This window comes from Megascapheus bottae, chromosome 12 (genome assembly GCF_031878675.1).
Source record: "Megascapheus bottae isolate mThoBot1 chromosome 12, mThoBot2.hap1, whole genome shotgun sequence".
In the NCBI taxonomy this organism is placed as follows: domain Eukaryota; kingdom Metazoa; phylum Chordata; class Mammalia; order Rodentia; family Geomyidae; genus Megascapheus; species Megascapheus bottae.
The window spans coordinates 31,377,123-31,521,301 of NC_143520.1; the positions used below are offsets into that span (position 1 = coordinate 31,377,123).

Sequence of the window (144,179 nt, forward strand, 5' to 3'; positions counted from 1 at the left end):
TTGGTTTTTGTCCATAGTGGGGCTTGAACTTGCTTTTTGTTTTGTTTTGTTTTGTCATTAGTGAGGCTTGAACTCAGGACTTGGGCTCTGTCTCTGAGCTCTTCTGCTCAAGGTTAGCACTCTACCACTTGAGCCACAGCACTACTTCTAAAATAAAACTTTTAAAAGCCACATTTACTCAGGGTCTGTTCACCATAAGGGTACTCTTACTCTTCAGCAGAAGAAAATTAAATTGAATATTAGAGGGTGGTTTGGGAATGTCATTGTCTGACTTGAAGGGAAATCAAAATCTAGATAACTCTGGGAACTGTTCATGGATTTCCTTTACATCCATTAATTCAGTGTACACATTTGATGACACTCCTTCAACACATGTCTAATTATACATATGGAATAAAGAAAAGTTATTCTATTAGATGTAATGACATGATACCTGCCTGAGATTAGGTATGATATGGATTGAAAGTTTGTGTCCCCTTAAAACTGACATTAAAATCCTAATCCTCAGAAATGTAGTATTTGAAGTTTAAGATTGGGGGAAATCTTTATGTTTAAATAGATTTATCAGGGTCAGAAACAAGAAGCATGGAAAGTGATCATGAGCACATATTTTCTTGTGGACATTATAGTTTGCTCTTCTAAGTGTTTGATGATTTGGATCACTGCAACTCTCAGACACATATTAAAGCACAGAGTTCTTTACTTGAAAATACTGTCAGCACAGGGACAAGTGCTTAGCTAAGGCTCACATCTATCATTCGAGTTGGTACATATGGTAATTTCCTCTAAATTGGCTGGTTTTCTCAGCTACTGTATCATCCTGAGATATTAAGTTTTTAAATTAGCTCTTCCCACCTCTTTTAAAGTTAGATGGCTGATTGCTGTCACATAATTTAATGATCTAGTCCAATCTATACAATGACTGTGTAACATGGGCATGATAATTGTAGATGAATTGCAGGTCATTAATCAGTTGGCTTTTTGTTCTTACATGTCCCATTGCTTATCATTCAAGGAAGAAAATTGTCTTTTGACAGGAGGACCATGGTAGCCCTTTTACTGTCCAATAACATCAAGGCTGCTGAGATTTCCAAAGATAAATGAGGATGATATAAGTAAGGCAGAACTCAGTTAAAAGGTCTGTTTTCTATGACTTGTTTTTGTATAAATTAGACATTTGTTGGAATTATTAGGGAGTGTTAGAGAAGATTTACATCTTTTAAAAGGTATATTATTTCTGAACATTGATGGTCTCATTAGAGACGCTGATTTATACAGAGATTTCTATTTATTATAAAAGGGATAAAGCATCAAAATTGTATACTTAGTGATCCTCCCCCATTCTTGCCACCCCCAGTAAATAATGATTTCACTGACGGAGGAATTTGTCTTCAGGTTATAGCCCAGAACACTATTCATTGTCAGTATAATGAATTGCACTCATGCACGAATGGAGGAATGCTTGCTTTCTAATCCTTTGGTCTTCCTATTCTAATTCAATATTTAGCATTCATTAGAAGTGTAGTTAATACTTGTAGCACTAAGCCAACTCACATTTAATTTGGCAAATTTAATTTGGCAAATAAAGTTACTAGAAGGGAAATCAATGACTAAAAAACTTCTGGCTTGGTAAGAGAGCACTAAAAAGAAGAGTAAATTTCCAGTTATACAGGAGGAACAATTAGCAGTATGATTGGAAGTTAGAGGTTCTAATTTTTATTCCAGGTATGTGGTATAGTTTTAGGTCCTCTTTACTGATTTTTGATTTTCAAGGGTAACAACCAACCCAAATGAAGTTTGAAAATGGCCTTTCTGAAATATTATATGCACATTCATAAAATCTGCATATATATGTACATTTGAACTTCATGGTTTAGATTTCCAAATTGACTGCTTGTGGTAAACCATTCCTATCATGCGTATCAATGCAGAGATAAAGGAAGGAGATGGACTTTGCTTCTCTACAGACAAATTTTCTTGACATTACACCAGCTGTTCTTGAATGTACTCAGTTCTTCATATTTTATTAAAATAGTTTTAAGAATGTTTTCATTTGTGTCCTCTGGGGTGAAAATATTTCTATGACAATGAGTGTAAATCAGGAGAATGTGTTCTTTGATAATAACTTGGAGGCAAACACCAATCAGTAGGACTATACAGATATCTGAGTGACTTCTCAAAATTATGGGAACAAAAATGTAGAAGGAAATATGATGATGGAGTTATCTCAGTATTAAATTGAAATATTATTTATCTTAGCAAATAATATTTGAATAAGCAACAATGCACACATTTGACATTTTTTTCTGTTTGGAAAAAATAGTATTTTAGTCAGAACTACAATAAAACCTCAACAAACCTTTTTTTCTCAGTTTTCTCTAGTTGTATCTTTGCCTTTGCAAATCTCTGCTTATTCACAACTCTCCCTGCCTTCTCTCAAAACCTTGTGAAAGCTATAAGATGGTGCCCCTTGATGAAAAGCAGATGTTTTGTTGTTTCTTTTTCTTTTTAACAGTGTTTGGAATTTTTCAGTTTAGAGCATAATGTTAAGTCTCTTTAATAAGCAAGAACATAGCCATGGCATTTAAGTTCAAACAGGGCAGAGACACTGGCATGGGCATACAAGAAGAGCTTCATCAAACACCAGGACATACAAATGGGTAAGAATGAAAGATCAAAAATGGGCTTTAAATCAATTTTATCTTTACTGCTTTAACATCAAGAAGAGTTGTTGGTTGTAAACCAATTGTTATGCAACTTAATGAACTAATTAGGAAAATCGGTTGCAATAATAGTATTGGTACATACTGATCTGAATATAAAAAGTAGAATTAGAATTCTAATAACAAAGTTTTTTTCAACTAGAAACACTTCATAACAATGCTGTGATGATAAGAAATGGTTTATTTTTTTAAAGAATTAATCGTAAGTGGGTTTTCATTTACAGCAGTAGATTTCTTACGTGGTGTGTGTCTGTGATCATGGCAAACATTATTTTCCTTGTTTTTTTTCTACTGTGTGAATGGATGTTTGGAGGTCCACCAGAATGATCTAGTTCCTTAAATGACGTTCCATAAACTAGTTCCAAGATCATTATTCATATTCCTTTGATTCATTCAGTGAATGAATGGCTGTGATCCTGAGATATGAAATACCAGTATCACTGTTCAGAGACCTCACTTGAACTGGCAAGAGTACCCCACTATCTGCTTGAATAGTAGACAGAGCACTGATATTTACTGGAACAAGTTCACATACAATAGAGATAACTGATCTGAATATTGCCAGGATCTTTTTATTTTTTCGCAGGATTTCCCAAAGATAAAATCAAACTCCAGAAGATAAATATTAGATGTCCTTTCTGTCTTTTGTTCCCTAAGTTGTGCATTTTTAATGTGAATAAAATATTTTTCTCAGAGGTGCCTAGGTAATTGTTTTGATGCTTACATAATTTTAGATCTTAGTGATGAAATATTTATGCATGCAATTCAAATTATCTGTTATGAAGGCAAAATAAGCATTATTGTACTAATGGTATGTAGCGAAAATAGGCATCAAAAGGGAATTCATCATATCTTCCAAGTACTGCTTTGTACGATAATATACAATTTGTATGATTGTGAAGTAGCATTGTTTATTTTTCCAGTCAAAAAGTCACTATCAAAAGTATGTTTAGGGAGGGAAAAAATAGCCTTAAAACAAATGTATCACAGAGAATATCTAGATTGTTTAAAAAAATCCTTGGGCAGCATGTTAAAAATGAACACTTCCAATACAATTTGTCACCCATGCATAAATCTTGCTGACATTTTCAGTCACTTTAATAGCCTGCCCATTTTATAAATCAGTATGAACTTGCACAGTTGCAAAAAGTGTGTATTTTGAACATCTCATTTACATACTTTACCAAAAGCCAATGAGGCAGGGGGAACAGCACTGGTGATCATAATACGTGTTTGGGGAAAGGCAGAGAGATCACTAATGGTTTTGCCTTTAGGGATTTCTGTACTCCATAGGGGACGAAAATGAGAAATATTTTTCAAACAGCAGGGGTAAAGGTTTTAAAACTAGAAACACATGGAGTGATAAAGATGTTAGTGCCACAGGGCGCATAGCAGGAAAAATTTACAATGTAAAAACTGTAATTTCAGCATTAGGAAGTAATAATCGTGTTTCATCATTGTTATTAAAGCATGACCCTTAAAGTCACATAAATTAGATATAAGTTTCAAGAGAAGTTTATTAATCTTTAGCAAGGAAATATTAGGAAAGTTTATTATCAGGTAAGATTTTCAAAGAGAGGCATTTTTTGGATTTTGCCTGTGTGTGTGCATGTGTGTGTGTGTGTGTGTGTGTGTGTGTGTGTGTGTGTGTGTGTGTTCCCAAGGAAGTCTATCACTTGAAAGAGTAAATAAAACTTTGCTCATGAGTAGCCAATGGGTATAAATACTGTGTACAAAGCTTATTCTTGAATTAGCAATTTGAAAAGAGAACATGATACATTAAGAATGATGACTGATCTATGCAGAAATCTATACTTACTTTAAATAAAAATTACATGTAAATTAAAGCTTACTTTTAAACCACAAAAGTTCATCTGATGACAGTAATGGCAAAACAGTGGGTTTTTTTCCTCAAATAGTTTTTTTTTAATCAGAAGTCAGTTGTTTGAAATTTATAATGTAAAAGGTAGAAAGATAACATTTCTATCAAGGTTCTTGTAGTTAACAACATGCATAATACCAATATTCCATTGAAGTAGAGTTGTTTTAAGTGTATTTATGACAAAAAGAATAGCCAGTTCACAAAACAATCATAAAATTTTGAAGTTCACAGAATTTTCTGTAATCACTAATTTCATAATAAGAATACATATGTGTGTGTGTGTGTGTGTGTGTGTGTGTGTGTGTGTGTTCCAAAGGAAGGCATATACTTTAGGGTACTCATTATGTATCACAAAATTTAATCAATATCCTTTATTTCTGTTAGAATTATAAGAACAGCAGTCATTTTAGATGTTATTTTAAGTTAGGTGAAAAGACATATAAACTTACACTTTGGAGGCAGAATGAAGAGCTTACAATGCCGGACTGACTAATGATTTTATCCAGCCACTTGAAAATACTAAAATATCAAACACATCAAACAGTGTTTCTTTTATAACCATTTAATTAGTGACAGGCTTGGGCTTACTTTATTTTAGAATATCTATAACTATACATGAATTTTTACTAGAAGCTATCTGAAAATTTGAGAAATATAATAGGTTAGAGAAAAAGCTAATAATTTATAATGGACCTTAAAGATAAAAATGTATTTCCATAATGTAGGTAATTTTTGGTAGGAATTAGTTGATTTGGAATAGAACATCTACTATATAGGAAAATACTATTTATTTCCAACTAAGATGTTTCTCAAAAGTACATCTTTAAAATCTATAGAATTGGATTGGAGATTTAGCTCAGTAGACTAGCATTTGCCTGGCAAGTCCAAGAGCCTAAGTCTGGTCCTCAGCTCTGGGACATAAAAAGCCTTAAAAGACAAAAAAAGGCAACTAAAAGCTATAGACTGTATCTTTGCATGATTAGGCACCACGAAACCTCAAATTAATTAGAAAAATACTATTTATGAATTTATAGATTAATTGCTCAAGTATGTTAATTGCTCAAATGTATTTTAACGGTTATGGACTACAAAGATTTATATAATAAAATTTATTTTAAAATTTGTAAGTCAACAAACACCATACAGGTACCTTAAAAACAGAGACAGAATTTGCACCAGTGAAAATTAAGGAGTACTTTTGTGTGAAAAAATTTATTGTCATAGAAAACACATGAAAAATAAAAGCAGAAAGAAAAGAGCCTATTTTCTATAGCACACAAATATTTAAAAAGTCCTACAAGTATTAATCCTAAGAATATATGTATATATATACCCACATATGCAAAATACCTTTTTGATTTTATTCTACAAATATTTATTACAAAAATATGCTGTTTAAAATGTGTGATGTTATTACATTTTGGCACATACAACAAATGAACTCTAGATCAGCAAAGGGTAGCCAAGTAGAAAGCATATAGAATTTGATAGAATGAAAATTGAAGATCCTTTAAAATTAGATTAATTAAATGCAAAAGACTTCCAATAAGATATTATTAAGCTTGTGTAATAGACCTCATCTTAGTAATATCTACTACTGATTTAGCAAATCCTCATTCATAGACATTGCTTATATTGTTCTGTTTTGACTAATGGTTTTAAAAATTTGGTGATATATTCAAAATTCTTTCAAATAGACTAAAGTGATATTTATCCTCTTTGAAAATCAATGGCAATCCGTTGTAGTGATGAGCAGTACATACTTTACGACAGAATAATAAAAAATATTTTTCATTACAGCTATTAATTTTCTTTAGGAAAAACAAAAAGTGTTCATTAGTAGGAAATTTATAGGAGATATCTTAGAATAACTATATAGATAGGAAATAATCTGTTAATGTGCTCACATGTTTATAAACTAAAAGTTACAGAAACAGAGGAGCTAAATTGTAGGGGACAGAAATAAAATAATACAAACTTGTCAGTGTTAAAAGAAGGAAAAAACTTAACAGAATCTATATTACACAAAATTAGAACAAGAAAGAAAAGCCTGGAAGAAGATAGAAAGTGATCCTAAAGTAAGAACTATGAATTAAGCAATGCTTAGCCATTGGAAAAACACACAGCAATTAAATCTTCATATTTGAAAAACACTGGAATCTTCTAAGAAGCAAAGTTACAGAGTTCCACTTTTTCACAACTTTTAGGGCAAAGAGAAATTAGATAGAACAGAAATAATTACAACTAGTTAACGTGTATCTAATGAAGTAGATTAAATTATTTTTCCTTGGAAATGTCTTTTATGTTATTCTGTCATTTGGATGTGACATTTCTATTTAATACAATCATATTTATTTTTGTCTCAATTAAATGTTCATGCTATTAAGCAAATAGTATGAATATAACTTGTGGTGGCATGATTCTATAAAGAAATTCATGTTGCAGATTCAATATTATATTTTTTAAAACCCACCCTGGGCAGTTTTATTATATTATCCTGAAATAGCAAATAATTGCAAAAATGTATGCACTTAATTCTTACTGTAGCACATGTCATTAAGCAGGACCTTGGTAAATCACTGGAGAACAAATTTTAGTGCGCAATCATCTTATAGGGGCTGGAACAATTTTACATCAATATAGACAGAGAATTTGCCACATTGCAAGTTTGAGATTAACTGTAAACTCATGTGCTATCATTATTACTTTTAATCAGATGTTCACAGGAGCTTTATTAGAACTAGAACATGCATTGGGGTTAAGTAAAATTTGTGGTAGTGCTGAGAAATTGTATCATTGCTAATGCTTTCACTATATATCGGAAAACCAGAAGAAGTTTGAGAGGGTACTCAAATCAAACATGAATCTTTGCCATGAAGAATAGAGGTGTTAGGGTGTGTGGTGCCGTCTGCTATTTTCCATGGACAATATGTATGCTTTATTTTCTGTCCATGGATGCAATGGCCCAGATAAATGGATCAATTTTCTACCCCATTCTTTGGCAAACTCTGGCCATATGACTAAGTATTTGTTGATGAAATATGAGTGGATGTAACATTTACCACTTCCACGAGCAAGTTCCCATATGTGCATTTGCTTTCCCCAAAACTTGCCCTTAAGATGGCACTTGGTTATTCTGTCATGGAAGGCCATCTGTTGATGGAGGGATTATGTCAGCCTGTGTTCGTGATGTGACGGAGCCTATTCTTTCGATTCCTCATTTTCCTGCCTTGCACTGTAACAGGAAAACAAAAAGGTCTATCATGTTTCAGCCACTGCAGAAGGGGATCTGTTTGTTACCTTGGTTTACTTTTCCTAATATGCTTTTTATTTTTTCCAGAAAATATTCTTTGTAGTTGGTAAAATTTCCCATTTCTCTGCTTCTCCTTTGCTCTGATAGCTTCATGGGTTTCTGTTACCCTCAGATGCAATTAAAATTCTTAATATGTCAACTCCCATACCAATTGTTCTACATTTTGCTACTTCACCACTGCAAATTCTATAAATAGTAGACTCCCTTAATTTCTCTTATACTATTTATTTTACTGCTTCTAGGAGTTTGATTATCTCTTCAATTTTCCAATAAATCATCTCAATTTAAGGAAAGAACAAAAACAACACTCCACAACTATCAATTCTGTAATACTAATACACCATACATGTATTGTTTTTCAAATCCAAACACTGTTATTTTCTGTAATAATAATAAAACTTTTAAAATATATATTTTGGGCCAGGAGTTTGGCCTAATGGTAGAGTGATTGCCTAGCATGCATGAAGACCAGGTTTGATTCCTCGGTATCACATACATAGAAAAAGAAAGCTGGAACTGGTGCTGAGTCTCAAGTGGTAGAGCTCTAGCCTTGACAGTGCTCAGGCCCTGAGCTCAAGCCCAGGACTGGCAAAAAAAAATATGTATTAGCATATACCTTACATCATAGTATAAAAAGTAAGTATAATTTTCGTCTAATTTTAAGAATCAGATTTATTTCTTAGGCAGATTCATTTAAAGCTCCTGTGTGATTGCACATAATTCAATTATAAAATATATAATCACTCGTAGGTAATGATGGCTATTGAACTGAATATGCCATCTCAAATTTCAAAAGTCTAAGTTTTGTCAGAAAGAAATATTAGTTGTATATAATTGCAAATTTTAAAGATTTTTTCCAAGATACACAATATAGATACCATATGTTGAGGTAAATGTATATATATATATATATATATATATATATATATATTACTACTGGGACTGAGAGAGAATATAAAGAAAGTTAGATTTTGGGGGTCGGGAGTTTGGCCTAGTGGTAGAGTGCTTGATTAGCATGCACAAAGACCCGGGTTCGATTCCTCGGTACCACATACATAGAAAAAAGCCAGAAGTGGTGCTGAGGCTCAAGTGGTAGAGCTCTAGCCTTGAGAAAGTCCAAGGACAGGGCTCAGGCTCTGAGCTCAAGCTCAGGACTGGCAAAAAAAAAAAACTTAGATTTTGTATTTCACTATTGGTAAGTTTCAGTTTTCTCAGAACAAATAATATATTTAAATGTCTTCATCAGGTTATCTGTAATCCAAAGAAATTCATCACGGGCCAGGCTTGGTTAAGTATATCAACCCAACTACATAGAACATGGAGATGAAAGAATTTCAGTTCAATGTCATCGCAGAAATAAAATTATTAAGATTCTATTTCAATAAATAATCTGAGCCTGAGGACTGGCAGCTCATGAAGAATTGCACTTCAAGACCAGTTTGGGAAGAAGTTTTCATGATCCTTTCTTTAAAAAAAAAACACGTCATTTGAAATACGATGTAAAAATCAATGTTAATAAATTCTTTAATTAAAAAATCAGAGCTACAGGCATGGCTCAAATAGCCTAGTGATAACCTATCAAGTATTAGACCTTGAATTCAAGTTCTAGTACTGTCAGTAGTAACAACAACAACAACAACAGTAAGGTGATGATGATGGGCCACATCTGTAACCCCAGTTACTTCAGTAAAGGTAGGAAGATGAACGCCCAAGGGCATTCCTAGGCAAAAGTAAAAAGATCCCACCTGAAAAAGAACTAAATTCCAAAAGGCTGGACCATGGGTCAAGTGGTGAAGTATTATTAAAGTGAAAGGAAGGAGAAAGAGGGAGAGAAAGAAAAAGAGAAAGAAAGAGAAAAGAAAGAGAGAAAGAAAGAAAAAGAAAGAAAGAAAATGGGAGGAAGAGGGGGAGGAAGGAAGGAAGGAAGGAAGGAAGGAAGGAAGGAAGGAAGGAAGGAAGGAAGGAAGGAAGGAAGGAAGGAAGGAAGAAGGCAAGGAAAAATGGAGAGAGGTAAGTATGGAGGGAGGGAAAAAGGAGGAAGAGATAGAAAAGAAAACCCTTACAATCAAATTTAAATTCTTAATTTGTAGTAGTTATTTTTCTTTATTGAGTAGAAGGTCCTGACTTTATAAATTATCTAAGAATAATCATTGTAAAAAGCATATTCATTGACCCTATGCTGATACTGTTTTAAGAAGATAAGTCACATTGTATGAATTTATCATTAGAATAATATCCTAAGTAGGTGCTAGAGGCTCATGCCTATTCCTGGTTCAAAACCAGTATGAGTAAAAAAAATTCTTAAGATTTTGCATCTATTTATCCAATAAAAAGCTAGATGGAAGTATAGAAGAAGTGCTACAATTTTCCCAGAGTAAGCAAGCAAAGGGATTTTGAGACTATGAGTTAAAACTTGAAATTGATTTATTAATTTCTTAATTGATTGACTCCCATCCTATATGTTTCGTATGTTCTTTCTCACCACTCATTTAATCACTTTTAATTTATTCACTGAACATGCATTAAATGTATATTGCAAAGGAATAATTATCCTCTACAATACAAATAAAATAAAATGCATACCTATTTAGTGCATACACTTCAAAATTTTATGGAAAAAAAATCTCTGCAGTATTAATATGCACCTTCAAAGGAAACAGATATCATACTCAAATGAAGGCTATTCAATTATTTAATAAACAGGTTTATTTATTTAATAAATATATTTTTCCAAGTCTTTCCATGTCCTTATGAATGGTACAATATCATTCTGAATAATAGATGAGAAGAATTCCATTGTGTATATACAACAATTAGTTCTTATAGTCTTCAAATTGGTGTAGAATTGGTCCTTCACTCTAAAGGAAATTGTAAGCAAATGTCACAGCGATATCAAGTACATAAACCAGCTCATTTAAACATGTATAGAATATTAGATTCCATATGATTTTTTTTCTTGAGGGTTAAACATATTTTAACTTTTTCTCCTTTAGGGTGTTCTTTTCTGTTGTAATTACTATCTTCGTAGATGCCGGTAGTGTGAATATTATTTCTATTAGCGAACCATGTAATTGTGTTTTAAATCTGAAATTATCATAAAAATACTTTGTCACATGGCAAGGTAAAAATGACCAGAAGGTACTTGGAAAAGGTAAAGCTGAATTTTTCCTTTCAGCTCTGCATAAATGGAAATATAGTGTAAAAACCCCCATGTTGACATCCCTACATTACACAGAATGTCATCTTGGATTCATGAAAAGCCATACAGTATTCCATGGGATCATTTACAACACTGTGCTATAAGGACAGCTTAATAACTCTGCTCTAAAATCCATGATTACATACATTCATATGCTAATTTGAATAACGGTGTTGGATTCTACATTCTACATTGATATGCAGGATTAGGTAGTGTTATTCAGGCTACTGTATACCCTACATGTTCTCCCACCAGAAACCTGCTGCTAAGTCACCTTTTCCATTAGCTTCTAACAGTGTTCACAGCTTGGGCAGCTGGGGTAGCAATGCAAGAACTCTGCAAATCAGAATATTCTCATACATCTGTTTGGGTGGTATAATGTGTGCATTTTGAACATATTAGGTATTTTGAAGTTTATACTACTGTTTATTTTTAAAGGTATCTGACATGTTCTTAATCTTTACATATCATTTAATTTTGAAAGACCTACAGATACAAAACTCAAACATAAATTGTTTACAAAGCTAAGACATTTGTTTTTTGAACTTAAATTCTGAATGTTTTTGTTTTTGAGAGTTGGACAACTTCAAGCACCTATTTCTATTTTGCTAATCTATCACACTTTGCTATTGGGCTATTCAAACATAAACCATCTGTAAGACTATTCCATTGTCATGATTAAGAATTTTACTTTGTTAGTACTATTTTGTATCCCTTTATTTTCTGACTACGCAATCTGAATCCCAGACTGCTCTGCAATCTGTGATTCCCTTGATCTGCCTTTACCTCCTCATTGCCGACATTAGAGACATGTGCCAGTTTGCCTGACTTTACTGAGACCTACAAAGATGTGTTATATATGTGTGTGTGTGTGTGTGTGCGCGCACGCGCATGTGAGCATGTGAATGTAAAAAAACAGCAAATGGATGGTTCAGACCAAGAGGAATAAGCAGGTTATTTTTTTCTCCTTATTCATACCCTTTAAGAAATAACATATAGGTATATATTTGATGGATGTTGACATATGCACATATATATTATTTATCTCTTATGATAGTATTTTCAGAATGGTCCTACTCCTTCAATCTAGATTATGAAATGGAGGCACAAGAGGAAAGGAAGATCAGAGGACATAATGGAATCAATATATAATAGAAATAATAAAAAAATATTGGCTATTAAATGATACTGAGCTTTGAAGGGATCGTCTAGGAAAAACAATTTACTACATGAATATTTTAAGCTCTTTTTCCCTCCTACTCACCACTTTAAAGTGAGTATAGAAGAAGATAATAACAATATGCTACATGATTGTTGGGTCAGCTAGACTTTTTCTATAGTCATTCAGATATGCAACAGACCAATTGATACAATACAGAGGGTAAAATCAAGATGTACTCCTCATAATTTTATGTACTGTGATACATCCTTAAAGTTTTAGGCACTGGAGTGGCTGTTTAAATAAAGCATACAGTGTCAAGCACTGGAGGCTCATGCTTGTAATCTTATCTACTCAGGAGACTGAGATCTGAGAATCATATTCAAAGCCAGCCAGGGGCAGGAAAATCCATGAAACTCTTAGCTTCAATTAGCCATGAGAAAACCAGAAGTGGAGTTGTGTTGGAATGCTATCCTTGAACAGAAAAGGTCAGGGAAAATGACCACATCTTAAGCTTAAACCCCACATCTTACAAAAACATTTTTAAAAAGCATCCTTTTCTATTTGATAGAATCCTTTCAACCTAACTTTTTTGTCTAAATCAAGGTTGAGTTCCTTACTCCCTTTTACATCTGAGATTTTCAAATCATCCCAAGTATTGTTACAAAAAAACAATAACAAAAACCCTTGTTTGACAAGTGATCCACCAGGTTTGTTCTCACATTTGAATGATTCACTAATTTTGCAAGAGCCTTCTTACTATGCTCACCTTTTCATAATGTAGTTCATACATAATAGGCTTATTTCCTCCTCCAAACTACACTTGACCCAGAGGGAACTAGGTTAAAACACTGATTTTCAAAACTCAAGATCCAAATTGTTTCACTGCAACTTTACCCAAGAATGTACATCAGGAAGGATTGTCAGGCTTTTAAGGTGTCAGAGGGGCATGATCTGCATAGATAAATTATGTGGTTTTCTTTTTCACTTAGAAGAAATGTTTGGCCAAAATGTATAAACATTATATTGTCCTCTACATTGCTGAGCTCCTCCCTTTGAAATAAAAAGCCACAACACATTCTAAAGCATTTCTTTCTTTATAATGCTTTACTTCATATTTCTTTTTTCTTGTCCTGGGACTTGAGCTCAGGGCCTGAGCACTGTCCTTGGTCTTTCTCAAGACTAGAGTGATACCAGTTGAGCCACAGCACCACTTTGGCTTTTCTATATGTATGTGGTACCAAGGAATTGAACCCTGGTCTTCGTTGTGCATGATAGGCAAGCACTCTACTAGGACAAATGCCTTGCTCTACTTCATATATCTAAATTTTCTTTTCTGAGCTGCTCTTGACTCATTCATTTTCTGTTTCATATGTCTCTATGTCATGATAATAGCACTAATTTAACTAATTTTTCACCATGTGTATCTTGATATTGTTATTGGAGATCAATTTCATTATAAGGTCATAAGGATGAGGTTTGCTTTGAGAATCACTATTATATTTTCACGAGTAATACTCTCACATTTTACTAGTATTAATTATCTGGATAACTTTGTTTCAGTTCAAAATTTACATATATGACACACTAATCCTTGATCAGACTCATCTTTTCCAACATTACCCAATATCCCCTTATCAAACCATTCATAATAAGCATCAGTATTCAATTTTCACATATATATACATATATAAAGTATTTTGACTATATTCACAGCTCTTTTTTTGTGCCATTCTTGGGACTTGATCTAAGGGCCTGAGCACTGTCATTGAACCTTATCAAAGGGATCCCTCTGCCATTTGATCCATGGCACCACTTCTGGCTTTTTATTGTATATGATATTCATGTCTCTTTTCCCTCTCCATCGGCCCTCTGTCAGTACCATTAGTACCCACATTTCAGCCAGAACATATTTAATATTCCTAGCAAGTTGAAATGTTTATAGTAAAATAATATCAGTACATATTACAAAAACAATTTTGATTTCATATGAAAATGCAATGGATTTAAGATAATTTAATGCAAACTTTCTGAGTTCAACTTAATACCAATAGAATATTTCTATATACTTTCTTACATATCAAGTGATTAATGCTGGCACCTAACCCCTCATCTAAATCTTATTTACAAAAATAAAAATAGATAAAGCTAGTCACACACAAAATGTTTTACTTTTCATATCTTAATAGTTGTTTTGTTATCTGAAGTTGCTGTGTATCTTATTTATGAGTCTTACTTCCTATGTTAAGAGACACTAAAAGGCAGATTAGATGATTTATTTATCAGACTGACTCTATATCATTATTAGTCTCTGATAAGTAAAGGACAGTGACACATTACTTGTGTGGGTTCATGTTTCTCTAGTCTCTCAGTCCATCTTTACATACAGCATAATTTGTATGAGTGTGTTTTCTCATACAGAGGAACCAATCTTAGTACCACTTTACAATCTTCCAGTGTCTCAGGAGGACTCTTTCTAAAATATTCTAATTGTCTACATGTTCAAACAAAACAGAGATATTATCATCTACTAATCTTTTATTCTCTTATCCCAAGAAACCTCAATGTTGCACAAAGCATAAAACTTCCTATATTCTTTGAGTAGCTTTTGGGTTTGTTTTCTCCTGATTATCTGTTGTATTTATACCTTCTACACCATGATGCCTCCCTCCAGTGTGAATGAAACTTTTAATGATAGTGGTCTCAAGATGTTTCACGTAGAGAAATGCAATATATGAAGTCTTAAGAGTAATCTCAGAAATGTTTGTAGACTAAGTTACAGAACTTGGACCTAAATAATGTTTTGCTGTTGTTGGCTCATTGTTTGGTTTTACATTGTTGTTTGAATTTGTTGGCTTAAATTCTAGGCCAAGTAATTCTATGTACAACCAGGGCTCCTTTAACCTATGGATTCAGATTTGAGATCAATCATCTGCAATCACATCTTACGTTTAGGCATCCCCACTGAGCTCTTAGGCATTACAGGTTCACACAACACATTGAGTTCAAAGGCTCTGAACTATCACACCAGAACCCTATGCTCATTCACATAGAGGGGAAGAAAGTTCCCAGAATGAAATGAGTAATTATAATAAGTGATAAGCTCACTATTCAAAAGTGAATAATGAAAATAAAAATAAAATGGCTTGGGGTCAGGAGTTTGGCCTAGTGGTTAAAGTGCTTGCCTAACATGCATGAAGACCCGGGTTCGATTCCTCGGTACCACATACATAGAAAAAAGCCAGAAGTGGTGCTGAGACTCAAGTGGTAGAGCTCTAGCCTTGAGAAAGTCCAAGGACAGTGCTCAGGCCCTGAGCTCAAGCCCAGGACTGGCAAAATAAATAAATAAATAAAACAAATAAATAAATAAATAAATAAATAAAATGGCTTAGCTTTAGCATGTCAATAGATTTATCCTGGGGAAACTTGGCATGTTTCCCTTGTTCAAGAATATTCTGATTCTTAGGTAGCATTTTGCTTGCTCTTGCATTGTTTCCATAAACCAAAATATTTTGTTATGCATTATTCCATGAGCTTTGTGTTGCAAATTAATAACTTCTTTACAAACTATAAATATTTTATTGGACACAATTTTCTGCTTCATTTTATTATCAACTTAATATGGTTTATTCTTTATCTCTTTAAGCTACTTGAGTGTTACCTGATAACATTTTACTGCACTTCATGTTGTACTTATGTATATTATTTTATTAATGTTATTTTATTACTATTTTCTTAGAACTTGAGTTTAAAAATATTGCTTTCATATTTCTTACCTGCTTTCTAGCTATGATAGATTTGTTTGTGTTTTGTTGTTGTTGTTGTTGCTACTGTTGTTTTTGGTCCCACTTCTGGGGCTTGGACTCAGGGCCTGAGCGATGTCCTTGGGCTTTTCTAAAGGTTGGTGCTTTACCATTTAAATCAGATAACAAGGTGAAATACTGTAACAAAAGCCACATAATGAGTAATTATTGTCCTTAATGTACTATGTTATCTCTCATCTCTTTTGCTGTCCCTTGATTATCTCATATTGTTACAGTATTTGTTATCTGATATATTGTATATATGTTTATTTGGTTATTTGAAATAGGATAGGGAAGGGGGGAAAACAAGATGAGGGGTGTGGTGGGGGGAGGGAAACGGGGACCAAGACATGAGAAAGGGTATCAATGTTTGTGAGGTAATGCACCTTCTATCTGGTGAATATAATGTAACCCTTCTATTAATTACAATAAAAATAGAAAAAAAGAGTTAATGTTATAATGCTATAATGTTATAAAAAGGAAGGCATTACATGGAATAGATTTTAATTGTTTTGTAACAAATAAGCATAAAATTCAGAGTATAAAAGAATATAACCAATTGCCTTAGATTTTCATAGCTAGAAAAAATTTCAATTCTTTTTTTTAATTCCTATAACCTTTCTCACTTTCATTCTGTCTTTAGGTTTTCTTTAATTTATCTTTGGCCCTGACATATATTTGAAGAAATAATGTTACAATTGGGCCTGAATAAATAAGTATTGTTCCATCTCAACTTAAGCATTATTACCACATATTATCATAAACATCTATGCGCTGAATTTTTGTGAACTGGCTTTATGAGTTTTTATTTTACTACTAATAAGAATAAACTTGGAGTTTAAATGGTGATCACCTCAATAAATTTTGATTTTTCTCTCTCAGTTATCCATTTAAAAACTGGAATTTGTTCTAATGTAAAAGTGTAGAATTTTTACATGTTTTTATTGTAAAGTCATGTTATTTAATATCTATTTGTGCCTCATAACTTATCATTATTACAGCTTATATTTTGCCTCCAATAAACATTTTCAGAAAGTAAGACTCAAGAGAGTGCAAAGTATTAATGGCACTGAAGGATTGGTGTGTCCTTTGGTTTCCAGAAAAGTGCAGATAGAGTTTGATTCCAGTAATACTATTGCTAAGAATTGCAAAAGATGTCTTGGAACTTAAACCTGCTAGCTCTTACTCTTTCGTTGGTAGCCCTGGGGCTTGAACTTGGGGACTGGGCACTGTCCCTGTGCTTCTTTTGCTCAAGGTATAACTCTACCACCTGAGCCTCAATGCAACTTCTGGCCTTTTCTGTTAATGTGTTACTGAGGAATCAAACCAAGGGATTCATGCATGCTAGGCAAGCACTCCATCTCTGAAACATATTCCCTTCCCAACTCATAATATTTATGGTTAAAGATTTCCTAATGAATTATCCTTGTTTTTGATATTAAAAATTCCAAGTACAATGCTGAGGTATGACAGAAAGTAAAAATCATCAAACTGTGGAAATAAAATAATGAAGTAAAAGTCATTCAATGATGAGGCTGAGTTTGAAGGGTACTTCAGGATGCTGAAGTGTTTTGAAAGAGAAGAGAAGATATGGAAAGCCAGGCTTACCTCATCATACCAGGAGTGTTGTTCATATATACAGAGCAGAATTTTCACATATCCTTGAAAATTGAAATTTTACAATTTACACAATTTTTGTTCAGATTCTTCCTTCTAAGACAAATATGAACATTTGAAATGTTTTAGGAACATATTAATGCACTGTATTTTGTTCCAGATATTTTAAAATTTAAATTATGTAAATAATAATCTCTATATAAATTTTATATTTAAAAGAAATATGTAAGTACCTAATATTTAGTACTTATACACATAAATTATATAAAAATATTTTATATGAAACATAGAAAATATTTAAATGTTTCTCTTGATATACGAGAAAAGACATATTTGATGATTAAAACAAAGCAGCATAAGAAAAATTATAATCTTCTACCAGAAAAGGCTTTGATCCCAAAATTTTATACATTGACATTCATATAGTTTATTTTAATTACTTGCAAAATATATTTAAATTACTCGCAAAATTGTGAAAAGCTGATTATATTAATCTTTTTCAATTAATTTGATTAACTTATCTAAATATTTATACTTTAAATTTTTTCTCATTCAGTCAAAGTTGGCTTTTTCTTTATTGTTAACATTATTAAAATAATTTCTTTGGGAATGTTGAGGTTCTGTGTCCAAATAATGAAGACAAATATTAAGTATAATGATTTGGATGCTTCATGAAAATGTTTTTATATTACAGTATGACTTGTTTAATATCTAACATTTTAAAAGTGTATGCCACTGCAACTTATATGAAATATTGGATATACTGTAATTTAGATATCTTACTAAAAGTTTTTACTACTGACTTATATACTGTTATTAATAAATCTACATGGATAATCAATACCTTAGTCTCTCCCCCTTTGTTTAACTCCTCTGTACCTGTGATAAAATTTAACTCACATTAAAGTATCATTTTGTCTTCTTCATCTAAGAGAAATGAAGCAAGAGGAACATCAATACCAAGCATAAAACATCTCACCAGTACAAGTTATTTTCTTAGTCACTACTGTATCTTTCATACTTAATCTGTTTCATGACTTTAAATGAATTGACTTGACATTTTAAAGATAGACAATCATCTTAATTTCTGAAATTAAACAAATTAGACAGATTTGCTATTTTTAACAAAGAATCACTCAGTTTGATTAAATAAATAGACTATGAGCCTTAGCTAATAACATAATTCTTTTTTATATTAAATTCTTACCTGGTTCCTAAAATACTAACAATACAAACAAAAAATAAGAACACTGTTACTCCTATGTCAATTGCTCTACTAACTTCACAGTTGTGTGCTTGGAGACATGTTGAGAGAAAATATTAAAATATTTTAAAGCCACATGGGATTATTAAAAACTGGAATGAATCCCCTAAATCTTTGAGATCAATTGCTTTCTCTCAAGAAGAAAAAAGAAATACAAACTCTCTGTACTTCACTGGAAACATGTAATTCCCAGGTGTTAGTTCAAGCAATCTTCCTACAGAGTGGTCAATGAATATACTGGAACATTAGAAGAGGAAGAAATTAACTAAATTCATCATTTCCTCTTAGTTTTGCATTTTCATGCAATTATTTCTCTTTACTTGTCTAGCAAGACAGAACTCATCTTTGAAAACCTCACTGTCCTTTAGCTTAATGTAAATAATGATTCTTGAAAATCTTTCCAGAAACTACAAATATGTGGCCTGACTGAGAAGTTGGAAGATTGCTATCTAACTATGACTTTTACATATAAAATACAAGAGCATTTCATACTTTCATTAAAAAGATAGTAAGCGTTGAAAGTAATCAATGAGTTATCTTTTAGTTACTCTAAGTGGCAAGCTTGACAACTGACATTGAACTCACTATTGCACCCTGGAAATTTCCTTCTGTCATCATTAAACCCCAGGTATAGAAATATCTGCCTACATGTGTAAGGGCAGCTGTGACCCTGTGCTTTTAGGAGATCCCTGGTGAGAATGAAAGGTAAAGCAAAGAAATATGTAAGCATTTTAAGTGACAGAAAAGCACTCTCAGAAAAAAACATTCTTATTTCTATCTTTCTTTCATTTACTTCATGGCCATCAGAGAATCCTCTGGGAATATTGATGCTTTCGCTGAGCGGGAATCAAAACACAAGTTACATATTAATATAAAAATAAAGTTGATGATGAACTTAACTCTTTTTAAACAGTTTATCATGTTTTCTGCCTCTTCCTTCCCAATGATCTCCCAACTGCAATGTCTGTCAAAACTTATTTTCAGAATTTCTCTTTGCTGTATATTTGAAAGCTGTCTACCATAAGGTAAACATTCACATAATTGGGAATAATGAAGAAGAAAAATTAGGACATCTCTGTCTTTCTTAATGAGATATGAAAAGATTTTGTTACTGATAAATTGTAGATGTAGATAGATGATCCATAGACAGACAGATAGATAGATGGTCAATAGATAGACGTACAGATAAATGCATTTTCTTCCCTTGAGTAGTAAAAGTCTCATATCACAACCAAACTCTTAGATAAACAAGATAGTTTAAAAGATAATGCAAAAATGGCAGTTACTTCCTTTGTTTTAAAATTCTGAGTCATGAATTATGAGTTCTCATTTATCTCTGGATGATAAACATACCTTTGTCAAGGGGTTGATGATTAGCTAATAAGAAAAATTGTAATGCATGGTGTACTTCCCATAATACTCCAGCAAATTAGTCATTTCCAAGCACACTGCAATACAACAAATTACGAAGAATTTTCAGTCAGGATTTAAAGGTCTTATAATCTATAAATTTTTGTTGCAAATTGGTGGGAAGTATAATTTGCAGATGCAAATCAATTTGTGTCACATACTTAAAAACTTTCAGGTGTATATTATCTGATTCATAAATAAGAATGCCCACAAGGGGGCAAGATGGCGGCAACCAAGAGGAAGCGGCGTGGAGACTTGCTGCTCAAAGCGAAGAAGCCAAAAAGAGATGGAAAAGAGGCCGGGAAGCCAGCTACGCAGCCAGAAGACGTGGAGGAAGAAGATCGAAATTGTATCCCAGGCCCCGTTTGCAAGGGCAAATGGAAAAATAAGGAACGGATTCTCATCTTTTCTTCCAGAGGAATAAATTTTAGAACAAGACATTTAATGCAGGACTTGAGAATGTTGATGCCTCATTCTAAAGCAGATACTAAAATGGATCGTAAAGATAAATTATTTGTGATTAATGAGGTCTGTGAAATGAAAAATTGCAATAAGTGTATCTATTTTGAAGCTAAGAAAAAGCAAGATCTCTATATGTGGCTTTCAAATTCACCTCATGGGCCATCTGCCAAATTCCTTGTTCAGAATATTCATACCCTGGCTGAACTGAAGATGACTGGCAACTGCTGGAAAGGTTCTAGGCCACTTTTGTCTTTTGATCCTGCCTTTGATGAATTGCCACATTATGCTTTGTTAAAAGAACTCTTAATTCAGATATTTAGTACACCTCGATATCATCCCAAAAGCCAACCATTTGTGGACCATGTTTTTACTTTCACCATTTTGGATAATAGGATATGGTTTCGGAACTTTCAGATCATAGAAGAAGATGCTGCTCTTGTAGAAATAGGACCTCGTTTTGTCTTAAATCTCATAAAGATTTTCCAGGGAAGTTTTGGAGGACCAACATTATATGAAAATCCTCACTACCAATCACCAAATATGCATGGACGGATCATAAGATCCATCACAGCTGCAAAATACAGAGAGAAACAACAAGTGAAGGATGTTCAGAAACTGAAAAAGAAAGAGCCAAAGACTGTTCTTCCACATGATCTTACTGAAGATGTTTTTGCTGTACCAGCTGAGGAAAAAACAGTAGAAATACAGTGGGTAAAACCAGAGCCCAAAGTAGATTTGAAAGCAAGAAAGAAGAGGGTTTATAAAAGGCAAAGGAAAATTCAACAGAAGATGAATAGAGGGAATGCAAAATGAATCCATGGATAACTTTTGTTTTTCAGTTATTGTATATTTGTATTCTGTGTGTAAATACTTTTATTATCCAGGATCTCTTTATATCATTAACATGCCATTTAAAAATTTAAATCTTAAATTTAGTGATGTTTTGCCTTTTTCTAAATAAAATGTCTCTAGAATTCAAAAAAAAAAAAAAGAATGCCCACAAATTATTTTGAAGGCTTTACTATTCTTTTTGCCAGCGTTGTTGGCCTATAAGCATTCAGAAAAGTTCGGGGAAGCTCATATGTACAAGTTCCATCCCTTCTGCCTCCAGTGCACAAAAACAAATCAGTAATCTATCTCGTTTATTTCTTTGAAAATGGTGCTCTTGAAGTACGCCTTGCAGATAGATTATCTATCCCTCACAGCAAAGCTTCACAATGGGAGTCTAATAATTGCTCCTTTTCTAATTTCACTAAATGAGTTATAATTATTTTATGTCTGTTTTATGGTTACTGAATAGTATTAACCTAAACTCTAATTATAATATAGCTTTCAAAGAAATGTATGGACACCAAATTGATGAACAGCGAGCTTATGTAGAACATCCCATAAAGCAGACACACAGCTAATAGTTTTAGAAATAGCATGTTAAAATTCAGAAGCACAATTCATTTGTGAATGAAACAGGGTATAAAATGAGTTATATTTTTTAAGTCTAGATAGACAGGAACATATTATTGTTATTAATAAAAATAAAATGAATTTACAATTAAGCATAAAATTGCTGTGTTCTAATATGTTTGAAACCAGTGACAGATGTCTCTGGTTCATGTCATACATGAAATGTAAGTTTGTATTATCCATTGACTCATTTAATCTTAAACAATCTTACCAAAACAAGTTTTATGTCAATAAAGTAGATTGTATTATTGGAGGACTAACTTGCCTAAAATATTTTTAATAGACTCACATTATGTTAAATTTTTGTGTTAATATTTTAACTAAAATATTACTCTTTGAACTTATCATAAAATGGAAGCAAAATAGTGCATGCTTCCATCTTTTTTGTCTCTTGTTTTCATTCTTGTTTTTTGAGATAAGATATTTCTATACTGTATGCGTGGTTTCACACTCCTGTATTCAGGTGATCCTTACTCATCCTCCTGAGTAACTAAGACTAAAGGCATATACTGTGTATTTTAAATAAATTTTTAATATATACTTTTTGAAATACTCCAACAAATATGAGAATATGAACATAAAGATGGAATGGATTCCTTACACCAAGAGTGCATTATTATTTTGTTGTCTTTTACTAAAGTAAATAGCAATTTAAATCAGTCATTCCATAATAGACAAAATACTACTAGCTTACCCTAAAAGTATTGATTCACTCAGAGTTTTGGATATATGAATGGGAAAACAAGTTTCCAGGCCAGTCTGGATTGCACAGTGAGATTGTCTTTCAAAACAAATAACAGAAAACTTAAAGGTGCAAATTTAGTTTATTTTTCATTTTATGTTTCTAATTTGAAAAATATTTACATATTTGTAGTATATTTTAAGTACTGACAATAGTAATATATGGATTATTTTTTAAAAAGTCTTACTTTCCAAAACATTCAAGTAAAATTATTAAAGCATATGTATGCTTACTTCTCACTGGCAGACATTTCTCAATGGAAGCAGAAACTGAAATACCAATTCAGAAAATAAAATTTTTAATGAAAAAAATTACAAGGTATGATATGTTAAATAAACATATTAAAACAACTGCTTGCCACATTGAATGTTGTCATTATTTTCATTATTTTATTGCTTGATTCCCACTATCCTACTCTCTATAGAGCCAACAGTACCATATATTAACTTGCTAATATTAATGATTACAGCTCTTATTTAATAGGAATTTATAATGAGTCACATAAGTCCACTTTGTTGGTTATGTTTTCAGGAACTTTTTAGTATTATGTGGATAAAATACTGGGGTTCAGAGAGATTAAATAACTCAATTGCTGAAGCATTGATGCTGAACTTGAATCATAGAATATTGTCTCCATTGTCAACAAGCAAAATGTTTCTTTGAAGATGGCTAAAATTCACACTAGCCTTGATGTCTTTCTACCATTTCCAATATTTCAAAATAGGTCAGTTCTTTCCCAGAAACCTAGACTACACTCTGATTTGGACTAATAAATATTTATGTAATGCCTATAATATGCCAAGCACTGTTACCTAGGAATTCAGAGAGGAAAAAAAAAACATAATCTCATATCCCAAAGAGGGTCTAAAGTTTAGTTTTGATGACTATATGTTTAGATAATTCACATATAATTTATTAGCCTGTGAATAAAATTCATACCTATAGGACATGAATGCAATCAAGAAATACTTCATAGAAGAGCCAATAGTTTGACCTAGTGGTAGAGTGCTTACCTACCATGCACGAAGACCCAGATTTGATTCCTCGGTACAACATACATAGAAAAAGCCAGAAGTGGTGCTGAGGCTCAAGTGGTAGAGCTCTAGCCTTGAGAAAGTCCAAGGACAGTCCTTAGGTCCTGAGCTCAAGCCCAGGGCTGGCAAAAAAAAATACTTCATATAAATTACACCTGAATAAAAACATATGGTTTAGTTCTTATTAGTTGAAGGAGTTTTCTGAATTAAAGAAGAGCTTTCTACAGGCGTAGAGAATCTAAAGATTAGAACTCAGAATTTCTATTCTACCAAAGATGAATGCAGATTGAAATATTTAATGGGTATGTTATTATATTGGTCTTTGGTTTACTTTAGATTAAAGAAAACTAGGGAGTAGCCAGATGATGAATGAGAAAGGTGAATAGCCGATGGTGTGAATCCTTGTCATTTATAACTCCATGCAGCCAAGAAATTAGGTTCTGTATTTCCAAACGAAACACATTGTTCAAATAAATCAATGAATTGAATTATTATGAAGACTGTGATGCTTGTTATTACATGATGTATGGTATAAGAACTATCAACCTGATTACTATCTAATAGTTTAGAAAAACTTATTTTGTGTTATCACTGATGTACAACTTGGATGTTGATTCATTTTACCTTTGTCCAATTATTAAAAGTCTGGGAAAGCTTATTTAAAGTCTATATAGATCACGAGCTTCTGTTGATTTAATAGGAGAAGAAGTAAATATTTGATACCAACATTGGTTTTAAGGCAAAATGTATTTGCGTTGCATCCTTTTTATTTTTTGCATTTTTCTTAGTTTTCAAGGCTTTATCAAAGAAGATGAACTCATTTAAATGGCTATGAATTTGCTTAGCAAAATCAATTTCTGTGTGATCTGTTCTACCTCCTACCAATAGCATATTTACAATAAGAAAGTAAGTTGGCAGATTTGTATTATATCAACACTTTATACTACTTTCCATATTTTTTCCAGTTATAAAGTAAACTGGGTTATTTTCTCTTCTCTTGATTGGCTATGAAAAAACATCTGGGTCTCTTGAGTTTATCATCTTTGCACCCTTCATGCCATTTGGCCATCTTTATGAATTCAAAATGGGTTTCCATCTGCTGAAAGCTTTTCAGCATGTTTATCTTTCATTCTTTACCACGAGTAGCATTCCATAATGCACTGGTGTGTGTGTGTGTGTGTGTGTGTGTGTGTGTGTGTGTGTGTGTGTGTGTGTGTGTGTGTGCGCGCGCGTGTGTGTTTAGCAAAGCTGGGTATACAGTGTGGGAAGGCACACTGTGGTTACACATTTGCTCAGCCGTAGTGCATGAGAGGTTCACTCTTGGCAATTATGAGCTAACTTAGAAAGAAGAGACTTCATCATTTGAGTCCTCCATTCAGCGGCACAAAAAGACATAAATAATGTATTATTTAGTTCTGTGCCCTAAAATTCAGTATGACAAAAATATCATGAAATTACTTACTGTTCAGTACCTCAGTAATAATGATCAAAACAAGGAGAAGAAATCATGTGAATCTGAAATGTTCTTTTTTTTTGTCTTTCCAGGGTTTCACTAGAATCTTCAGGTTTTAGTATTATTATGAAGTGAATAAGCAACTCATTACAATGTTGCCAACTACATGAGAGATTTTAAACCAGAAACATTGTTCCAAATTCACATTTACACTGACAATAGAATTGCATAGAAAATTTTGTTGTTGTTGTTGTTGTTCTTTACTAGTCCTGGGGCTTGAACTCAGGGTTTGAGCACTGTCTTTCAGCTTTCTTCAAGGCTACAGCTCTACCACTTGAGCCAGAGCACCACTTCTGGCTGTTTATATGTATGTGGTACTGAGGAACCAAACCCTCTTCTTCATTCATCCTAGATAAGCTCTCTATCACTAGGACAAACTCTTGTCCACTCCCCCCAGTCTTTTTCTTGTGCAAGTCCCAAGCTTGAGCTAAGACATGAGAATTGTCCTTGGGCCGTTTCAAAGCTAGAGCTCTACCACTTGAGCCACAGCATCACTTCTGGCATTTTCTAAATATGTGGCACCAAAGGAATCGAACCCTGGTCTTTTTGCACTTTGGGTAAGCACTCTACCACTAAGCCAAACTCCCTGCCCCTACATAGAACATTTTTTTAACGATGAATAAAACAGATTCTGCGTGTATTACATATCCAGTTCTAACTCAAGATTTCTTGCAAATGGATCCATCCATGTGGGCAGTTATAACATCTCTAAAATTAAGGTCCCTATCAAAGGTAATAGAATATCCCAACCTATCATAACCAAGTGTGCTGACATACTTTTAAAATGTAGCTTTAGTTGAAGGTACGTAATATTGAGTAATACACAGCACTCATACAAATCCCCAAAGAACTGAAAAGTTTACAATTAGCTCAAGAAGGTGAGAAATACATATATAATTGTTCAGCATGCCGAAGAATCTGCAATTGTGTTATACTAAAGTACTTAAGTTTTTTATTTGAATATATAGTAAGGTGAAAGCACAGAAACTAGTTTAAAAAAACAAATTGTGCTACATTATTTAATCTAGATATTGTTCAATTTTTGTTGATCAATGATGAATAATTACCAGTACACATAACAGGTAGATTTTCTGTCTAAAAATACTCAGACATCAAGGAAATGTAAAGTATGTAATTGCTATTATTATTATTTTTATTATTATTTTGCCTGTCCTGGGGACTGAACTCAGGATCTGAGCACTGTTCTTGGGCTTTCCTCAAGGCCAAAACCAAAGCGCCATTTCTGGCTTTTTCTAAGTATGTGGTACTGAGGACTCTACCACTAGGCCAAACTCCAAGCCCAGATATAATTACTAACCACTGTAAGATTTATCTTAATAATGATCAAAGGTTGTTATAATCCTATAACCAGAGAACTACTTATCTCACTAAAATACATAGTAATTTCCCCACATTTTCTAGTCCAATTCTCTTTCCTAAACAGTCTTTTTAAAAATATTTTTCTAGTGGTGGGGCTTGAACTCTGTGTCTGGGCACTGTCCTTGAGCTCTTCAGCTCCAGGCTACTGCACTATCCTTGAGTCACAGCCCTACTTCCGTTTTTCTACTGGTTAACTGAAGATAAGAGTCTCATGGACTTTAGCACCTTGATCCTTAGATCTGAGCTTCCTGAGTAGCTAGGATTACAGGCTTGAGCCACGGTACCTGGTTCTATCTTATTTTTGATCATTTGTTTCTACTCTTTCAGTATATTTTTCCTTTTCTATTACTGTGTTTTTCTTTCTAGTAGGTATTCCATTAAGGTAAGTAGCAGTCTCAAGTCAAACCCACATTTGTCATTGAGTATGCAACTGTGCTGAAAATAAGCCACATTTTTTTTCTTTTTTTGTGCCAATCCTGGGGACTGAACTCAGGGCCTGACCACTTTCTCTGAGCTTTCTCAAGGCTAGAGCTCTATCACTTGACCACAGCACCACTTCTGGCCTATTTTGTATGTGGTACCAAGGAAATGAACCCAGGATGTTGTGCATGCTAGGCAAGCACCCTACCAACTAGGCCAAATTCCCTTTCCTAAACCACTATTTTTTCATCAGCATAGATAGAGAAATACCACTCTTTAGCACATTGCTAAAGCATAAAACAAGGTAATATGTGGTGCAATGTGGATCATGTGATGTGGAGCAGTGGTTTTTACTATGCCTTTATAAGAAATTATGGAAAATTCATCTTGAATTATGGATAGGAATGTCCAAGAACATCAAAAGATAATTTACATTAAGTTTTGTTCCCCAAAGCAGATCTACTTTGATCCTCAAACTCCTTTAATATACAGAGCATGAAATCATGACTCCTGTCCACTATTGTTAATCTATTTTCATCCTAATATGTGAATTTCTATATTTTTAAAATTAAAGCTAGGTATTTTTAAATAGTTTATTTTGTTATGTCCATTATTTTCTGTTCTTCTTACTGATGCTAGGACCGTGAATTGATATTCTTTATTTTCAATCTCTATACTTCCTTTTGTCAATAATTACCTCATACAAATTCACAATAAATCTAATCAGCCTTGTAGCAAGGGTCTTCCTTGATTAATTTATTTTTATATACTCAAAAGTACTAGCTAAGTGCCTGATCACAGAAGGCACTCCACAGCACATTTTATCTTTTTTCCATGAATGAATTAATAAGTAGTTGGGGATACTTGATTTTGGAATGATTAGGCAGTATTTAAATATCCTATTGCTGGGTACTGTTGGTCTCACACCTATAATCCTAGCTACTCAGAAAGCTGAGATAAGAGGATTGCAGATCAAAACCAGCCTGAGCAGGAATCCTGAAAACCAATAATGGTGCTGTGGCTCAATTAGGCAGGGAAATAACCTTCAGCAAAAAAAAGAGCTCAAGGACAGTGCCTAGTCCCAGAGTTCATGCCCTACAACCCCCTAAAAAAGAAAAATAAATCCTCTAAAGTTTTGGAGATTTCATGCCATTTGAACAGTAAATTCTCTCTATGTATCTAATCTGATAAGTAATCTAAATAGAATACTCAGTTTGCAACTGTTTATCATATCATCTCATAATTCCTATCTGGTGTCAGACTGATCACTGGCTCACTGGTTTATTTCAGACTCATTTTCCTCACATGCTGTTGGTCTGTTCATGGTACCCCTGAGTTTGTTGTGTGTTTGTTTTTGTTTTGTCAGTTGTATGGCTTGATTTAAGAGCCTGGGTGCTCTCCCTGAACTCTTGCTCAAGGCTAGTGCTCTATGACTGAGTCATGGAGCCATTCTGGTTTTTGAATGTTTAATCTGGGGGCAGTAGACCCATAGTATAATTCTTTTTATTCACTGAACTCGACCTAAGCTGATCAGTTGTCCTGAAAATAGTTTTCTATCTTTTATAGTTTACCTATTGCCTTGGAAATTGATATCTTCATTTCTGTTTAATTCCTCTATTCTAACTTCCAATTTAAATGTTTCAATGCAAGACTTTATTTTGTAGCTGGTGTCTCAACTCTATAATCCTACCTACTCAGGAGGCTGAAACCTGGAAGACTGTGGTTTATAGCCAGCCTTAGAAAAAAAGTCTGGGAGTCTCCATCTATAAAATAACTAGGGGGAATAAAAGATGTGGCTTAAGTGGTAGAGTGCCAGATGTTATTCAACAAGCTCAGGAGAAAACAAGGTCCTATGTTCAAATCCCCATATAAACAAATAGACAGAATTAAATGCAGGATTTTTAACTTCAGTGTCTTAACCTCATACAAATCGAAGTAGAATTCTTCAAGAATATTTTCAAATATCAACTATGATAATAATTTCAAAATATAACTGACTTTGTCAGAAACCTAGAGTCTTAGTAGATTAAGGTATGGCATACCAAATATCTGTACTTTTTCTTTCTTTATTGCTAGAATAACGTATAGAGAGGTTACAGGTACATTTGTTAGGTAATAGGTGCAGTATTTCTCACACATTGATACCCCATCTCATGTTTATATCCCCATTTCCCTACCCATGGACTTTTCTTCTTCTCTCTCTCCTGTTCTCTCCCTTTTTCACACACACACACACACACACACACACACACACACACACACACACATACACCTAGATGATCTTGAAAACTCAATTGCAAGAAACATTGCTTTAGAGTACTTGTATTAGAAGAATGTCCTTCTGAATTGTCACAATTGTAGCAATTGTGCAACAGTTGTGATGATTCCTTACCTGACTTCTGGAGTGTTTTATTTTATTTTTATAAAATCTCTGTTTCAGCAGAAGAAACTTTTCACTCAAAATACAACGCATGTGGATAAGTGTGTACGCAAGGGAAGAGGACCTCTAGAATGGTGCTATGAATAGCTCAGAGATCCTTTTTCTCTATTAAAACAAACACAATTGATATACACTGCTAAAAATATAATGATTTAAAGTCATTGGAAATTACTCAGGACATAAAAAATACTATGAACATTCAATAAGGAAAACTGAAGAGTTTACAATTTGCTCAAGAAGGTGGGAAATGCAGATATAATTTTTCAGCATGCAAAGGAATCTGCAATTGTGTTATACTAAATTAAAGAGCAGCAAGAATGGATGATTTTCTCCTTATGTCTTCCTTCTTTTCACATCAGCTTCATTTGAACTCCATTCTGGGCAGGTAAAGCTAAGTGCACATTGCTCCTTTGTCCTTTTAGGTCTTGGTAAGGACCAGTATTTAATTCATGAGTGAAACAAGACAGCAGAATTACTCATCTTCCCAGTCCTGTTTATAGATTCTATTCCAAACAAGAGCATCTGAGCAGTAAGGATTTATCTTCATTCATTCAATTCCAACTTGAAAGAAAGAATATCAAGAGAAAAAAAAAATGGTTGTTTTTATAATTCTCTCCTCCCTAGCCTTCTAGCAGAGGTGTCATGGAAGAAAAGACTGTTTGAAAAGACATCTCTCCATCCAAGAACAATGCCATGAATATGGAGCCAAGGTATTTTTCAGACTGAAACAGAATAGTGTCCACATTCTCAATTCCAGAGTAACTGCACAGAAGTTTAATACAGGGAAAGAGATGGGCTGTAAGAAAAGAGATTTTAGTCTCTATCTCAGACTATTTTGAGTTGATGTGAAGTGAGCCCAGTGTAGTTTTGTCTGTTGTTTGGTGACGGTTGTCTTTTTCTGTTTGTTTGTGTTGCCTGTGCTGCGCCTTGAGCTCTGGGCCTAGGCACTATCCCTAAGCTCCTTTTGCTCAAAGCTAGCACATTACCACTTCAGCCATAGCACCACTTGTGGCTTTTTCTGTGATTAATTGGAGATAAGAGTATCATGGACATTCCTGCCTGGGCTGGCTTTGAACTGTGATCCTCAGATTTCATCCACCTGAATAGTTAGGATAGCAGGACCTGGAGAACACCTGTAATGCGCCTTAATATAGTTTTGGAAATAATACTGGAGTGTAGGATAGGAAGTTAAATATGCTTATTCCATTAAAATAAAAGGCTAAATCTAAAGAAAGAAAAAAAACAAATGAAGCAAAAATTTAAAAATAAAGAACTTTTAAAATTTTAATTCTATGGAAATACCCATACAAACTACATATTATATATGCACACATGTATATGCATATGTAAATATACATGTGTATATGTGTCTGTATATGACAAAATAATATAATAATGTATATTTTATATAAAATTTATATGTACATACAGAGAGAGAGAGAGAGAGAGAGAGAAAAGGGAAAAAGAGAGGGAAAGAAAGGGAGAAATCCAAATTTCTGAGACTCAATTTGCTAAAAATCTAATATAAAGGATACACCTTTGGTAACAATAATAAACCAAAGTAACATTTATATAGAGGTAAAATTCTTGCAAAAGTATATAAAATACCAGAATAGAATTTAATAAGTACGGAGAATAATCTAGTAATTTAAAATTGTACAAGAAGTAAATCTCCCTTGGCAATATACTTACACTCTGAATATCTATCAAATATTTAAAATACAGTTAATATCATCTCCTTACAAACTTCAAAAATTAGAAGAGATAGCCTGGAGCAGGTGGCTTATGCTGTAATCTTAGTTACTCAGAAGGCTAAGATCTTATGATTGAGGTTCAAAGCCATTAGGGAAAGGAAAGTACATGAGGCTTTTTTTTTCTCATAGGGCTTGAACTCTGGATTTAGGTGCTATCCTTTAGCTTTTCAGCTCAAAGCTACCACTCTACCACTTTAAGCCACAGATGCATTTCTACTTTTCTGGTGATTAATTGGAGATAAGAGTCTCAAGGAATTTGGTACCCAGGCTAGGTTTGAAATGCAATCCATAGGTCTCAGACTCCAGAGTAGCTTGGATTATAGTTGTGAGCCACTGTGCCTGGCCCATGACTTACAAAAAATTGGCAGAACTAGAGCTATGATTCAAGTGATAATGTGCTAGCTTTGAATAAAAGTTCAGGAACAGTGCTCAGGAGCAAGAAAAAACAGAATAGATGAAACATCTAATTTCTTTATGATGTCATTAATACTCATACCAAAACCCAATAAAATAATCGTAATAAAAACCACATATTTCCTGCACAAATTACTGGCACACCAGCACCAAAATAACTAGCCATTATACCAGCCAATGACGAGGTAGCTTTAACCCAAGAACATAAGATTGGATCTTTTGAAAATCATTTTAGGTAAAACAAAGTATCAACAAAGTAAAATATTTCTGACCAATTTAATAGACACTTGGAAAACAAATGACAAAATCCAAGAAAATCTGAAGTTAAAATTACTGCATAAAGTCCTAAAATAAGGAACATCCTTGAAATCCTCAGCATGTTCTAAACAGCCAAATGAAAAAACCTCATGCATGCATTGATTGTTAAGATAAGCAACATATGATATATTAACATGTTAGACTATTACTCAATAATAAAAAGAAATTGGTAACTGATAAAATTGATCCAACATTAAAAACTATGAAAACATACATTAAATGAATATGGTCTCAAATCCTACACATTGTTAAATTCCATATGTATGAAATGTTCAGAATTGTCATATCTAAGGAGATAAAAATAAAGTTAATAATAATGGAGAATTGGCATTTATGAAAAGTAGAAATGACTTCTATTGTGTAGTAATTTCTAAAGTTATATTCTAAAATATAGAATAAATATTCTAAACTGAGCTTATAATTATAGTTGCACAATTCTATGTGAATCGATTTATAAATTTTGATTATCAATTTTAACTGGATAAACTACATATGCATTAGACTATCTTTAATATAGCCTGGAAGATGTTAAGTTTGTGAGACTTTTTGCATTGCTCTGTAAATTTATAAAGAATCCATAAGTTCTTAAACATAGAAAGTAAAAATCCTATACATATACATTATATGATGTAGAAAAGAGCCCCCAAATAGTTTCTCTAAAAAAACGTCTTGTTAATCATGTTCATTTAAGTGTTCATGGCAGGTATTATTATTTGGATAAGAATTGTCAAAGAAGTATATGAAAAGAAGAAGAAATGTTTGGCCATAATCAAGTCCAGTGTATCTATCCAAGAGCTATGAAAAAATTCTTTCCACTTGTTGGGACTATGGTTATTACCACTGTAATAGGTAGTTATAGAAACATTTTCTTCCTATTTTGGGCATGCTATCTGATTCTTTCCCAGTTACAATAATTTATGTCAGATTCTCATCTCATGTCTGCAATAATTTGCGCCAAATACTGTTTATTATAAATTCTTTTTCCATATATGTACCCTGTGCAATTGTTTTACATGTGTCTTAATTTGAACCAGAAGTATGCATTTCTTATGAAATATATATTTTAATTATTTGAGCAATACTAAAGACAGCTACTATAAGTAGGTGTTAAAATATATTGAGTGATTAGTATGTGCTAGGTTCTTTCTAAGGACAAAAGGATTAATCCTCTTTAAATAGACAGCAAAACAGAAATTACAATTTTCTCTTTAAATAGAAAAAATGGAGTATTCTTTATTTTTAACTTCTTCCTTTGGTTTGGAAATGGAAATTGGATTGTTTTTACTGCATTCGTTGTTTTTTACCCAATTCTATCCCATCACAAGACTTCCCACGTAAACAAACTCCACATCAGTTCAGTGATTAACTGAACCTTGATATTTCTTTGTAATCAGAATCCTGCATAAATATCTTTGGCTGCCATGTGTTTAAAAGTGAGGCCAACATGCTATGATAAATAATTTTCTCTTCATAATTGAAGAATAAAGACCAAGAACAAAGGTTCGCTCTCTTTTATGCCCTAACCTATTTCAGTTTAAAACTTCCTCAGCAGCTTCTCATTTTCTCATCAGATTTCTGCATCCCAGTATTCATGTTTCAATTTCCCCAGTTAAAACCTGAGTGTTCCTGTGTATCTATCTATCGTGAAATCATCCTCTGTTCAGCCAGTCCACCCTTCTTGTCCCCTGTCTGTACATATTTTTATCCAATGTGACTGCTTGCAGTATTTTGCTAATAGCCTTGAACCCTGCTCTGACCATTTGCTGGCTTCTAGCCATCCAAAACATTGCTGGAGGTGGGGCTCGGGGAGTGAGCTGCCATGTTAAATCGCCTCTTTCCCTCCCTCTGGGAAAGGACCTTAACCTCCAGCACTTTCAGTCAATCACAGTCCAAGAGAGAACCTTGAAAATGTTCTGCAACACTGATTGGTTCCATAAAATATGCTGGCTGGATGTAGAAGTTGAGTTTCTTTTAGCTTATTTCATAATAAAGGGCAACGCATGTGCTGTATTCATAGTAATTCAAATCTGACACAAATAATACAGCAAATAATTACAATGACCTTTAACTCACCTCAAATTTAAACAAAGGTTAAGCTGCCCTTTACTAAAGTAAATATTTTCTGTAGTCAAATAAATGCAGACACCTTTGGAGAGCAGAATATATTGCCAAACTAAATGAATCTGAAAATGGTTACAACAGAATAATTTCAAAACATAAAGAATGCAAGAATCTTCAATATAAACAACATTCACACATGCCGACATCTGCCATTATTAATTTACCTTACAATATTTCCAGTAGGCTTCCCCATATGTTTGCTGAAAACTGTTGCTTGAAATTTCTGTCCAGAAAGGTAGAGTTCAAAAAGAAATATTAAAGGAGACTTTAGCTCTCATTTTCATATTCAGATATGTTTACTTCAGATATTTTACTTCATAAAACTGAACAAGACTCAATCATTGAAAAAGCTATCACAAATACCTTGAATTTTGAAAAAATAAACCCAGAAGACAATGTGCAGAGAGTAGCTGATAAATTTGTTTTTCTTTTTATTTTGTTTTAATTCCAAGATTTCCTTCTTGGTTAGATAAGACCCAGGTGTGCTTTTACCCACTTTAATTTGTTTAGTCTAAGTCTACATCAAATGGCACTTAAAAAGAAACCCTGTGGAATTAGGGGTGGGCTATTATATATATATATATATATACATATATATATATTCTTTAATTCCAAATGTTTATTTAAAAAATAATTCCTCTCTTTCTGAGGTCCAAATGCTAATGATATGTTGACTGTGAAAAACAAGACACCAGCTTGTTATTGCAATTGGTATCACCATCAAATTCTCCCTTCATTAAAATAAATCCACCTGATTTAATTAGAAGTACTCAACATGCCTATAATATTTTTGGTCACAATTTAAATTACATATCTCAAACAGGGATTAAATTTGCATTTAATAGGACAATAATTGCACGTTAAAAGGAAAACTAAGTTTCTTTCTTTTTGTTTCTCTAAAGGCAGCTTTGCCAACTCTGTTATTAAGGCCCAAGATGTTCTTAGAAACTTAAATTAATGGGTTTATTTTTAACCATTTAAAAACAAATGCCAAGTACGAGGTCAGTAGAAACCTCTTCCATGTCTTCCCCAGCTTTGACTCAGCAAATTTTTTTGTTTCTCACCCCCTGCTCTGAGGTGTTGGAAAAATGATATTGGCATGGCCATTTTCCTAAGAATGGAGTTTGTCTGTGGGATCAGAGGTTGATCTATTATTACTAGCTGGAGAAAGTTCATGTGATCTTAAATATTGTGGCTCTTCTTTGGATTCTGTGTCTGTACAGAATGACTGGCATTGACCAGAAAGAAATGATTAGGAATGAGAGGGAAAAGGACCTTTTAGTAAAATACCTGTGGGAAGATACTGGACTCCTGATTTTGCTGAATCTCTCTATTTTCTGCCTTGTTTTATTAGTATATGAAACTTGGTGAGGGGTTATCTTCCTTTCTATCTCATGAGCCAAATAGCCTCCTGCAATTCCTAATCTTTGAATCTCCTCTTTCTGATTCCCTCTGAGGAGAGAAATCCTCCTACATTTTCTGACAGCTTCCTCCTCTGGGAAGTTTTTCCAGGGGAGGCATTTCCATTATATTCCAAGGGATCTTCACATGTACTTAGCAATAGAAGTCAAGACATTAAAACTTGTAAAACTTAAATTAATACAATTGTTCAGGAGAACCTGCTTCTATGTTTAAAATAACCATGGCTCTTCAAGATTTGAAATAATCTACTCCTGAGAAGGTTTATTTTGTTTTCCTTTGTTTTTTAGTGAGTTATGGCTCTTGGACTCACATCCTGGCCATTGTCTCTGAGCTCTTTTGCTGAAGGCTGTCACTGTGCCATTTTGAGTCACAGCTCCATGTCTGTGTTTTTGGGTTTAGTTTTTGTTTTTCTCCCTGGTGTTTAATTGGACATAGGAGTGTCACAGAGTATCCTGAAATCCTGAGTATCCTGAGTAGCTAGGAATATAGGTATCCTCTGAGAAGTTTTGATTATTCACTCTAAATTAAAATATACCTCTGTTCTGAGATTCTATATCGTTCATTATAAAGAAATGCCTACTGAGAGAATTTTGTACATATCATTACCACCAAAATTCATGACTATAGTTTAAGTGTGAACCACACTGATGCCACCAAATAGTGGATGCAGTATTAAATATGTGCTTGAGGGCTGACTTTTGGTTCTCTTATGAACATGTATAAAGTTAGATTTTGAATGTATTTGACTATCCAACATTGAAATTTGTTTGCTATTCTTGTCTGTTTTTATATTCTGTCCTTGGATTACAAATATATAAGAAAATCTAAAATACATTGGTAATTACAAACATCTCTAACACTTGATAAATTCATTTTTCCTGGTCTTTTGATATAATGCTAACTTCATTATTGCTGTAGTTAAAATGTTGATTCTTTCTGAGCTGCAAGTTTTTGTTTTGTCCATAAGCAGACTTTATACTATAAGAGTAAGAGTGAGAAGAGGCAAATTACTAATTATAATGCTTAGAATCACTAATATTTTTAAAAATGCTGTTGTCATTTTGTTTAGTATCTAAAGATTCATACAGAAATAGTTGTAATGTTTCCAAAAACTAGAAAGGGCTATCATACTGGCCAAACTAGGGGTGGGGGGAGGAAGATTTAAAAAGTAACAGAAAATGTCATGAAGCTCTTTTTTTAATATATGAAATACTTTTGTTATAGGAAAAGCATGAAACTTGCATCACTTACAAGAATACATGCCTAAGACTAGCTATAAAGAGAACAGTGTTCAAAAGAACCAGGAAACCTTGGGAATAAAGCACCAGCCAAGATTTTAGCTGCTTCACCAACAAGTGGAATGAGCATAGATTCTAAACATGCTGTGGAACTTGAAGCCATTAGAGGTACAGCATGGATGCTGGAAGAATGACATGGTCATCTGCTTAGAGCTATGTGGAATGCAATTCTGTTACACATGGAAGTAGATGTATGTCAGATATAGGCAATGGGAATAATACAAGCACAAGGACAGAATGTATTGTTACTGCAGTGCTGTGAAAAAAATTGAGAATGAGATGTTAGCAATACTGTCACATCTCTAAGAGAAACTAATGAAAAGTGATTTTGCATTCGGAGTAACTCCTCTTTCTAATAATCATTCAACACAAACTCGGATGCATGCATTCACACACATACACACACACACCACACATTTATCCTCACAGAGAAAATGATCATATTTTTCTCTGTGTAACTCACGTTATTATTGTTTCTGTCTCCAGAGTGCTAGGATTTCAGGAGAGTACAAACATGCCCAAGTGTGTATGTTTTCAACATGACCTCTTATGCCATCTTTCACATATTTGTAAACCTTTATGAAACCGCAGTTTAGAGATACCAGAATCTACCTTCAGAGGGAAATTAATTTACTTTGAATATCGAGTAGGGCAACTAGGGAGACATAGTATTGTTGATGAAGACAACAACAGTAGCATTGTGTATATTGGACAGGTACAGAAGGTACCTTATTGTCCTCAGTTGTTAAGGATGAGGTTGTCACATCATCTCTTTGGGGAACAGTTAGTTATCCCATTGCTGAAAAATACAGAGACCATGAATAGAAAATGCTTTTTCTCACCTCAATCTTTTGTGAAGCTGCAACTCTTGATTGTTTTAGCATGCTTTACCTCACACATGATGTAATTAAACCTGTAACAATTTTTTTGTTTTCATTTTGTCCGCCCTGAAGCTAATTTGAAGTGTTACCATTTTATCTTTGGTAATGTTATTATACTTTACTTCATCTCTTTCTTTATATCACCTCTCCCTTTATAATGTTCACCCTTTCCTTTGATTCAATCTTGCATCACATTATTGTCTAATTTTTAAAAAAATAATCTTAAATATGTAGGGGAACAAGGCAGGATATAAAGTAATTAATAAGTAAAATAAATCCAGGCATTTTAGCCCCACATATTACCTGACTGCCATTACCACATAATATGAACCACATTGCACTGTTTAAATGAAAGAAGGCAAAGGTCTCAAGTTGGTGGCTAGCAAGCTACATCTTGCCTGCTGACATGTTTTATTTGACTCACATGGTGTGTTTAAAGTGTGACTTTTTTTGCAAATCTAAAATTTGGGAAATTTTACACAGAATAAAGTTCTTAAAGGAGCCTTTCCTGCATGACAGACTTTTCTTGAGTAAAAGCCAGGCTTTCTCCAGTCCATGCCAACCTTATCCTGTAATACTTCTGCTGCCTTACAGTTGATTCAGTTGTATTCATCAATACAGCCTCATAGACATTGTAAAGATTTGGTTCTTGGTCCCTGTATTAATAAGATGAACGATTTCCTTGAATTTTTCCAGCGGTTCTTTTGTCATATTGGGACAATAGCGAACACAAAAATTTTGCTTCTTCCTGCCATGCTAGGAATAACATATCTTGTTTAAATCCAGTTGGCTAGTTTATAATATTTCAATCCATGTAATATAACTTCATGTATTGGGGTATTCAGTCCACCACAATCCTTAAAATATAGTGGTGAATCTTAAAATAAATTCTTACATCAGCTGTCAGACACTTCTGTCCTATAACTAGTTCTTATCATAGCATTCTCAGAAGCTCAATTTTCTTTTCATCAGAGCAATGAAGAGTACTGTGCTATAAAATAGAAGCATAATTTTAAAAGAAAGTGTAATCAAACACAGTGATGCTTAGAGACACCTGCATAAAAAATTAAAATAAAAGCTTAGAACCACTGCTTTGAGAAATTATGTAACTTCATAAACATTTAATAGTATTTATATCTTCTATGTAAGCAGAGAAGGCTGCCATGTCCTCCTGCTAGATGATTTGGTGAGTATAGCTCATACTAAATATGTGTATAATCTGGGCAAATACATGAAACTATCTCATGCTAGTTATTGTTTTAAGGAAAAATGGTTAGATAAATTGTTTTTAGCAACCAGAATGCTTGTCCAGGCTTCCTAACCCTTGCCTTGAAATATAGCTATCTGATTTATATGTACTCCACATAAAATATGTGTGAACTGTCACAGCTATTTTATATGAATTGATGATGGGCATTGTGTCTCAAAATTCACCGCAAATCTTTCCATGTCAGGAATGAAAAAAACACATTGGTATACAAATCATTTTTTCCCCTGAAGTTAAACACTATTCTAACAAAAACATAGCTTTTGTGTAATTGGCTGTTTTTGTTAATAAATAATTATGCTCAAAGGACTTCATTACTTGGTTTAAGCTTTGGGAAATCCAAAATATAGAGTCTCTCAGTTTGTAGACATTTCTGTGTCATCACCAACTTGTTTATTCTCTGAATATTGTTTGTTTCTGACTGAAAAGAAAGAAAGCCCATTCAGTAGCATCAAAGTGGATGTTGTCCTTAGCAATCTGCATGGGAATCAGTAGCAGGGGGCTTGCCTCAATGTCTGTGGTTCAAGGGGGGATGTCACTCTTCAGAGACAGAGTGAGCAATAGAAGGCAGGGAAGTTTCTGAATGACCTCACAGCATGAGACCAGCGGTCAGTACTGTAATAATGGTTTACATTGGCAGGACTCCACTTCTGGGGTGGTCCACAGTGACACTGTCAAGAGTCTCTTTCATTAGTCCTGTGAATACCATCGGGACACATTAGTTGAAAGGTGAAAAGTTGGAAACACTGCTGTTTTTCCTGGCTGAGGATAAGGAGAGCCATTTAGGAACTTAGAAGAAGCTGTCTTTGGGGGGAAAAAAAGAAAGCAAAATTGTACAGAATGCCATCCCAATTTTCATAAACTCTTGAATAAGTATGATACAAACTCTTTGATTAGTAAACTCTTTTCTCTGTCTTGTAGGAAATGTGGCTTCCTTTTGGTAGTGTTTTTGTTTGCTTTGGTTAGGTTGTTTTGCTATGCCTGATTAAATTTTTAGGAAATTTTATTTTAGTTAAATTAAAGGGTGTGTATGTCAGGTTACAAGTAACAGCAAATTTCTAAGATTAAAAGCAAATAGGATAAAATAAACAAAATATATCTTATCTATTTATTTGATAAAGACGTTTTGGTTTTTCTCTTTAAAAAGAAGATTGATAAGTAAAACAACTTGATAAAGAGCTGAGTTACATATACCTGGGTACAAGTAAATTTTCCTTTTAAATCCTTTATCAGTACTCACATTATTTATGATCTATATTAGCAGCTGCTTATATGAGCTATATGTCTATACATTATATAATGTAGGTTATAGTTATATATACTACAGGTACATATTTTATATACTTATATATTTTCTCCATATATTTCACATATATGGGAGAACATATATTTGAATAATTTTATAAGTTGAATTGGCATTATCTAGAGGAGTTTAAAATTACTAGAGCATGTCACATTTTAGAAGTAATTTACGTTTTATGTAATCTCAATTCTAGTAAGTCTTGAAATAGATCTAAAATTACTTCATATATCCATAAGCACCTCCTAATATGATTGAATGACATTTTATTTTTTTTTGCATTTTTTATTGTAATTAGTAAAAGGGTTACATGATATTTGCCAGATAGAAGGTGCATTAATTCACATACATTCATACCCTTTCACATGTCTTGGTACCCATTTCCCTCCCCCCCCCCCCATGACATTTTAGTAGCCTGAAACTTAATGATAAGAAATGATGACTTGATCATCTATTCAATATGCTTAGAACTAAGAGAGTTACCTGATGCAAGTGCAATTACATACTTTTCCCCTGCCAGGACATAATGTCAGATACTACTGTGAGAATGTTCTAAGATTCATCTTTGTGAAAGCTCTAAAAAAGAAAAAAAACTATAGTTTACCAAGTATTTCCTATACCTTATTGTCTTTTCTGTATTTTGAATATAGGAACCCATTTTTCTCATGCTGTTCCAAACTTAACTTGCTTTGGAGAAACAAACTGGAAATCTACTTTTATAAAGGTACAAAGAACGCCTGGCGCAGTGGTGCATGCCTGTAATCCTACTACTCGGGAGGCTGAGATCTGAGGATCAAGGTTAAAAAATCAGCCCGGGCACAAAAGGACCTGAGACTTATCTCCAATTAACCTCTAGAAAATGGTTCATTGGTTTGGATCCGTTCTCAGGTTTTCTCATTGTAGGTTTGGTTGGGAAATTAACCAACCTTGCTATTTTAACTAAATTGTCTATTCGTGGAATTCCCAAATCATATCACTATTAGGCGCTCTCTCAAGGGAACAACTACAGGCTCCCTTATTTTGTTTGCAGTTCCCTAAGAGTTCAGAGAAATGGTGCTCAAATTATTAAAATTAACATTAATCTAACATTAATAGGAATCTTAAGAATAATACATAGGCCAAAAGTACCATTATTATATTGCTTGGAGATATTCACAGTGATATGAAACATGTTACTTAGATAAACATAAAGTTATGAAAACCTTGTAAGCACATAACTTTAAAACTGGTACTGATTATATCCATTATTATTATCACCATCATTATTTGGCACTAGTTCTAGGACTTGGACTCTAGGCTGTGCTCTCATTTCTTTTCTTGGCTCAAGGCTGGTGTTTTATACTTTGAGCCATTCCTCTACTTTGGATTTTTGCTGGTTAATTCAATAGGAGTTTCACAGATCTTTCAGTCCTGCGTGGCTTTGAATCACTATTCTCTAAATAGCAAGTATTATAGAAAAGGGCGACCAGAGACCAGATCTGTTAATTTTTCTCATTTATAGGTAATTACCAACATGAATAAATGAAATATTGTATACAATTGACTGTTTCAGCTTCTAAGGATAGGGAATAGAGCATTTCACAAGTTATTATTCTAATGGTACTGATGGTTGATGCCTGCATTCTTACTCAGAAGGCTCTGATCTGAAATGTATGTTCAAAACCATCTTTCACAGTAAGTCCATGAGACTATAACCAATCCAACTAACCAGCAAAAATAAAGGCAGACATGGAATTATGGCTATGTCAAAGAGCAACAGACATGAACAAAAAACAAAGCCAGACAATAGTAGAAGGTCCTGAGTTCAAGTGCTAGTATATACCACACACACACACATACACACACACACACACACACACACACACACACACACACCTTTGTTTTTATAGGAGAGCTAGTAAAAATTTCCATGCACTGATAAAAACTGGCTGAATTAATATTTTCTATTTTTTATATTTCACATAAACACTGGTATTAAGAAACATAAAAAACATAATAGCCTTAGTATTATAGAATATGATTTATTTCCCAGGTTTATGATCATACATGAAAATTTAGGTCTCTCAATAGAATCATATTGTTAGATACATTGTCACAATTTGTTGTGATTGATCACCTAGGTGATGGGTTAATACTTATTATATCATACTAGCCAGTTTGTCTTACAAAAATAAATGAATTTAGGGACCAGGTGTTTGGCCTAGTAATAGAGTGCTTGCCTAACATGCATGAAAACCCAGGTTCAATTCCTCGGTACTATGTACATAGAAAAGCTGGAAGTGATGCTGTGGCTCAAGGACAGTGTTCAGATCTCATGACTGGCAAAAAAAATATTAAAGGAAGATTTTATGTAACACCCATAAGAAGGTGATATCTAAATAAAAATAAATTCATTGAGCATTTTGGAATTTAGAATTTTTGTTATTTCCATGAGTGGCAAAGGTTATTTTTGTCATGAGTGTTTTCTAAGTCATGAGTATTCATATATGTGATTTCTTCCACTAGGATCTATATCAACCATTTCTCTTTCAGAAATAATATGGGACTTACATGGAAATTAATATTATATTAATGTGTGTATCTACAGATGCATCTATTCTATCTATCTATCTATCTATCTATCTATCTATCTATCTATCTATCTGTATATGTCTGTAAAATAGGATTTGGTTTCCCATATTTTATATAAAATGCCTGATGTGTTAATAGAAGTATTAATCTAATTATATTTCTGAGTACTAAAAGTATAATTTTTTCAAAAAAAGGGAAAGAATTTTTTTAAAGAAAAGAGTAGAAGAGAAGGAAATAAGGGAAATAATTGAGTTGTCCTCTCTAGTTTGCACAACGATGCAGTATGGGTCTCTGGGCCCCAACCAATGTAAACTGAAATAAGAATGAAGTTGACTATTGGAAAGGCTAATTTGCAGAAACCACACGAGGAACTCCATGAGCGCAGTCCAGATAACAAAAATATTATCATACATTGTTTACAGTGGAGTTAGTCAGTTTATTAGTTAGAGTGCTTCATTATGTATAAAAGATGCCGATGATAGTCTCCTAGTCAAAATAAACAGGCATAAAGTGCTCTGCATATACAATTTGTAGGGAATACTTACTATGCTATTTATTTAATAATTGACCATAAATGGAGTCAAAGTGCAAAGGGAAAAACTAAAAAAAAGCAGTCCACTAAGGGCTTTTTGAAAGATTGATAAATAATGTGGAATCTCAATTAGGCTAAAGAAGGAATGCAGATATTAAAAATTTGGTCAAGAATCTAATTAGCTGGAGGTAATTAAACAGTCTCACACGGGGTCATTAATCTTTTCCACAGACCTTTGATGTTTTGCACACTGTCTCCTAGTCATTAATAAAATTCATAACACTCCACTTTGTGCTGTTTTATCATCATGTTTTTTTTCTCTGTGAGAGCATAGAGCAAGTGTCATTGTATCACAAGGGCCTTACTTTACTTAATTTCTTTGCCTACCCTCCTGTTTATTAGGATTAACCATTGGCTGACTGAAGCAAATAGCAAAAAGCACCTTTAAACATGTTCCTAACTTCAGGAAAAGGTACAATTTTACAACTTTGTTATGATGGGAAAGCATCTTTACAAATAGAAAATACTATTGCAGGTATAGTCTTCTGAAGATTTACATAGTCATGTATTAAAATTGTAATTCATGGAGTTAAGAAATAATTATATAAATATAATAAATAGAAAACAAGATGAAATAGAAATAGTTGAACTGAAACTGTAGGAAGAATGGAATGTCATTTCAATAGTGCATTATTCTGAAATGTGGCCAAGTAATGCTGTATTCAGAACTCTTGGGTTATAAAAGACAAAATACAGAAACTGCATTTAGAAAATATGATTCCAGCAATTAGGAGGAAAATATTTTATTCATTTTTACAAATGCAATGTTTGTGTCTGTTATTTTATTTCAACCTTTTAACCAAATACATTTCTGGAAAAAAAACATTAAAACCTGTTGTTTCAAAGAATTGATTGCATTTGTAATAAAGCCTGTTATTACAAAAGCCATTCTACCTGTCCCCTGGTAGAGTATATTGAATTACCAGCAAAGGCTGAGACAGGGCAAATGGTTCTGAACATTTGACTGCAAAGATAATACTTCTCACAATGATGGCAGAAGGGGACATACAGGAAATGGATTACTCATCTGGAAATACCTGAAGACTTCAAAAGCATTCATTAAAGAAATCCTTTGGAATGATGTCAGCAGAATATTAAACAGAGAAAATGTTATTTTGTATTGATTGGTTGTTTCTGATAGAATTGTTAAAAGAAAAATTCAAGCTTGCATGCATGTCTAATTAAATAATCCTAATATACTTGTTTTTTTGAATTTTAGAAACATATAGACATTATCATCTGATGAATCTGTATATGTTTTCCAAATAAATTTAATTTGTTTTTTCATATATTTTTCATTTTGTTTTTTATTCAAATGAACATTACTCTTCAAAATTACACTATTCTTTCTAAAATAATTCAAAATATTTGAAGACAACAAATTGGAATCTTATTATAAGCAAATACTTTTAATACCTATCCAAGCTTTTTTTAAAAAACACTACAATAAGACTAGAAAATAATATACATCATGAGTCTTGTGAAAAGATAAAATAAAATTTCATGATTTCTTTAGTAATTCATTTTGTTAGTTTGAGACAAAATGCATTAAGCATATTATAAAAGAGGAAAAAAACCTCCATATCTTGAACAAATAGCTTTGAAAATCCTTGTGAAATCCTCAATCGAAAACAGAAACGCCCCTTAAACTGATTAAAATTTAATAGTGATTTGGCTAATCAGGATTTTTCCCAAGCAACTACATGTTAAACTAATTGTTAAATTTGTAGTGCTTTGTTACTTTTGTTATTTCCCATCTTCCAGAGATAGAAAGTTAAAACAGGTTGAAGTTAATGAAGGGAATGAAAATTAAATAGGAAAATGTTTTAAAGTGTTCATGGGTCTAACACCAGAGTGTAGAGACAATAATCATTTAGAACCCACTGTGAGATTCAGAACCCCTGTGATGGATGCCATACATTTTGTTTGTAGAGCAATTAGCAAACGTAAGTGTGAACCCATATTAGAGATCTATATTTTAAAAGTAACGAAACTGTATCCAACACAAAAAGTATACTCTATATAAGAAAAATGCAGGGCCAGGAGTTTGGCCTAGTGGTTAAAGTGCTTGCCTAGCATGCATGAAGACCGGGGTTCGATTCCTCGGCACCACATACATAGAAAAAAAGCCAGAAGTGGTGCTGAGGCTCAAGTGGTAGAGCTCTAGCCTTGAGAAAGTCCAAGGGCAGTGCTCAGGCCCTGAGCTCAAGCCCAGGATTGGCAAAAAAAAAAAAAAAAAGAAAAATGGATACAGAGGTTTACATTTTATGTTTATGCATTCATGTTTCTTCATATTTATTTGATTTTTGACACATTTTATTAAATATTTTTCATATAGAAAATCTTGTCTATTTTAGTGGAAAATTTAACAGCAACCAAATATTAACGCAAAGTATCATTAGGTGGCAAATAAAAACAACTTACAAACCAATTTTAAAGCATAGGAAAAAGTATATAAAAATCTAAGTAATAATGAATAGCATCAAAGTTGTATTTTATGAGAAAATAGATAATCCATAATACAGTGAAGTATTAGACATGCATTACTTTGCTATTAGTTGGTTTTTATGCTATATTGTGTTAGCTAACTGGATACTTATGTGTGCTTTAAAAAAATAAGCTTAAAAATCTAGAAATGTGTCATTTATAAAAATAAATATATCTTTATCTTATTTGATCCTTGAATTTCATACTATTTCTTTGCATGATGTGAACCTAGAGACCAAAAACAAAAAAAAGAAGGAAAAATAAAGCAAGCATAATTCTATTACAGGAGTATTTGAGGTTCAATATCATCTCCCAGTTTCCTGGTTGATTATAAGATCATTCCCCAAACAACAGGGCATAGGAGAAATATACAATACTGGAATCATTATATCATTTCCTGTCCTGTTTTCTGTCAACTGTTCCTGCCAGAAATGGCTAATCATGACCTATTTTCACCAAGCAAAAGAAGCTGAAGTCAGAATTATTATGTAGAGTTAGATCTTTTTCTTAAATGTAGTTATAAAATCTGGACTAAAGAGGGCAGGAGATACTCTATTAAAAACAGCAGAGGATCAAGAACAAGTTTATGGAAGAAAATACCTATGTTTGAGTACATGATAAAGTGATTTGCTTTCATTGTAATCTTTACAAATGCTTCAGATATTTCTACCCTGTGATTAACTGGGGTCTCATTGATCTTGGTAGGTGTGAACTCTATTTACACTGGGTGTTCGTTTTCATTGTATTTGCAGTAAGTAGGAATGTTTCTTAGGTATTCTGGTTTCTTTTTGAATCAAGAGCAATGTTAACAGTAGCCTGATACTAGAAAAGATGTCATTTACTTAATGCAAGATGCATTGTTTTTTTTTCCTAGTGTTACTCCATCATAAAACTAGTTTTTTTAAATCCCTAATAATATGTCACAAATGGATCTGACTTTAAATTTCAGTGAATCTTGGGTTGAAACTCAGTAGAGTTCAAAACCTTTAATCAAAATCTATGTCCTCATTTCCCTATTTATGTGTAATAAATATATTTATGTAACAAAATTGAAGTCTGGAATGAATCTGTATGTTGGGAAGGCTTGAAAATGATAATCTTATGCAGGTAGAAATTCCAAGGAAATTATTGAATAAAGACAGTACATTATAATTAACTCCTTCCTTGTTATCAACTGGCATGCATTTTTATCTTAGTATACAGATATATAATTCATCTGATATGTTCACAACTATTTAAGTAAATAGAAAAATATTTCTGTCAAAACAAATGTTGTTGTACTTATTTTTGTTTTTGTTCACTTAGAATCAATGATAACACACTTTTTTTTTGCCTTTTTGCCATACGTGGGCACTGTCCTTGGACATTTTTTGCTCAAGGCTAGTGCTCTGCCACTTGAACAACAGCCCCGCTTCTGGCTTTTTCTGTTCATGTGGTACTGAGGAATCAAGCCCAGGGCTTTGTGCTTGCTAGGTAAGCCCTCTACCATTAGGCCACACTCCTGTCCCCAAAACACTTCTTTTTAGCTGAAGGCTGTCATCAAGATAAACTCAACAGCAAAACCTAGATTTTCCCTCTTCCTTCTGTATTATCCATTTTGTTATTCTTTCCAGGTTAATACACAGATTTTTCTCCTATATTTTGAAAGTTTTGTAACTATTGGTATATTCTAATTATTTCAAAAAGAAAAAAAATTGAATTTAAATAACCATAAAATGAAATTGTATTTCTTTGTATTATTCATGTGTTTGTTTACCCATCCTGCCTACAAATATGCTTTTGTCATGAAGTGTTTAAACACATGTTACTATATCCATGTGTCTATATGTATCTTCTCATTTCCCTCTAAAATTTAATCTAAGAATATTATGTTTAGAACTTTGAATTCTCAAGTTTTCACTTTGCTATATATGGAAAGTATTAAAATATTGTTACACTGTACTAACCCATCTCCAATTCATTTTAGAAAGTGTTTCATATCTGTAAATAGCTATATAAAGGGGTTTCAATTTGACATAGAACTTGCATGATGATGATATTGTTTGTAAAAAGAAAATTCTCATAAGAGATCAGAATACAATTTTATTGATCAGGTGCACATAAAAAAATATCCAGAAAGAAAGAAAAAAAGTCAAAATGTCTGCATTTATCAGTCAGATGAAAAATTCAGGTAGCTGAGGTTGGTTACATTAATTATCTTAAGTGGTAGAGCACTTAAGCAAAAAGAACACTTTGCTCAAATGGCCTTGAGCAAAAAGGACTGTGCCTAAGCCTTAAGATCAAGCCCCACTTTTGGCAGAAAAAAAAAATATGTTATCATTGATTCTAATTGAACTAAAACAAAAACAAACACAACATTTATTTTGACAGAAATATTCCTTCTATTTACTTTAATATAGTTTTGGACATATCACATGTACAGTATATCTGTAGACTAAGATAAAAATGATAATAATAATAATAATAATAATAATAATAGGTGCTGTTTGAGCTACCGCACCACGTCTGGCTTTTGGATGATTAATTGGAGATAAGAGTCTCATAGGGACTTTTCTGTCCAAACTGACTTTGAAGCATGATTCTTGGATCTCAGCCCTCTGAATATCTAGGATTACAGGCATAAGTCACTGCCTGCTGGACACTTGGACACTTGTAGGCATTTGGGTGTTCCCAGCCAGCTAAACAGTCCAGCCAATAGCAGTTAGTCTTAGATGATTAACTTTTTCAGAGTTCACTCTCATTTCCAAATGTTAAGAAGTCAGGCTATAGGCATCAATTGTGCATACCTGCTTTATTAAGGTCAAAGGATGTGAGATATCTCTAATTTCTGAAGTGAGTTTTATTTTTCCATCTTACTGAGATCAAATTTCTGGTTACTTGGAGGACTGGAGCAATGGAAATTACCTCTGTATGACTGCAAGCTTAAAAATAACCACAACAGCCACAATAACCCCAATGCCATGAACTCACATGCAGAGGCAACTATCACTTTCTATTCCTAGACAATGCATTTCAAATGTCTAGTCATGAGATAAAATTTTAGTTTGAGTTTTGTTTTTGTGCTTTTTCTTGACTGAATCTTCAACTCTTAGACCTTCTGGGCTCAGGAAACTTTATTATTCATGCCTTTGATCCATACCTATATCCATCATTTTGCTTGTAAATTGGAGACGAAGTGTAATGAACTTTTGTCTGGACTAGCTTTAAATCAGTCCCTCAAAGTCTCAATTTAATGAGTGGTTAGCATTATAGATGTGAGTTACTGGCTTCTAACTCTGAGCAGAATTTTTAAATATCTTTTTTTCTAAATATCATATCCTATACAATTTTCAAAATTGTACATTCTGAAATTTTAAATGATTAAATAAATTGTCCTTGTGAATTTACTATCCATACAGTTGGAAAATTCATGATCTTCTGGATAACATGTGTTTTTGTTTTTGTTTGTTGTTGTTGCTTTTAGATCTCAATTTCTCTGGGAAGAGAACTGCCTTTGTTTAAGGCTTAGAAAGTTCCTAAAACCGAATAGAACTGCAATTCTCATATTTAGAATAGGCTGGTGCTATAGCTGCAGGGTCTACTTTAACTCCATAGAAAGTGCTTCATTATACATAGTTTCCTCTTGAAATTTATATTTTTCACTTGCTGACACACATTAGTCCATATGTTGAAGTTTCATTCACTTCAGGTTAGTAAATATTTATTGAAAGTTCTCTCAGAAGATTTGAAGGTAATAAACCAATCTGTCAGAAAAAGCAAATATCCTAACAGTACCTCACTGTACCTAACTTTCATTGAAAATAATGAATATAATTTTAGCAAGTGCTATTTTATAGGACTGAGGTAGAAGAAAGACAAAAATAAGATGGAAATTTTTTTACTGGAAAAACAAAACAAAAGATCTGAAATGTAGAGGATTTACTAACTCTTGGGCTTCCTTTATGTTTAAAGGGCAGCATTAGACAGATATGTCTATGGGACATTGATAATAATGCTGTATAAAATATTAGTTTGTTGTGTTGGTGAATAAAAATTACCCAACATTGTTTTAAGAAATTTATGCACTATGTGTAGATGGTACACCAGTCAGGATTTAAGTTACCTTCAGTTTGCAGACATAGAAACCATGTATGTGTACTGTCAAGCTGATTTGTGATTAGGTTTGAGTGTGGTATAACAATATTAATGTTTTCAATCTTCTGTATATTATACAACATAAAGATTTCAAAATTATTATTTTAAATATATTTTGTTCAACAGTGGCTTAGATAAAAGACTTATGCATTAATTTTGAAGTCTCTTCAGATCCAATTTATGACTATTTCACTCTTCCTGTCTGTCACATGGCTGTTTATCTTCAGTGTTACTCAGATTATCAAGTAGAAAAATTATAGAATATTAATCCATTGGAGTATCAGTATATTTATATATACTGTATCTACCCTTATGGTTTACTTTAGACTCTAGTTCCTGACATTACTTCATTTTCAAGTGTAAGTAGATACCTGAAAAAAACTCACTGGCATGTTTGATTAATAGCAAGATGACTAAAGAAATGTGAGACTATACTTTGACGCATGTGACACATATCTGGGCATATGGTTAGTATTGTTTGAAGCTGGTCACATTGAGACAAATGAGAGATGAACTTTATATATCACTGTTATTCTCTATTTGCTTGCTCATTAATTGGAATATCAGTTTTCCCCCACAAACTCTATATTGAAATATTAATCCAAGGATGTTAGCATTAGGAAATAGAGCTGTTGGAAGATGAGTAGCCTGTCACGAAGGAGGCTAGTGTCCCCTACATTATAAAGTAGGCCTTAGTTTCTAAAAAGTAAGCTTGAGGAAGCATTACTGAGGACCTAGGAGGACCCAGGAGTGCAAGGTTTCAGCAGCCCCCAGCATGCTAGCCTTGACTCCTGTACTTGAGAACTATAGGAAGCAAATTTTTTTATTGTTTATAAAGTACCTAGTGAGAGTAATTTTATTATAGAAACCTGAATGGACTGATATATTCATTTTGTCCATTTGCAATTACTACCCAGTTAGTGGTGATCCAAGGTTGAATCCAGAAATGGCGATATTGTCCCTTCCTCTTATGCAGTCATAACCACTAACATACAGAAAAAAAGAGAACAGGAACAGGGAGTTGAACTGGTTATCAATGTTAGAAACAAATGCTTATTAATTTATAATTCCCCAAGGTCATATGTACTTTGGTATGTAGATAACATTTTCAATTATGTTTTATTTTCATTGTCTTGTTCTAAAGTAAAAAATGGTCAATCCAATCTCCGATTAAATTGGTTGATAATTACTTACATTAATTATAATTATTTTTAAAATGTCATGAAGGAGAGAAAACTGTTCATGTCATTATAGAGCAATAGAAAGTTGCTTTATGGTTTGTTTGTGTATAATGGTCCTGGAGCTTGTACTCAGGTCCTGAGCACTGTTTCTGATCTTTTCTGCTCAAAGGTGGTGCACTAACATTTGAGTTACAGATTCACTTCTGTTTTTCTGGTGCTTTGTAGAGATAAACTTCTCTTGCTTGATTTGCCTTTAAACCACCATCATCAGATCTCAGCTTCTTGAGTAAAGCCACCAGTGCCTGGCACAAAAATATCATTTGTCTTAGCTACACTTAGCTGTAGAGTACATTAACCCTATGGAAATGCCTCCATCATCATATTTAATGCAGCAATATTCACAATAGCCAAGTTATAGAATCTACCAATGTGTACATTCATGGATAAATAGGAAAAAATGTGGCATTCATGCACAATGGATTTTTATTCAACAACATGAAGTATGAATTGCTTTCATTTGTAGAAATATGGTCAGAACTGGAGACATCATAAGTTAAATAAGCCACAAAATACCACATAGTCTCAACTTGTAGAAGCTAAAAGAACAATTACGTGGAAGTAGAAAGTAGAATCAGTGACAATAGAAAAAAGAAGGAGTTGAGAGAAGACAGAAGAACATAAATAAAGAATCAAGATACAATTATATGGAAAGAGCTTTTACAATATATCTAAACCAATACCAGCAAGGGTGCCTGCTACGGAGACTGACAGTAATTTAATTTACATTTTCTTTGCTTTTATAAAAGTGTAAGCCTAGATCTAAGAGGGGTACTGTGTATTTCAGAGAACTTTTTCTTTGTATGTTTCTTTGTATTTCTTTTGCCTTCTAAATTTTCCATCAACTTTTCCTTCTTTGAGTTTTTACCTTGTAGTACTCATTAACTCTAACTGAAGATGAAATACAATATTCATTAATTCTAAGAAATTACATATTATAATATCATCTCACTTTATTTCATACTCATTCTCATAACATTTTATTTGAAATTTATCAAAACAAAGCAATAAAATCAGAAGTTAGCTGCTTGTGAGCTCTTTAATTATTATATAGTTTTGTTGGATCAATAAAATCTATAACCTGAACATATATGACCAGAGGAAAACATGATTTCATATTATTATTTTATTTTATGTTTATAATATTAAGGTTTTTATTAAAGAATTTATTAACATTGATTTTTACGTCATATTTCAAATGACATTTAACAAACAAGTATTCAAGAAGGGAATCTCTATATACAAGCACTGGCACTTAGATTTTAGGCCTCATGCTTGCTCAGAGTACTTGCTAATCTGTAGTTCTAGGTTTTAAGACTCTCCCCAATACTAGATGCCGCCAGTTAATTTGGACAGGTTTGAAGATATTCTTCCCTAAGTTGACTGTGAATCACCATATTCTAGATTTCTGCCTCTTGAATAGCTACGATTGCAGATATGAGACACTGGCACCCAACTATGGATTCAGGTTTTGCCAAGACAGGTGTTTGTTTTTATGTAAAGATCTGGACTTATTGGATTTTTTTTTACTACTAATAAAAAGTTCAAAAGAACAACTGAGTTTAAGCAATTAATGCACTTTTTAAATGATTATGCAAATACAGTGGAAAATACTACATTTTCACATAATTTCAAAGAAAAGGAAGCTTTATAAACATTAATACACATTCATAGCTTTGTTGTAGAGGCTTAATATGTAAGAGTATTTTTGTAAACTGAAGGTGACATCATAGAATGAGGTAACTTTATTGGTGATACTAAGATTTGGACTTAATGCCTTTCTTGAGAAATGGTCATAGTTTGAAGTATGGCTCTGTGAAGGGCTCTATGAAAGGCCCTACCTCACTAACAATTCTTACCTCTTTATTTGTAAGATATTCATATTTCCTGCCTACATATTCACATGAACTACAACATCCTAGTTGAGAGCGTTTGCTATATCTGGGGTGCTAGGTTCATGCCAGCGTGGCTATCATTCCCATACATAGAATGAAGAGGTAGAAGTGTTATTTCCCAGGGCAAAAGTGAGATCATATACCTACCTCGGAAAATTAAAGCAAAAAGGGATGGTCAAGCACTTGCCAAGCAAGTATGGGATACTGGGTTCAAACCTCCATTAAGGAATAAAATATGTCAAATTTTGTTCATTGATAATACCATAGATTATGTACTCCATTGGAAACCCAATTCTAATATTATACAAGGTGGTAATTCTTGTATCCAAGAGTATGAATGTCTTGTGCTGTGGCCTTTCTCAAGGTTATATTCAGGAAAGGGACCAGATTGCTAATAATTGGTGTTCTTTCATATGACCCTATCATATGGGAAGCCATGTGCAGCTATATCTGAATAATTAGATGTGATGAAATTATTTCCCTGGAGTGTAAAGTTTAAGTCCTAATTTGGGGAAAATTCTAAAAATACGTCTATTTGATCATTTTATTTTTCTTTTGAGATATTTACTAATTGTTCCTGAATGTAACCATATGGATGAAATAGTCAATAAAACTTTCAAATTACATCCACTACGCAAATATATGTGGATTATACATCAATTCAGGTTCAAATGAGGCCAGAGATATTTAGAACAATAAATCAGTATTCTAATAGCTTCCATGACTGTTCAGGCATTGGAAACATACAGAGATAGGAGTAATTTCTAACAAACATGAAAACAGCAGAAAAAATGTGACTGAATTTTGTTAAACTTGCCTGAAAGTCAGTAGTGGTCATTCTCAGAGTTTTGAACAATTTCTTTATTGCCTTCTAAACCACCATTGAATTAACTTGGTAAAGATTCGTTGTTAATAGAAACATAATATAAAACACATCCCTTTCTTTACTTCATTTTCCTAGTAGCAAGCAATGTGGTCATACTGTTTGAAGCATACAAATAGTTATAAATGAACACAATTTTTTCTTTTCTTTCTTTCTTTCTTTTTTTTTTTTTTTGCCAGTCCTGGGAATTGGTCTCAGGGCCTGCACTGTCTTGGAGCTTATTGAGCCAAAGGGTCACTTCCAGCTTTCTCTGTGTATGTGATAACAAGGAATTGAACCCAGGGCGTCTTGCATGTTGTGGAAGCACTCGATCACTAGGCCATAATAATGGCCCCAACACAGTTTTGAAATGCCTAGTAACTCTGAATAACTCAGTGAAAATGCTCACAGTTCCATATTATAGACAGTGGAGAGACCAGAAACTGTCCATTTGTATGTATGTGTGAGCACGTATACATACATATGCATGTGTGTATAAATGCATATATGTATATACATACATACATATAAACTCCAACAAATACACAAAAATGCAACACAAATCAAGTTCATTCTTATTTTAGTTTATATTTATTTCTCTTCTATATAATTGTTTCTGCTTTTTTTCTCCCTGGACCTAATACATGTAGCACACACACACTTGCTTTCTTGGCTTCATCCCAATTTCTTAGTTCTCTTCAGTTCTTTTCTGTTATGCCTTTATAACTGGGTAGATGGTGGTGACTTTAATGACTGCTTTACGTTGGAGGGGAATTTTATATACTCATTCATAACCACATGCTCAACCACACACACACACACACACACACACACACACACACACACATATACACTGCACATGGCACACAGACACACAGACACATTGTAAACAAAAGATATTAAGAGGGGACATTGCTAAAAGCTTTACTGACTCCATTCTGTGAAAAGGCCCAGGACGCCTAATGCCTTTGATGCCTGAGGGTCACTCACCAAAACAGGAAAGGGAAAAGAAATATGCATTCACATGTTTTGGCTCTGATTCAAGATCATTTTTCATTTTTCCATCTATGATACCCAAATAGGGTCAAAAAGCCAACATCTCAGTTATTTCGTTGAAAGTGTAACAAATGTCTCAACTTTTGGCACATATTCCCACTGTAGTGAAAACTAAGTAAATTGAATCTCAAGTCACTAATGTCTTCTTCCTGTTCCAAATGTAGCCTCATGGTGAACTTTAGAAACAGCTCTAAATTTTCCCCTGACACAAATGATTGATAATTAAGATAAATTTTTCCCCTGGAAGATTCTTATTTTCATACAATAGTATTAATCTGATTAATTTGAAATTTGATCCAAGAATTGATCAAATGTTATCTCTTATTTAATTAAAATGTTATCCAAGTTACTCATTATATGCATTGTTTGCTCTTAGGAAAAACTATGAGCTCATTTTTTGGTGACCAATACTATCATCTTGTGAAAGCTCAAGGATATCTTATTTCATTTTGAATTTTAATGAAATGATAACAATTTTCTTAATGACCTCAAGAATGTCCTTTTCAGTACCACCCATAAAAATGTGGAATGGAATCAAATTCAGATATGTCAAAATATCTACTTGTAAACAATTTACTACCATAAAAGCAAGATAAACAAAATAATATGCCAAGTTTCTAAACACTAACTGAATTGATAAGAATAATTTCATTTTTGATAGTTGCTCTTAATGTACCATGTTATTTCTGTTCTCTTTTTTTGCCTTTATGGTTAATCTCATGTTGTTACTGTATCTGACTTTATTACCTGGTATATTGTATATACATTTATTTGTTTATTTGATATAGGGGAGAGAAAATAAGATGATTGTGAGGGGACAGGGAGAGGGAAATGGGGATAAAAACATGAGAATGGGTATCAGTGTACAAAAAGTAATGCATCTACTACCTGAGGAATGTAACTGTAACCCCTCTATACATTATCCTGACATTTTTTAAAAAAAAGAATCACATACACGCAAAGAGAAGAGAATAATTTCAGTCATGTTAAGTAGTCAAAAAGGAACACACACACATGAATGATTCATAAGAGATAAATATTTTCAGCATTGTTGGGATAAACTAAAAAGAACAAAAAAGCCTAAATTATAATAAATGAGCATTAATATTTCACAACTAAAATATAAAGGTTATATATTAGCATTGCTTCCAAAACTGAATCCATGTAATCAGAATTTTCCTCTTTCTATCTGGGAATTCATGGAATGGACCTGTCAAGACTCATGAACAACTGAGAATAGGGGTATCACAGTTCCAGGAATCCAGATCAGAAAAGTCTCTGTGATTGTGATTCAAGAGAAGAAACTGGACATTGTAGTGTATTCTGTTATCCTAGTTATACCTAGAAGTAAAAAAATAAAGCAAAATCACAGATCTGTCCCATAACTAATCAGGAATAGGAACCTTATTTTAAAATGAATCATTGGAAAGATGAGTTGGAGACATATTCAATGAAAAAGTTATCTACCTAGCATGTGTGAGGCTTTGATTTCAAGCCCCAGCATCACCATTTTGTTTTTTTTGTTGTTGTTGTTGTTACTAGGGTTGGTACTCAGAGTCTGGGTGCTTTCCCTGAGCTCTTATGTTGGTGTTGCTGTTGGATATGTATCTTTGAACTCTGGGCCTGAGTGCAGTCCCTGAGCTCTTCAGCTCAAATTTAGAACTCTAACACAACGAGCCACAGCACTGCTTCCTCCCTGAGGTTTTATACTAAAGGCTAGTACTCCACAAATTGTGCCTCATCTTTAGTTCTGGAGTTTTAGTTCATTAGAGGTAAAAGTCTCCTAGTTTTTTCTGCTTTAAATCACAAGCCTCAGATCTCAGTAAGTCTCTTGAGTAGTTAGGATTACAGTCATGAGCCATCAGTACACAGCTTTTTTTTTCCTTTTTTTCATTCTTGATATTCAAAAGTATAATTTTTTTATGGATTGGGGATTTACCCTACCTCAAAGTACTATATACATGACTGTATGATCCACAATTTGCATTTTTATAAACTTAATTATACATCATCATACTTCCATTTAATTGAAACAAATGTCCACCTTGTTCACACAAAATAAAATTATTTTGAAAATACAATCTAAGAAGAGCAACCATATCACAAACAAAATTCAAAATGTCTAACTTTTAAATTTTGGTTTTTTTCTGATTTATGTGGGCTTCAATTTATGTTATAGATTTGATTTGCTAAGGAAAAAGATAGCTAGATCTCTATTTGTTTACTTCACAACTTATGTTAGTTATACTTCCCTTTCTATGGCAAAATTCTTGAGATTAGAAAGTTTACAAAGGCTGAACACTGGTGGTTCATGCCTGCAATTCTAGCTTTTCAAAAGGCGGGAATTTGATGATCACAGTTCAAAGCCAGTTCTGCCAGGAAAGTCCATGAGAATTTTAAATATCCGAAGAATTACTTTAAAAAACAGTAACTAGTGCTGTGGTTCAAGATAGTAGAACACTAGCCTTGGGCAAGAATTATCAGGAACCATACCAGACCCTGAGTTGAAGCTATATAATTGGAAAAAAAGTTTAAAACAGAGGTTTCTTCTCCTGGGAGTTTGGCCTAATGGTAAGAGTGCTTGCCTAGGATGCATAAAGACCTGGGTTCAATTCCTCAGTATCACAGACATAGAATATAGTCATAGCAAAACTACACCTAGACTAGCTTACATTCCACTATAAAAGTCTTACAAATTAATTGCTAACATTTAGTTATGATTATATTTGTTTCTATATTTTACTGCTTTACCTGTGTATAACATTCATTAAAACACTAAAAGATTATGAAGAAAAATTCACTTGTCTTGAAGACAGAAACATATGCATGTTGCCAGAAACAACTATAGCTTAGACATATAAAATATGAGACATGACTTTATTTGAGAGGGCCTCTTTACTCTTTAAGTGTGCCTTATGGAGGCTTTAAACATCATCAATTTTTGTACTTGTTTAGTTCATTATCTAATTATGTGTGTGTGTGTGTGTGTGTGTGTGTGTGTGTGTGTAATTCTAGGCTTGCTGCTATAAACCATTTTGTCCTGATTACTCAGGATAAAATAGACTCATAAACCCATAAATCTCACAAACAATTCTCTCAAAATTAACATATCTATATATTTACATGCATATACCACACAGAGATATCCACATTAGTCTGTAATCCTTTGATCAGGACACCTGGAAATTTTTGCAAAAGTCATCGCAACATATTGAAATGACAATTTTTTTCCACATCCTAGAAAAACAGAGACTATATGTAGATATGAACTTTTTGGGAGTGAATATTGTTTCCTTCTTTCAGAAATCTGAGAGGAATGTTTTTTGATGTTAGTATATACCTTCTAGGTACAAAAGAGAAGACATTTGTTTTCAATTTGCAACATCGAATTATTTTCAGAATTCAAAAAGACTAAAAAATGTTAGTTTAAGATGGCATCTGTTCACAGATGTCTGACCAAGTTGCAATGATATACTCTTTTGCAAGTCCCAGTTTATCTTGCTCCATGTTTTCTTCCTCTTCCTTGATATAACATCTGTCCTCTATTTAAGTTTGAAGGCTATTTCCCAGCTTGTGTCAGCCAGACACTATCTGTGTACCTTTATTTTGGCTATAGTGTTAAAAGAAGACAAACATGCATAATTCTAAGGAAACATGACTGAAATCATAATAAACATATCTCAGAGACAACTTGTTAGCCAATAATCTTCTAGTTGTCTTCATATCAAGACATTCTGGTAGCCATAAACAACATGAGAAATCATTTTAGAATATTAGAAACACAAATAATGATTTCTCTGAGATAATTCACAATGCAGTTGTGATTTCAACCAGAGTAGACTGAAAGTCCTGAAAAGATCATATTATAGCCATAAACTCCTTTTAGTGTTTGATGGAATATTTATTGTGGCCAATTATGTGCTATATTACATAGGTTATTAATATTATATATACTTATGTATGTTACTTTGAGTCTTTCAACAAATCTTACATTTTTTTCCTTTATTTTTCACTTTAAATGTAGTTTATTGAGTATAATTTTAGTTGAATATGTCACATGAAAGTATTCAGTTTAATAGTTCCAAATAAATACATAATACTATTCGTTTAAGTATTTGTTTAAGCCATTCATATTTTGAACAATCACATAACTTCATTGACCCAATAATTTCTGGCTTATCCTTCTTATCTACGAGTCTTCAAAGAGATTGATTTAAAATAAATGGATGCAGTGTTTTCGCTATACGGGGTTTTTTATTATTCCATATGAAATTTTGGATTGCCTCTTCTATTTCTTTAAAGAATGGTTCTTAGCAGAAAGAACAGCACAGGAGGAATTTCAATACCAAACTTTAGACTCTACTACAGAGCTATAATTATCAAAACAACTTGGAACTGGCACAAGAACAGGCCTGAAGACCAATGGAATAGAACTGAGGACCCAGATATTAAACCACAGACCTATGGCCATCTAATCTTTGACAAGGGAGCCAAAAAATAGAATGGACGAAAGATAGCCTCTTCAACAAGTTGTGCTGGCAGAACTGGTTAAGCACCTGCAGAAAACTAAAGTTGGATCCTTCTTTGTCACCCTGTACTATAATTAACTCCAAATGGATCAAAGACCTGGAGGTAAAAGCTGACACACTGAAAACTTTACAGGGAGGAATAGGAGATACACTAGGCCTTCTTGGCACAGGTCGAAACTTTCTTAATAAGGACTAAGAATCACAACAAATCAGAGAAAGTCTGGATAAGTGGGACTGCATTAAATTGCAGAGCTTTGGTATGGCAAAGGACATAGCTAGTAAATTAGGAAGCCTACAGAGTGGGAGAAGATCTTCACCAACCAAACAATGGACAAAGGCCTCATATCTAAAATATATCAACAACTCAAAAAATTGAATCACTCCCAAACTAGTCTCCAAAGTAACATCCATCCCATTAAAAAATGGGCCAAAGACTTAAAGAGAGTCTTCTCTGAAGAAGAAACAAAAATGGCCTATAGACACGTGAAGAAATGCTCAACATCTCTGGTCATAAAAGAAATGCAAATCAAAACAACTCTAAGATTCCACCTCACTCCAGTTAGAATGGCCAGGATCAAGAAAACTAATAACAACAGATGCTGGAGGGGATGTGGCCAGGAGGGATCACTACTGTACTGTTGGTGGGAGTGCAAACTCGGTCAACCACTACGGAAAGCAGTATGGCAGTGCCTCAAAAAGCTAAACATAGAGCTCCCCTATGACCCAGCAATTCCACTACTTGGCATTTACCCAACCATCCAGAAACTAGGGAACACCAAATCCACTAGCACAACAATGTTCATTGCAGCATTATTCACCATAGCAAAGATATGGAACCAACCTAGATGTCCCTCAGTTGATGAGTGGATCAACAAGATATGGTATTTTTACACAATGGAATTCTATGCTGCTGTCAGAAAAAACGACATCGCCCCATTTGTTAGGAAATGGAAAGACTTAGAAAAAATCATATTAAGTGAAGTAAGCCAGACTCAAAGGAACTTAGGCTCAATGGTTTCCCTCATTCGTCATAATCAGTAGAAACCTTGGGCTCTACTAGCAGAGATTTGCAATAGAGCAAAATCTTGATACATAAGGACATATAATGTGAAGCTAATTGAAAGGACCTCCAGGATAGTGAAACAAAAGCCATATAATGAATGATTGTTGTCCTTAATGTACTATGTTGTCTCTCATCTCCTTTGCTGTCCCTTGGTTATCTCATATTGGTATAGTATCTCACTTTGTTATCTGATATATTGAATTTATTTGTATTTGGATATTTGAAATTTGATAGGGAAGGGGGGAAAACCAAGACGGGTGGGGGGTGTGGGGGGGAGGGAAACGGGTACCAAGACATGTGAAAGGGTATCAATGTATGTGAATTAATGCACCTTCTATCGGGCAAATATCATGTAACCCTTTTACTAATTACAATAATAAAAAAAAAAGAAATCTATTTTACCAACTTCTTTCTTTCTCCAGCCACCCTTAAAAAGTCAGTAACTGAGGAAAATGTTTGCAACATGACTGAGTCTGATATAATGATGTGAGGACATTGGCTAACCTTGAATCAGGCTCTAGATTTGTCATGTTTTCTAGCTACATGGCTTTAGATCAGTCATGTAAATGAAACCTTATTGTCTACATATGCGAAGTAGATGCAGCTTACTACTACGGTTTGAGACTTAAAAGTGAAAAAACTTATGAAGCCCCTAGGAAAGTACCTGGTTGCATCAGTGCTCATTGATTAGACTGACTTTATTATTAGCAAAAGAAGTTTAAAAAAAAACTTATGGAATACATGAATACTCTGAGAGAAAGAAAACGAACAAATAACTACTGTAAACAATTTAGGAAAGAAATATAAACAGTGGCCAAAAACATTGGTGACATAAAGTTGAGCCTAAATGGAATTTAATGGAACTCAAAAAAACCAACTTGTAGCCATTTTCCTTACCGAATTTGGTACATATTACATCTCTGGATACAGTGAAAAGTTTATAATAGAGCCACAGCAGGTCAAAAGCTGTTACAGGAAGCTGGGCATGGTGGCTCACACCTGTAATCCTAGCTACTCAGGAGGCTGAGATATGAGAATCAAGGTTCAAAGACAGCGCCGGCACAAAAGGATCTGAGATTCTTATCTCCATTTAACCTCAAGAAAATGGGAAGTGTGGCTAGGCTCAAGGGTAGGGCAATAGCCTAGAGCTGAAGAGCTCAGGGACAATGAATGCTCAGGCCCAGGGGTAGGGCTGTAACCTTGAACTGAAGAGCTCAGGGACAGCACCCAGGCTGGGTTCAAGCCCCATGATCCCCCCCGCCCCCCACACAAGAGCTGTAATAGGCGAACATTTGGGGTCCCAATGATTATCATGGTCCTGACAAAACTCTTGAGATCAAACTGTCAGGATCCATCCTTAATTGCCTTTCCTACAGGATTTTTGTGGATTGGGAAAGTGGCAGACTCCTGCTGTGCTGATAGCTAGCAGGAAATTCCACATACCTCAACCAAAGAATAGCTCCACACAAGGTGGCAATAACTGAAAAAGTTTCTTAACTCAGGTCCAGTGATACTACATCTAGCAAAATAAGGAAAGTAGCAACGATCACAACAGGATAGCAATTTGAAACTTCAAAATAGACTTAATGTCCCAAAGTAGGATCTCATTTAAATGAATAACAGCAAACTGATTAAGTTGAATATTGAATATTATAATATATAATATTGAGTAGTATGGAACATTTCATCAACTAGAAACAGAATTTCTTTATATACATGAACTTAAAAATTATATAATATAATGTTATAATCATATATCATGTAATATATATTTATATTATATAAATTGCCTCAATCTCTGTGCCTATGCATTTGTATCTGTGTGTGGATGTACCACAAAATGATAAAACAAAACAGAATATATTATAATGGCTTCTTTCTAATAAATACCAATTGTATTCTAAAAAAAAAAAGAAAAAGAAAAAACGACATCGACCCATTTGTTAGGAAATGGAAAGACTTAGAAAAAAATCATATTAGGTGAAGATTCAAAGGAACTTAGGCTCAATGGTTTCCCTCATTTGTCATAATCAGTAGAAACCTTGGGCTCTACTAGCAGAGATTTGCAAAAGAGCAAAACCTTGATACATACATAGTATGAAGCTAATTGAAAGAACCTCCAGGGTATTGAAACAAAAGCCATGTAATGTATGATGGTTGTCCTTAATGTACTATGTTATCTCTCATCTCTTTTGCTGTCCCTTGGTTATATCATATTGTTACAGTTTCTCACTTTGTTATCTGATATATTGGATATATTTGTATTTGGTTATTTGAAATTCGATAGGGAAGGGGGGAAAACAAGATGAGAGGTAGGGGTGGGGGGGAAGGTAATGGGGACCAAGACATGTGAAAGGGTATCAATGTATGTGAATTAATGCACCTTCTATCTGGCAAATAACATGTAATCCTTTTATTGATTACAATAAAAATCATTAAAAAATAAATGGATGAAATGCTTTTCATTCTATAAGCTCATTTACTCAATTTTGTTTGTCATTCTTAAATGACTTTTGAGCCTTCTTCTACCTAATTTTTCATGTATTTTGAGTTTTTAACTCCTCTTATTTTAAATTGCTTTATTCACATAAAATATTTAGTTGACCATGTTTATACCTAAAATATTATTTTATAGTCTCCCCCACTCTCAAGTCAACAGGTTTAGAAAGCATCATTTTGTGGCATACTCTCAGTATTTACAAGTCACGTTTCACTCCCTGTGGACTTTAATTCATTGCAGAGTTCAAATATTAGATTATCAACCAGCCATGTTAATTACGGCATTCTTAAATTTCAAAATCTGCCCATCAGTACAAAATGATTACACTTTGTTTCTGATTAGAGTTCTATAAATTAATATCTCTCTATATAACTTAATAGTACCTTTGTATGTCCATACTAGGTTAAATGGTCAGAAGCTGCGCTTAACACAATAGGTTTCATATAAGTTTAATTTCCTAGCATATCTTCCTAAGAAACAAAACTGTATAGGTACTCGGATAAGTAAAATTGCTCAGAACCTAATGAATAAATAATGATACTTTATGAATAATTAAATATTAACATTGGATGCCTCAAACAATCTTTATCTGCAGAACAATAAAAACTTTTCATGTGACCATGTGACATACAGTACAGATATGAATGAGGTTAATTGTATGCTTCTTGGAAGCATGTACTGTACTTCCAAATGCTGCCTTTGTCTCAGTAGTGATTGCATAGATGTAGTATAGAATACTAAAACTGTAACATTTTGTTTAGAAGATATAAGGCAGAAACTTCATTATATTCTTTATTTTTTTTGTGTGTACTGCTACTGGTGCTTGAAGATGGGACCTAAGCACTTTCTCTGAGTTTTTTTGCTCAAGGTAATGGCTCTACCTCTTGAGGCACAGCTCCATTCCCAGTTTCATTATGATTCATTGGTGATGAGTATAATGGATTTTTCTGCTAGGCCTGGCTTCAAACTATAATCCTCGGTACTCAGCCTCCTGAGTAGCTGGCATTACAAACGTAAGCCACTGTCTTCTTGCCATCATTTTCATTAAAGCAAGCATATTTTATGTTAAATCATTCCATTTCATAGCAACTGGAATGCTACTTTTAGTGTAAGCTATACTTTATGATAACTTGCATGAGTAGTTAATACTCAGTAATATTCAGTAATTCTAAACGACAATATGAATGAATTAAGGAGCTTTCCTATGTGTATGTATCCATAGCTTCAAAGATTTTCTTTTTAATTCTAAGGGTTAAGTGAGATAATTCACATTAAAACTGTACCACAAATGCCATTATTACTGTTTTCTGGTTAATATGCATCAGCCACACATATGAATCACAAAAGTATGACTTATAATAAAAGTAACATTTACCACTACTATTGTAACTCAAGAAACAGTGAAAATGGTCGGTGTTCTTCATATTATAGGATCAAATAAAATATTATGCAATTTCTAGTGCTTGTAAACTTACTAGGAAATTGAGATTTCAGTATTTTGAGTCACATACAACTTTTCTTGAAGTAATGTGACTGACACTTTATATCATGAATCAGGTAATATTTCCAACATTTCCAAAATTATATTTTTCTTTGCATATATATAATATGTCAGTAATATTTGACATATAGCCTATTACTGAAAGATAAATGACCTTAAAATCACCAGATTTAAACAGTAATAATACAAATGACATTAGAACACATACAACTTGAAGTGAAGCAAAAATCAGCACATTACTGTGTTTAAAGAGTTGGGACAATTTGGAGGATGAGTGATATCCTGTAGTGATGTATAATTTACTCATAAGTGAATGATCAGCTGGTAGTTTGAGTAACAATCTACCTTGAAAGAAATAAGGAAATGGCACGAGAGTACTCAGTTCCTCCTTTTCTTAATAACAAAAAAATTTGAAGACATATTGAAGAATGTAGAAAGGAAAAATGCTTCCAGCATCACTCATCCTGTCTCCTGCCCAGTTCAAAAACAGGCATATCTGTGTGAGGGGGAGATAAAGTTAATTAACTCCATATTAGATTGAAATCCAAAAGAAGTGCCACCACAGTTACCTTGGTATTTGGAAGAGGCCAAAAAAGGAACAATGCAACAGTGATACTCAAGAAAATCTGCTAGAAATGAATGGTACAACTTAGGGCAGGAGGAGGGAAAGTCGGAGAAAAATGAGGGAGGGGATAATAAATTTCAAGAAGAAATGTACTCATTACCTTACGTATGTAACACTAATCCCTAAGCACATCACCTTAACACTAAAATCAAATTTAAGAAACAGCATTCAACATGAGAGGAGAGAACAAGGCCCTGAAACTCTATTAGGCCAGCTGAAAAGAAATCTCTTTTTGAAACATGGTGACAGAGCCAAGAACAAGACTTCATTTGTTGGGGAGCAGGGCACTTAAGTTAGCATAGGGCTTCATCTCAGTGCAGATCCTCAGGCTTATGACTCAAGCACACACCCAGAGCTCTAGGTCAGCTCTAGCACTGGTTGGAAACATATTACCAATAGTATGGATCCAAGGTTCCCAACCTCCAGGTGGCCTGGGAAATATTTGATGGCCTCCAAAGATTGTTCAGGTCCTAACAGCTCTAATGTTCATGATGATCATCTGATTATCATCAGCCTTAATGCCCAAACTGATACATCCATTTGCTGATAGTGCTAGGCCAGTGCTCAAAGACAGGCATCAGAACTTCCAGGCAGACAATTACCCTTCAGTAGAACAGACTTATGTTTAGTACTGCAACATCCTCACTTGAGCCATGAATCTTTACCCTATATATATGTCTATATACCCTATATACACCCTATACATATACATAGATTCATGTATATATATATATCCTATATAGGGTATATATACACAATCTATATACCCTGTAGATTGTGTAAATGTGTGTAACTGAGGCATAGACAGATTATTGTCAGCTTAGTCAAGGTCCTACCTTTACAAGCACTTGCCTGAACTTGAACATCATAGAATTGTGAAAATCTGATATACAGGTATAGGAAACTTACTTTGCTGGGATGATGAAAACTGAAGCTGAAAAGATCTTAATAGGTTTCATTCCTCAGGTCTATTTTTATAGTGCCTCAGAAAAAGCTCTATTGTCAGAAAAAGATACATGACCCAATCTCTTGAACTTTTATTTGAGCTAGTCAAATGTGGCTTCTTATAGATGCCTTGGGCTATGAGTCCCTCTTGCTAGCAGACAGCCATATACTTGTGTGCTTGGTCCTAAGTCAGTATTATACTATGAGCTAAGGTTATGACATAGCTTGCTAACTCCAGTGGCCACAAATATGACACAGGAGGCAGAGCCTTGTCTATCTGTACTGTCTCTGCCTTGTGTCAAAAATGAACCTGCAGTGATTCTCCATAGGTCAACAACTATGGATAAAGCATTGGGTCCTCCTTTTCTCTAGGAAGAGGATACAGAATATATACTTTCTCAGTATTCATATGTTTCCTTAACCAGTAGACTATTTGTAAAAATAAGTAAATAAATAAATAAATAAATATCCACTTAATACTGCCCAAAGCATTGAAACAGTGAGTAGAAAACATTTATGACAGGTTTAGCAAAACAAATACAGGAACCGAGTACTGGTTCAGAGAAAATAAAGTAACTTGCTTAGACTTTTTTGGAAAGATAGACACAAGCAAAACAAAGTAGGAAAACTGGAGTAAGTACCTGAATGACTAGACAATGTCACATACCCATATATGTCAAGAAATATCAGAACAAACCAACAAATGAATGACAGCACTTCATGCTCAAAACAAAGTGTCCAACAAATGTTTTACTACTTTAATGGAAAAAGCAGAAATAGAAGCAAACTCAAACAAAACTACACATAATATACACACATTTTTGTAACAGTAGCGTGGCATTACTATGTTAGTATGACTAGGGAGAATAATTAGCAGCCATATGATAACATATCTCCAGCTTCTCCTCCTCCTCCTCCTCCTCCTCCTCCTCCTCCTCCTCCTCCTCCTCCTCCTCCTCCTCCTCCTCTTCCTTCTTCTTCTGCCAGTCTTGGAGCTTAAGCTCTGGGCCCGAACATTGACCTTGGACTTTCTCAAGACTAGAGCCCTACCACTTGAGCCACAGAAACACTTACGGGTTTTTTTTCCATGTATGTAATACTGAGGAATAGAAATTAGGTCTTCATGCATGCTAGGCAAGCACTCTATCACTAGGCCAAACTCACAGCCCCTCCAACATTGCTTGTTTAATTTAGGATTGCTTTGACTGTGCTTGGGGCATTATGGTTTCCAAATAATTTTATCACTCTCATTTTTGTTTCTATAACATATATGGAACATTTAGTAGGTAGGGTATTACAACAAATATAGAGATTACTTTCAGTAGTGTAGATATTTTCATGTGTTGATTCTGTGGAACATGAAATGTCTTTCCTTTCTATAGTGTCTTCATCGTTTTCTTCAATGTCTTAGTTTGTATTTTTCATTATGAAGGTCTTTTACTTCATACTTAGGCTTAGTTGTATTTATTTTTATGGATGTCATTAAGAATTGTTACATAGAATATCTGATTTTATTTTCTATATTAGTTAGGATCATTTAAACACAAAATCCTATCCTGTGCAAATAGAAATAATTTTTATCATCTTTCTAAATATTTGTGTTTCCTTAATTTTTTTTCTCCTCTCATGATTCTGGCTATGAATTCTAGTTACCTACTGAGTACAACTGAGGACTGTGAACAACCTTGTCATATTCCTGACATAAAAGGTAATTATTTGTCTTTCCTTTGTTGAAGATGTTTGTATAGGTTTATTTATACCCTTACGTGGTTGAAGATATGTCCTTATATTTGCAGATTCTTCAATATTTTTGTCATTGGCAGGTTAAATGTTATCAAAAGCTTTATTTTTAGCTACTGAAATAACTGTGATTTTTGTCAATTATAAAGTTTGTATGTTGTTAGTTGATTTAAATTAATCAATGCGGAAACATTTTTATATCACTGCAATACACTCAGATGATGAGCGTATTGTTTTTTCACATATTGTTGAATTTTATTTGTGTGTATTTGATGACTATTGCTTTTCATTTTCTTTCATAATAATATTTTGACATATATTTACATAGTTTTGTTATTAAGGTAATCCTAGCTTTCTAAAACAAATGCTGTAGTATACATTCCTTTTCTTTTTCACTGACTAGTTTGTGAAAAATGGTATTTAGTATTCAATTAAAATATGATTGAATTTAGCAATGAATCCCTCTGGTTCACTGGTTTGTTGGAAAACAATTTCTGTGTTAATTTAATTATTATAACAAACAGAATTCTGTTTATGTAACTTATTTTATCTTGGCCAGATTTTAGTAAATAACTTAAATACACCAAGAAATGGATCCATTTTTCTAGGTTTTCTAGTCTTTACCAATATAGATTTTCAAAATAATACCCAATCAACCTGTGGATGTCTTAAGCATTATCATGTCTTCTCACTCATCATTAATTCTCTTACTGTGGATCCTTTGCTTGTTTCTTTAGGTTAGTTTCCTTAAATCTTTTTTCCATATATTTTTATTGTAATTAATAGAAGGGTTACATTACATTCACCAGATAGAAGATGCATTACTTCACAAACATTGATACCCTTTCTCATGTCTTGGTCCCCATTTCCCTCACCCACCCCACTACTCATCTTGTTTTCTCCCCTTCCCTATCCTATTTCAAATAACCAAATAAGCATATATATATGAGATAACCAAGGGTCAGCCAAAGAGATGAGAAATAACATAGTATATTAAGGACAACAATCACTCATTATATGTCATTATATAGCTTTTGTTTCTATATCCTGGAGGTCCTTTGGTTTCCTTAAATCTTATCATTGTCTATCTTTTGTAGCAGCCATTGTGTTTCCCTTTTTTTTTTTTTTTGGGTCAGTCATGGGGTTTGAATTCTGGGCCTGGGTGTTGTCCCTGAGCTCTACAGCTCAAGGCTAATGTTCTATAACTTGAGCCATAACGCCACTTCCACTTTTTTGGTGGTTAATTGGAGACAGGAGTTTCATGGTCTTTCATGCCTGGGCTGGCTTTGAACATGATCCTCAAATTTCTGCCTCCTGAGTAGCTAGGATAGCAAATGTGAAGCACTGATGCCTGCCTGGATGATGCTCTTTTATTCTTTTTATTTCATTTTATTTTATTGTGCCACTATTGAGACATGAACAAAGAGCCTCTTGCTCTTGGCTTGTCATTTTTACTTGTTTCTGATCCTGTATTATTAGAGATCCTATATTATTATTATTGATGGTTAAGTAAAGATAAAAGTCTTTATAATTATTACAAATAAGGAAAACCATGGAGTATATGTATCATTGGTTCTGTCATATTTCACTTAATTTGATTTTTAGGAATGTCCGAGAAGAGGAATACAATAGCTCAATAGCTATGTGCATATGGTCATATAAGATAATTCTAAGCAAAATGAACTCCAACATGGAAACAAGTGGTATTTCGTGTGTGTGTGTGTGTGTGTGTGTGTGTGTGTGTGTATGTGTGTGCGTGCATGTGTGTGTGTGTGTATGTGTGATTGCTGTTCTTTCTTTCATATATTTTTATTATAATAAATAGAAAGTTTACATTACATTCACCAGATAGAAGGTGTATTATTTCATATACATTGATACCATTTCTCATGTTTTGGTCTCCATTTCCCTCCCACTAACCCTCCCTTCCCTATCCAACTTCAAATAACCAATATACATATATACAATATATCTGATAACCAGGTGAAATACTGCAAAAGAGATGAGAGATAAGATAGTACATTAAGGACAACAATCACTCATTATATGGCTTTTGTTTATATATCCTAGAGGTCTTTTCATTCAGCCTTATCCTATACGGCCCTATGTATCCAGGTTTTGCCCTATTGTAATCCTCTGCTAGGAGAGTCCTAGGTTTCTACTAATTATTACAAATGAAGGAAACCATTGAGGCTATATTCCTTTGCATCTGGCTTACTTCATTGAATATTATTTTTTTTCAAGTCTTTCCATTTCCTTACGAATAGGGCAATATCATTCTTTCTGATGGCGGCATAGTATTGCATTGTGTATAAGTACCACACCTTGTTGATCCAATCATCAACTGAGGGGCATCTGTATTGGTTGCAGATCTTGCCTATGGTAAATAGTGCTGCAATGAACATCATTGTGCTAGTGGATTTAATATGTCCTTGATTCTGGACTAGTGGGTAAATGCCAAGTAGTGGAATTGCTGGCCATAGGGAACTTCTATGTTTAGTTCTTTGAGGAAATTCCATACTGATTTCCATAGTGGTTGAACAAGTTTACATTCCCACCAATAATGTAATAGTAATTCCTCTGGGCCACATCCCTGCCAGCATCTGTTGTTATTATATTTCTTGATCATGGTCATTATAACTTGAGTGAGGTGGAGTCTTAGAGTGGTTTTGATTTGCATTTCTTTTATGGCCAGACATGTTGAGCATTTCGTCATGGTCGTTTCTTTGGAGATTAGTTTGGGAGTGATTCAATTTTTTGTAGCTGTTGATATATTTTAGAACTGAGGCCTTTGTCTGTTGTATGGTTTGTTAAGGTCTACTACCTCTCTGTAGGCTTACTAGTTAATTTGCTAGATATGTCCTTTGCCATACAGAAGCTCTGCAGTTTAAAGCAGTCCCACTTATTCAGACTTTCTCTGATTTGTTGTATTTCTGGGTCCTTATTAAGAAAGTTTCCACCTGTGCCAAGGAGACCTAGTGTTTCCCCTGTAAAGTTTTCATTGTATCAGCTTTTACCTCCATGTCTTTGATCCATTTGTAGTTAATCCTGGTGCAGGGTGACAAGGAAGGTTCCAACTTTAGTTTTCTGCAGGTGGTTAACCATTTCTGCCAGCACCACTTGTTGAAGAGTCTCTCTTTCTTCCCTTCTAGATTTTGGCTCCCTTATCAAAGATTAGGTGGCCATAGGTCTGGGGGTTACTATCTGGGGCCTCAGTTATATTCCATTGGTCTTCAGGCCTGTTCTTGTGCCAGTATCAAGCTCTTTTGGTTACTATAACTCTATAATAAACTCTAAAGTTTGGTAATGAAATGCTTCCTACGCTGTTCTTGCTGCTGAGAATTGTTTTTGCTATACAGGGTCTTTTATTATTCTGTATGAAATTTTGGATTGCCTGTTTTATTTCCTTAAAGAATGACATTGGGATATTGATAGGTACTGCATTGAATTTGCAGATAGCTCTTGACAAAATTTCCATTTTCACTATGTTAATTCTTACAATGCAGGAGCATGGGAGATTTTTCTGTTTGCTCAGTTCTGCTTTAATTTCCTTTTCAGGGTTTTAAAGTTTTCATCAAAAAGGTACTTTACATTCTTAGGTAAGTTAATTTCTAGGTACATTATTTTCTTTGAAGCTATAGCAAAAGGTGTGGCTTTCCTGATTATTGCCTCGTTCCTCTCATTGTTGGCATAAAGGAAAACAGTTGATTGTTGAGGGTTAAATTATTTTCATATATTTTTATTATAATAAATAGAAGGGTTAAATTATATTCATCAGATAGAAGGTACGTACTTAACAAATATTGATATCCTTTCTCATGTAATGATCCCCATTTCCCTCCCCCCTCTCCCCACCCAACTTGACATCCCCCCTTCCATCTCCTATTTCAAATAACCAAGTAAGTATATATATATAAATATATCAGATAACAAGGTAAAATATAAATGCAATATAAGATAACCAAGGGACAGCAAGAGAGATGAGAAATAACATAGTACATTAAAGACAACATTCACTCATTATATGGCTTTTGTTTTTGTATCCTGGAGGTCCTTACATTTAGTGTCATACCATATGGGCTTATGTATCCAGATTTTGTTCTACTGTGAATCGCTGCTAGGAGAACCCAAGGTTTCTACTGATTGTGACAAATGAGGGACACCATTGAGCCTATATGTTCCTTTGATTCTGGCTTACTTCACTTAATATGATTTTTTTTCTAAGTCTTTCCATTTCCTTGCAAATGGAGAAATATCATTCTTTCTGACAGCAGCATAGAATTCCATTGTGAATAAATGCCACATCTTGTTGATCCACTCATCAACTATGGGACATTAGGGTTGGTTCCATATCTTTGCTATGGTAAATAGTGCTGCAAAGAACATTATTGTGCTAGTGGCTTTAGTATGTCCTTGTTTCTGAACCATTGGGTAAATGCTAAGTAATGGAATTGCTGGGTCATAGGGGAGTTCTATATTTAATCTTTTGAGAAGCTACCATACTGCTTTTCATAGTGGTTGAATGAGTTTGCACTCCCATCAGCAGTGCAGTAGTGATCCCTCCTGGCCACTTCCCCTCCATCATCTGTTATTACATTTCTTGATCCTGGCCATTCTAACTGGAGTGAGGTGGAATCTTACAGTTGATTTGATTTGCATTTCTTTTACGACCAGAGATGTCTATCAATTCTTCATGTGTCTATAGGACATTTTTATTTTTTCTTCAGAGAAGACTTTCTTTAAGTCTTTGGCCCATCTTTTAATGGGATGATTATTTCTTTGGAGATTAGTTTTGGAGTGATTCAATTTTTTGAGCTGTTTATATATTCATCACAGGGATGCAAAGCTGGTTCAACATACACAAATCAATTAACATAATTCAACACATCAACAGGAGCAAGGACAAAAATCACATGATTGTCTCAATAGATGCAGAAAAGGCATTTGACAAGATCCAACACCACTTTATGCTAAAAGCTCTGGAGAAACTGGGAATCCATGGAATATTTTTCAGTATAATAAAGGCTGTGTGTGACAAACCCACAGCTAGCATTGTACTTAATGGAGAAAAACTAAAGCCATTCCCTCTAAAATCAGGAATGAGACAAGGATACCCACTCTCTGCAATCCTCTTAACATACTATCAGAATTCCTAGCCAGAGCAATAAGGCAAGAAGTAAGCATAAAGGGGATCCAAATAGGGAAAGAGGAAGTGAAACTTTCTCTCTTTGCAGATGACATGATTCTGTATTTAAAGAACCCTATAGACTCCACTCCCAACCAAGCTGCTTGAGCTGATTCAAAACTTTGGTAAGTTAGCAGGGTATAAAATTAACCCTCAAAAAACAACTGCCTTCCTCTATGCCAACAGTGAGAGGAACTAGGCAACAATCAGGAAAGCAACTCCTTTTTCAATTGCCTCAAAGAAAATAAAGTACCGAGGAATTAACATAACTAAGAATGTAAAGGACCTTTCTGATGAAAACTTTAAGACCCTGAAAAGGAATATTAAAGCAGAACTGAGGAAATGGAAAAACCTCCCATGCTGCTGGATTGGAAGAATCAACATTGTGAAAATGGCATTCTTGCCAAGGGCTATCTATAAATTCACTGCAATACCCATCCATAACCAATGTCATTATTTAAAGAAATAGAAGTGACACCCCAAAATTTCATATGCAACAATAAAAGACCCCATGTAGCAAAAACACTTCCTAGCAGAAAGAACAGCACAGCAGGAATTTCAATGCCAAACTTTAGACTCTATTACAGAGCTATAGTGACCAAACCAGTTTGGTACTGGCACAAGAACAGGCCTGAAGACCAATGGAATAGAACTGAGGAACCAGATATTAACTCACAGAACTATGGTCACCTAATCTTTAATAAGGGAGCCAAAAAAATAGAATAGAAGAAAGAGCCTCTTCAACAAATGTTGCTGGCAGAGCTGGTTAAGCACCTTCAGAAAACTAAAGTTGGATCCTTCTTTGTAACCCTGCACCAGGATTAACTCCAAATGGCTCAAAGACCTCAAGGTAAAAGCAGATACATGGAAAACTTTACAACAAAGAATAGGAGATACAGTAGTTCTCCTTGGCACAGGTGGAAACTTTCTTAATAAGGACCAAGAAACACAACAAATCAGATAAGGTCTGGATAAGTGGGATTGCATTAAACTGCAGAGCTTCTGTATGGCAAAGGACATAGCTAGCAAATTAACTAGAAAGCCTACAGAATGGGAGATCTTCACTAACCATACAATGGACAAAGGCCGCATATCTAAAATATATCACCAGCTTGAGTGTTAATTTTATACCCTGCTACTTTGCCAGAGTTTTGAATCAGCAGCTTGAGACTGGAGTCTATAGGGTTCTTTAAATACTGAATTATGCCATCTGCAAAGATCCCTATTTGGATCCCCTTTATGCTTGCTTCTTGCCTTATTGCTCTGGGTAGTCATTCTAATAGTATGTTAAAGAGACGTGGAGAGATTGAGCATCCTTGTGTTGTTCCTGATTTTAGAGGAAATATCTTTAGCTTTTTGCCTTTAAGTATAATGCTAGCTGTAATTTTGTCATACAGAGCCTTTGTTATTTTTCATATATTTTATTATAATTAATAAAAGAATTACATTATATTCGCCAGCTAGAAGGTGCATTACTTCACAAACATTGATACCCTTTCTCATGATTTGGTCTCCATTTCCCTCCCCCACCCCTCACCTTGTTTTCCCCCTTCCCTATCCTATCTCAAATAAACAATTAAGCATATATACAATGTATCATATAACAAGGTAAAATACTGTAACTATATGAGATAACCAAAGGCCACAAAAGAAATGAGAGATAACACAGTACATTAAGAACAACAATCAATCATTATATGGCTTTTGTTTCTATACCCTGGAAGTCCTTTCATTTAGTTTCATACTATATGGCCTATTGTAAATCTCTGCTAGGAGAACCCAAGGTTTCTACCGATTATGACAAATGAGGGCCTATGTTCCTTTTAGTCTGGCTTACTTCACTTAATATGATTTTTTCTAAGTTTCTCTAGTTCCTTACAAAAGGGACAATGTCGTTCTTTCTGATGGCAGCATAGAAATTCATTGTGTATAAATACCACATCTTGTTGATCCAGTCAACACAGTCTTTATTATAACAAATAATTGTTATAATGATTGTTGTTTGCAATGCTGTGTGTGAAGTTCTTTTGTCTTTCTTTTTCCCCCTGTGGTTTATCCCCTCTTGTCATTGTATTTGATTTCCTTACCCTGTGTATTGTATGTACATTTTTCTGAATTAGGAAAGGGGAAGGACAAAATAGTGAAACAAAGGTCAAAGGACAAATCAATGCCAAAGATAATATGTTGGTAATGAACTTCAAAATTTTGGGCGAACTTTTGCCCTGGGACTGCACGGAGGTGTGAGGAGGGCAGTATGAGTGGCTCCGACAGGACGAAGAGCTGTGGGACAGCACAGACCCCACGTCTAAGTCCTAGCACACCCCACAGATGTATGCAGTGGCCTTCCAAAGGCAGAGAGATAGCCACCCCATAGGGTGCTTTCACCTCTTGCTGTCCTCAGCAAATGAACTCCAGCGCCTGCCCAGCATAATGTAGTATTGACATATCTGCTGTCTCTCCAGGAGCCCCTTCTTTCCAGCCTGTGCCATCTCTGGCCTCTTCAACTATCCACCCTCTGAACATAGCAGCCGGCGAGTGGATGATCAGGAATGCCTTCATCCTGTGGCTGTGTGAGGCACCTTTCTTCTGCCAGTTTGTGGAGTTTGCAAACACTATCCCAGAAAGCGGACTGGCTGCACTCCTGGCAGAAGGCTGTCTTCTGCGGCAGGATAGGCGTCGTCACCATCATCATGAGCCTGACCCTCACTACACTGATAGGTAATGCCATTGCCTTTGCCACATGAGTCCTGTATGGACTGTCTGCCCTGGGTAAAGAAAGGGTGATGCCATCTCCTCATGCCGAGATCCAGCACCAGAGGCAGCAGGCAGATGAGGAAAAGCTGGCTGAGACCCTGGAGGGGGAGCTGTGAATCAGGCCGATGACGGGTACTCCCTGCCCCCATCCAGCTCTTGTCTGAAGGGACCTGTGAGCCTCCAGGTGACCTGCACCTGGAAGCCCTCCTCTCCCTGTCGCAGCCATAGCCACAGCTGGTGCTCAGGGCCTAGGTTACAGGACTTGGGCAGAACTGAGCAGGCCTACCATAACAGTGCTGGGTGGATGGATGCTTGGTCTACTCTTCCTGCCAGCCTGGCTCATAACCACATTGCTGGAGGAGCTAAAGATTCCACACAGTGGGCATTCCACCCCAGGGCCCAGAGCAGCCTGCCCTGGACACCCTGGGCCTGGTTGGAGGAGGCGTATCACCCCAACTCCTCCCACAGCTGTCATGCTACCTGGGACAAGCCAACAGGGAAGAACATAAAAGCTTCTGTCCAGGAAGTGGCCCTCATGAACGCTGTTATGCCTCCCATCTTCCATCCATCTTGCTTCCTCTTTTTCTGTGACCTCAGTCCCTCTGTCATCCAACTGATGTTAGCCTTGAGGCTAAGTGGGGACTGTGGAAAAGCTCCATCTTTTTTCCTCATACCCCTGGCTGGGCCTGCCTGAAGCTTCCAGAGCAGAGGAACCAGGTTTTGTTCTGTTGGAACCAACCTGGAGTCATTTGAGGGGGTACCCTGGTCCCAGGGAGCTCTTCAGACCTGCTGGTGTTTGAGGCCAGGTACAATGGAGACTAAGGCTGGGAGACTCTGTGCCGAGCCCTGCCCTGGGACTCAGTAGATACAGTCGTTAGCAGTAGTTCTCTGCCCAAACATAGCCCCAGAGAGACAGATGGACCAGCACTGGCTTGACTGGTCAGGATTCCTCTAAAGCTGCCTTCCTGGGGCCACTGTGGTACTTAACAGCTGTGTGTGTGTGTGTGTGTGTGTGTGTGTGTGTGTGTATCCACGTGTGTAGTGAATAGGGCTCTGTCTACCTCTCAAGAGGAGCAAGGGCCCTACTGCCTCTCTGCTCACTAATCCTGCCATGGATGCAGGAACAGTGGAGGGGCTGGCTGAGTGTAACCAGGAAGTGATACAGTGATACTGTACCCAAGGTGAAATCTACTGCCTGTTCTGGGTAGGCCACAGGGTGGTGTTGGGGCCTAGCCTCCATCTCTGAGGCCTGATTCTGGCTCAGCTGCAATTAAAGGGCTTTGTCTAGGCATTTGGTCTTTTGCATACCTCTCTTAAGGCATCTCTGTGTACGTGACTCAATTGAACCCCCCGCAGTTTCGCGGGTCTTGCAGCAGCTCAAGTCTCGCGCGCTTTCCGGCACCTGTCCTGCCCAGTACCTGAAAGCCCCACCCAGACCCTTAGTGGTAGCACAGAGGCCCTCTTCCTATTGGCTAGCTTCCCAGTGCCCACCTTCTCCTACCCTAACAGTATATAACTAATTGTCTGACGCAATAAAGAGAGGAGAGCATCAGAGAGCATCAGAGATCAGCAGAGATCAGCACAGAGATCTGATGCGCTTTCATGGTTAACACTGCTTCTGACTCAGCGTGGTTTTTTCTTCCCCGGTGATTGGGGGAGGGCTGGGTCTTCGACACTTACCATCTCGCTCGGCTCCCGGGGGACTACAGGCTGGCCCTGTGTGTCCCTCCCCGTTCCCGTGTTGCTGCCCCGGAGAGGAGAGGAGCAACAGGGTGGGACCAACGTCTGTCCAAGAATCCTTAGATACAGACCCGAGTGGACTGGCCGCCTCCCCCAAGATTCCCATCTGGCCTGTGCCTGAGCAACTCTGGAACTGCTCGCTGCTGAGTACAGGTACAGGTACTGGCCCAGGAAAGCTGAATCTGCTTCTGACTCTCGGTTCTGCCTGCTCCTACTTTGTAGTTTTGGTAGAAAAGGAAGATGAACTACAAAAAAAAGAAAAGAAAAGAAAAAAAAAACTTTTGGGGAGGATTGGGTGAGGAAAAATGAGAGAAAAATGGGTGTAACAATGTTCGACAAGAAATGTACTCACTACCTTACGGAATGTAAATGTAACCCCTCTGTACATTACCTTGACAATAAAATTAAATTTATAAAAAATAAGAGTCTTTTTGACTTTCGTGCCTGGACTGGCATGTAAATGCTATCGTCAGATCTCTACCTCCGGATTATCTAGGATTACTAGAGAAGCCATTGACACCTGACTTTTATTGTTATTTAATTTCAGCTTCATTAATATATGCCCCTATCTTTTAGCATTTCATCTGTAGCCTTTGTTACAATAAAGTACACTGTCTTCCATAATGTGTGTGGTGCTCATCTATTTAGTTTAAGCTTTAAGAAAAAAAAGACTGGAGTCCCATCATAACAATGTAATTATTTCCAGACCCCTCTAAAATCTAGCTATGATCATGACTTCTCCCAATGTCTCTTAGGGTGTTTGTTTGCAATCTGTTTTCTTACATTCTCTGCAGATTTTGGAGTCATCAGCTTATACAATTATACGAGACAATTTTTTTTTACAGTAAACCTGTATCTCTTAATGTGTACACCCCATTTATATTAATTCCCTTTCTCTAGAGAATCCTAACTAGTGCAGCCAGAAAAAATTTGAGGAAAAAAAATCTTTGTATGATACTCTTCTGAATAACACTTTAGTTTAGAGAAATAATGGAGGTGCATGGCAAAAAAAAATCCTTCCCAGGAGACATACTGCCTAATACCAACAGCATGGAAGTTGGAATTTACCAGCATCAGAGCTCATCATAATTTTTCTGAGTCCAGGGTGGAGCAAAACCTCAAAAGCTGTTAGGGGTCCATTATTTACAGACTTATGAACCACAGTTTTACACCTTGAACTTTATCTAAAAGTAAAAACAGGCAATTATTAAGGAATGTGGAGCTTTAATGTAACCCAACCTATTGAGTAATTGCTCAGTCATTCTATTTTCCACTTCTGACTTTTGTGTGGTCTTTGTGGGAAATGTCCCAAGGAGAATGCCTCAGAATACAGTAAAATAAAGACAAAATTGTTCACAGTTCCAAGCAATTAAATGCATTTGATCTTTACACTAGGTATAAGCAAATTGATTGCAAACAAATACCCCAAGGCTAAAAATGTTATTAATGGAAATTCAAATGCTCTGTCACACCTGTCTTCTTTCAATTACCCTACAACACTTGGGGTTCTCTATTTTAATCTTCTTGTAGATTTTAAACAATTTTAAGTACTATGTGCTTATTTCAGAATCCTTATCAGTGTTACATTTTGTATCAATATAAGATGAACTGAAATGTAATGTGTTATATCCAACTTTTCATTTCTTCCTCATTTCAGGGTTGGTTGGAATTTTAACATTTTAAATGTTTAGGCTCAAGATGTTCCCCAGTGAAGGGATATTTTGTCCAGAAAATTAAATCATGGGTTCAAACTTCAGAAATATAAAAAAATAAGATTTCTAGCAATTCTATATTGTGTAATAAACCAAATAATTGTATTTTTATTTCCTAATAAATTTATCTATTTCCTTATTTCCAAACATTTCACTTACAGAGATTATTCTATCATTTTATTGTATTGTTAATCTGGAAGTTCTATGAGCATTGAAAAACGAATAAAATGTCATTTATCAATGTGTACATTATCTGGTAAATAATCAAATAAAGTATCTCAAAATTTAAAAGTGTTGTAAACGCTCATTTGTTTTATTTGGGCAATTCTGTTTTGCCCATAATTTAAATCATTTTCTCTTTGTAACTTTTAAGTACAAAACTTAGTCATGTTAAGGCCACAAGTTTAATTTTTAATTAGAAAATTGATGACAAAACAAAATCTTAAGAAACATGATGTAATTAAAGTATTTAAATTAGGATTGACTTCATCCAGGACTAAATAAAACCAAAGGTAGAGAGTATCATGATGAAATTATTTTTTTCAGAAAAAGTTTTAAGTAGGAATCAAAATTGATAAATTCAGAAATGCTTTTTAGCTTTCAGTACATTCCTAAAACAAGTTACCAGTTTAACTGTTAATGCTTTTGCTTTTCTTTAAAGTTTTCACACAAAATGTTCTAACTCAAGCCAGGGTAAATTAAAGAAGCATTTTATCCTCTTAAATATGTTTTTTATTAAATTCCTTTGCTCATGATAAGCTTTTAAGTTTTCCAAAGTCTTACATTATAAAAACATTGGCTGAAAAATTTTAAATTTATGATTACTTAGGATTCCTAATTCTGTGATTTACACAAGGCAGTAAAATGATAATAAGACCTAGAATATGATTTGTACTTTAAGTGGAAATAGTGCTTCTGGCACAAAAGTTTAATAAGTAACCCATAACTCAGTGTGGTACCATTTGGGTTAGAATAAGCTTTTCATAACTCATGTACCATGAACAGCATATATAACCTGGTGCATTTGCTTCCAAATGAGCCTATTCCAATTGTATTTTTAAAGTTAAATTATTTGGACTATCATTAGCCATAACCAGGGACTGTGGATTGTTAATCAGATTGTCATAAATTCTTATAGGAATTAAATTCTTTAACATGTATATGATTCTAAGATTACTGGAATAAGTAATGTATTAAATTAACAGAAACAAAGGACAGTATTTGAGTTACTTCTTACATGTTATTTTTTTTTTTGCTAAAGCCTTGTCACTAATGAATTTTGAACTACTGCTTATATAAAGGTAACAATTTAAAAATAATTTCCAAAGTAACTTACAATTATGAACTAAATGCCATTTTGAGTCATGTGATGAAAACAACAGTCTACATATCAATACTTTTATTGAAAACTTAATTTTACTGACATAATTCTTTGAAGTTACTTAAGAATTGTATTTTCTAAAAATCCTATAACTCCTGAAGCAGTGTAAATTTCAGATCCTATCAGTATTATGATGGGTCTGTTTCTATTGAGCCACTATCCTCATAGCATCTTGAAGACTGTGCACAGTGGTATCTTCAGTAATAAGTAGAGCAACATGAAAACTGGAAAAACACTTGTTATTTGCATCGTAGAAACATTATTGATGGAGTTCAAGTCTTACCAATTCTAACATGATAGCTAATAGGTCCAAAGAGATCAATAATTTTGCATCAAACTCACCCAATACGGACTTGATTTAAACAAGAGGTGGGTTCATTTTTTGTCTATAATAATTAAAGTGAATATTCCAGAATATATGGTTATTTCTTTGTCTGTAAAAGAAATATCTACCCTACAGCTGTGTGTGGTGGCTCATGCCTGTAATCCTAGCTATTCAGGAAGTTGAGATCTGAGGATCGTGGTTCAAAGCCATCCCGGGCATTGAATATCTTGAGATTCTTATTTCCAATTAGCCAGTAGAAAATCAGAGGTGATGATGTGGCTTAGAGGGTAGGTGGTAACCTTGAGCTGAAGAGCTCAGGGTCAGCACCTAGGCTCAGAGTCCAAGCCCCAAAACAAAACAAACAAATAAACAAACAAAAAATAACACAAAAAACTGGTCCATACTAAATAATTAATGTTTGAGAAAAAAATATTACCAAAGACCTGCTTGATAAATCACCTAAGCATCTTACTGGTTCTGGAGCTTAAACTCAGAGCCTCATAAATTCAGTTTGCTTTCTCATTGATGGCAAAAACTTTAGCATTTAAACCACACATCCTCCCCGCCCCTCCACTTTTTTTTTTTTTTTTTAGATAAGTCTTGTGAATTTGTCTGCCTAGGCTGGATTCAAATTTTGATACTCAGATCTCAGCTGCTGAGTAGCACTCAGAGCTATAATTTTTTCTCTGAATACTGCATTTGCTGTATCCCAAAGGAGATGGTATTTTGTGTGCTCCTTTTTGTTAAATTTCATAAACTGTTGGATTTCTGTTCTGATCTCCTCGATGACCCATTGGTGATTCAACAATGTGTTCTTCAATCTCCATAATTTACAGGGTTTTCATTGGTGGAGATGTGTGTTCAGTTCCAATTTGATGCCCTTGTGGTCTGAGAGAGTGAAGGGAATGTTTTATGCCCTAAAATATGGTCTATTTTGGAAAATGTTCCATGCGCTGCTGAAAAAAATATATTGTGTTGTTGCTGGGTGGAATAATCTGCAGATATCTGTTAGATCTAGTTGATCTATACAGTTCAATTCTAAGATTTCTCTGTTGAGTTTTTGCCTTGTTGATCTGTCCATAGGTGAGAGTGGTGTGCTAAAGTCACCAACAATCAGTGTGTTTTGATCTATGTATGGTTTCAGTGAATGTAAAGTTTGCTTGATGAAGTTCGATGCTCCAGGATTAGGTGTGTAGATATTTAGGATGGTTATGCCCTCCTGGAGGAGAGATGCCTTTAGTGGTATGTGGTAACCTTCTTTGTCTTTTCTCACTAATTTTAGTTTGAAGTCTATTTTATCTGATATGAGGATGGCAACTCCAGCCTGTTTCTGGGGGCCATTAGCTTGATAAACTTTCTTCTAACTTCTCACTTTCAAAAATGTTTGTATTTTGGGGCAAGATGTGTCTCTTGAAGATAGAAGAACAATGGATCCTGTTTTTTGATCCAACTAGATAGTCTATGTCGTTTAATTGGAGAATTAAGTCCATTGATATTGAGAGTCAGGATTGAGAAATATTTATTAGTTCCTGCCATTTTTAAAAGCTTTCATTAGGGCCTGTGTCTTGAAAGTTCTTGTGGTATTTTGATGGTATGATGTTTAGGTGCCATTTCTTTCTCTGTATTACATTTGTGTTGGTTTTCTATGTGTAGAATACCTTTGAGAATTTTCTTGGTTGGTAGTTATTTGACTTCCAATCTCTTCTTGCTTGCATGGTCTCTGCTGAGAAATCTGGGGTTATTCTGATAGGGAACTTGTGTCTCCACTAAATTTTGGATCCAAACATTTCACAAAGTTTTTTTTTTCTCTTGTGATTTGGCTTTGTGATTTTTTTGGATCAGATTGCTTGCTTGGGAAAATGAAGCTGAAAGATTTGCAGGTGGCTGTGTTTACCAGGCCTGTCGCCTGAGCAGGGGACGGACTTCAGCAGCGTTGGGGGCAGATTTCTGGCTAAGATATCTCTGGGAAATCCTTTGCCCCTTAGAATGATGACACTGCCAGCACCACCTCTCATGTTCCGATTACTTTGGCCGGGTCTTTGCCAGGAGTCAAGGTGGCACTGCTCTCAGCTGGTGGGGGAGTGGGCACCCTTCCAATACCATTCCGAGAGTAGAAGTGGAAACTTCTCCTGGGAGGTACTCACAAATTGCTGGATTCTCTGGTTCCTTGAAGCTGGCAGGTCTGTGCACGGTGGGGTGATGGCTCTGGGCTTGCACAGGCTCTGCGTGGCTCTGTCTGCTGCCTGCAAGTCTGTGCTGCCGAGAAGGTTTGTCTGCTCAGATTCAGAAGAGCAGCTTTGTCTCCAAGGCCGCTCCGAGAGGCTGGCACCCCTCCATGCTGTCTTCTTGTGTGGGGTTTCTGCCTTTTTCCTCTGTGACTGAGATCTCTGTGTCGCTAAAGCTTACTTAGGATCAATTTTTTGGTTGCGAACTTTCCTCTACGCTGCTTGAACTGGTATCTTGGCGGGAGCAAAGGAAGATTCACACTGAACCGCCGCCATCTTCTGCTGATCTCTGAAGAAATTATTTTTTTTATATAAAATCTTCCAGACACAGCTATTCATTTTCTTAATTTCATGCGTTTCCTGTAGAACAGAAGATATTTTAATGATGCATTGTTACTTCTTTTATTATTTAAGACATTGAGGTTTTGCATTCTGTCAAGTAATAATCACACTTTAATTTGTTTGTTTATATGTCCATATACTACTTTTATTCATTATGATTATTTTGGATAGTGTGTTGGGCTTGAAAAACACTATGTCATCACTTGTCTTTTTCTCTCAAAGCTGGTGCTCTATTGCTTAAGCTGCAACTCTACCCTAGGTTTTGTCTTTCTGGTTAATTGGAGAAGCCTTGTGGATTTTTTTCCTTGGTCCATCTTCAAAGCACAAACTTGTAGGTCTCAATCTCATAAGAATCTATGACTAAAGTTACACGACACTTGTACCCATCTTTCAGGTAGATGCTTGTATTACCATTTCTGAAACTCTTAAAATATTCTTATTTAAATTGTATTACTTTATAACGGAATGCTAGCTTATTCCATTCTTAGACATAAGAAGAGTATTGATTTTTTGCAGGTGGTATATAAGTCTCTTTCCCTTTGTTTACTCTTTTTGCTCACAAAGATGCTTTTATCAGAGATTATACAAGCACAAATTTCATGTAAGTAAATAAAAGACAGAATTAACAGTTGTATCAAAGCTGCATGCCACTAATGATCAGCCTTTATGTTTACATTCTATTTTTACTCTCTATGAACTCAAAGATGTAAAAATAAGCTCATGTCAGGTAAAAGTGAGAAGTGAATCAACAATTGTTGATATACCTATAGAAAAGTAGGATCCACATGTGCATTCAGGCACTATTCATGCAGAAATAATCCTCCTGGGAAAACACCTCATAGGATGATGCTGAAAAACTTTCTGTTCTCTGAAGAGATGAGACAACCCTTCTTCAGACCAAACACTGCTATTACATCTTGTTTTAAAAAACAAGACTTGAGACCGAGTAATTGTAGAAACTATTATGTAATCTATATCATATGTTGACTTTTTGCTTCATCTTTGAATGTAATAGAATATCATAGCATTTCTCAATCTTATTTCCATATTTGCTCCCATAAGAGGCCTGTAGACATTTCTATTGAAGACCTCCTTGCATCTTAGTATATATAAACACTATATATGTGATTATTTACTGAATATATGTCTGAGTTTTATATTAAGTATCGCATTGTTATCATTCCCTGAGGATCTCAGTATTGCCTCTTTCAGGGTAATATCATTCTCTCTGAGAATACATGAGATAATCCTCAGTGCAATATTAAATTTATTCTGTAGACCATAAAATATATGAGTGATTGTCAGAACATGGAGATTTGGCCATAGGTTCACATAATCCAGATATGTGTGGGAGAAAAATAAAAAAAACCCTAAAGGTACTGAAAACCTATTTGAACACCTATTATTAAAAAAATAGAAATTGTTACCAGTCTCAAGAGAGACAAACTCAGTAGACAGAGGCATGCCAAACTCCAGACTGAATCTGAAAAGAAGTACTTCTAGAGAGATCCTTGTGAAAACCTAGAGATGCCAAAGCAAATATTGAAACAAACATCTAAGAAATTTAGAATACACATAAATGAAGTGATAGGCAAAAACCACATGATCATAGATGCAGAAACCACCTCCCCCAAATCCAGCATATATTCATGTTAAAGCTTGGAAAATCTAGGAGTAAAATGAACATACTTCAAAATAATAAGGGAAAAAAAACCTAACCAATGAAGCAGAAGATAGTCATAGCAAAACCTACAAATATTTGAAGAAATAAAACATGTATCAGAAATTGGAAAGACATTCTATGTTCATGGAAATGTAGAATTAATATTATGGAAATGGACATGATGTGAAAAATGATGCACAAATTTAATACAATCTCCATCAAAATCCCAAGTGAATGACTTCATTGAAATAGAAAAATCAATCTAAAAATTCACATGCAACAGAATAGCCAAAGCAATTCTAGGCCTAGTAAAAGAAAAAAGAAAAAGAAAGAAAGAAAATAAAGGAAGGAAAGAAGGAGGGAAGAAAGGAAGGAAGGAAAGAATGAAGAGAAGGAAGGAAGGAAGACAGAAAGCAAGAAAGCAAAAATGAAAGAAAGAAAGAAAGAAAGAAAGAAAGAAAGAAAGAAAGAAAGAAAGAGAAAGAAAAAGAAAGAAAAGGAATGCAGACCTTAAGCTCTATTACACAGCTATAATAACAAAATCAGTACTGTCAAAATAGACACAAAGATGTAGGGAACACACTAGAAATCCAGAAATAAAACCATATTCTTTAAATCATCTGATACTTGATTAGGGAGTCAAATATAAATATGGATAAAACTAGACTTGTCAACAATTGGTGTTAGGAAAATTATGCATCATCATGTTGAAAACTGATATTGATCTTAGATTGTGTTTATCACCATGCACTAATATCAAGTCAAAATGAACCAAAGACCTGAACATCACACCTGAAACTGAATTATTGCAAGAGAGAGCAGAAGAAATACTAGAACTTATAGATATAGGCACAGTTTTTGGAAGGAGTCCAAAGGACAGAGTATATAGAATTGACAAATGTGATTACATCAAAATAAGAAGTTTCTGCTCAGTAAAAGACAGTTACTTGACTAGAAAAATAGCCAACACCCTGGGAGAAGAGTTTTATCAGCAATAGAGAAGACAAAGTCCTAATATCCAAATATACAAGGAGCTCAAGAAATTGCCCCCTCCTGAAGCTGAGAAACCAATCAATAAGTGGTTAAAGGAACTACGGTGAGAGTCCTCAGAAGTTAAGAGGGCAAACAAAGAAATGATGAAATGTTCAACATTCTTGGCCATACAGGAAATTCAAATAGAAACAAGTCTAGGATTCCATCTCACCCAGATTTGATCTGCCAACACTGTAAATTTGAACAACAACAAATGTTAGTGGGGATAAGGAGTAAAAGGAACCTATTGTACCATTGGTGAGAATGTAAACTAGTACAGCAATCTGTAGGTTCCTGAGAAACCTACAAACAGATTTTCCCTATGACCCAGCCATACCACTCCTGGGCCTCTACTAGTAATGTTACAAGCCATGATTTTATAATGGCACTTGCACATCCATGTTCATTGCTGCACTATACACAATAGCCAAGTTATAGAACCAACACTGATGCCATACAATAAATGCGTGGATCCAAAAAATGTGATACATATACACATGGAGTTTTATACAGCCATTTGAAAGAATAATATTATATTATTTGCAGGGAAATGTATAGACATATATCAGGCCAAGTGAGATAAGCCAAGCTCAGAAAGATAAATGGTACATGTTTTCTCTCATTTTTAGAAGCTAGATCTAAAATATACTAGGACATAATAAATTATAAAGTACTCTAGGCATTCACACATAGTGAGACTAAAGGAGGATACTAGTTTTTAACATTGTATATTATTATCGGGGTAACTTATAGAGGGGTCACAGTTGCATTCATTTGGTAGTTGGCATATAATTCTTGAACACTGATACCACTTCTCATGTTTTGTCCCACTATAACTCCCCTATCCTTTCCAATCATCTTGCGTTTCCCCTTCCTTTACTTATTTCAAATACATAAATAAATGTGTATACAATATACCAGGTAGCAAAGTTAGAAATAGTAACAACATGAGATAAACTCTAAGGGCTAAAAAAGAGAAAAAAATAACTTCACATAGTACATTAAACAAAACAAGCACAGAGATAAACTTCTTCCTTCCATATGCTAGAGTTCATTTCACTTGGCCAAATGTACATAGGTTTGGAGTTATTGTGATCCTCTACTAGGAGAGTCCTAGATATATACTAATTATTACATGTGTAGGTAATCATGGAAACTATGTTCCCCAAGCCATTCCATTTCCTTGTAAATGGAAGTCATTCTTTCTGACTGCAGAAAGGTGATCCATTCACTTACTTAGGAATATATGGGTTGGTTCTATAACTTAGAATTAATGCCAAAATGATTTTTTGTATTTGGTTGTTTGAAATTGGATAGGGAAGAGGGGAAAACCAAGACGGGGGGGTGGAGGGGAGGGTAATGGGGACCAAGACATGTGAAAGGGTATCAATATATGTGAATTAATGCACCTTCTATCTGGCAAATATCATGTAACCCTTTTATTAATTACAATAAAAAATATAAATAAAAAAGAAAAAAAAAGAATTAATGCCAAAATGAACCTTGTTGTGCTAGTGGCTTTAATACGTCCTTGTTAATGGACATTTGGGTAAATGCCCAAGAGTGGGATTTCTGGCTCATAGGGGAGCTCTATGTTTAGTCTTTTGAGGAATTGCCATACTGCTTTCCAGAGTGAATGAATAAACTAACAATCCCACAAACAGTGTAGTAGCATTCCCTCCTGGCCACACAGGAGCATCTGTTGTTCTTAGATTTCTTGACCATGACCATTCTAACTGGAGTGAGGTGGAATCTAAAAGTTGTTTTGATTTGCATTTCTTTTATGGTCATAGATGTTGAGCATTTCTTCATGTGTCTATTGGTCATTCTTATTTCCTCTTCAGAGAAGACTCTCTTTAAGTCTTTAGCCCACTTTTTAATGGGATGTTTGTTTCTTTGAGGATTTGTTTTTGTTTTTGTGGTTCTGGATCTTTTTTTTCTCCATATATTTTTATTCTAATTAATAGAAGGGTTACATTGTATTCACCAAATAGAAGGTGCATTACTTCACAAACATTGATATCATTTCTCATGTCTTGGTCCCAATTTCCCTCCTCCCACTCCACCCTCATCTTGTTTTCCCCCCCTCCCTATCTGATTTCTAATAACCAAATAAAAATATATCAGAAAACAAAGTGAAATACTGTAACAATATAAGAAAACCAAGGGACAGAAAAGAGATGACAGATAACATAGTACATTAAGGACCACAATCACTCATTATATGGCTTTTGTTTCTTTATCCTGGAGTTCCTATCATTTAGCCTCATCCTATATGGCCTTATGTATCAAGCTTTTGCCCTATTGCTCCTCTTTTAGGAGAGTCCAAGATTTCTACTGATTATGACATTGAGGGAAAGTATTGAGCTTATGTTCCTTTGAGCATGGCTTACTTCACTCAATATGATTTTTTTCAAGTCTATCCATTTCCTTACAAATGGGGTGATGTCTTTCTTTCTGACAGCAGCATAGAATTCCATTGTGTATAAATACCACATCTTGTTGATCCACTCATCAACTAAGAGGCATCTGAGTTGGTTCTATATTTTTCCTATGGTAAATAGTGCTGCAATGAACACCTTTGTGCTAGTGGATTTAGTATGCCCTTGTTTCTGGATGAGTAGATAAATGCCAAGTAGTATAATTGCTGGGTCACAGGGGACTTCTACATTTAGTCTTTTGAGGAACTGCCATACTGTTTCCATAGTGGTTTGCACTCCCACCAAAAGTGTAGTAGTGATCCCTCTTGGCCACATTCTGCTAGCATCTGTTATTATTAGATTTCTTGATCAATGCCATTTTAACTTGAGTGAGGTGGAATCTTAGAGTTGTTTTGATTTGCATTTCTTCTGTGACCAGAGATGTTGAGTATTTCTTCTTGTCTCTATGGGCCACTGTTATTTCTTCTTCAGAGAAGACTCTCTTTAAGTCTTTGGCCCAGATTTTAATGGGATGGTTATTTCTTTGGAGATTAGTTTGAGAGTGATTCAATTTTTTTAGCTGTTGATATATTGTAGATATGAGGCCTTTGTCTGTTGTATGGTTAGTGAAGAACTTCTCCCACTTTGTGGGCTTTCTAGTTAATTTGCTAGCTATGTCCTTTGCCATACAGAAGCTCTGCAGTTTAATTCAGTCCCACTTATCCAGACTTTTTCTGATTTGTTGTGTTTTGAGTCTTTATTAAGAAAGTTTTGACCTGTGCCAAGGAGACCTAATGTGTCTCCTATTCCTTGTAAAGTTTTCAGTGTGTCAGCTTTTACCTCCAGGTCTTTGATCCATTTGTAGTTAATTCTGGTTCAGGGTGACAAAGAAGGTTCCAACTTTAGTTTTCTGCAGATGCTTAAACAGCTCTGCCAGCACCACTTGTTGAAGAGGCTGTCTTTCTTCCATTCTAGTTTTTTTTGGCTCCCTTATCAAAGATTACTGGCCATAGGTCAGTGGGTTAATGGGGAGCTGCGAGGGCCGCGCCTTAAAGATGGCGCCGGTTTCCACCTTCCGCCATCCCGATGGCGAGTGCTCTCTGTGAAAACAACTCCTTATATGGCTAAGTTTTGGCTTCTGGCTTGCTTCCGCGTAGTTGGCCCTATCGGCATCTCCCACGTGGCTTTTCAGGATTGGCTAGGCGGAGGTCATATAAGACCAGGGATAGTCCAGGAAGAAAAGAAGAAGAAGAAGAAAGAAGGAGAAAGGAAGAAGCTTGTTAAGGGTTCCTGAATAAACCACTTGGAGAAGAATCCTGTGTTGCGTCTTCCTTGCTGGTCGAGGCAGAAGCGACAGGTTAATATCTGGGTTCTCAGTTCTATTCCACTGGTCTTCAAGCCTGTTCTTGTGCCAGTACCAAGGTCTGTAAAAGAGTTTATAATTTGGTATTTAAATTCCTCCTGCGCTGTTCTTTCTGCTAAGAATTGTTTTTGCTATGTGGGGTCTTTTATTAATCCATATGAAATTTGGGATTGCCTCTTCTATTTCTTTAACGAATGATCTTGGGATATTGATGGGTATTGCATTGAATTTGTAGAATGACCTTGGCAAGAATGCCATTTTCACTATGTTGGCTCTTCCAATCCAGAAATATGGGAGGTTTTTCTATTTCCTCAGTTTTGCTTTAATTTTCTTTTTCAGGGTTTTAAAGTTTTCATCAAAAAGCTCCTATTCATTCTTAGTTCAGTTAATTCTTAGGTACTTTATTTTCTTTGAGGCTATTGCAAAAGGAGTTGCTTTCCTGATTGTTGCCTAATTCCTCTCATTGTTGGCATAAAGGAAGGCTGTTGTTTTTTGAGGGTTAATTTTATACCCTGCTACCTTGCCAAAGTTTTGAATCAGCTCAAGCTTGGTTGGGAGTGGAGTCTATAGGGTTCTTTAAATACAGAATCATGTCATCTGCAAAGAGAGAATGTTTCACTTCCTCTTTCCCTATTTGGATCCCCTTTATGCTTGCTTCTTGCCTTATTGCTCTGGCTAGCAATTCTAATATTATGTAAAAGAGTAATGGAGAGAGAGGACATCCTTGTCTCATTCCTGATGTTAGAGGAAATGGCTTTAGCTTTTTGCCATTAAATATAATGCTAGCTGTGGTTTTGTCATATCCAGCCTTTATCATAATAAGGAATGTTCCATGCATTCCTAGTTTCTTCAGATGTTTCTAGATATTTATTAAGAATGTTTCAACCTGTGCCAAGGAGTTCTTGTGTATCTCCTATTGCTTCCTGTAAATTTTTCTGGATCTGTTTTCCACAAGGTCTTTGATTGATTTGGAATTAATTATGGTGCAGAATGTCAGGTAGCGATCCAACTTTAGTTTTCTACAGGTGCTTAATCAATTCTGCCAGCACCATTGGTGGAGAGATTGTCTTTCTTCTATCCTATTTTTTTGTCTCCTTTATAAAAGATTAGTCATCTATACACCTGTGCATTTATTTCTGGTTTTTCAGTTCTATTCCATTGGTTCTCTGGCCTGTTCTTGTGTCAGTTTCAAGAACTTTTTATTACTATAGCTCTGTAATAGCATCTGAAATTTGGTATTGACTTTCCTCCAGCACTGTTCTTTTAGCTAAGGATAGATTTTTTTTTGGTATACTAGGTCTTTCATTATCAAAGAAGGATATTCTTATGTTAGCAACACACAGGAGCAATGCCTTTATGCTTCTGATCAAATAAAATAATATTTACCAAAATGAATTCCAGGAAATGGAACTTCCTAGACAAATGGTACTTGCTAGACAAGTTGAACCATACAGCTTGTAGATAGGATGAAAGGGAAAAACTGGGAGAGAACGAAGGAAGATGGGCATTGTCCAAGGATAAATGTACTCTTTACGTGTCTTATATAACTGTGACTCCTCTGCATATCTGCTTTATAGTACCAAGGAAAAAATTAATAGAAAATAACATCAAAATATTTTGAGAAATCTCCATTTTTATACTGTCTGTTGCTATAGAGTTTATTTTAATCTCATGATACTCTTATAAAAACAAGGAGTTGTTTTGATAATCTAGTTTTATAAAGAAATTGACATATGTTCTAAAATGTCATCTATTTTGAAACAAGTTCCATATATACCTGAATAGTATGTTTACTGTGCAATTGTCAAATGAAATACTGTATAGATGTGGCCATTTGATGCTGTTTAGATATGCAGACTTTTTATATTTGCTTTCTTATATTTTGATTTGGATTACCTGTTAGTAATGTGGTTGAGGAATTGAAGTTGTCAATATTGCTGAGATGGGCTCTATTATTGTCCAGTTGCAGATGGTATGATTCTACTTAATAGAATCTATAGACATACACAAAAATTATATTTCTAGATCTAATACATGCTTTCAAAGACAGAAGTATATTGAATTGTGACACAGGGGACTGAGAGTTTGGCCTAGCAGTAGAGTGCTTGCCTAGCATGCACAAAGACCCAGGTTTGATTCCTCAGTACCATCTACACAGAAAAAGCCAGAAGTGATGCTGTGGCTCAAATGGTAGAGCTCTAGCCTTGAGAAAACCCAAGGACAGTTCTCAGTGTCAGAGCACAAGCCCAGGACTGGCAAAAACAAATAAATAAAAAATATAAATAAAAATAGGTAAATAAATTGACACTCAAAATCAGTAGCTTTTCTATACAGTATATCAATGATATACAAGCTAAGAAAAAGGTCAGGAAAGCAATTTATTCACAATAGCCTCAAAAATAATAAAAATCCATATACAGACTTATACAAGAAAATAAAATCCTCCATGAGAGCTGTAAATTACTGAATAAAAAATAAAGATAGACTTCCTAATGTTTATGAATTGACAGATTTAATATTGTGAGAGAATCATACTCTCAAAAATTGCTTAGAGATTCATTGTAATGTCCATTGAAGTTCCAATGTAATGTTTCATAAAATATATAAAAAACTATAGAAAAATGATAAAATATCATAAGTAACCAAAGAAATAATATGTTAAAAGACTAGTGCAATAGGTATTACAGTACTGGTCTTCATATTACACTATGGAGCTATAGTGGCTCACGATCATGATTTTAGGTACACAAGTAGCATAGAAGGCAAATACAAGAGACTCGTTTATAATTAACAAAATGCCCGCAGAGAAAGTATTCTAAATGGTAGCATGCCAGCTTTGAGTGAAACAGCTGAGCAAGAATTTCAAGCCCCAAATTCATGCCTCAGTACAGGCACAATCATATAAAAAATCAACACTGAGTAGTTCAAAGAACTCAGAATGAAACAAAAAACTTTAAATCTATTATAGGAAAATGTAGAATATATCTAGGAAGTAATAGGCACAGATAATCATTTTCTAAATTGGAATCCAATTGCCTTAAAAGCAAGTGTAAGATGAATAAGTTCTTCTTCCCAAGCAATTAGGAATGAAATCACTGTCCATTATATGTGACTAATGAAAACTTATTTCTAGTTTGTAGAACATCTGATGTAGGTCTGAGAGGTTTCTCTGAGCTTTCTCTTAATTGTGTTTGGGTTTGATACCTAGGTACTAGTCTGTTCTCTGTCATGTAATCAATACATTATTTGACCTTTTGTATTTTTTTTTTTAGATTCCTTTTGTAATACTGAGGAACAAATCCACAGCTTCACACATACTAGGTAAGCAATTGCTTTACAATTGAGCTAAAGCCCTAGGTCTATTTATTCTTCTACAGCTTATCATTTGGGACAAAAATCAGTGCTACCTAGAGAGAAAATTAAATAAGGTAATGTGTATAGCACACTTTGTACCAGAATGGCACACATCAGGAGCTCAATTAATGTAAGTCATTATTTTTTGTGGAAATATTAGGGTGTGAAGTAATTATAATCCATGGAGATGTCTTAAAGCTTTCTTGAACTTCTAACATTCATAGGAATATAACATCATCCCAGTTATATTACCATTATGTCTCCCTCCTTCTTGTCCCGCACTCAATAGAGTTGCAACTTCTAGAGTCTTCTTGCCAGTATGATAACATTTATTCTTCACACTGTGCCCTATAGTCAACAAGCTTTTTGTTTTTTTCTTAAGCCTAATATTTCTAAGACTCACTGGATTGTTTTTAGCTTGACCAACTTTTGCTTTTTCTGACTAAATTTCTTGATGTTTTGGCCTTTACCCAATTGGAGAAATCATTTTTGAGAATATTGAGTTTCTTTAATTGTCTCCTGATTGGAATACTTTTTTATATTCTAAGATATTGGAATATCTTATCTTTCCTGAGTGAGGAAATGGAAAGCTTTTCATTTTCCTATTGGGAATGCAGGATCACCACATCACTAGCCTTCTGGCCAGCTGCTCCCAGCACAAAGTGACCAACAGTTGAAGCCTATCACATCCATTTATGTTTCATAATTTTTTATTCAAAAGTCAAAAATAAATACAGAGGCCAGGCATAGTGACACATACCTGTTGTTTTCAGCACTCAGGTGACAGAGACAGAAGAATCAAGCATTTGAAGTTAGCATGGAGTTAATATACTTTTGTTAAAAATGTCAAAACATAGTTGGAATTTTAGCTATTCCAGAGGCAGAGTCTTAAGGAAGATAGTCCAGAAAAGAAAATCTGTAATATTCTTATCTCCAATTAACTATCAAAAACTACAACCTGAACAATAATTTAGAAAGAAATAAAAACTCATATGTAGAGACTAGATATGGAAGTAATTTTTATAAATGCAATGAATGGTAACTATATATCATAGCATGATATTCAGATGATTTTGTTGAGTTCCCCTAACCCTATATTAGATCAATATTTGCCTTGAGATAAAAAGAAACAGCTAAAAACCTAAACTCTACTGACACAATAAGAAAGCTGTGCTGTTTTCATTCCTACAGATCCACATGGAACATATGATCAGTTATTGAAAGAAGTATGTGCTAAAATCTTCAGAAAATATCTGCCTGTGTGTTGTATACCAGACCTAGTGATGACCTAACAAAACCAATTTAAAAAAATTAATTTACAGCTATAATAGTCTTCGCAAGAAAGAATAGACGTATGTTAAGGCTTGAATTTAAAAAAAATATAAAGAGCTACTGATGAGTATTAAGGGAGGAGTTTTCCAGAAGTGTCACAGTATTTTTGTTTTTATGACCTGCAGAAATACAGGACAGAAGAGAATGGTGAGTTGTAAAGAAGCTTAAGGATAAACTTGCCAATGAATACATATGCATAAACCTTAAAATTAATGCATTCACCAAAGTATCAAAATTTTCCATGTTGTTTTGTTTTAAAAGTGAGGAATTAAATTTCCAATTCAATAGTTCTAAGTTACTTTCCAACAATGTATTTCAATTTGTATCTTGCTAATAGAGGGTAATAGTGAGAAAGCCCAGTGCCCTGTCTAGATAGCAGCCTAAAATATATAATCTTTCCCAGTGGTACATTCTAGTCAGAGATTCACACAATAAAAGGAAATGAATATATACAAAAAATGTTCAAATATAATTATGCTAGTTTTTCAGCTTAACTACTTGGAATTTGAAAAGACAGCCTGTAGACAAAAAATAATACCACTGAAATTCAGCGCAATAGATTTCTCCATTGGAAGTGACAGGAACATCTCTCTCAATATTACTTGGCTAATGAAGGAATAGATCTGCTGTGAAGTTCCTAGGAGGCTCATTTTCTTGAGTACAGTAGTAAAAGTTAGCTGATGAATGACCTAAACTGCTTAATGTTTCTCCTTATAACTTCTGAGCAGCAAGGCGTATCCAGGCGAGTACTGAAGAAGTTATCCTCAGGAGACTCTGGTGTCCTTGCAGGTTGTCAGAGGCAATGAGCCACGTTTATTTCAAATGGTTCCTTAAATGAACATTTATTTTGTGCCAGTAACATGTTTTTGATTAACAGTTCCTTTTGACTAATCTGCTTCCCAAAACAGTCCAATAAAGGGCTCACTTAAAACATAATTAAAAGCATGTTATTGCTAGTAGTTAATACTGATTAAAACAGACATTAAGACAATTACTGTTGTAGGAAAGTAAGCTCCCCGTAGTTAATATAAGATCCATCCTCGCTGTTTTATGCATTGCATACAGAAATGCCTGCATGATAAACTTAGAGCAACTTCCATTCTTTCTGTGGAATCATACCAAAACATACTCTCATCTTCTTTATTGATTTTCATAAATATACAGGTTCTAAAATATGTCCTTATAAAAGAAACATACTTCTTTTTCTTGTAATTAATATTAATGTTTACACAAGGTATAAGTTCATTTCTAATCAATTTCCATATTCTCTTAAATTAGTAAGAAATAAACTCACACTTCACCTGTTTTAAGCATGTAAACTCTAAGTCTCATTGTAGATTCCATGCAATGCCTTTTCCAAAAGGCATGTGGTAGACGTCATAGAAATTCAGTCCAGTATTCTTAAATAAAACTGCTTTTAGAGAATGAATTTATAAGTCATTCTTAAACAAAAAACATAAACTATGCAAGAATAAAACTGTATCAGCAGGTCCTATGATTTGCTTTAGATTTTCCTATTGCAGTAGCAGCCTCTTGATTATCTAGGATGTAGAAACCATTCACTCAGTGCCAGATCAAGGGATAGCAAAAGACTTATTTGCTGTTAAGAGATAATTTGTCATTTTCTTCACAGATCCTGTAAAGGATAGCGATCACTATAGTGTGCTCAGACACACTTCCAAACTTTACAAAACTTATGGCAATTAAAGAAAAATAAAAACAAAATAGTGAAGAAAACAACCTTATGTGTCATAAGAATGGTCAAAATTTGAAGAGAGAAGATGGATAAAACCTGACACAGTTGTAAAGCATTTAGTCTTGGTATGAATAATTATTCTCCACTTGAGGATGAGTGTTTCTAGATAAATATTAGCTTTTTAAAATGTCTGTCCAATATAGTTTTGCTAATTTTTCATACTGCCTTCAACATTATGGTTCTAAAATGCAAATAGGAGCTGGACACCAGTGGCTCATGCCTGTAATTCTAGGTACTCAGGAGGCTGGGATATGAGGATTTTGGTTCAAAGCCAGCCCAGGCATGAAAATTCATGACTTTTATCTCCAATTAGCTACAAAAAAACCCAACAGAAATGGCACTGGGGCTCAAGTGGTAGAGTGCAAGCTTTGAGCTAAAGAGGTCAGGGACAGAGCCCAGCAAAAAAAATTGCAAATAGGATCACCGTATCTCCTTACTTAATATTTCACTATGATTTTTATAAATTGTTTTTGACATAATATGTAGATTTTAAACATCTGATATCGACCTCTAGAATTAGTAACATTTTCTGGTCTGACATATTTTGAATATCCAAAACATAACATAATACAAAAATACTTTTCTTTCCTCAAAGCAAGCATTAAATGCACATGTATGGATTTATGTACAAGGTTATATTTTTTTCTCTTCTTGGAATGCTTTTACCCATATTCTGCAAGGATGAAATTTACATTTAGCCTACAGTTTCCATACTCAATAAATAATATTCAGGTAATTATTAATTTCATATAACCAATGCATAATTTCTTCTCCAAAGAAGTCCAGTACAAAATAATAAAATGTATGTTAGTTTATGTATTTTGAGTATAGTATTAATATACTTAGTGTTTATAATAGATAACAATATGTCTATCATTTGAGCTAAAAGAACCACTTACATCAATGAGGTAATTAAAAGGGCTTTGAGACAAGTACCCAGCATGGATTAGATGTATTATATAGAAGTTGAGACTTCCAGCTAGAAGGCGTAGCCAGGATATTTCAGTTTGTTGTATTGTGTCTCAGTTTTTTTTTTAATCTGATTAATGGGAGAATAAAAATGAAGAATAAACAGCAGGTCAGGTGGTATGGCACATGGACATAAAATTCTCAGAAAAGGATGTAACAAAATTCCATAAATCAATCACTCACTGTGACTTTAAAGTGTCCATGAATAAAAGTACGTACAAATGAAAATCATTCTTTGTGCATCTTTCCTTTGCTCAAATATACCCTGTATGCTTCATGGCTCAGAACATTGACTCACGTAAAACATAGACTCCTGCTCTTTTGCTTAAGGCATGCTCAGTCTGGGGACAACCAGCAGGAGAATATGTTCCTCAGAGAATTGCCTTCCCTATATCCTTGTGACCTTGAGGCCCCTTTAACTAATAGTACAAGAACCTGAGCCGGTATCTTCTCCTGCTGAGATGACCCTCTGTAGGATCAAAACCTACCTCTTTCCTGTAATCCTCATACTTGAGGCTGTTGATATAAACCTCTCTTCTCATTCCATCAAGCTTTTCTTGAGGGTTGCTCTACACTTGGCCATTAGCCTGTATCTTTTATTTCTGATTTTTTTTTCTTTTGCTTTTTCATTTCCTTGTTAAGTTTGGCTAGACAAGAGTTTGACTTTAGTGCTTCATACTAGTATGGAAGGTAGTCTACTAATTGAACCATGTCCCTGGCAATTATTTTTGCTCTGGTTATTTTTCAGATAGACTCTTGCTTTTTGTCTGGGTCCAGAACTGTGACATAATTTTGCACCTTGTATATTTGGAATAAAAAGCTGCATGCAGCTTTTACTCTTGAAATGGAGGTGTCATGGATGTATTGTCTGAATTAGCCTTCAACCTTGATCCTTATCCTTATCTTTAGGTTTACCCCTAATCCTGTATCTTTGAACATAATAAATTCATTAAACTTTTTCTCAAATGGTCCCATCTACTGCCTGTAAGAATCTTGACTGCATTAAGACTTAAAAAGAAAATTTTGATTTAAAAAATTCTTACCATAAATTGATTTACTTTCTTTTCTCTCTCTCTCTCTATCTCTCTCTCTCTGTCTCTCTCTCTCTGTCTCTCTGTCTCTCTGTCTCTCTGTCTCTCTCTCTCTGTCTCTCTCTCTCTGTCTCTCTCTCTCTGTCTCTCTCTCTGTCTCTCTCTCTGTCTCTCTCTCTGTCTCTCTCTCTCTCTCTCTCTCTCTCTCTCTCTCTCTCTCTCTCTCTCTCTCTCTCTCTCTCTCTCTCTCTCTCTCTTTCTTTGTCAGTCATGGGACTTGAACTCTCGTCCTGGGCATTGTCCTTGACCTCTTCAGTTCAAGACTATATTATCCTACTGCTTGAGTCACAGGGCCACTTCTGGTTTTCTTGTGGTTAACTGGAGATAAAAGCCTCACAGGCTGCCTTGCCCAGGCTGGCTTGGAACTGCGATCCACAGATTTCAGTCTCCTGAGTAGCTTGGATTACAGGCATGAGCCACGGTGCCCAGCCCAGATATGCTTTCTTGACATACTTGCCTATCACCAAAAATATTCAAATATTCTTGTTGACAAAATAGTTTTGTTATTTATAACATAGTCATCCAATTTGATTGTATCTGATCAAGAATATTGTTTGTATTTTAAGACAGTCTATGTTTGTTGGTTTGTTTGTTTTAACTTGCCAAATTAAGCAACAAAGTTGTTTCTTGTGGCATCAGTAATCAAAGTAGCTCTGTCTAGATATTCATTTAGGGTCATAATGCAGAGATTAACTGAGAAGTAATGGATTAGCCTGCCTGGAAACCTAGTTGCTAAAACAGTCACTTGTATTCTGGCAAAACTTATTTAAAGCAGGATTTGCACTATTTACAGAAATGTATTTGCCTGTTTTGACAACTCACACAAAACAAAATTGTCTTTCCAAGAAGCAACTATTTTAATTTGATATTGTAAGAAACTTGTAGGCAAAGTGGGGAGTATATAAATAAAAATTATGTGAAACAGGAAGAACACAAGTTTATCGTTTTTTGTATTCCCTAAAGTGTTTTTCCTTTAGCAGAATTCCCATAAATTTCAAACATGTAATTAGAGAAATAACATTGATGAATACAAACATAGAGAGAAATGGAATGGCACAGAAAACAAGAGACAAGGAAAGACAGGGAGCAGGAGAGGAAAGGGAAGAGGAAGATGGGAAGGGATAGGATAGAAAATTTTTGACTAATGGAAATTTTACTAGTCCTGATTGAATTAAAATCTACTGTTTCTGTAAATTTACTGAATTTCCATCTGTAGATGGGGAATATGGTATATTTATAAAATAGAACATTTAAATGCATACTCTAAAAATTAAAAAAGTAGTAGTATTACCTTCTAGCAGGATATTTTGAAAATTATGCCTACTTATATCAAGATATAAACTAAGTTAACTTTAATACAAACCCATAGATACTCTTACCCCAGATATATATATAGTAAATTTGAGAATATAAGTTATGACATTTTAATATTTTGTAGATATGCTTCTTTATATATATATATGTCTTTCTCTCTAATATATACATATATTCCATATAATGTTAAAAATAAGTAAGTTATTAATTTCCAAAGATCTTATTCTAGATCCATGACTGCTATGTAGTAGGACATACACTGAAAACAGCAGATTAGATCTATTTTGAAGCAGCAGACTTGTTTAATCATAAAAGTTTTAAGGACCTATGTCTGGTTGGGGGAAGCAAAAAGTGAAGATATCACAATGAACTGAAATGTCAATTGAGAGTCAATCTCATAGGTGAGATGAAGAAATTATATGTTTTAGGAAAATAGCAAAAAAGAAAAGGAGTTCATCTGCAGAGAGTATGTCTCAGTCCCAGCTTCATATTTCCTGACTTTTCTCTTTTCCTGTTGGTCTTAATTCTGTTAACATACACAATTTCCATTTTACTATCCAGCTAATGAGGAGGCCAATGTTCACCACTTACTTCCAGGAAGACAGGAAGAATATGTGATCAAATGAATCTAACCCTAAAGGCAAAGAGGAGACCAGGGATAAAGATTGCTTTTACTCCCATTTAAACTTCTGAAAAGTGTTAAATGGGATCTTCAAAAACAGTTGTGGTACAATAACAACAACAAAAACCCTGATCCATTTTTTTTTAACGTTTTTGGGTCCTAGACTGTTGAGCCATTGAAGATAATGGTCCACAGAACTCCTACCAGTTTCATAATAACTGGAAGAAATTGTGGGGCAATTTGCATCCCCACAAGTGATTTGGAATTGAAGTTCATTTGAGAAAGAGACCACAATAAGTACAGCATTATAGAATTCATGTATTTGTTCTAAGGAGGACATATGTATGTCCTCCTTAAACACAAAGGCACATGAATGCAAACAAAACTGCAGGTCTTGAAATCAACTAGATTTTTCATCTTTCTCAAATAAGTATATATTTTAATTTATGAAAACTGAAATTTCTGTCATAAAATCAAGCGGAAAATGCTTTCTCTCCAAAAAGTATAGAGCTGAGGTTGAAGTTGTACCATCCTATAAGATCGGAATCAACTTTTTTCATATAAATCCGTATCTGACTTTCAACCAGATAACTGCAAAATGACATGCGATTTCTATTGTGCTCGTAAGTTCTTAAGCCAGGATAAATGAAACCTGAAATTTCATCCCAAATAAAAGCTAAAGGATAATGAAAAAAATTATAAAAATTTATTTTAATAATATATTGAACGTGGTTTCCTTTTTTCTTCTATCTTGTTTCCTGAATATTCACTTTCATAACAGTTTCTAAAAATTTAACTCACAGTATCAAAGTGCCACTTAGAGAATCAAATCAAATTTCTTCTTAAATTATTTAAAACATTTCTCATAAGAGCCAAGAAACAAAGGGACTGTAAGCTTTGACTTCCTCTTTTCCTTTTAAAGAGTTATTATGATAATTGGCTCTCTTGTTTCTGAAATTACTGTTTCCTTAACTAATTTAGTATATACATGTATAGACACAAAAGGAGTTTTTTATAAGACATTTTAACAAATGTCTTGATAACCATACACATATACAAACTATTTTGAACTGCTAAATTTTCCATACATCAGGCTTTCTACAAAAAGTTTGCAACTGTGTCCCTACTGTCTTGACAATGTTGAATCGTATATTCACTTTTAGAAATGCATCCTGAACATATGACCCCCTAAAAAGCCCTGGTTTATCTGGGAGCTTACCATATTTTCCACTGGTTGTGAAGTGTTTTAAAGTGGATTTTGTGACACATTTGAAAATATCACACTAAAGTGAAAATCAAGATATTCTCCAAAATTAGACAGTGCTACTCAGGACGTTAGCATTGCACATACCTCATTTTAAGATGATTAACAGAGCCTGTACTTAGAAGTTTTTTCCTTTGAAAGACATAAACTCAGGTTCCTACAGAGTAGTAATTCCTGTCCAGGCTTAATGTAGACACAAATGCCAAGCATCACATAAGAAATGCATATAAGAGATATTCCTGGCAAGAATCAGAGTACAACACTAAGAACTTTCTCTTCTAGGACTTTTAGATCAGCTCTGTAGCATGGCGTGCTGCTCCAGTGGATTTGTGGGAATTACAGAAACACCCACATATTTTGCTGTATCGAAATGTCTAGAAAGCGACATGATGCATATCATATGGACAGATAAATAAATTGCTCTATGCATTAATCATGCCTATTTGTGTGGATTTTTTTTTACTTTTTTATTTTTATTACCTATGGTTTGAGCAATTTTTGCAAAAGACTCATAACAAACATGTAACAGTGGAATAAAAAACATATTCCCCATAATGTGCATGCACAGCACAGAAATCAAAACTTTTGGCACCCAGTCAGTGTATATATATATATATGTGTGTGTGTGTGTTTGTGTGTGTGTGTATGTATGTATATATGTATGTATATACACTTTACCAGTCATTTTACGTCAAACCTTAAGTGGAATTGATGGTTCATCCCAGCTGAATTGGCCCTGTGATGCCTGGCAGGTTGGGGAGCTCTCACTTTGCTGTTTCTTATCAACGCTTGACAACTTCTGGCATGTGGGGCCAATTTGTTCCTTCTGCAGAAGGAGACGGAGTTTGGATTTAATTTTAAGCCCTGACATAAGGTTTAATTTGCTAAAAAGGGGAGCCATGTCATTGTAAATCCTGAAGGAGATGCTCAGGTCAGGAGAGTTTCAGGTCCATCTGCTGTAAGCATTGTTGGAGGTACTTGTGAGAGGAACTATGTCTTCCCAGGCCTCACTCACCTAATTGAATCGATGCTTGATTGAAAGTAAAATGCTTTTCTGTATTCTATTCAACTCTTATTTTTGAGAAAAAGTTGATGGTTTATAATATGTTTTCATTTAAAAATGGTTTACACTAGATACACACATTAGATAATTTGCTTAGGATAGAATTCACAAAGGGGCCAAACTCACCTCATATTTTGAGAGAAAGAGAGAGAGAGAGAGAGAGAGAGAGAGAGAGAGAGAGAGAGAGAGAGAGAGAGAGAGAGAGAGAGAGAGAGAGAGAGGCCATTAGCTATAATTGTAGACCTAGACAATGAGTTCAGATGCTTCTTTACTGTGAAGATTTACAGTGAATTATTTCAAGATTCTTTTCAGGTATAGTCAAAGCTCAATGCTGGAAATGCAACTTTGTGTTCTGATGCTTCCACAATAACACGCAGGGTTATGGATAAAGAATCGTTCACAAAATGTATATTTGCTACATCTCTAACTTGTACCACTTTCATAGTAGGAATGTATCTACAGCAAATATTAAGAATGGATCTAAAGATTTCTAGGGGCAATAGTAACTGTCCCAGTGACTCTTATCATGAATTTCCTCACCTTGAGTTTTGTAGAATTCACTTACTTACCTTGAGTTGTTTTTCTGTAGGCTATGAAATGCAGAACCATGTAATGTTGTGATTTCAATTTAAGCAGCATACATTAGTGTCTTAATGCTAATACATATATATATACACTCTGTTTTATAATATAATAGAAAGAAAAAAGCTGTGATATTTTCTCATTTGTTAGCCATCATAAATATTTGCCTCTTACTGTTTCACACTCTGGGGCAATATCAAATTAATTTAAAGTGAATTTCATTTTAAGTTTCTCTGAAAGTCTCTTCTTGCTGGTAATAGTAATAATTGCACTTTCTTAGCTTCATGACCAGCTAATAAATTTTACCAGTTGAATAAACTGGGCAAGTGGGATGAAACAGAAATCTTAGCTACATTTATACTGCTTAAATTCCTACTATAAAGTAGTGTGCCTTTCAATTCTCTGAGTTTATACAGTGTGTAAAATTATAAGCTCCATGTGACAATGCTATATGTATCTTAGGAAAAAATGAAAAATAAACATAACAGTATGCTGATACTGTTTATGACACATTTCTAGTGTATATTTATCAAAATCTCTACATTGCCATCTTCTAACACGTTGTACCATATGGAGTCCCTGCTCCTAAAGAGCTGAACTTGTATGTTTCACATTTGATCAGATCATTTTAGTCCTATGTGTAACCACTAATCTAATCTTTGTCAGCAAAAATGGCTTGCAAATTCTCATTTTTACTTATTTGTTTTTTCTTTTTAAATTTTTACTTTTCTTTTTAAATTTTGCAAGTGGTTTCCCTGTCATCTTCATTGTTTAGGAAAATGCTGATTTAGAATACATATTCAAAGGATGTTCTTGAAACAGATATACATAATAAAAATTACATGAGGTGGCATCTATTTGAAAATGTCTAGTTCAGACTCGTTTTAGTAGTACTTTGGGTTGAAATTTCGTTCTAAATCACAGTTATGTGTCATTTTCTTCATTTTTAAAAATATTGCTGAGAAGTTTGATAGTCTTAGTTTTCATTTTTAATATATGCTTTAATTTCTTAAGAGTCTTCCAGTCCCTTCATTATTTTGATATTTTCACAAGAATCAATAATATTCTGTACCTGAGAAAAAGTAATTGTGAAGCCTGAAGACTACTGTTTTAAGTCTGTGAAATTCTTATCTGTTGTTCATCTGATAATTGCATACATTTCTCCCACAATTTTTCTCATTTTTGTTTTATAATTGTTCTTCATTTTATTGTTTATATTTGAATATATGTTAGCAAAATCAGTGTTTTGTCAGGTTTGCACATATTTTCAGATTTGAATTATTTGAATCTACAATAAGGAACAATTAGCAATTCTATTCTTACTGTAGATTTAACTATTTCCATGAGTATGACTCTCTCCATGCCACATAACATAATGATCACAGATTTATTCAGTAGTTTAGGATCCATACTTACTTTCTTGTTTATTTTTCTAGATAGCTCATTTCCTTAGTTTGGTAATGAGGCCTAATGTTCCTGTACCCACCTTTCACTAAGGCATATTGTTGATTTCCTGAGCTCCATATCTGTGATGAGGATGTCTGGCACAAAGGTCTCTAGTTCTGACACAGGTCACCATTTTTAGTTCATGGTACTTCTCCCTCCCTCTCTTCCTCTTTCTAGTCTCATACTATGAATCTGATGACATGCTAATATTTGATGGAAATTTTGGCCACCATTTCCCACAGCAGTGAATGTGTGAATATCTATTCCTTTTGCACATAGCTCTCACAGGAAAATAAGGTGAATCCATTTTCTCAGGAGACCGTTTTTAACTAAGAGTCTAAGATAGGTATAAAATATTATGGTTTTTAAAGATGATCTTGAAAAATTACTGATTTAGGATACACCTTTAAAATTAGCATCAACAAAACATTTGCCTCTTTACTTCAAGAGTGGTAATAAATTATTGAGAACCATCAAAAATAATAAATTATAAGATACTATTGACAAGCAAAAATTCTCCTTTTAAGATTTTCCCATTACATTCAAGACAGACATGAATGGCCATATATGTGAAATTCACTTATTTTTCTGAGTTAGAATCTCAAGAATATGATTAACTTATTGAGAGGATGTGTGTGTGAGTGTGTGTAATTCCATTTTGTTTTTCATTGTGGAGGTCTATTAAGGATTATGAAATTTATATAAAGAAGGTGCAATAATGTTTTATAGATGTGTTTTATCTGGCTCATGAATGACTTGTTACTTATCAGGCCTATCTGATAGGTGACACAGAAAACTTTTTTAATTTCTACTTCTATAATATACTGAAAAGAGCTATTAATTCTTCACTACACATTTATTTGGTACACAGGTTCTAATTTAAAATTCCTTCACAGGAAGTGTAGTTGAATGTAATTTAAAAATTACTGATTTGATTTGTTCTCAGTAATTGCATGTATCTGATGTTTTATTATAATCATAAATGAATTATGACTGATATAATATTTTATAAAATCATTATTTCATAATTAGGCTAAAAGCCCAATTTTGGTTTAGCAGTGATAATGTGATAAATTGCTGCTGAAGGCCATGTTCAATAATAAAGCTACATATTCTTGCTTCTGAAACCTTATAGATGTGCCAAATTTTATAATAATTTTAGCTAATTTAATGCATAGCAGACAGTATCTGCCTCTGTTCCTTAAGAAGGTTTAAAATTGCAAGGTCACAAGTAATTCCTGTAAAAAGTACCTTCCAAATGGTGATTATGAAAATGTCAGAGGTAACAAATTTTCTACATTTGTAAAGACTTAGTTCCTCATGATATCACACTTGTAAACCATTTGGTAACCAGCAATTTGAGTCTTTAGTCTGTGGATGGAACTCTGAATCTCCACATTCACTGTGTAGACTCTAGGCTGCTGAGAATAGTTATGATTCTAAATTGGCCATGTGTATTTAGTTACTGCAGATACATGGTCATTATTCTGCTATATAATGATAATTAGAGGTTTTAACAGTCTTTCTGAATCCTATTTCACATCTTAGAATTTATGTCAAAAGCCAAAGGTCATTCTTCTCAGCTTTTAATCTTTCCTCTGAGATAAAACAATGCCCTGTGTTTTTCTGGAAAAGCACTATAAGGTTCTGAGAGGTGAAAACTGTGTAACCAGTCTCTTGATCTTTTCATTTGTTTCCCACCAATTAACAATACAAACACAGCCTAGTACAGGCTGTTTGTCCTGAGAAGAGATATTAGCTAAGTTGATTGGTCCCTTAAAATGCATTAAAACATTTTGTTATGTGTAACTATTTTAAAAAACACACAAAGAGAAAGGGGTAGATGAAATAAGAGAACATGGAGGAATTCAGTTAAAATTTCAATTTGAATTCTACAAAATTATGAAAAAGGCAGGAAGGAGTGGTTTGGGAGAGATGAGTGAAAATGTTGGAAGCAATGTTGATCAAAAAGTGCAGTATTACTAAACTGCTTTGTTAGGTGGCAACTCCTAAGTATACCTCCTAGAGATAAAAATTAAAATAAAACCACAAGTAAGTTTTTGATTGACATAAAAGTGAGAGTAACTCACTGTCTTGTCTGGTTAACCGGAAATATGTATTAGTTTCTTGCTTGTTTGTTTCTTTGAAGATTATAGTTAAAGAGCTGCAAAATGTTTCATGGTGAAATATATTCCTGGAAATTATAAAATTACATAGGTATTTTATGTGTTTATTATATTAGAATAATTCATTTTCTCGTGCATATGAAATGTAAACTTTTAGGTAACACAAATATTATTATGAATGCACTGAAGGGTTTTAAGCCTTTTGGATAATTATGAACAAATGATTATTTTATAATGAAATCATCCTGAGCTTGTGGCTCTTGATTGATTTTTCCATCTGTTGTTTGTCATGATGTAAATATGCCTAGTCAGCATTTATAAACAGGCTCAAAAATAGCCACCAAAGTTTTGTCTGCATAGGGTCCTCTTTTCATACAGTATTTCCAGATGCTATCTCTCCTATTTCTTCTTCCTCCTCCTCTGCTCTGTCGGTCTGTCTGTCTGCCTGTCTGTCTGTCTGTCTGTCTGTTTCTTTCATTGATTTAATTCTAAAGACACTATAAATGGCATTTGGTTTTTGACTTTTATTATTAATTCACTTAAAGAGCAAAAGTTACTGTAATAATTTTCTATCCATACATTACATATTTTGTGGGGAAAATATAAATACCAAGATTAAATGGATATTTCCCATATTCAAAGTAACTAAAAAGATTAAATGATTAAACCTTTATATTTACATTTGTGTTTGTGTTTGTATGTGTACACAGGGCCTGAGCAATACACACAAGTCTTTTTTCTCATATACTCTTACTACTTGAATCATGCATTTATCCCAGGTTTTGTTTGTTTTTGCTAATTAATTGTAGATGGAGTCTTTCTGCCTGGAATGACTTTAAGCTTCAGGTCTAAGTCTACTGACTTGCTAAGTTTGTAAGTATAAGCCAATGTTTACTAAATACATGCTTATGAATTTATTTATTTCTAAATGTCAGTTTCTAAATTATCTCATGATGATAAATTTTCTCAAAATAATCTTCACCAAACTACCATGACCATTCCCAGCCTTCAAATCAAACTAGGCAGTAAGTTAGATGGTACTAAGTGAAAGAATGGAAAATAAAATAGAGAAAATAAGTAAGAAACAAGAGTATTAAAAATGGCAAAATTCCATTAAACATGGTACATCTCATTAGATTTTTTTCCATTAGCGTTTTCTTTAACATTCAAGGAATATGTGTCACCAAGACATTCTCAAACATTTCTGAAGGAATGTACAAGTTCAGAGAATAAAAGGATATATATGAAGTAGTTGGCAATGATTCTATGAAAGAAATATCATTTCATTTAATCTCTGAAGTAAAGAGATTTGGAAATACAACTTTTGCTAAGCATACCTAATTAAATCAACACTTTAAGCTTATATTTTCTAGAATATTAATAGAAATAAATTGGATATGAGTTACAAAAGTCAGCCTATACAAATATGAATATACATACTAAAATACATGAATAGAAAGATTGCCGAATACTTAGTTGAATAATTCTTTTATTTTTAACAATCCTGGGGCTTGAACTTAGGGTCTGAGCACTATTCTTGGGCTTTCTCAAGGCTAGTGCTCTGCCACTTGAGCCACAGTACCACTTCCAGCTTTTTCTATGTATGTGTTACCAAGAAATTGAACCTGGGTCTTCATGCATGCTTGACAAGCACTCTACCACTAGGCCACTCTTAGGCTGGTATAATTCTTATAAGTAATATTTAGATTAAGTCTATGATGATGAATGTAAGAGTTGTCATATAGAATATAGAGTTAAACACTGAAAGGAGGCTCAAATGTACCAAAACAATTAGTAGAGTCCTCATGTTCAAATTTAGTTTTGTAAATGAAAACTCTGAAACACAATCAAGATGAAGCCCCTGAAGGATTCACTTTACTCAAGATATCCTCTACACAGGTGATAGCTGTACTTATTAAAGCACTACTGGAATTATTTATCTCACTGCAATTTTTCAGATATTTTAAATTTTCAAATATATATTTAAATATTCATACTGTGCCAGTTCTTAAAAAGTTTATTTTAAAGAAACACTGCTGTACTTCATGTTTAAACTGATTTATTGAGTTAGAATACACACACACACACACACACACACACAATTTACCTCTTTAAGTGTACAATCCAATAACTCTTTGAGCTCATAATTGTGCAACTGTCATCATAGCTAATTGTATGAAACTTTTGTCACCCAAAAAGAAACACAATGAATTTTGATGATTATCTTTATTTCCTGTCTTTTCCATCTTCCAATTCTCCTCTCCTTTTTATTTCTCCTCTCTCCCAATCTCAGGCCATCATTTGGCTATTATCTCTATATTTTCTATTCTGAACATTTATAATCATCATTGTCATAGAGTTGCAATTATATATTTTTGATAATGATTTATTTTCTTTACAAGGCTGAATAATGTTTCCTTGTGTACTAATTCTACATTCTCTTTTGGATTAGTGTTGATGGATATTTTCTACCCTGATTATTATAATTAATGCTGCAATGTACATGAACAAATATGTACTGTACATATTTAATTGTTGATTTAATTTTCTATGAATATTTACCTGTTAATGATATAATTAAATTAGAAATTATATTTTGAAAACTTTCAAAAAAAGATACCCTCTACTAAGGAAGCTTCCCATCTTCACTTTAGATTGTCCAATTCGTACACATCCCTCCCCAAGAAAGGAAGACTTAGACTAAAACCATATTGAAAAAATATCATCTCTACAAATGACAGTGGATGGGCCAAAGCAGAAAATATTTCAAATCAAAGCCTCAGAAAACAAAACCTCTTAACTTCCAAAAAATGCTACCAATGTTGGCAGTGTGAATTGAGGCACACCCCAGATTTCTGAACGCATGTATATGAAGTGTTAATGACCCATGGATTAACATCCACACCCTCTTTGAGCAGGAAAAGTGATTCAAAGGCCAGACTGTTCCAAATACCTTACTGAATCAGGAAACTCACGGATTATCACTGAATGACATACATTTAAAAGAAGCAATTCGATACACTTATGGAAGAAAATGACTCCTCAGACTTCATAAGTGTTCAAGTTTCATTTACTTTCCCTTCTGAAACTACTTTTGATTCTGTGCCTGTATGGAAGTATATTTTGGTTAAGTTGAAAGGAGTTACTTTCATTACAAATGCTACTTTCCTCTCCTAAAACTATTTCCTTGTGGGACCTAGAAATTTTCATTCCTGACTACATTCTTACTGGAAACACCAGGAAAAAATGTAAAATATCTAGCCATCTAATAAATGTTTGGGGAATTTGGAGTAAGGACATGGAGGTCTGCTGATTTCATAAAATATAATTATGATTTTTATTCTGAGTGTTGCCCAAAAAGTGACATAATGAATCATTTTAAAGTTCTTTCCAGGATGGACCTCCAGGGAGAATAGGATATAACAACAAAAGGATTGAACAGTGCAAGAGGATATTAACCAAGTTGGCATTATGAAAGAGTTTTTCTTTTTGGTGTAGGAGGCAATGATATCACAGCATGAGAGAAGAGTTTGAACAGAGAAATTTGTCTTCCATCTTTGTCACCTCAGAACATGAAGCTAAATTGGAGTGATTTCACAAAAGAAGAATAAAATGATTTTGGGAAGAAAGGGTTTGATTTATACGGAGAGATTAAGAGACACAGAGTAATGTATAGTTTGGCTAAGTTTTGCTAAAAGGAACATGATCACCGTCTGCAAATATGTGAAAGATGTGATTGCCTCAGAAGAGGAAGAATCCTTTGGCAGAATGTAAGTAGCACAAAAGTGCAAAGGAAATTATTTGAGTTAAAGCCCTGAAGAGAGAGGCAAAAATGTTTTCAGTTGTATTGATAATGGACCATATCCTTTGAAATAAAAAAAAATCTTCAAACTTGGGACATTTGAAACTTTCAAAATGACATCCGAAGAGACATATAAAAGGGAGTTTTTAATTTGTGTTGTGTGATGGAATGCGTAGTTTCTTGGAACACAGGAATAAAGGCATGATCACAAATGTGACATATGCACATGTGTTTCTGTGTATGTGTAATGTATGTACTCAGTCTCCAGTTTCATGAGGTAAAAGGAGTTGGAACTTTTATACTTTGCTTTAAAAGAAAAGAAAGTGCTTCCCCAGTTGAATTTAAATTTAGAAAAAAAGTAAACAAATCGTTTAAGAAACAGGGATATTCATATATTGGATTTTGAATGTCAATTTTAAAAATATTGAAAGCAACTTTTTAGGTCATTTTGAACTTCAGGACTTCATTAGATCTCTAACCTGGTGCCCACACTACCTAACCTCATGGTCTAGAGAGTGAAATAAAGCATATGCCACTTTATGACTATGTTTAAAATTTTTATTTAAATGCTTTTATTCATCCATAGTAAGTGTAAAATCATCTTTGAGGTAAGTGAAGTCTGTAACAGGCTAGAGCGGTGTTGCATCAACTTTTTAAAAACAATAATGATTTGGAAAAACAAAAGTGTTTGAGATTTCATTGTGACCTTTTCTGGCCCCGTCACCAGCTCAGATGTCAACACATGTATTACTATCTGAAAAGGCAGCATTTCCAATGTCTTTTCCTTGGCAAGAAAATGGGGAGAATTTTTTTTTTCACACAAATAGCAACAGAAAAATTTGGGAACAAAGATTCGATATCAGTCTGCCTCTTTCCCACATCATTTGTGTAACTAACCAACAGGAAGGCGCCTTACCTCTAAGCAGAAAGGTCAAGTGCATAGGCTCCTACATTGCCAGTGCTCTGGGGAGTGGCCAAGGGCTCAGCTGCCATCCTCCTGAGACTGAACACATCTGCTCAGTGACATCTTCAGCTTTCCCTGACCCAGGGCATGGGAATCTCAGAGCATTTTCTAACTCAGGTCTCATTAGCTTGGTACAATTAGATTACTGAAGAATGCAGTTGACGAAAGGCACATATTATTTATAATTTCCATTAGAAGAAAAAAATTCCCCAGAATGAAATTTCATAAGACCATCTCATGTCATTTGTCATACAATTAATCTCACTAGGAGGATGGAAGCATGGCCTAAAAGAGTCACAGAAAGTATTTGTATTCTAATAAATGATGTATATTTTTGTTATTTAAGAGGAGAATTCTTATTATTTTTAGTTTAGTGGGGTTTTGTGTATGTGTGCATGTGTGTGTATGTGGGTTCACATATCAACAGTAAGTTTTTACTGTTATTTAAAGTAACATCCTAATTAAATTTACAAGCAATTTTTGGATAACCAGGACCCTACATTAGGATACTTTCTGTTGGCTACCTAGTTAATCCTTGGGGAAAGCATGCATGAAAATTCTGACTCAATTTTCTTACTTGTATATGTAGGTGGTTGTATTAAGTGAATTTTAGGACCCTGGATATATGTTAATTCATTTAACAGGATGTAATTGGATGCTTGAAACCTGTATATATATTCATATACATCTATGGATGTATAGACAGATAGATAAACAAATGTAATGAGAAATGGAGTTTTAGGTTATTTTTAGGTGATGGAAATAAAAATTAATTTGATTACTCCTATGAATAGCACATAGGAATATTAAATGAACAAATACATTTTGTTTCTTGTAACAGTAATTTTTATATTCTGTACACTCCTAAAATTTTTTCATGAAAGGACTAGCTATGAAAGTGTTCTTAGGATGAGAATGGTAAAGAAATAATATAATTACTGTTGGAGTGATTGTTGAAGAATTATCCCTTTTGCTGTGCCATCAGATTATATTGTTGAGGAACAAATCCTTCAAACTTTGGATGGTGAAAGCAGTTTTACTATAAACCATCCAGAGATCAGAGAATATTTGTCCTCGGTTGTATGATTTACTCTAATGGGAATTCAAGCATATGTGTTTATTTGGGGCCATATTATAATAACTGAGATGATATTCAGAGTAGGTAAATGAATTTCTGATTCTTTAATTCCATGATTATAGAGAACAAAAACTACTTTGGATTTTTGAAAAATTCATATACTAAGAATATTTTAATAATATGAGGATATTTTACTGAACAAATGCTGATATGCTTTTATTTTTTATTAAAGAATTTATTAATCATACTATATGTCCTTATGTATCGACACTAAATGAAAAAACCTTCAGGATATAGAAATAAAAGCCATATAATGAGGGATTGTTGTCCTTAATGTACTATGTTATCTCCCACCTATTTTGCTGTCCCTTTGTTATCTTATATTACTACAGTATTTCATCTTGTTATCTGATATATTGTATATATGCTTATTTGGTTAGTTGAAAAAGGATAGGGAAGGGGGGAAAATAAGATGAGGGGTGGGGATGGGGGAAGGAAATGGGGACCAAGACATGAGAAAGGTTATCAATGTTTGTGAAGTAATGCACTTTCTATCTGGTGAATGTAATGTAACCCTTCTATTAATTACAATAAAAATATATGAGAAAAAAAGAATTTATTAACACTGATTTTTACACCATATTTCAAATGACGTATTTAACAAACAAGTATTCAAGAAGGGAATCTCTATATATAATCATCGGCACTTAGATTTTAGAACATAATTAAAATTAGTCTGAGGGCCATAGATACATATTAATCTGTGTAATAAAACAATATATCTATATATTGGAAATATAAACACAACTAGATAGACATAAAATTTTATCCTTTTATTTTTGCAAACTTTTGCTCCTCAAATGTCTCTGCAGATCACTTTGAAGCAAATGACTTGAAATAGTGTGAATTAGCCAGGTGCCAGTGGCTCACATGTGTAATTCTAGCTACTCAGGAAGATGAGATCTGAGGATTGTGGTTCAAAGCCAGCCCAGGTGCTAAAATATGTGAGGGTCTTATTTCCAGTTAACCACCAGAAAACCAGAAGTGATGCTGTGGCTCAAGTTGTAGAGCACTATCCTTGAGCTGAAGAGTTTAGGGACAGTTCCCAGGCTCAGAGACCTACTACATATACATACATATATATATATATATATTCTATTAATTATATGACTATAGGTTGCAGGTTTAATAATTAGGCAAAAAGTAAAGAATCTTGAGACAAAACCTTTTTTTTTTTTTACTAGAAACTGACAAAGTAGATTTCTACAAGCAGAAGATGTAGTCTTTGACAATCCAGGCTATCTCTATGCTGTGATGTACGAACATCCTGCAAAGAGTACCAGAGGTCTGATATGCTAGCCCCTCAATCTTTCTCACACAAAGGAAGACTAACATCAAAGCACAGGCTAGTGTCTTCTATTGCTGTTTGTACATTCTTGTCTCTCCTAGAGGAGAGACTGCTGACTTATAGGAAGAACTTTAACCTGTACAGTTGATCCTTGGCTTTTGATTGTAATTCAGCACCCTGTTGCTTTGTTCATGGGTTTTAGCTGTTCAAGCATTTTTAGATTAAAAAAAGGACATGAGATGGAAAGCTTATCAGAGTATCTAATTGCTTAGTATTCTAACATATATAGTTCCATTCAAAGGTAGCTAAGTTCCATGATGAGAAACTTTCGGAAATGAAACAAACCAGAATATATCTACTAATATATTTCAGAATACAGATAATGGAACTTATCTTTAGAAAAATTATTCAATTCTTCAGAACATGAGTTTATTGCTTCATGGACACCATTCCAATAGGCATCCCTTAAAGGATAATAGTGGATGATCAGTTCTTAAAATTATACTTACATTGTTGTATTCCTAATGACATTTTTATAGACCTGATACATTCAGTGCTTTAAATATTCAATATGTTAATGATATGTGTGTGTCTATATAAAAATCCCTTATGATCTGTGGCTCAATAAATCAAGTAATTGTAATATTTTATCCTTAGAAATATTTTGATGATCTCACACTGTAACACACTAAGATTTAAAATTGAACATAAGAAAAAAGTGAATAGAATTATAAGGACCTTCTTATAAAATTCATGGAGACAAAAGCCTAATTTCCTGATGGATATATTATATTAATGTAATGGATACCTCAGTCTAGTTAAATTGCATTAAATGGATATTAATGCTTGAATAAACTTCAAGGAAGTGGGTACTGGTTGAAATGGGATAATATTTTGTTCTGCTAAATTATACGCAAATTGGTATTTCCTCTCTTGTAAAAGGACCTAAAGGGTTTAATAAAATATGTGGTAGAAACATAATTTTTTTCCTTCTTGAGATATTAAGACAAGACTGTAACTGGAAACATTTCAAAGCTTTCCCAGAAAATTCTTTAGGATTTGTAATGACATCGGTTTCAGGGACTCCCAAAAGTAAATAATTAAAGCTTTTAGTCATCCAAATAATGACAGACTGCATCATGGGAAAAGCATTACAAATTGTGCAGTTGAGATTTGTGTTCTCATTGCATGGTTCACAGTGGGGGAGTGAGAGAGAGATAGACAATGGGGGACAGAGATAGAGATATAGACAGAGGGGAAGGGAAAGAGACACAAAGAGATACAGAGCAGGGGGTAGGGAAGGAGAAAGGAAGGGAGAGACAGATTGAGGTTCCATAGGTATATGTAGGCTATTATTTTAGGCTTCACTTATTATTATTTTTAATTGTTATTACTATTCTCAAGTTACTTGAAAAGTTGTTGAAAGGGATGACATGGGTCAAGATTAATTGCATTCATGAACTGCTCTTTTACATGGCAAGTCCTTTGCACAACTTAAAATAATTTTTCAAAGACCTAATTCATCTTCCTCTTATCTGATTATGAAATATAGCAGACATCTCAAGTTTTAGCTAAAGAACATGGGGCTTATATTTGTGAGAAAAAAAGCTTATTGCCCAGTATCTGTTTCTGCCAAGTTAGAGTTTACTTATTTATTTTTGTCAGTCTTGAGGACTGAACTCAGGGCCTGAACACTGTCGTTGGGCTTTCCTCAAGGCTAGTTCTCAACCACTTGAGCCACAGCACCACTTCTGGCTTTTCTATGTATATGGTACCGAGGAATTGAACCCGGATCTTCATGCGTGCTAGGCAACCACTCTGCCACTACACCAAACTTCCAACCCTAGAGTTTAAATTTTTCAGAATAGAACTATAGTAACTCTGTGATTAAATATGGTCTGTGTACTTCATTTGCATAAACAAAAAATAATTTCATTTTGTTTCCGTTTCAGGATCCAACACAAGTCACATTTAGTACGTAGGAGATTAGTAACAGTTAAGTTTGGTAATTTTGAAAGCACACATATAGTTACAGTGCAAGTTATTGTACTGACTTCTTTTTAAGCATTATATAGATGTTTTTGTCTTGTGGGAAATACAACTCATTTTCTTCAGGGTCAGCAGTCATACAATGTTCCTCAAGTGCCAAAGAAAAAAGGAAACACAGGCCACTCCATCTAAAGTAATAGACAGGGTCGCCCAGACATAGGGACAACATAACCAAGATGAAATATTTGCTGCACCATAAAAGCTAAACCCATAGGCCTAGCAGTTCCAAGTAACTAAGACCAACAGGAAGTGACCCCCAACTCTGTGATGACACTCTGATCTTGAATTAAAACATACTTATCAACAAGGAAGTTAAGAGAAACTATAGAAGTGCGGGGTCATTAATCAAGTCACCAAAGCAGAGCAATGGTATGAGCTTGTCAGGATAAATAGAGATGTTGTAAGGTCAATGTAAATTTATAATCATTAGATCTGTCACTTCTGTGTACCTTCAGGCCCAGTATAATAACTCATGTATTTGTTTGTACCATTTTTTGTTCACCTAGAAAGAAGTTTTAAATCAAATTAAGAAAATAACATTTCCAGCTAAACACTCCAATTAAAGTATTTCATGTCCTCAGAGTGAGAAAAACAATGCATCATCAAATGATACAAGATACCTACAAAGAACTGGTTTTCAAACTTATATGGGGCACTGTTATTTTGAATTTCCTCTTTCTGATGTAATTCTCTTCAGCAGTTACTGCATTTGTTAGTTTTAAACATGTGCTTTATCAAGACCTGGTAGAACCTTCCATTTATAGTGATAAAAGCCTGGGAAATACCTGGCTTCCAATAATTATAGTTGTTCATCATGTAGTTTACACAGATGGAAACTATTGTAATTGCTGTTGTGTAGATAGTTCAATCTGAATTCCTGCATCATTGTGTTCTCTGGAGAAAACATTAAAAATTATATTGGTCTCTTAAGACAACACACCTAATAACAGTGCCTGGGAAAATATCTCCCTTTCCTTTAACATTGCCTATGCTGTGCAGCGGATATAAAAGATTTAATTCCACATCAGCCCCCAAATAAGTATATTACTTTGTCTATGAGATTGCAATATTTTCAAAATTCAATGTAAATGTTTTTATCCCCTAGTAAAAATTAAAAAAACAAATAGCAACAAACAATAAAAATCAGTTTTTATATACTTAACTCATCCCAATACATGACTTCATTGAGTCAATGGTAAGCACCGATGATAGAGTAGACTCCATGACATTTAAATCTCATTTCCAGCATCCATTAACTGTGTGACTTTTCATGAGGTATGAACAATTAGACCTCACTTTACTTTCTCTATAAAATGGGATAGCTCTAATCTTAAAAGATTATTGCCAAGTTAGCTTGTGTGTGTGTGTGTGTGTGTGTGTGTGTGTGTGTGTGTGTGTGTGTGTGTGTGTGTGTTGTGTGTGTGCGTGAGTTTGCTGGTTCTGGGGTTGAACTCAGGGCCTGAGCACTATCCCTGAGCTTTCTTTATTCACATCAGCACTCAACCACTTAAGCTACAGTACCACTTCCAGCTTTTAGGTGATTAATTGGAGGTAAGAGTTCCATGGACTTTCTGCAAAGGATGGTTTTGCCCCATGATCTTTACTCAGCTTACAGAGTAGCTAAGATTATAGGTGTGAGACACTGGTGCCTGTATTTTTATTGTAAAGTTTGCTGAATATTTGTTTGTTTTATAGCATCCTTGTCACATAGCCATACAGCTAAAACAAGTATTGTTGCTAGTTATGCCTATGACAATCATGCTGAATAATCATTGCTCATATCTGGTGATATCTTATTTCATTAACCATATTAATAAGTGTTTTACCTGTGGACTTCTTTTGACTCAAACAGTTTGCATTCTCTAAAATCCAATGAAATTTACTCAATTCTTTCCATGTTACTAGACAATTCTTTTCTTCCCTCACATTTGAAATTCCTATGATTAACAAAAAAGTCCTGACTGATACTTCGCTGCATCTAATTTTTGTTAAGCAGGTTGGGGGATAAGTAGATGAGACATCCTTTACATCTTTGTAAAGATGTACATGTATTCTGTATCTATGGTGCCAGCCAAACTAACAAGCATTATACTCTTTGGGGGATTCAAAAAAGTGAGTAAAAAGGTATAAAGACTCCATTTAGAATAAAAGAACTGCATAAGTTAACTTACAGATACCAGATACCTTTTCTGTTGTCAAAATGTAAGTGCTAAATAAATGAAAACTTTATAATCACAGGATAAGGGTATTTTAAAACTTTTGGCAATGGTAGAGCAAATCTAAAGAAGCAGAACTGGGTATGCATATTTGACTAGTTAATCCAAATTATTCCTTAGAGTCAGTACTCTTTTATAGAAGAAAAAGAAAAGTCCTGCTTCCAAGTAAACTGCCCATGACATGTTGAGAACCTACGGAATTCCAGTGATGGGCATTGTCATAATAACTAGCCTGGTCATTTATTATTTCCGACTGTTAAGCTCAGAGGCCATCAGTTCATATCCTTTTCATAGCGTTCAGGTTTATTGCTTCTGCTAGAGTCAGAGGGGGCAAAGTAATCTTTCTAATGTGTTCAATAGCTTTTGAGTGGAATTCTAGCTAAGCAACACAAAATCTAACATAAGGTTCAACCAACCAATGAGCATAGGTTCTCTGGACATAGCCTGCTTTTTATCCTAATGGTAGCCCGTAACTCTCTGAAATGGGATGTGATTACCTCCTTACTTTATGAAGGGAAGGAGAAGATGAATATTAGTTTTAAAAGGAGGTTAATAGAAATACGCAGAAGCAATAAGATGTAGCTGAAATAGATGCCTGACATGCTATTCAGTCAAGGGAAATGTCTATGTTTACTTTCAGAGCAGTGGTAACAATGATAATTTGTATCATTTTTTAAACTTTGTATCATTTTGAAGATAATAATTATGGAAGACCCCAGTCACACCATTGTATATTGGCTATTGAATATATTATCTCTTATTATTTTTTTAAAAGTTGCTGAAACTATATATTACTATTAATTTTTCATCTGTGCTTGTGTGCCAGTACTGGGTTTAAACTAAGGGCCTAGGCATTGCCTCTTAGCTACTTTTAAGATTTTCATTATAACGGTGATACACAGAGGAATTATAGTTATATAAGTAAGGTGACAAGTACAGTTCTTTTAAATAGTGCCACCCTCTCCCTCATTTTGTCCCAGTTTTCCTCCTCCTGATACCCTTTCCCTCCAAGTTGTCTAGTTCATTTCCAACACAGTCTAGTGAATATCACTGCTAAACTGAAGAACTATTTCTTTGCTTCCCCTTGTCCTCCCCAAATGAAATAATCTTATATGCAAGACAAAGGGTACAGAAATAAAAAAAAAGACTAATATATCAAAGGGGGGGAAGAACCCTAAGTAATACAGTAAAAAAAAAACAAACCTTCTTACTTCTATTTATTAGAGTTCATTTTGATAAACGTGTTTTTTCATATATTTTTAGTGTAATTAATAGAAGGGTTACATGATCTTTGCCAGATAGAAGGTGCATTAATTCCCATACATTGATACACTTTCACATGTCTTGGCCCCCAATTCCCTCTCCCGAAACCCCACCACTCATCTTGTTTTCCCCCCTTCCCTATCCAATTTCAAATAACCAAATACAAATATATCTGATATATCAGGTAACAAAGTGAGATACTGTAACAATATGAGATACCCAAGGGACAGCAAAAGAGATGAGGGATAACATAGTACACTAAGGACAACCATCATACATTATATGGCTTTTGTTTCAATATCCTGGAGGTCCTTTCAATTAGCTTCATACTATATGGCCTTATGTATCAAGGTTTTGCTCTATTGCAAATCTCTACTAGTACAGCCCAAGGTTTCTACTGATTATGACAAATGAGGGAAACCATTGAGCCTAAGTTCCTTTGAGTCTAGCTTACTTCACCTAATATGATCTTTTCTAAGTCTTTCCATTTCCTAACAAATGGGGCAATGTCATTCTTTCTGACAGCAGCATAGAATTCCGTTGTGTACAAATACCACATCTTGTTGATACATTCATCAACTGAGGGACATTTAGGTTGGTTCCATATCTTTGCTATGGTAAATAGTGCTGCAATGAACATCATTGTGCTAGTGGATTTACTATGTCCTTGTTTCTGGATGATTGGGTAAATGAGAAGAAGTGGAATTGCTGGGTCATAGGGGAGCTCTATGTTTAGTCTTTTCAGGAAGTGCCATACTGCTTTCCATAGTGGTTGACCAAGTTTGCACTCCCACCAACAGTGTAGTAGTGATCCCTCCTGGTCACATCCCCTCCAGCATCTGTTATTATTAGTTTTCTTGATCCTGGTCATTCTAACTGGAGTGAGGTGGAATCTCAGAGTTGTTTTGAGTTGCATAGCAAAAACACTGCTTAGCAGAAAGAACAGTGCAGGAGGAATTTCAATACCAAACTTTAGACTCTATTACAGAGCTATAATTATCAAAACAGCTTGGCACTGGCACAAGAACAGGCCTGAAGACCAATGGAATAGAACTGAAGACCCAGATATTAAACCACAGACCTATGGCCACCTAATCTTTGACAAGGGAGCCAAAAAAATAGAATGGAAGAAAGACAGCCTCTTCAACAAGTGGTGCTGGCAGAATTGGTTAAGCACCTGCAGAAAACTAAAGTTGGTTCCTTTTTTGTCACCCTACACTAGAATTAACTCCAAATGGATCAAAGACCTCGTGGTAAAAGCCAACACACTGAAAACTTTACAAGAAGGAATAGGAGATACACTAGGCCTCCTTGGCAGAGGTCAAAACTTTCTTAATAAGGACCAGGAATCACAACAATTCAGAGAAAGGCTGGATAAGTGGGACTGCATTAAAATGCAGAGCTTTGGTATGGCAAAGGACATAGCTAGTAAATTAATTAGGAAGCCTACAGAGTGGGAGAAGATTTTCACCAACCATTCAGTGGACAAAGGCCTCATATCTAAAATATATCAACAGTTCAAAAAATTGAATCACTCCAAAACTAATCTCCAAAGTAACAACCATCCCATTAAAAAATGGACCAAAGACTTAAAGAGAGTCTTCTCTGAAGAAGAAACAAAAATGGCCTATAGACACATGAAGAATTGCTCAACATCTGTGGTCATAAAAGAAATGATAAACATGTTTTTAAATTATCATATAAACATAGCTATTTAGCTGTTGTGATTCTCTTCTGTGAATATTCTCCTTTGTTTTCACTGTTGGAATATTTAGGGTCCTGTTTAATTAAAAAAGTATAATTTTTGATCTTTTAGTATCTACTCGTTTTATTTCCCTTCAATGAACAACAAAGATGTGATATATATAAAAAATGGAATTCTATGCTTCCATAACAAAGAGTGATATTGCCCTATTTGTAAGGACAGGGAACAACTTGGAAAGAATTATATAAAGCAAAGTAAATCAGACCCAAGGAAACATGGGCTCCATTGTTTCTCTCATTTGTAATAATTGGAATTTTTCTACAAATCTACAAGTTATCCTCTTAGCTTTTTTTGTCAAGGCTCTTCCAATTGAGCCACAAATACACTTCCAGTGTTTTTCTTAAAATTTTATTGTAAAGTTGATGTACAGAGGGATTAGTTACATGAGTAATGAGTACTCTTTTTGTCCCTCTGGACACAGAACAGGAAGAAAGTTGGACAGGATATTCATGGATGTGTATATGCATTGTAGTTTAAAGATATGAAATAAGCATACATAGAAAATATCCTTTAATATTAATTTCATGGTATAAGAGGGGCCAAAGAAAAACAGTTATCAATGACTACAAATGCAGAGTGGCAGTATCTGTAGTGTTCTGGAAATTCTTTTAAAATTGAAGCTACATGCTTGATATTAATGAGAAACAGAAGATAAAGGTGAACTACACAAGGAGAAACTCAGGCAGAAGATTGTAGGATATGATATCAAATGTACAGCCATATCAACAAATGATTAGATGTGAAGTGGGATGCATGATAGATTTAAATCCAACTTAAGACTTGAATGATCAGAAACTCAAAAGATCAGAAGTAAACCTTATAAGGAAATGTTTTAATGTACTATGTTATTCATCTTCTTTCTTTTTTTTCCCTTTGATTAATCTCATATTGTTACTGTATCTGTCGTTGTTACCTGGTATATTGTATATACCTATATTTGTTTATTTAAAATAGAAAAGGAAAGGGGGAAAAAAGATGATTGGGAGGGGGTTGGGGAAGGAAATGGCATCAAAAACAAGGGATAGCAAATGTAACTGTAACTCATCTACACATTACCCAGACAATAAACATGAAAAAGTATTAAATCCAACTAATCCTTAACCAATATATATTAGCAAAGTGTGAACAACAAATGAATTTATACTTTTCCTTCCATGCATAATCACAGTGAGTGTATTAAGTAAAGACTTAAATAAGGTTTTTTGTTTGTTTTTACTGATACTGGGATTTGATGTTAAGGCCTTGCGTTCGTTAGGAGAAATGAATCATATTTCTAACAATTGTTATGTTGGATAAGTTCTTGCTCTTTGTCCAGGTTAGCCTGAACAACATTTCTTCATCCAGGTTTGATTATCATCCTGGTTTTTTTTTTTGGTTAAGCTGAGGTCTCTACAACTTTTTGCAAGGGCTGACCTTAAAATGAAATGTTACTGAGCACGAACCACCATATCCAGATAGTATTACACCAATACTGTATTTTTAATATTCATAGTGCATTTAATTTCAAAATAAAACAGTAGTTTTTCACTGAGAATGGTGACCATCTTTCTTAAAATGAAATCTTGGTGAAGGTAGAGAATCTAGAATGATGTTGAGATACAAGTATTTAATATACACATATCCAAATTAGTGATTTCTAGCAGGGTAACTGGGACTCCTATCTATAATCTCCTAGCTACTCAGGAGATCTTATTTCAAATGAAAAGACCTCCAGGATATAGAAACAAAGCCATATAATGAGGGATTGTTGTCCTTAATATACTAGGTTATCACATCTCTTGCTGTCCCTTGGTTATCTCATATTACTACAGTATTTCACCTTGTTATCTGATATATTGTATATATGCTTATTTGGTTAGTTGAAAAAGGATAGGGAAGGGGGGAAAACAAAATGAGGGTTGGGGGTGGGGGGAGGGAAATGGAGACCAAGACATGAGAAAGGGTATCAATGTTTGTGATCACCTTCATTCTGGTGAATATAATGTAACCCTTCCATTAATTACAATAAAAATATATGGAAAAAAAGCAAGGCCATGCAGGAAAAGCACTGACACTTCTAATTAGGCACAGAAAAGCAGAAGTGCAACTGAAGTGTAAGTAATATTTGAACAAAAACCAACAGATAGCAACTCTGCTTGAGTTTAAGCTCCTGTCCCTGCACAAAACAAACAAACACACAGACACACACAGACACACAGACACACACACTCACACACACACACACACACACACACACACACACACACACACACAATCCAAATAGTGATCTCTATTGAGTCAAACACTAACACATTAGTCTTGGCTATCCTAAGGAGAAACTGACTTTCTATGGCTATCCCTACACTTGGAAAACATAGGCCTGGCAGGAAAAGAAAAACAGATGCCCAGTGGGACTTATTAATGGTGTGACACTTATAAAATGTACTGTGTTCTTACACAACTTTTATAAATAAACAAAAAATCTATGAAATAGTTATTGGCTTAGGCTACAGGGTATGATAATATAATTTATTAGTCTTTTTTCTTCAAAGGCTTCAAAAATTTTCTCTTGAGCAGCTGAGGCAAATTAAAAGTTTTGCTAACGTACATTTGTCCTATGATATCGTAGCAATATCTAGCTACAATTTCCATTAATATAAGCATACATATGCATTAAGTGTCAATTAGAAATTTTGGCTTACTGTTATTTTTTCTTAACAAAATTCTTTCAAGTCAGTCAGTATCCTGCTCCATTTACCTATATTTTTTGACAGACTTAATTTTAAAAAGGAGTTATCCAGTGTCCTTAATCAGTATAATGACTTTCCAGTGGCTTTGTTTTCAAAATAATATTTTCACAATTGTGGAATTTCTGGAGTGTATAAGTGAGAGTGCCCAATTCTGTACAGTACAGAAGACAAAAGAAGGTACAGTACAGCTACTCTAGTCCTTTATCATCTAGTTTCCTGAAAAATACTACCACTTCTTCACCCTGGATATCCCTCTTGTCATGGAATTTGAAAAAAATCCCTGCTTGGGAACTCCTTAGTGTTCCAAATATAGGCTTTTACACATTGGTTTTAATTAATTATCAAAGATAACGTAAGTCATACTGGAGGTCCACTTGCTAATCCTCCTACTCCACTTTCATCTATGGACCTGGAAAATTCATCCATAAGAAAATTTAATTTTAGCTATAATTACAAAAGTTGGAAATTAAATATCACTACTGCTATGCTCCCATTAATTTGGACAAAAAAACTCTCTGATCTACTTAGAATTAATGTGGGGGACAAAAGTAAGATTTCATTTTTAGCTTTCATAATTAATTTCAAAAATGTGATAAAAGATTTTGTTTCAGGGAGAGGAAGAAAGTTTCTGAATTGCAGGGAAGGCTTTGTAGCAATCTTTCAAACTCCTTAACATTCTTGAAGAATTTCACACATGATAATTGTGAATTACATTTCAAACTGCCAAACTTTAGAACAACTTGAAACTTTCATTTACCATACATTTCCTTCTACAAGTTAAACAGAGGGAGAATATGTGAGGGAAGCCTGATTCTTTATCTGTATGCCAAGATAATTATTTCAGTCAATTGTACTAATAATCAGAACAATAATAAATAGTTCAATATCTTTAAAAAACGCAATCGTTATTCAGTTACTGAAAACATTCAACATGTCTTCCTGTTTTTTATTCTGTCACTGAAATAGGAAATTCATATTATCTAGGGCCAAAGTATTAAAAGAAATTGACATACTTGTTTAGAACAAAACTCTTAGACACAGTCAAGTAAAGCCCTATTTTTAGAAGCTTTGCTTTTCTCTTTATCAATTACTCTTAAATGCAATCAAGATTGGTGAAATTAAACATTCTCTAGGTCAAAAAGTCTTAATAAACTCCTGAAAAGAGACAGGTGAGATTCACAATGCATTCTTACTGTAGGAGAAGATAGATTGATTAATCCTATTTGAATGAATCCAGTGCAAATAGGTCACAGATAATAAATGACCTCCCCAGTAAGGTGAGACAGCAAGTGTCCTCTACATTAAAAAAAAAGAGAGAGATGGTGACAATTTCTCTTTCTTTCTTTCTTTCTTTCTTTCTTTCTTTCTTTCTTTCTTTCTTTCTTTCTTTCTTTCTTCCTTTCTTTCTTTCCCAGCGCTGGGGCTTGAGCTCAGGGTCTGGGGATTGTCCTTGGACACATTTTGCTCTAGGCTAGCACTCTGCCACTTGAACCATAGCACCACTTCCAGCTTTTTTCTGTGTATGTGGTTCTTGGGACTTGAACCCAGGACTTCACGCATGCAAGGTGAGCATTCTACCACTAGATTATGATCTCGGCCAGAAATTTTCTGGTCTTTATTTTCTTACATCTCTTAGGCCATGGATTCATAGGGGATAGGTTCCAAAGCTCAGATTCCTTCCCATTGGTTCTCACAAATTGTGCTTCTTTTGGTGGAGCAGGCTGGTGCTTCAGTTGAACACTGGTTCCTTACTCTTTGGCTTCCTTCTTTTTCTGGTCATTTTTCCTTCACCCATTTCTAGAAGCTATCTTGGCTCTTACAGTATTTAACATGCTCAACATGCACATTAATCCTCTTGGAAAGTATCTTGCCCTTAACTTACTTGTTCACAATGCTAACAGCATGCTGTGTTACATTGTAGACCCTTCAAGTTTTGCCATGATAACATTGAATGGGCATTCCTTTTTGAACAGTACCCATTCTCTTCATATCTACAATATTACCCTTCTTGTAGATTCTCATGCATGTGGTCAAAGGAACAACTCCATGTTTCCTGAGGGGCCTAGAGAACATGTAACCGGTACCTCTCCTCTTTCCCTTTGTGTTCATCATTTTGGCAAATTACTGGAAGATGTTGGTTCCGCCCAAAAGTCCAGACAATTTCTTTTAACTCAAACATGCAGTCAATTTGAAGATAATTGCTTCCCCCCGACTCCCACACACCACTTATATAAACCTATTACTTTTGTTAAACTTGGAGCCAGTGGAGTAAGCTCAGATAAATTGAGTTGATGAAAAGTTTAGTGTTGAAACATTGAAAAAACAATACCTGTTGTTGTGAGCTATCTGGTTTCATTAGCCAAAAGGGACATCAACAGGCTATTAGAAATGGGTTAAACTTTCAAGGGCATAAATATTTTATTTTAATTAAGATGCTTACATTCAAAAAATGAAACACAAGCCGGGAGTTTGGACTAGTGGTAGAGTGCTTGCCCAGCATGCACGAAGACTGGGTTCAATTCCTTGGTACCACATACATAGAAAAAGCCAGAAGTGGTGCTGTGGCTCAAGTGGTAGAATTCTAGCCTTGAGAAAGCCCAGAGACAGTGCTCAGGCCCTGAGTTCAAGACCGAGGACCAGCAAATAAAAAAAAGGAACACACATTTTTGAAAGGATTAGTTATATAGGTACTACATTATTAGAAAAACTAGAAACTTGCACAAAGTAAGTGAGAAAGATTGAAAAAAATTGTGTTTGGGAGTAATCAACAATTATTATGTATGTGTTGAGCATATATATGAAGCACAAACTTGTCTTTTTCAGTGGAAAACAAAAAAAGTCAAGTTATTTTTACAAGGAATAAAATGTTTGCTAACTCCACATGCATTACAAAGGCTATGTAACTTAGAAATTAGAAAGTAAGAGCAAATTGTGGTGTACTAAGTGATGAGAGGAACATTGACTGTTTATAGAATTACATTAAATTAAAAATCAAAATATAATTTATGTCAGTGTCCTCGTGGTAAATTAAACTCTGTCCTTTAATATATACAAAAAAATCTTGACTAGATATATGAAATGACTTAAGATTTTTAAAAATGTATCCTTTAAAAAAGCCTGTTTCTCATGTTTACAAAGAGTAGAAGTTACTAAAGTTCATTTTCACATGTCAATGTACTATTAATTGGCCCATAAACAGTTGAAGACAATTAAAGATGGAATGTAAACAGAAGATGAAAAGGTTAGGAACAGAATGCAAATGACTATTTGGTGGGAAGAAAGCAAACATTAGATTTTCCCACGAACATTTGTTTAACTTTTGTATAAGTTCTCCAAAAAATGTGAAATAGATATTGCTTTTTATCAGGGCTAGATTAGACAAAAAATGAGAGAAGATAAACAATGCAGATCAGGAAAATCTCTTAAATAAGAACCAGTTGCCAAGTTTTTTGGGTTTTTTTGGGGGGGGGAGGGGGTCATGGTACTTGAACTAGGCCTGAGTGCTATCCTTAAGCTCTTCAGTTTAAGGCTACTGCCCTATCTCTGGGCTTGGGCACTGTCCCTGAGCTCTTCAACTCAAGGCTACCACTCTACCCTTGAGCCTGTTTTCTAGAGGTTAATTGGAAAAAAGAGTCTCAGGTTGTTGATAAATTCAAAACTCTTCTTTTGATCTTCTAATATTACAAATATCTAAATTCCTAAACCCTAGAGTGTTTGGAATCAAGGCGCTATGACAAATAGATAATGAATTAAGTATTCATTGATTTAATCTAACAGGATAAGCAATCCTGTTAAATTTTGCTAATAAGGTCAGCTGTGTGTTCCATGCAAGCTCAGTGCAACCTGCTTGCTAAAGTACCTGGAATAAAAAGCCATTAAGTATATGATTTGAAATATTTTGGAGAATTGTTGAGATAGATTTTTTTAAAATGTGATGAGTTATAAAATATTCTCTACCTGCCATTTGGATATTCCAAGCAACTGAGTATTCCAAATGCACAAAAATGAAGAAGCCAAGGAAGGAAGGGAGGGAGGGAAGGAGAGAGATAATGTGTGTCTGACCCCAGGAGGGTGGTAGGCTAAGGGAAAACAGAAGAGAGATAACCATGGATTGAGAAGGAACTCACACTATGGCATATGAACTTTTTGGGGTGGGGGACATCAGTTGATACTCTGGGAACATCATTGTGGTAAGAACCCATCAGGCAGAGTACTAAGCCTTGAAGCCAGAAAGACACCTCTTATTTTGGAGAACTTTATCTGTATAAATAATAAGATAAAATGCTTGCAAAGTAGGAGAAATTAATAATTTCAGGTTGTTTGGGGAAGATTTATATTTGTAAATGTTAAAAAATTATTGACCAGACATTCAGAGTAATGAGGTAGAATCTGTATGTCTGTGTACACTCACAGATTTCATAATGAAAAAAGGAAGAAATTTTCTCTTTAGTGAACTTAGGTCCAAACTTAGATGGAAAATAAAGAGAAAAACTGAGTCACTTATATTCCTTTCTAACATCTTTAAATGACATAAAAGCAAAAACTTTTATTGGGAACTTTGTAATTTTAACCAATGAAGTAAATAACTTTCTAACCTTTCAGAAAGTATGAATTTTTATGCTTTCTTTGTAACTTTTTCATTTTGAAATATTTCTGATATTTTTCAATTGCTTATGCAACACTTTTTTAGATTAATGTATAGCATTTGTGGGTCATTTTAAAAATACATACATGTGTATACATCTTTTTTCCCCCAAATTTGATATGCTTCCAGTGAATCTTTCTTCAAAGGCATTTGTGTTAGATGCCCATGGGATGTCTAAGAATTACTTCACAGTTCCCTAAGAACTTATCTTTCCATCTTGTTATAGATTTTCCTCTATCATATAAAGATAGAGTTATTTCTATTAATTGGTGCTCCTTTTTACTGTTCTCTCCATTTTTCTGTTGAGCCTGCCCGATGAATATTTTTAAATATTTTCAACTGTCATTTATTTTAAGGTACATGTAACAATTTACATATTTATGGAATTTTGTGACCGAATGATGTGTCTTTACATGTAAATATTGCATAGTTAAAAAATGAGTCTATTTATCAATCATCATTTCAAATGCTTATTTCTCTCCCACCCTTTCTTGTACTGGTGTTTTAAATCTGGGACTTGAATTTGCAACCCAGGTCTCCAAGCCTATATTGTATTGATTTAGTTATTTCCTAAATAAAATCTCATGCTTTTGTCCTGTTTTGTCCTTGGTTTTCCTATGCTATCTGAATAACTGGGATAATGTAACTGTACCACCGTTCATAGCTTACATGTGGTTTTACGTGGGCTGGCTAGATTTAACCCACTATTTTGTTGATCTTTCCCTCCCTTGTAGAAGGGATTACAAACCTGAGCCACTATACAAGGCTAGTTATCTACCACATGAGCCACAGGACTACTTCCAGCTTTTTCGTTTTATGTGACACCAAGAATGCAACCCAGGGCTTCATGCATGCTAGGCAAGCATTCTACCACTAGGCCAGGCTCCCAGCCCCTTTTCATTTCTTTTGAACTTCTACATAACCAATGTTGTAATTTGTTTAGCTGCAAAAGGAAGCTACAAGTCTTCTTAGGAATATATAGGGGTGGCTTTTGTGGAACAGAGCTTGCATTTATGATTAATATTGCTTCAAACATTGTTAAGGAAACTTGCTATTTTAAAGAAACTTTTCATAATCTCGATTTTCTTGTAATCCTGCATGGAAAGAAATTTAATAACAATCACAATTTATTGCTTACACTAAAAGGATAAATTGGACAAAATAATTCTCAATGATCACAAAATGTTCCTGCAGGACATTTCAAGAAAATATTGTTGCTTGAATATATAATCATCTGATGACCTAATTTCTTTTAAAGAAAAACCTCAGGTGGGTGTTTTTGGTTCATGCTTGTTATCCTAGCTAATCAGGAGGCGGACATCTGACCATCACAATTCAATGGCAGCCCAGACAGAAAAATCTTTGAGCCTCTTATCTCCAACTAAGCACACACATACACACACACACACACACACACACACACACACACACACACACACACACACCCTAAATTGGAATTTTGGTTCAAGTGGTTAACTCTCGGCTTTGAGGAAATAGCTCAGTAAAAATGCCTAAACTCTGAGTTCAAGACCCAGTTTCAACAAAAAAATGAGAAATTTAGTATCGGTGCCACACTGAAATGTGTTATTATTAAGATACACTGAACATTTTGGGATATATTTTGGGATTTCTTTTTAATACACAGTCCTTCTAGACATAATCCAAAATGTATTGTTTAATATTTAAGTTCAAATTAAAATTAGTTGGTAAAAATAAAATAATAAGAAAGTAAATTAGTCTGTTTGTAAACATTCTAGACATTAAAGAAAAAAAGAACCCTTGTGCCACACAGTAATTGGGGCTAAGATAAAGTTACAGTTCACAAAAGGTTAATATTGATTTGTTCAGTTTGCATCCATTATTGCTGATCTTTCAAGTTTTAAATATTGATTGAGAACTTCAGCTAAGTTAAGCTGGAGCAAAGGCTCAACGAGACTGTAGAATAGGCAAAAGAACAAGTGTTTTAACCTCAATAAGCTTCTGGCCTAGTTTGATAATGCCATCCCTTCTAAATCTTTAGCCTGGGTATGAAAAAAATAATAATTTATTAAAGCATATTTTATTACTGGGCTTTCCCTTCTGTCTCTCTGGCATAATGCCAGTGTACACTATGAAGTAACAGTTGGAAAATGACCTCCACTTCTTCAAATGAGTTGTTTCTTTAGTTTGGCTTAATATTAATCATTTTCTTGAAAAAAAAATACTTGAGACCCTTCTCATGATGGCTAAACTTGCATGCTCTTGTGGCTCATTGCCAGCGCTTAATATGACATCAGAGTGATGTTAATTTGGCTGTGCCCAGAATTTCAGAATTAAAATGCATTTCCAGGATAATATATTAAACATTGACTTGGAAACTGAATTTTTAATTGTTACCGACAGAAGGAAACATGATTTAGTATCTTTCGTGATACCCTCCTTTCCACCCTTCAAATAGGTAAAGGTCGTGTTTTCTCAATACATTTACACAATTTCATGTTCTATATTGGGTGATATATAACACATTTGTAAGCATCTAACATATCCTATTTATTGAAAATATCTTGTATATAATACAGAGAGCATTCAAAGCATTTTCACATTCCATTTTTCTTACTAAGATGAGTTAAAAAAGAGTTGCCTTTTTCCCTCTTTCCCAATAAATACTACAATGACTAGTTACACATTAAATACTGATTGTTCAGAATGAAGAAAACATAAAATATGCCTTGAAATGTCTTACACTGAAGCTCATTTGTTTTCAGTCTGTCCAGAAACCATGTCTATAAACTTTCAGCCAAGTTTTCAAAGAAAAATAATACCCTTCAAAATTTTTACCAACCTAGCAGAATCAGCTTCTGCCAGATTGTCTCATTGACATTTATTTCTTATAATAATCAGCAAAAAAGTATCATTGTGAAGAATATCAGAAGATAGTAAATTCATGTTGCCCTTGAGTCACTACTAATATATCATTCTTTCCTGAGATATTTTGTATTTAGTTTCTTTTTAAGTGTTATCTCAGCTGTTAATTCTTTCCTAAAGTCCTACAGTTTTGTGTTAAAAATGTCATTTCAGAAGAATGTATTGATCTTTCTTTACCTTTGTTTTGGAGTTTCTAACATTTGATATTATTTAGTCTTGTGAATTGTAAAGAAAATGTAACTTACTATGTAATGAAATTTCTTGGTCTCTGTCTTTTTGATGATTATCTAAAATCCTACTGCTGCTTCTCAGTTTCTCTCTTCACACACACATGCACACACACACACACACACACACACATCATATTATATTGTCGTGATAATGTATAGAAGGGTAACAATTACATTCATCATGTAAGGGGTGCATTGCTTCTCAAACCTTGATATCCCTTCTCATGCTTTTGTACTCCTTTCCTTCCCCTCACTCCCTGCCTCTTCACATTGTTTTTTCAGCAATGATAGAAAAATTCAGAAGCAACACCCTACTGAACTTCTGCAAAAGTGAGTTCCTTATGAAGTATTTTAGGCTACTGTGTTGTTTTCTTTGGCAGACTATTAAACATTTGCTCATTCCCTTAGACACGTATGTGTCATTGCTCAGGTTACATGCGTTTGAAAAACTAAAAATTTCAGCTCAACTTTGCATTTGTGATTATGCTCTTATTTCTTTGGTTGTGACTACTTTCATTTTCATACCCAGTCCTGAAGCAGTAGAAATTATGAACTTTCTTCATGTATCATACTTAGCACAGACATTTCTATCCAGGAACAATTTTTTAAAAATGGCTCTTTCTGTAATGCAGTCTTCACTGAAAGAACATAAAGGATGATAGTAATCATTGCAAGATAACCTGTTGAGAACATGATATCTGCATGAAAAAACTGCATATAAGCAACAGAAATAGACTGCCCATAAAAATATTACCAAAGTGTATTTTCTTGGATTGTCAGCAAGATTCAGTGGCATAGGAGAAATACTCTAATGTATAGTAAAAATCATCCCAAATCATTAGAGTCAAGGATCTTAAATTGATCATGATTTTCCAAAAGCCATTACAAAACATGTCTTAAAATGATCAGTATTTCCTTAAAACAATCAGGTTACAGCTATACTTTCAGATTTCTTTGAAAAATTTGATAGATTGGCCCTTATTTGGCCTTAAAACTCTAGCTTAGATGGATTTGTGTATACAATTATAACTTGGTAAATGATTCTTTTATAAAGTAATATAGTATGATGATTTTTGAAAAATTGACAATGATGAAATAAAAATGATCATGACTTATTTAAGATACTAAATTTTTTGGATTCACAAACAAAACTGTGACATAATGGAAACTTCTGGTATCATTATGAGAATGAAATGATATAATGAAAAATGTATCATAAAATTTGGCCTATATGAATCTGAAGTGTTGCATATGTATCATACTTATAATTCAATCATACTTCATAATTCAAGGAACTTTGTCATATTTCTTTCCTTCTAAAATGCTGAGGAAATGGAAAAAGCTCCCATGCTCCTGCATTGGAAGAATTAACATCGTGAAAATGGCAGTCATTCCAAGGGCTATCTGCAAATTCAATGCAATACCCATCAATATCCCAATGTCATTCTTTAAGGAAATAGAAAACGCAATCCAAAATTTCATATGGAACTGTACAAGATCCCATATAGCCAAAAGCAATTCTTAGCAGAAAGAACAGCACAGGAGGAATTTCAATACCAAATTTTAGACCCTATTATAGAGCCACAGTAACCAAAATAGCTTGGAACTGGCATAAGAAAAAGCCTGAGGACCAATGGAATAGAACTGAAGATCCAGAAAACAACCCACAGACCTATGGCCATCTAATCTTTGATAAGGGAGCCACAAAAATAGAATGGAAGAAAGACAGCCTCTTCCCCAAGTGTTGCTGGCAGAACTGGTTAAGCACCTGCAGAAAACTAAAGTTGGATCCTTCTTTGTTACCCTGCACCAGGATTAACTCCAAATGGCTCAAAGACCTTGAGGTAAAAGTAGATACACTGAAAACTTTACAAGAAAGAATAGGAGATACATTAGGTCTCCTTGGCACACATCAAAACTTTTCTAATCAGGACCAAGAAACACAACAAATCTGAGAAAGTCTGGATAAGTGAGACTGCATTAAACTGCAGAGCTTCTGTATGGCAAGACATAGCTAGCAAGCTAAATAGAAATCCCACAGAGTGGGAGAAGATCTTCTCTAGCCATACAACAAAGGACTCATATCTAAAATATATGAACAGCTAAAAGAATTGAATCACTCCAAAACTAATTTTCAAAGAAACAACCATCCCATTAAAAGATGGGCCAAAGACTTAAACAGAGACTTCTCTGAAGGAGAAATAAGAATGGCCTATAAACAAATGAAAAAATGCTCGACATCTCTGGCCATAAAAGAAATGCAAATTAAAGTGCTAACAATGAAATCCAGGGTCAATTATGCATCTTCTACTCCATTCTAAGCTCAGTCTGATGCTCACACCTAGGCTGTCCACCTAGACTCAACTGTCTTCCACACATTTCAATGTACACCAATCTTTGCACTTTAAATCTAGTCATATGCTAGGTAAGTTGTTTTCCATACCTCTTCCATATGATTGTTGTTCAGAGAAAAGCCACTTGAATCTCTGATATTGGCTTAGCCTCCAAGAGGCATTCCTGATGTCAAGCAGCTCCTCTGTTTCAGTAATTCATTTGCTTACTGTGTAAAATTTGCCTCATTAATCAGCTATAAGGTAGCCACTGGGGTCTTGTTGGAAATTCAGAATCTCACACCCACTACCCCCAGGCCTATTGACACACAATAGGCCTGACAACAGTTTTCCCACCATGAGTTTTGTGCCATTTAATTGCAAGAAGAGTTGATCTAAAATTGGTGAGCAGTTTAAGCTGTGAATTGTAATCACCTGAAGTCTTCTAAAAAGTCACTCTTATACTCTTTTCCCAAATACTATAACCCATTGGTTTGGAGTTTTCCCAAAAATTTCAATATTATGTGAATTCATTTGTTAACCAATCCAGAAGGAAATCAACATAGAGCCTGAGTTTATTCTCACTGATCTTCTCTAATACTTTTATTTTTACTAATCACATGAATATAATTTCCTTAATGATGAGAACAGCCATAATTCATTCTGATACAACTATTAAAGTGCAATGATAGAAGGAAAAATAAAGCACCTATTGACAAATTCTATGAGTTAGAGATTCCCTGTCCATTTTTAATAATGTAACTATCTAGTTAAGAATACTGAATAACTTGCCCAAGGCTACACATCTAATAAGCAGTACCTTCAATATTGAGGATGCTCTAATATTATGCAATGTGAATTCCCATATAAGCAATGTAATAACAGATCAGCAGTGAAATCACCAATCCAGTAGTCTACTGAACTTTCATAAACAGACAACACCAAAAATAAACCCTACTCCTTTAAGTTCTCATTCTGATTCTACATAAACACTTTTCTGAATTCCTGTGATAACTGCCCATTTCCTTTTTCTGAGTTCAGTTTCTCAGTTCGCCAATTCATGCTGTTTCTGGAGACAGTGCTGGGGTGCAGGATGCATCCTGTTTTTTTTCTGTGGTCCTTACCCTTATGAGTCCTTTATGTAAAGTTGCCAAAACATTTGGGATCTACTTGAGCCCATTCGATTGTTCCTTCTGCTTGGCATGTAATGTCATTCCTTTTTATTTATTTATTTATTTATATTAGTTGCACATTGAGGTAGTAGTAGATATCACTGTTATATCTCCATAATCTATTCCAGTCCTTCAATCTTTGTGCTTTTCCTTACTCACCACATCAAAGAAAATTTAAATATACTTAAAATGGTTCATTTTTATCCATGATTATGCTATATAATATTTAATAATTGCTAGAATGTCAGTAATACATCCAACTTCGTGAGTGGGCTTTTGGAATTTAGGATAATGTAGAAAAATTAAATCACAGGTAGACAATTCTTTAAAATTATTTTATACCCACAATGCACTTTTGGACAGAAAGTAATACATAATTTCTTCCTCGATTTAAAGTGTATTTTTTTCCACTGTTTTGAAATAGGGTCATATTTTGTAGTACAAGCTAACTTGGAATTCACTATGAAGCTCAGGGCAGATAAGAATTCATAATCCATATCTCCACTACCATCACATCTAGTTTTTCAAGAGTACTTTGTGTTTTAAAATAATTGAGGGTATTATGAGTAAATAGATCCATAAAATTTACTTTCTGATATTTATTTTCTTCTTCAATTTTTTAAAATCTGAGACATTGTTCAACAACAGGAAAAGGTCTGAAATGTATTATGCATCTTGGTCAGACCTATTAATGACACCTGAGTGTTCTGTGTAGTATTTAGAACCTTAGCAAATTGAAGGTAAAAATATTTAAGATAAATATATTTAAGGAATTATACAGTGTGGTTTTGTGCAAAATGTCAAGAGCTTTCCACTCACTTGCAGAAAATATCTGTGTAAAAATGTAGAATAAGCCAGGCACTTGTGTCTCATGCCTATAATTCTATCTATTTAGAAGTTTTAAATCTGAGGATCTTGATTTGAAACCAGCCAAGACAGTAAAGTCCTATTTCCAATTAATCACCAAAAAGCCAGATGTAAAGTTTTGGCAAAAGTAGTAAAGCACTAGCCTTGGACACAAAAATTTTAGGGAAAGTGTTCAGGCCCTGATTTTAAGCCTCACAAATGGTGGAAATACACATGCATAAACACACACACACACACACACACACACACACACACACACACACACACACACACAGACAGAGAATACAGGAAAGGAAACCTTCAGATCATGTTTCTTTCATGCTTCAACAAAAGTTAGAGAACACTTGCTCCAACTACTATTGAAAGAAACAAGTTTTACCTTAACTGAATGAATTAAAAAGCTTCAATGTAGTGGTTCATTCATTTGGTTCAGCCTGATAATCTCTTATTAGATTGAAATCCACTGGAAAAAAAATACAGAAGATACTTCAATAGTATGTATACATTTCAGTTTACTTTTTAACACAGTTTTGCTGCATGTATTGTATATTGAAAGATTTAAGTGCAAAATAAGTTTCAAGATGATCTTTCAATTGTATAATTTGTATTATAATTCATCTTCAAATGCCAGTAATAGTTTTGGAAGTAGGTTAGAAAATAATCTTAGGACTTGATAATATTTGTGTGCAAAATTGCCACTTTATTTTCAGTATTTCACTTAAGGCATCCTGTAAGAAATTAGTGAGTGCTCTAACACAATATTTAAATTCTTATTGGCCAATGGAATTCTGCAGTTCCATTAACAAGAGAGCCTGACATATCTGAGATTTATACTGCCAGAAACTCTCCTTTGATTTATAATCTAGTAATCCTTTTATCCTCCATTTATATGCAGTATAACTTGACGTAAGTGCAAGAATGCCTCCCCTAATAGAATTCACGAATATTGGACCAAGATATTTTTAAAACATTTTTTATTAAGATCATAAAGGCTCTGTGAGAAGAGGAAGAAAAGGAAAAGCTTGACTTGGACACAATGTTAGAGTGGGTTCTGGCATTAGCATAGGCTCATAAAGTGGAATTCAGCTTAAAACTACAGATTTTTAGAATGTTAGATGGACATGGAGTTCTTTTTAGAGAGCTCTGTTCCCTCAGCTAAACTTACCCAGACTATTTTACCAGTCATCTAGCTAAAAGAGCATTTAAATACTTGTAGTTTTTGTAACAGCTCACTTAAAAAGTTATGAGAACTTATGAAATATATGTAGGTAGAGTGAAACATGGAAACTGGGAACAAGAGAGAAAATAATAAATGGTCTGGGAAAATCTGTGATATAGAAAGTTTAATACAACAAAGAGTCTCTGCTGCAGCCACTTTATCTGCAGAACAACTATTCTGAAAGACAGCAGTCAAAATAAAGCACTGGAAATCTAAGATTTAGATATTTTGCAGTCCTCTCTTCTATTCAAATTCAAGTCCCTATCTCATTTATATCATATCATATTTTTCTCTTTTTTGTCACTCCTGGGCTTAAGCTCAGGGTCTGAGCACTGTCCTTGGGTTTTCTTCTCAAAGCTAGAACTCTACGACTTGAGCCACAGCACAACTTCTGGCTTTTTCTATGTATGTGATACAAGGGAATTGAACCTGTGTCTTCATGGATGCTAGAAAAACATCTTACCACTGGGCCAAACCCCTAACCCTTCATAGTTCTTTTTAAAATTATATTTCATTGTCAGAAAATACTTGTAAAGGGAGTCATCATTCAAAAATGAGTTTATGAATTCAATGCATCTTGATCAATGTCACCCATTTCATCATTCTCCCACAAATCTCCTAATCCAACCTTTATTTCTTTAATTTCAAAGGACATGCAATGAATATTATGACATTCTCCTACCCAGCCTCTCATTTCTTGACCACATTTTGAATTTAGTTTGGGAAATAATTTCCTTGTAATGTATTACTCAACAATGAAATTTACTTCTTTCTATCTTCATTTATTCAAATACTTATCTTCAATATGATTTTCATTAGCATACATTAGCTTACTGTGAAATATTTATGCATCTATACCACATCTATCAAGCAAACCCACCTCCACTACTACTGTCTATTTCATAAAGTAATTTCTACTAGATTCACATGCTTATATTAAAGTTCTACTTTCAGCCGGGCTCTTGTTGCTCATACCTGTAACCCTAGCTAATCAGGAGGCTGACATTGAGGATAGCAGTTCCAAACCAGCCCAAGTAGGAAAGTAGGTGAAACAATTATCTCTATTTAACCAGCAGAAAGTCAAAAATGCTGCTGTTGCTCAAAATGGTAGAGCACTAGCCTTGAGCAAAAAGAGCTCAGGGAGAATAGCCATGCCCTGAGTTCAAGCCCAAAACTAACACCCCCAAAAAGTTTTACTTTCACATATTAAAATAAACTACTTTAACTACATTCAAATGCTGATTTTAAATAAGCATCATTTTATTTTCTCCCTACACTTTACAAAATATTAACAAAACTGGTTATATCTGATACATATATGTAACATACATACATTTATACAGATATACATAAATACAGAGAAATCACACATACATATATGTTAACATATTTAAAATATATCCATTTTCATGTACAATGTATAAATCAGAAATTAAAATAAATGTTAAAAATCTTTGTGTACAGTGATTTATATCAAGCAATTTACACATGTTTGTAATAGTGCCTTTAGTTATTTTCTGTATTATCTACTAGTGTATTATACTGAGGTTTGTTTGTTTGTTTTCTGTCAGTCATGGGGCTTGAATTCTGGGCCTGGTCACTGTCCCTGTCCTCTTCAGTTCAAGTGTACCACCCTATCCCTTGAGCCACAGCGCCACTTCCGGTTTTCTAGTGGTTAATTGGAGATAAGAGTCTCAAGGTCTTTAATGCCTGGGCTGGCTTTGAACTGCGATCCTCGGAGCTCAGCATCCGGAATAGCTAGGATTACAGGTGTGAGCATCTGCACCCAGCCTGTGGTTTTAAATAATTAAAAAAATACATTCTTTTGGGGACCAGGAGTTTGGCCTAGTGCTGGAGTGCTTGATTAGCATGCACCAAGACGGGGCTCGATTCCTCAATACCACATATGAGAAACGCCAGAAGTGGTGCTGTGGCTCAAGTGGTAGAGCACTAACTTTGAGAAAACCCAAGGACTGTGCTCAGTCCCTGAGGTCAGTCCCCAGGACTGGCAAAAATAAAAATGTTTGGAGAATGTTTGAAGAGTGTCTAGATCAATTTAACAGAGTGCACCATATTGTAATATAATAGCATTATATAGGTAATCAAAGTAGTTACAAACATTTTAAAATTTGAAACATCTGTGCTTTAAACAAATTTTTCACCAGTATGGTACCTTTAGTATTTTTGTCACTTAATATTTTAGTATTACATTATATTCCTAGTCCATTATATGATATCCCTAGTACTAAATAAGCTAGGATCTAATTTGTTAAAAGGTCACTTTGTCTAGGCATGCTCCCATATGTAGTCTTACTTGTGAGGTTGAAAAATGAAAAGATTGCAACTATGGGCAAACCCTGGAAGGAATAGTTATTAAGACTCCTCATCCTAAGCTACAGGAAAGGATGAGATGGACAGTGTTTTGGTGACAAGCTATGTGGAAAATCAGTGTGACTTTGTTTCCAAGGAAGGAAACAAGATTTGGTGGTCCCTGATTGTGACTCCTGTGACACTGAGAAGCTTAGAGTTGGTGCATATGCCTAAATTGTATTTCTGGAGAGAAACAAAAATATATCTCAGAAATAATCCAAGCACTGCAGGACTAGGCTGTGATATTGTTAGTCCTGAGTTCCTATTTCCTTAGTACTGACAAACAAAACAAAATAAAACAAACCACCACAAAATATTATTTCAACCATTCAGATAAAATAACCAAGCAAATTCAACAAATGATTATTCTGACACAGAATAATGATTGTGGGTATCTAATTTTATTAAACTAATGTGGTTTTTTTTTGAGCAAATTGGCAGAGAAACCAGAAAGAAATTAATATAGGAATAGGTTGAAAAGGCAGAGTAAAAGAGGTAAAAAGAAGACTGAAAGTTCTAATAGCAATATTCCTCAATCCCATATTCCTTGATCGAAATAGTACCCCCTGCTTGATAAAAATAAGTCAATTTCACGATGCCACCAGACATCTAAAATAAGAATGCTACTGGCACAATCCCACACCACAGACAATGTGCCTTAAAGTTTGAACTGAATAGTAAGCTTGGCATCATAAAAGTTGTACAACTAATTCTCCTTCTTAAATGCATATATTTATTATTAATTATTATTAAATTTCTTAATTTTAGAGTATTAAAGGGCAATGTAGAAATTTTGTTGACTCATTAGGAAGACCTAATGAGATATTCTGCGCAATGAGACGCAGTATTAAGAGACTATATTTATAGCATTAATAACAAGCCCCCATTTGGACTGTTATAATAGAGAAGAATGCAAAAAAAGGTAAATCGAAAAGTTAAACTGAGAGCTTTGCCAATTTAGTTTTCCAATTTGCTGAATAGACATACAGACATATAAACTCTTTTGCCTCATGTCTTGCCCTAGAAAAGTACTAGATTCTTTCTATTGCATTTGCTTCTCTCTTTTCTTTCCTTTCTTATTTCCTTTGTGCTAAAACCATTTTATCCCAATAGAAATATAATTTACACAATAATGTTTATTTCTGAGTTCCTTTCACTGGTTTCAGTAGTGAACAAAGGCAAATGACTAAATGTTCTTTTAAAAAAACATTTAAATTTTCAGAACTCCAATATGCTTGAACAGTTCGTGATTTACTCAAAAGGAATCAAATAAAATGCTACCATCTCTTCCTGTAACTTGTGGTAATCTTGTATTGAAATAAAATTAAGAAGCTTCTGGGGATAAATTTAGGCATTGTGGTCCATTATACTGAAAGTAATCATAAGTGAGTATATCACTACAGTGTATCATTTTTTATTTTCTAGATAGTTACTACCTCCTCATTATAATTAAGTAATTCTAAAACCATATTCAGTTTTTCATAAACATACACTTCATTCTGATAACATTAAAGAACTCAGAACACTACGATGTCAATAAGATTGCAGCATCTGGACAGAATAATGCAACACTTATATCTCTTTTGATCTTTCTTTTTTCTTTTAGTCATTGGACTTGAACTTTCTCAAAGCTAGTTCTCTACCATTTGAGGCACAGCACCACTCCTCTTTTTCTCTGTATGTGGCACCAAGGAATCGAACCCAGGGTTTCATGCATGCTAGGCAGGCACTCTACCACTAGGCCATGCTTATGACTCCTTGACTCTTTTTATTGAAGTATTTCAACTACCGACTACTAGCATTTTACTATAATGACCAAAGGAAGAGCAAGGATTAGTCATTAGGTTGACATTTCAAAATCAGCTTAAATCTTTAATGGTAAATTGACTTGGTATGTAAACATGTCTGTGTGTGGTCGGCAAAATTGCAATGAAGGAGAAAAAATAGGTGTTTTTTTGCATAAGGAATAATTGTAAAATAATTGACACGAACTTTTCCTTGAAAATTCCTATTTCTTGAGCTAAAAAAATTAATCTGTCTTTCAGAATAGGAAAATGAACAAGAGACTCTCTAAATATATTGTTGTGCATTTCACCTGTAAAAATTACTTTAAAGTAATTTAATAAAAGTTCAAAAATTAGCCAAGTGCTGGTAACACCACAACTTTACTCAGGAGGTAGAGAAATCTAACCATGGCAATTTGAAATCAGCTTGGAAAGGAAAGCCTGACACTCTTATCTGTAATTAATCAACAAATAGCCGGAAGTGGAATTGTGGGTCAGTGGTAGAGTGCTAGCCTTGAGCATAAAAGCACAACTACAGAACTCAAGCTGAGTACAAGTTCCAGCCCCATGATCAGTAAACAATTACATATAAATAAATAGGGTAATTAAAAATTCTGGTAATTATTATGTAGGTAAAATATTTTATAAGTTATTGGGAAAACTATTAATTACTAATTCTATGTAAAAGCTAAGTTATAGAAATTATATTCAAGAATATTGTACAGATAAAAGTATATAAATAATAATTGTAGAAACTATACTAAATTCAATGACATTATTGCTTTTTTTCTAACCTCTTTCTTTTCATACATGTTTTCCCCTAATTTAAGGGTTTTGCATCTGTAAGGATAATTATTCTTTTTAAAATTAGCATTGTATTTTTGACACTTAACATAATTGTTATTGATATAATTACATGAATAAGATGCAACGATTCTATTGAATATAAAAAATAGCTGCATATGTTCATTATCTATGAATTTTTGTATATTATTAGATTTTCTATCTTTCAAGACATTATATGACAAAACAATCATTTTTTGTTACTGGCATTTCCCCATGGAAAAAATTATATCACAATTCTGTGGAATACACTAATATTTGTTATATTCAAATTATAATTTATGTTCTAGTTCTTAACATACATTACCCTGTCAACTTTAATAGGATATAATTTTGGTTTACAAAGCTTTGAGAAAAGGAGATAATAAGATATTTTAAATTTCATACAGCAACTTTCTACATTTTTCTTCCAAGTTCAAAACTGAAAAAAATAAGGAACACACATTGTAGAAATTCAAAAATTTTGTAGGAAAATGAAATTACTGAGTAAGCCTACTCATTTTAGGGATTAATTTGAGTAACATTCACACAAGTTATTTGGAACAAATACTAAATATAAAATAAACACAGCTAGATTCAAAACTTTGGAAGGGTATAAAATTAACCCTCAAAAATCAACTGCCTTCCTCTACGCCAACAGTGAGAAGAATGAGGCAACAATCAGGAAAGCAACTCCTTTTGCAATAGCCTCAAAGAAAATAAAGTACCTAGGAATTAACTGAACTAAGAATGTAAAGGACCTTTTGGATGAAAACTTTAAAATCTTGAAAAAGGAAATTAAAGCAGAACTGAGGAAATGGAAAAACCTCCCATGCTCCTGGATTGGAAGAATCAATATCGTGAAAATGACAATCTTGCCAAGGGCTATCTACAAATTCAATGCAATACCCATCAATATCCCAATGTCATTCTTTAAAGAAATAGAAGAGGCAATCCAAAATTTCATATGGAATAAAAAAATACCCTGTATAGCAAAAACACTTCTTAGCAGAAAGAACAGCACAGGAAGAATTTCAATACCAAACTTTAGACTCTATTACAGAGCTATAATTATCAAAACAGCTTGGTACTGGCACAAGAACAGGCCTGAAGACCAATGGAATAGAACTGAAGACCCAGATATTAAACCACAGACCTATGGCCACCTAATCTTTGACAAGGGAGCCAAAAAAATAGAATGGAAGAAAGACAGCCTCTTCAGCAAA

The 144,179-nt window shown here is 34.3% G+C and overlaps 1 protein-coding gene, 1 long non-coding RNA gene and 1 pseudogene across 2 annotated transcripts; all 3 read left to right on the forward strand.

The window, feature by feature from the left end:
- Positions 1-2,573: 2,573 nt before the first annotated feature.
- Positions 2,574-108,259, forward strand: LOC150056400 (uncharacterized). Its single transcript, XR_016537320.1, has 3 exons — positions 2,574-2,660; positions 93,750-93,798; positions 108,206-108,259. It is a non-coding gene; the product is annotated as an uncharacterized LOC150056400 (long non-coding RNA).
- Positions 20,591-21,806, forward strand: LOC150056401 (ribosome biogenesis protein BRX1 homolog pseudogene; annotated as a pseudogene).
- Positions 75,775-76,390, forward strand: Cacfd1 (calcium channel flower domain containing 1). Its single transcript, XM_090343061.1, is given in 4 exon segments — positions 75,775-75,850; positions 76,000-76,024; positions 76,026-76,136; positions 76,138-76,390. Coding segments are annotated over 4 exon segments (465 nt in total).
- Positions 108,260-144,179: the final 35,920 nt, after the last annotated feature.